Here is a 144179-nt window from a genome sequence, read left to right as displayed (position 1 = left end):
GAGTCCCAAGGGATCCCACAATCCCTTGGGAGCACCTGTACATAAGGAGGCTTCACAGGCTGGTGTGGCACTCTGGAGACCTGTAATAAAGGACTACGGTCACATGTTACTTTGAGCTTACAGTATCTGGTCAGATTCTTTATTCAGGACATAACAACTGGCGACGAGATACAGATAATGAACCCCACTGCAACAATGTAGAGAACCGTAGGCATCCTGGAGAAATTTTTGGAGGGAGATGATTGGGAAACCTTCGTGGAGCAACTCGACCAATACTTCGTGGCCAACGAGCTGGAAGGAGAAGCGAACGCTGCCAAACGAAGGACGATCCTCCTCACCGTTTGTGGGGCACCAACATATGGCCTCATGAAAAATCTGCTTGCTCCAGCGAAACCCACAGAGAAGTCATACGATGATTTGTGCACACTGGTCCGGGAGCATCTAAACATGAAGGAAAGCGTTCTGATGGCGAGGTACCGGTTCTACATGTACTAGAGGTCTGAAGGCCAGGAAGTGGCGAGCTACGTCGCCGAGCTAAGGTGCCTTGCAGGACATTGCGAATTTGAAGGACACTTGGAGAACATGCTCAGGGACTACTTTGTACTTGGCATTGGCCATGAAGTAATACTTTGCAAACTTTTGACTGTAGAGACCCCCAACCTTGAGTAAAGCCATAGCGATAGCCCAGGTGTTCATCGCCACCAGTGACAATACCAAACAAATCTCTCAGCACACGAGTGTCACGGCTAGTAATGTGAACAAAGTAATGTTGTTTTCAAATCATAATGTACAGACCAGGACTCACATGCCTGCAGCTGCACGTCCGCAGATGACTCAGAGTCCACCATCAAGGGTGGTGAATACAAGGCCATTAACACCTTGTTGGCGCTGCAGAGGTGATCATCGCTTCCATTCATGCCACTTCAAAGGATGCGTTTGCAAGGGCTGTGGAACAATGGGACACCTCCAACGAATGTGCAGGTGAGCTACAAACCCTGCTAATCCTGCAAACCACCATGTTGCAGAGGAGGACAGATCCACGCTGGATCACGATGAACCAGAGCCTCAGACTGAGGAGGCAGAGGTATATGGGGTACACACATTTACTACAAAGTGCCCCCCGATAACGCTGAAGGTTGAATTAAATGGACTCCCAGTGTCAATGGAGCTGGACACGGGCGCGAGCCAGTCCATAATGAGCAAAAAGACTTTTGATAAACTGGTGCAGCATGGCCTCAAGGCCAATCCTGACTCTCATTCGTACTAAACTGAGAACGTACACAAAGGAACTGATTCCCGTAATCGGCAGTGCTATCGTAATGGTGTCCTATGATGGAGTGGTGCACAAATTACCACTCTGGGTGGTACTGGGCGATGGCCCCACGCTGTTCGGCAGGAGCTGGCTGGAAAAGATACGCTGAACTGGGACGACGTCCGAGCGCTCTCGTCCGTCGACGACACTTCATGTGCCCAGGTCTTAAACAAGTTGCCCTCGCTGTTCGAACCGGGCATCGGAAAGTTCCAAGGAGCAAAAGTGCAGATCCATTTGATTCCAGGGGCGCGACCCATCCATCACACGGCGAGAGCGGTACCGTACATGATGAGAGAGAGGATGGAGTTCGAGCTGGACTGGCTGCAACAAAAGGGCATCATTTTGCCGATTGAATTCAACGAGTGGGCCAGTCTGATTGTTCCAGTCCTCAAGGAAGACGGCACCGTCAGAATTTGTGGTGATTACAAACTAACTATCAATCGTTTCTCCCTGCAGGATCAATACCCGCTACCAAAGGCAGATGACCTATTTGCGACGCTGGCGGGAGGAAAAACGTTCATGAAGCTGGACTTGACCTCGGCCTACATGATGCAGGAGCTGGAGGAATCATCGAAGGACCTCACCTGCATCAACATGCACAAAGGTCTCTTCATTTACAACAGATGCCCGTTTGGGATTCAATCAGCCGCGGCGATATTCCAGAGGAACATGGAAAGCTTGCTGAAGTCGGTCCCGCGCACCGTGGTCTTCTAGGACATCTTGGTTACAGTTCGGGACACCGTCGAGCATCTGCAGAACCTGGAGGAGGTTCTTAGTCGGCTCAATCATGTGGGGCTCAGGTTAAAATGCTCGAAGTGCGTTTTCCTGGTGCCTGAAGTGGAGTTCCTGGGGAGAAGAATCGCGGCGGACGGCATCAGACCCACCGATTCAAAGACCAAGGCAATCAAGAACACACCGAGACCACAGAACGTGATGGAGCTGCGGTCGTTTCTAGGATTCCTGAACTACTTTGGTAACTTCTTACCGGGTCTTAGCACACTGTTAGAACCATTGCACTCTTTACTGCATAAAGAAGATGAATGGGTATGGGGTAAAAGCCAAGAAAATGCCTTTGAGAAAGCTAGAAAACTGTTATGCTCAAACAAATTGCAAATTGTAAGATCCATGTAAGCGTTTGGTACTAGCATGTGATGCGTCGGTCATACGGGGTCGGGTGTGTATTGCAACAAGCTAATGAATCTGGAAAATTGCAACCGGTTACTTATGCATCCAGAAGTCTGTCTAAGGCGGAGAGGGCCTACAGTATGATCGAAAAAGAAGCGTTAGCGTGTGTTTATGGGGTAAAGAAAATGCTTCAATATCTGTTTGGGCTCAAATTTGAATTGGAAACCGACCATAAGCCACTTATATCCCTCTTTTCTGAAATTAAGGGGATAAATACGAATGCATCGGCCCGCATCCAGAGATGGGCGCTCACGTTGTCCACATACAACTATGCCATCCGCCACAGGCCAGGCTCAGAAAACTGCTGCCATTGCTCACCACAGGGGTGGAGATGGCACAGCCCGCAGATTTAGTTATGGTAATGGAAGCATTCAAGGGTGAGCAATCACCTGTTACCGCCCGACATATTAGAACCTGGACAAGCCAGGGCCCCGTACTGTCCCTAGTAAAAAACTGTGTGCTCCACGGAAGTTGGTCTCGTGTCCCGTTAGAGATGCAGGAAGAAATAAAGCTGTACCAGCGGCACAGAGATGAAATGTCCATACAGGCAGACTACCTCCTATGGGGTAATCAGATAGTGGTGCCAAAAAAGGGTAGGACCACTTTCATTAGTGACCTCCACAGTGCCCACCCAAGCATTTTAATGATGAAAGCGATAGCCAGATCCCACGTGTGGTGGCCCGGTATCGATGCAAACTTAGATTGCTGCGTGCACAAATGTAACACAATGTTCTCAGTTAAGCAATGCACCCAGGGAGGCGCCACTAAGTTTATGGACCTGGCCCTCCAAACCATGGTCCAGAGTCCATGTCAACTGTGCAGGCCCATTCTTGGGAAAAATTTTCCTTTTGGTTGTTGATGCAAGCTCCAAATGGATTGAATGTGAGATAATGTCAGCAAGCACATCCACTGCCACCATTGAAAGCCTGCGGGCCATGTTTGCCACGCACGGCCTGCCTGATGTCCTTGTGAGTGACAATGGGCCGTGCTTCACCAGTGCCAAGTTCAAAGAGTTCATGACCCACAATGGGATCAAACATATCACTTCTGCCCCGTTCAAACCAGCGTCCAATGGTCAGGCAGAGCGAGCAGTGCAAACAATCAAGCAGAGCTTGAAGAGGGTGACTGAAGGCTCACTGCAGACTCGCCTATCCCGAGTCCTGCTTAGTTACCGCACAAGACCCCACTCGCTCACTGGGATTCCCCCCGCTGAACTGCTCATGAAAAAGGCACTTAAGACAAGGCTCTCGTTAGTCCACCCTGATCTACACGAACAGGTAGAGAGCAAGCGGCTTCACCAGAATACATATCATGATCGCGCAAATGTGTCACGCGAAATCGAGATTAATGACCTTGTATTTGTCTTAAATTATGGACAAGGTCCCAAGTGGCTTCCCGGCACTGTCGTAGCCAAAGAGGGGAGTAGGGTGTTTCAGATCAAAGTTTCAAATAGACTCACCTGCAGGAAACACTTGGAACAAACAAAACTCAGATTCATGAACTACCCAGAACAACCCACAATAGACTCTACCTTTTTCGACCCTCTCACACATATGCAAGTGGCAACCGACCCAGTGGTTGACCATGAAGCAGAACCCATCACCCGCAGCAGCCCAGCAGGACTCACCACGCCCAGCAGCCCTGCAAGGCCAGCTGCACAGCAGCCCAGCGAGGGCCCAACAAACAACTCACCAAAACCAGCATTTGCACCGAGACAATCAACCAGGAAAAGGAAGGCCACAGATCGACTCACACTGTGAATAGTTACACTATTGACTTGGGAGGGGGGGAAGTGTTGTTATATATGTAAATCTGTAAATACCACATTTAACCACCAGAGGGCTCATCCCCTGGAGTCCCAAGGGATCCCACAATCCCTTGGGAGCACCTGTACATAAGGAGGCCTCACAGGCTGGAGAGGCGCTCTAGAGACCTGTAATAAAGGACTACGGTCACACGTTACTTTGAGCTTACAGTATCTGATCAGATTCTTTATTCAGGACATAACAGGAACGACGCCTCCTAGCTCTGGGACGATGGGTATCCTCCTCCTCCTTCGCCTCCTCCTCGGGTGGTACTGCTGGCTCGACCTCCAGCGGCTGTCTCCTCATGATGGCCAGGTTGTGTAGCATACAGCAGACCACGACGATTATGGAGACCTGTTGAGGAGTGTACTGCAAGGTGCCGCCAGAGCGGTCCAGGCACTTGAACCTCTGCTTAAGGATGCCTATGCAGTGCTCGATCTTGCACCTGGTGGCACAACGAGCGTCATTGTATGCATGCTCTGGCGCTATCCTGGGGTTATGCAGTGGAGTGAGCAGCTAAGTAGACAGGGGATATCCCTTGACCCCAAGCAGCTAACCGCAATCCTGATCCGGGCCAGAGAAGACGGCGGGCACAGTGATCTGGCACAGAATGAACGAATCATGGTTGCTGACTGGGACCTTGCATCAACTGCTAGGATCCGACGCTGGTGGTCACACACGAGCTGCACATTCAGCGAGTGGAAGCCTTTGCGGTTGACAAAGATCGCGAGGTGATGATATGGCACCCTTAGCCCAACGTGTGTGCAGTCAATGGCACTCTGCACCCTCGGGAAGCCTGCCATTCGGGCAAATCCAGCCTGCCGCTCCACCTGTTTGTCCCTTGTCATCGGGAAGGAGATGTACTGGACCCTTCTAATATACAGTGCATCTGGGACCTGCCAGATGCATCGATGTGCCAAGAATTATGAGATGTTGCCAATGTCCACAGTGGCAGACTGGAAAAACCCCATGGAATAAAAATTCCAGGCGATGAAGGGCCTTGGTCTCCACGGTAAGGGCGGTCCTGAGCCTTGTTTGAGGCTGCAGATCTTCTCGCAGGACAGTGCAGAGCTCCCTGACTACTTCTTTCTGAAATCGTAGCCTTCGCAGGCATTGCTCATCACTGAACTTGAGGAAGGAGAACTGAGGTCTGTAAACCCTTTGAGGGTATGGCCTCCCTCCCCCACATCTGCATTGGCCATCTCCCTGGTCCTCCTCATTATCAGGCTGCTCTGGAGGCTTTTGCTGGAAAGGCTCCTCTCCCAGTATTTGGAGGGAGGGGGGTCAGCTCCCTCACCCTCCTCCTGATGCCATCTCCCCCCTGGCCACCCTCTCTAGCTGCAGGTCTGCGCATATCTGCATGCCCTTCTCTGTTGTGCAGCCATGGCTGCTGCCTCCCTTGCCCGCTGCCTCTCTGCACGGTGCTGATGGCGGCGCCTTCTCCTGTGTGTGGCCCTGCTTCCGACCAGGTGTACCAGCTGTCGCCCTCCCATCCTCGGGGTGAACTTGTCAAGCAGGTCTCAGCAGCCCACAATGAGGCCTACAGGCCTCCACTAGAGTCAGACCTGAAAGTTGCACAAAAGTCTGAAAACATCTGAGCAGTACTAAGCAGGTTTAATGGAGCCAAAACAATTACGAAAACTATTTACCTACCAAACAGACCCGATCGTGCTAAAACTCCAGCGGTGTCGTGTTCGTGCACCGACTGGAAAACCTCGCGGGGGCACTGCCTGAAGAAGTCCTTGGTTTTTGTTGCTGAATATCATGAGCGTGGCCGTTTTCCAGTGGCCCGCCCGCTGATGACCTCACCGCGCCATTAACTCCTTTAGCTTCAACCCACTGATTCCGGCAGAAGTGCACTCAAATCCCCCTTGAGCTGAATATGGCTCAGGGAGAGAAAACACCCAGTCGCCCAAATCCCACGGTAGCCATCCCTTCAGGGACAGTGAATTTCGGCCCCTGTACCTCTATTCATGAAGCCCAGGATCCCATAAGCTTTTTAAATGCTTTCTCAATCTGCCCTGCCACCTTAAATCATTTGTGCACATATACCCCATGGTTTTCTGTTCATACGCCCCCTTTAAAATTGTACCCTTTAGTTTATATTGCCTCTCCTTATTCTTTCTACCAAAATGTATCATTTCATACTTTTCTGCGTTAAATGTCATCTGCTACGTGTCTGCCCATTCTATATCATCTTGAAGACTTACCACTCTCCTCCTCACTGTTCACAATACTTCCAAGTTTTGTGTCATCTGCAAGTTTAGAAATTGTGCCCTGTACACCCACATCCTTATTATATGTCAAGAAAAGCAGTGGACCTACTACCGACCTTTGGGGAACACCACTGTATAACTTCCTCCAGTCCGAAAAACAACCGATCACCACTATTATATGTTTCCTGTCACTTAGCCAATTTCTTATCCATGCTACCACTGTCTCTTTTATTCCACGGTCTTCAACTTTGCTGGCAAGTCTATTATGTGGCACTTTGTCGAACGCCTTTTGGAAATCTATGTACACCATGTCAACTGCATTGCCCTCATCAACCCTCTTTGTTACCTTATCCAACAACTCAATCAAGTTGGTTAAACACGATTTGCCTTAACAAATCCGTGATGGCTTTCCTTAATTAATCTACGCCTATCCAAGTGACTGTTAATTTTTTCCTGAAAACTGTTTCTAAAAGCTTCCCTACTACTGAGGTTAAACTGACTGGCCTGTAGTTACTGGGTTTATCTTTACACCCTCTTTTGAACAATGGTGTAACATTTGCAATTCTCCAGTCCTCTGGTACCACCACTGTATCTATGGAGGAAGATCCTGCAAATCCCCTTTTGGAGGACAAACACACCAACATTACCATCCTCGATCAGGCCAACATTCCCAGCATCGAAGCACTGACCACACTCGACCAGCTCTGTTGGGCGGGCCACATTGTTCGCATGCCTGACACAAGACTCCCAAAGCAAGCGCTCTACTCTGAAATTCTACACGGCAAGCGAGCCCCAGGTGGGCAGAGGAGACGTTTCAAGGACACTCTCAAAGCCTCCTTGATAAAATGCAACATCCCAACTGACACCTGGGAGTTCCTGGCCAAAGACCGCCCTAAGAGCATTCGGGAGGGCACTGAGCATCTCCAGTCTCGTCGCTGAGAGCATGAAGAAAACAAGCGCAGGCAGCGAAAGGAGCGTGCGGCAAACCAGTCCCACCCACCCTTTCCTCCAATGACTGTCTGTCCCACCTGTGACAGAGACTGTAATTCTCGTATTGGACTGTTCAATCACCTAAGAACTCACTTTTAGAGTGGAAGCAAGTCTTCCTCGATTTCGAGGAACAGCCTATGATGATGATGATCTATGGAGGATTAGAACATTATGGCCACTTCCGTGATTTCTGCCCTCAGCATCCTAGGATGCATCCCATCCGCTCCTAATGATTTATTTACTTGAAGTACAGCCAGCCTTTCTAATACGTCCTCTTCATCAATTTTTATTCTATCAAATGTCACCACTACCTCCTCCTTCACTATGTCTATGGAAGCATCGTCTTTCTTGATGAAGACAGATGCAAACTACTCGTTTAGTACATCAGCCATATCCTCTGCCTTCATGCATAGGTCTCCTTTTTGGTCCCTAATCAGCCCCACCCCTCCTCTTACTACCCTCTTACTATTTATATGCCGATCGAAGTCTTTTGGATTACCTTTTATGTTGGCTGCCATTCTATTCTCATACCCTCTCTTTGCCCCTCTTATTTTCTTTTTCACTTCTCCTCTGACCTTTCTATATGAAGACTTATTCTCGGATGTATTAGCAACCTGACATCTGTTATATGCAGGAAAAATGCAGGGAACAGCACCATTCCTTATACATGGCCTTCTTCGACCTTACAAAGGCCTTTGACACTGTCAACCACGAAGGTCTATGGAGCGTCCTCCTCCGTTTTGGATGCCCCAAAAGTTCGTCACCATCCTCCGCTTACTTCACGACGACATGCAGGCCGTGATCCTGACCAACGGATCCATCACAGAACCAATCCACGTCTGGACCGGAGTCAAGCAGGGCTGTGTCATCGCGCCAACCCTCTTCTCAATCTTCCTCGCTGCCATGCTCCACCTCACACTCAACAAGTTCCCCGCTGGAGTGGAACTAAACTACAGAACCAGTGGGAACCTGTTCAGCCTTCGTCGTCTCCAGGCCAGATCCAAGACCACCCCAACCTCTGTCATTGAGCTACAGTACGCGGACGATGCCTGCGTCTGTGCACATACAGATGCTGAACTCCAAGTCATAGTCAACGTATTCACTGAGCCGTACGAAAGTATGGGTCTTGCACTAAACATCCGTAAGACAAAGGTCCTCTTCCAACCTGTCGTTACCGCACAGCACTGCACCCCCCGCTGCCCCCCCCCCCAGTCATCAAGATCCTCAGCGCGGCCCTGGACAACGTGAACCATTTCCCATACCTCAGAGCCTCCGATCAACAAGAGCAGACACTGATGACGAGATTCAACACCGCCTCCAGTGCGGCCTGAGGAAAAGAGTGTTCGAAGACCAGGCCCTCAAATCTGCCACCAAGCTCATGGTCTACAGGGCTGTAGTAATATCTGCTCTCCTGTATGGCTCAGAGACATGGACCATGTACAGTAGACATCTCAAGTCGCTGGAGAAATACCACCAACGATGTCTCCGCAAGATCCTGCAAATCCCCTGGGAGGACAGGCGCACCAACGTTAGCAACCTCAATCAGGCCAACGTCCCCAGCATTGAACCACTGACCACACTCTGATCAGCTCCGCTAGGCAGGCCACATTGTTCGCATGCCAGACACGAGACCTCCAAAGCAAGCGCTCTACTCGGAATTCCTTCATGGCAAACGAGCCAAAGGTGGGCAGAGGAAACATTACAATGACACCCTCAAAGCTTCCCTGATAAAGTGCAATATCTCCACTGACACCTGGGAGTCGCTGGGCAAAGACCGCCCTAAATGGAGGAAGTGCATCCGGGAGGGCGCTAAGCTCCTCGAGTCTCATCGGCGAGAGCATGCAGAAATCAAGCGCAGGCAGCGGAAAGAGCGTGCGGCAAACCAGTCCCACCCGCCCTTTCCCTCAACGACTATCTGTCCCACCTGTGACAGGGACTGTGGTTCTTGTATTGGACTGTTCAGTCACCTAAGGATTCATTTTTAGAGTGGAAGCAAGTCTTCCTCGATTCCGAGGGGCTGCCTATGATGATGTTGATGCACTCTTTTTCTGCTTCATCATATTCACTATCTGTTACGTCATCCAGGGAGCCCTGACTTTAATTGTCCTGACTTTCCCCCTGGTGGGAATGTACCTCAACTGTACCTGAACTATTTCCTCTTTAAAGGCATTCCATTGTTCCATTACAGTTTTGCCTGCCAATCTTTGATTCCAGTTTACCCGGGCCTGATCCATTCTCATCCCACTGAAATTGGCCTTCACCCAGTTAAACATTTTTACTCTGGATTGCTCGCTGTCCTTTTCCATAGTTAATCTAAACCTTATGATACTATGATCACTGTTCCCTAAATGTTCAGCTACTTACACTTGCTCCATTTGATCTACCTCATTCCCAGATCCAACTGCCTCCTCCCTCGTCGGGCTAGAAACATAGTGCTCAAGAAAGTTTTCCTGAACACACTTCAGAAATTCTTCCCTTCTCTGCCCTTAAAACTATTACGATCCCGGTCTATATTAGGAAGTTGAAGTCCCCCATTATTACTAATCCATAATTCTTGCACCTCTCTGTAATTTCTCTGCAAATTTGTCCCTCCATATCTTTCCCACTATTTGGAGGTCTATGGAATACACCTAGTAGTCTAAAGGCACCTCTATTATTTTTAACTCCAGCCATATAGACTCTGCCCTTGACCCCTCCAGGACATCCTCCCTCTCCAGCACTGCAACATTATCCTTAACCAATACTGCCTCACTACCTCCTGTCTCTCCTTCCCTCTCTTTCCTGAACACCTTATAACCAGGAATATTTAATACCCAATCCTGCCCTTTTTTGTGCCAGGTCTCCGTTACTGTCACCTCTACCAAGTCTCCTCCTAACCTTCTCTGCTCTAAGGAGAACACCCCCAGTTTCTCAAGTCTCTCCATGTAACTGAAGTCTTTCATCTCTTGGACCATTCAGGACCTTGACATCCTGTCTAAAGTGTTTTATATAGGGTGAGCACTTCCTGTCCATAAACCACGCTTCCTGTTGTCAGGATTTTTGGTCACGTTTTTCTGTCAACATTTCCCATTGTAAATTGCAACGTCAGCATTTCTTCTTCAATTTTGCCGTGTCAACTGTCATGGTGTAGTTACATAAGCTCTGGTCACCAGGTGGCTCTGTGGAGCAAGTTTCTAAAGTCTCTTCAACTCCATCACCATCTTGTATATAAAAATGTTGCATTCATCAACTAACTATGGGCAGTACCACGAACTTATTTATTTGTAATATATTAAAAACTCGGACGTATCATGTCTATTTCTTGTGTGTGTCATACAGTACTCCTGTAGTAACTTTCCCCATCACACCTTACTGATTTGACAGAACTGAATTTGTGTTCAGTAACCTTAGACAAGTGTCCTGAACCTAATACCTGGTGCAGTACCCGGCATAAAACTTCTAGAGGGAGAAATTCGGCCGCACTTCTGTTGTGGCGTTAATCCAGGTGGAGCGGTACTTTTAGCGCCTTGAAAAAGTTTGCGCCTCGCACCCAGAAATTCGTCAGAATCGGTCGAAGAGCTGGTAGGAGCGCTAAATTAGCTGTTGCATACCAGAGCTGGGGGTGGGGGGGCAATAACAAAAGTTTGTTTGGTATATTTTGCGGATCCATTATGCATGCGCCGAACTCTGATTCCTATCCCAAAAAAATCCAAGTCTTAAAGGTAAGTTAGCGCATGACCAGCTCCAGCTCCACAGTGTCTTCAGAGTGCGAAAATGGAGGAACAAAGACGGCAGTTATCTCCCTGCTTCTCGCCCACTGCCATTGACGCCTTGCTGGAGGCAGTGGAGAGTCGCTGGAATGCCCTCCAGCCTGCAGGGGTCGAAGGCCACCGCCTAGGATTTTGACAAGGCTGTGGTGGGAGGTAGCACAGCACGTTGCAACCCAGAACATGGTGGCCACAACAGCGACGCAATGTCGCCATAAATTCAACTACCATACTAGGGTCGTCAGGGTGAGTACCCTTTCTATTCACCTTCCATTGCCTTCATGTGAACCTCACTGTCTCACACAATGTAAAGACTTTGCAGTGCTTACCTGTTCTCTCTGTCTACCAGGCCTTGCTCCTTCCTGCTGAAGCCATCCTGACACCTTTCTATCGCCTATGTGAATGTGAATGAGATGGGCGTTTTGTATGAGCCTTGCAACATGTTGCACCCAAAATAACGATGCCCCCCTACTTCTTGCCTTCCTGCAACCTCCCCAGCTGGTAACCGCACTTCTGTTGCTTTGTGCTTACAGATGATGAGCCAGAAGAGCGGCAGCCTGCCCATGAGCGGACATCTTCAGAAGAGGAGGTGGAGAGCAGTGTGCTGTTACAGCACGACACGTCCTCATGGCAAGCGAGTGGGGAAGAGGCTGTCTTCCCGGGTTTGCATGAAGTTGAGGCTCGTAGCCCCAGTGGCCTGCAGCAACGCCCAGCGCGAGGGGAAGCTCGGGGGCCAGCTCCCCGGAGGGTAAGTTGGCCCATGAGTCCTGCTCACAGACAGGCAGATGAGCATCTGGACTTGGAGGCTTTGTTCAGGGAGTCAATGCAGATGCACCACGAGCTAATGGGTGCATTGGCGAGGATCCTGCCGTGTGTGGATGCACTTTAAGTGTGGTGGAGATCGCCTCAGCCTTTGCATTGCGTCTTAGGAGCCCATCCTTGGTAGATACCAACGGATGATGGATGCCACATGTGACCATGGGGTCCCAGACATGATGGCGCGGGCCATGGCTGGCGTGGCAATAGCCATTGAACGTCTGGCCAAGACCAACTACAACTGCATTCTGCAATGTCGTCAGTGCGTGGTGCCATCAATGCACTGTGTGCTCTGATGCAGAGTCAAATTGATGCCATGCAAGCGCTGACTGCTGCCATCGTGTCTGGGTCCCCATCAGGCCAACAGGGAGGTTACGGTGCCGAAGTAGGCCAGCAATCTCTGCGCTCCAACAGATTGCTCCAGCTGCTGAGGCTCTGCCCCGGGGGAGTGGCAGCCAGTCGGTCGAGAGGGAACCTGATGTCCTTTCTCAGGAGGACATCATTCCGGCTCCCAGCATTGTCATTCTGCCTTTGCACATGCCGCTAGCCATCCAAGACTGGTGCCACCTATTCTCAGGCGGTGCTGTCAACAGCCAGGCCTTCCAGGCCCAGAGCTGGTCCAGGGCGTCGTGCTAGGCCATCTGTCCTGTCTTCCTCAGATGCACAGCAGCCTTCAAGTGGCCTTGCTGCAGGCACTGAAGACCCATTGAGGAGGAGCAGTAGGCGAGGCAGAGGAAGACCCACTGAATAAATCTGTCGCCATGGGATCTATGTACATATGTTGGGATGTTTCAACATCTGTTGTGTTTTTTGAAGGGGCTGGTGCTCCATTTTGTTTTTTTGGAGGATGTGGGGTTTTGGGGTTGTTTGTGGCATGTTTGCCAAATAAAATTTTAGTTGAACTGTTTCCTTCAGCCGCTGGTGTCTGACTGTTCAGTTGTCACAGAGATGTGGCATTATCATGGCACATTGCGCGGTCATTATTAGCTGCATCTCTCAGCTACCTCCATTTAAGCAAAGCACTCCCTTCTGAGCCGCCACCAAATAGCCATGGCACGCTAACATTGGCAGGCTGCTCTTTCCGTGGCTGCTGCTGGTCCTCGTTGTGTTGCTGGACATTCAGGGTGTCGCTAGGCTCCTGTAACTCTTTCTCCTCCCCCTCCTCCTCGTAAGGTGGGCCTGCGATCCCCACTGGCAAGGCCTGTGCCCTCATGATAGCCAAGTTGTGCAGCATGCAGCACACCACAATGAATAGTGAGACCTATTGAGGGGAGTATTGAAGGCTGCCTCCAGAGCAGGAATTGTCTGCTCTAAGATGTGGTTGGTGGCATGGCAGAGCGTACCTCCGGCTCTGTGGTGGGGTTGTGGAGGTGTCCATTAGCCAGGTGTCCAGGCCGTATCCCTTGTCCCTGAGTAGCCAGCCTCGGCCTTGCAGTGGTGGCTGAAACAGTCGAGGCACAGTGCTTTCCCGGAGGATAAAGGCAATGTGCACTTCCAGGATAGCGAGCATTGACACGAGGATGCGCTGCGTGTGGTTGCACATTTAGGGAGTGGTATTCCTTTCTGTTTCTGAAAACCTTAGCTTTCTGGAATGGTGCTCACATGGCCACGTGCGTGCAGTCAATTGCTCCTTGCACCCTAGGGAAGCCCGCTATCCTGGCAAACCCACATGCACGCTCATCCTCTTTCTCCCTGGTCCTCTGGAAAATAACGAAGTCCATTCTAAGTGTGTAGAGTGCCTGTGTGACATCGCGGATGGAATGATGTGCTGCAAATTGTCAGACACTGCATGTGTCCCTTGATACTGGAAGGAATGGAGGCATAGAAGGTGAGTGCCACCGTGATTGTCACTGCGAAGGGCAGCGCAGTGCTGGTGCTGGTGTGAGGCTGCAGGTCTGCCTCCAAGAGATGACATATCACTGTAACTACAGGTACCTCCTTTCGGAAGTGCATCCTTCTGACACACTGCTCCTCGGACAAGTCCAGGTATGAGCATTGCTGCCGGTGGGTTATGGCCTCCTGCACCGATGTCATGGGGCTGTCCTCCTTTGGCTGCCGACATGGCCAACGGCCCTTCGGTGGAGGGGCTGTGGAGGCTCAGTCTTTGAGTATATTCAAGACAGAGATCGATAGATTTTTGGAAATTAAGGAATCAAGAGATATGGGGACAATGCAGGAAAGTGGAGTTGAGGTAGAAGATCAGCCATGATCTTATTGAATGGCGAAGCAGGCTCGAGGGGCTGAGTGGCCTACTCCTGCTCCTAATTCTTATGTTCTTCTCTGCTGACGCCGCCTTGTTAGAGCATGTACAATGTGACGCTGGCGGCATAGTAATGCACCCATCAAATTTTAGCAAATTACTTTTTCTAACGCCGAACTGTTATGTGTGTCTGCTGCTGCAAACTCGGAGGCTCACACATCATGCTCTGTGTAAACATTGCACTGACTGACCTCCAAGGGAAGCACTTCCTCATCTCTTTAAGTAGCAACCAGTTAACGCCTCTGCAAACCTGTACTGACTGTTTTTCCAGACATTGTTATTGGCAGACGCTCAATGAGGCGCACACACCGAATTTAGCAACCGGGGCGCAAGTGTGCGTGTTGCACCAGGATTACGTCATGATCATCAGCAGCCAGGTGCTAATGGTTTGAGCCCCCGGTGAGCCTCTAATGAATTTTCCGTCGGGGTGCTAAAAGCTGCGCGCCCGGTCGCTAAGCTCGAACAATCGCATTAACAACCCCTCTGGGCGCTAACTGAGGCTATAGACAACCGAAAATCCACCCCCTGGTGTTATAAAACAAATCTGCTCAGATTTCAAATTCAGAAAGGAGAATTAGAGTAAAATACAGAATCACAGAAGTGTTCATTGTGTGTAAATTTCTGTTTATTTCTCCGTGTGTGTCTCTCTGCCCTCCTCTGGGTGATTGGAGTTAACTATCTGCAGGAAGCGGAGGGAGGATCATAAAAGCAGCTCTCATCACTTACCCCCAACCAATCAGAAACAGACAGGAGAGGCAAATGGACACATATATTTACACTCACAGACAGACACGTGCACACAGACACCTCCAGTCACAGACAGACACGCACCCCTAGTCACAGACAGACAGACACACCCAGACACAGACACCTCTAGTCACAGACAGACACACACACCCAGTCACAGACACCCCTAGTCACAGACAGACAGACACACCCAGAAACAGACACCTCTAGTCACAGACAGACACGTGCACACCCAGACACAGACAGACACACACACCCAGACACAGACAGACACACACACCCAGTCACAGACACCCCTAGTCACAGACAGACACGTGCACACAGACAGACACACACACCCAGACACAGACAGACACACACACTCAGTCACAGATACCCCTAGTCACAGTCAGACACGTGCACACAGACACACACATGAAGTCACAGACAGACACGTGCACACCCAGACACAGACAGACACACACACCCAGACACAGACACCTCCAGTCACAGACAGACACGTGCACACAGACATCTCCAGTCACAGACAGACACGCACCCCTAGTCACAGACAGACAGACACACCCAGACACAGACACCTCCAGTCACAAACAGACACGTGCACACCCAGACACAGACAGACACACACACCCAGACACATACGCCTCCAGTCACAGACAGACACGTGTACACACACCTCCAGTCACAGACACGCGCACACCCAGACACAGACACACACACACACACCCAGGTCACAGACACGCACCCCTAGTCACAGACAGACACATGCACACCCAGACATAGACAGACACGTGCACACAGACACCCCCAGTCACAGACAGACACGTGCACACAGACACCCCCAGTCACAGACAGACACGCACCCCTAGTCACAGACAGACAGATACAACCAGTCACAGACACACAAACACACGCACACAGAAACACACACACCCACCCACAGACACAAACACCTAGTCACAGATAGGCAGTCACAGACGCACACACTTAGTCACAGACAGACACACACCCACAAACAGACACATACACAGACAAGCAAACGTTCACACAACCACAGAGAGGCACACCCATGCAGACATATGCGCAGACAGAAATATACAGACACACACACAATTATGTGAGAACAACTTTCATTCTGTTGTTCTCTGCAGGCTTCTTGTAGCTCTCACTTGACTGCACCGCTGTCTGTATCCCTTGTGAACTCTTGTTCTCATTTTCTTTCCTGGTTTGCTTCGTGTGTTTTTCTGCAGTTTTGTCTGCCGGGTCAGCTGCCTGCCGCCTCTTCATCTTCCTCTCATCGAGCGCTGCCTTTTGCCTCTGTTTATTTTAGCCATGTTCCCCAGTTGTTGTTCTGATCTTCCCTCATTGCCACGTGATGTAGGGAGGATTTGATGTTTTTCAGGTTCTCATTTTCGCTCACCATAAGCGCAGGCCGATCAGCAGTGACCTCCTTACACAGGAGCACTACCAGGCTGCAAACACACAGAGAGACAGATAGATTATAGGGATGTGTGAAAACTGGTGTGAGAGTGCTTGCACGATGACTCAATCCTTGAATTTTTCCAATTTGGGTTTCTACTTTTTTGCCTGTAACAATTGGGGTTTCTTTTGATTCAGTGTCAGGATGTGGACAGCGTTGGCACTTATTGCCCATCCTTAGTTGCCCTGAGAAGGTAACTGTGGTTTTCTGGGCCACTTCAGAGGGCAGTGTCAACCATGTTGGTGTGGGACTGGAGTCACATATAGGCCAGACCGGGTAAGGACAGCAGGTTTCCTTCCATAAAGGGCATTAGTGAACCAGTTGGGTTTTTACAACCATCCGACTGGCCACTTTTACTGATATCAGCATTTTTTACACTGAATTGAAATTCTCAAATGTGAGATCTACATCTGTTACTGCTTTGTTTCTACAAAATTCTCATCACAGTTTCTAAAAACGCACAATTGCTGAGGGGAGGAGACCATTTACAATGTCAGCTAACATGGGGGCTAGGAAGGGAAGTTGAGTGGTCAGCACTTTAGTAGTAATGGGGTCAAGGGAGGAGGAGGTGGGTCTCATGGACAAGGTAAGCACGGAGAGGACATGAGGGAAGATAGGAGAGAAAGATGTGGGTGCAGGGCTGGGGCAGGGGGGAATCTGAGGGCAGAGAGTTGGGTTGGTGGGCGAGGGGAGGGAAGGGGAAGAGGGGGCTGAACAGATGATATCAATCTTGGTGACAAAGAAGTTGTTGTTGTTCAAAGTGAGCTGGCGGGGGAGAGGGATTTAAAGAGACAATTGGTAGTGGGGAAAAGAAACCGGAGGTTATACTTACTCTCCAGGATGATCCTGGAGCAGTGGACGGTTTTGACAGAACAGAGTGCGGCCCAATAGTGCTTGATGTGGTCCGGTCAGATCTGGTGATGAATGGCTAAACCAGTTTTGTGGCAGATACTTTCAAGTCTGTACTCTTTGAGCTTGCGGGAGCAAAGACTGGGGCCAAGGAAAACGAACAGGTTGGGAGAGAGTAGGGGTTTTGCTGGGAACAAAGAAAGAAAGACTTGCATTTATATAGCGCCTTTCATGACCATCGGATGTCTCAAAGTGCTTTACAGCTAATGAAGTACTTTTGGAGTGCAGTCACTGTTGTAATGGGTATCAAAGGTGGAGCGTTTAAGCAGATCGTAGATGCTGACGTTTTGTGGCGAACAATGTTCCCTCTTTCAATGTTAAGTTTACTGTGAATGGACCGTACAACTCCTTAAAGGGGCCGCACACCCCAAAAAAAGTAAGAGGAAACATTGGAGGCAAATAGAGGGCCAAAGGCTAGACAGCTGGGAATTTGAAAGTACAGTTGTAAAGTAACTTTGTGGAGAATTTTTTTTCCAGGGACGAACACAGAAGGAAGTGGGGTTGGAAGGGGGTAGGAAGATGTGAGTGGTGAGAGATACAAGGAAGTGGTTAGCGATGATCATATAGATACCATGGGAGTGGAAAGGCCCCAGAGATGGCTAATTTCCAGATGACCAATCATAAAACTGATTGTCCAGCTCAAAACTGAACAGAGGTCATCCGATATCCTCATCTGTACTGTGTGATTTGTGGACGGAAACAAGCCTGTCACAACTAAACCATCTTCACCAAAGCTCAGGAACAGGCATTGTTAAGTCAGTGATAAATGTTTTAAGTTGCACTTTTAGCACAATGCATTCACACACATAGACACAGAGACTGAGACGGATAGAGACAGACACACTGACATGGATAGAGAAATAGGCACAGAGAGACTGACATGGATAGAGAAAAGCACAGACATTATGGGTCGAAAATTTCAGCCTCGCCAGGTCCGTACGACAAATCCTCCGCATCCCCGGGAGAAGGACATTCGCGCGGGAGAGATTGAGCTATTTGCCCAACGAATGTCCTTCAAACTTTTACACCTGGTAAAAGCAGGCACATAGCTTACTTTTGCCAGCATAAGTTTTAAAACATATAAAAATTAAATTTAATCATTCAGTTTTATGTTAAAAACCCTGTCCATTAAGGTAAGTTTATTTTTAACCCTATTAAAACACATTTAAAAAAATCCCAAATATAATTATTTTTTTCCAAAACATTTAATTTCAATTAATTTTAAATATGTGATTTTAAATATATTTATTATGCTGTGTTTCTTGTTTTGGAGGGTTTTCTCATTGATAGTAATACTACCTAGTGATTGGCGGTCCAGGCCCACATGACTCCAGCATTTCCGTACATACGGGGATGTCATCTCCCCATACGCTATGCATCGAATGAAGGCCTCCGACCGGAATCGAAGGCGCCTCCGTAACCACCAGGTATTTTTAAAAATTTTGATTCGGAAGTGTTCATCCGAAGGAAGCTTCCGACAGCAATTTTCCCCTCATTAATACTGACTTATACAGATAGGCAGACACTGACACAAAGAGACACACATCGACAGACATGGACAGAGACTGACACAGACATACACTCACAAAGACAGATATTGATAAGGAGTAGACAACTCACAACGATAGACTCAGACATCGACACATGTACAGCCATGTGCTGAATGCAAGAGAACACCCTCTGAACCTCCAAGCAGCGAGGTGATGCTGCTGTAGGTTGCAGTGAGTAGTATGTGCCACTGGAGGGAGCCGTACACCATTTGACAAGATTGTACTGCAAGAAAACAAGAATGCTAATGTGTCAGAGTCTCTGACTTATCAGGCCTGCAACATCCATTTAAATTATTTGTTTTGTTACTTTCTCCTCACGAGGTTTCCTTTCCCACCCCCTCCCCACACTCCAGACACCACCTTGTGCCGAACCCAGCATGGGATACAGGACCGAGCCTGGCACATGGTTTGAGAAAGTGAGTAATGACAGGGGAACTGGAACATGTGCTTTGGGACGGGAACAGAACATAGGTTTTGAAGATGAGGCAAGCAGGTAGTGACAGGGTCTACAACAGGGACAAATGTATCAAAGATTTCTGTTTTAAAAAGGGTCCTTAATGGGGTAGTTTTCTGAGGCTTGCTTTTGTTATGAAGCTGCATTAGCAGCAGGTACAAGTCAGAGAATCAGACTATAATCCATATCTCTGATCTCGGCATTCCTAAATTAAATCCTTAGTGACCAGTTCACATTTTGGAAATTCCCAGCTACCCCACTGAAAGATGGGATTGAAATGGTGACAGTGGGAACCTGGCAGAGATCCCATATGTAGACATCTGCCAGTTTCACTCTGCAATAGGACACTGGGAGTGCCCTCAGTTAGTGAATTCGGTGTCAGTAGTGGCATTACTCTGGCTTCTGAGTCAGAAGGTCATGGGTTCAAGTCCCACTCCAGAGATTTGAGCACCTAATCCAGGCTGGCACTCCTAGTGCTGTACTGAGGGAGCGCTACACTGTCGGAAGTGCCTTCTTTTAATGAGACATTAAACCGAGGCCTCGTTTGCCCTCTCAGATGGATGTAAAAGATCCCATGGTACTATTTCTAAGAAGAGTAGGGGAGTTCTCCCTGGTGTCTTGGCCAATATTTATCCCTCAACCAACATCACTAAAACAGATTATCTTGTCATTATCACATTGCTGTTTGTGGGACCTTGCTGTGCACAAATTGACTGCTACGTTCCGACATTATAACAATGACTGCACTCCAGAAATAAATTACTTAATTGGCTGTAAAGCACTTTGGAATGGCCTAAGGTCATGAAAGACGTGATATAAATCTTTCTCGGTCATCTGGGGCCCATGTTCTGGAATTCTCTCACTAAACCTCTCCCCCTCCCTCACCCTCTTTTTCAGTCACCCTTCTAATCTCCCCTTCTAAGGTTTGGTGTCATTTCTTAGTATTGCTTGGAATGTTTGGCAGCGTCTAAATACAAGTTGTTGTTGTTTCCTCTCCACCTGTGAGGGGAAGGACCTCAACAAAACATGTGTCCGCCACACCCAACACCCACCCCAATCTTGTTCTCGAGACTAGAGAAAGATCTCCTCCCCCAGACTCCATATTCACCCAGAGTTCACTCCAAAGAAATATCTGCTCTTCACAGGATTCACTCACCAGTATATTGTTAAAACAGTGGCTCCCAGGAACACCAGACTGCACACAATAATAGTTACCAGGAGATTAGTGGAATGGAGGATCTGGCCATCTTTCTCTAGAGCTGTAAGAAAGAGGTACGAAAACTCAGAATGCTGAAAATCTGGGAACAAACAAAACTTAATATACAACAGCTGCCTGGTCCACTCCCTTCTGTTCTGGGACTCGCTTTAAGAAGTACTTCAGTCTCTACCCTTCTCCCTTCACAAAGGATCAGCAGAAGGGGGCTACTGGAGATCAGGAAAGAGGGTACTGAGGGATGAGGAGAGAGGATACTGGTGGATTAGCAGAGGGTGTACTGGGGTTCAGGTCCCTTCCTCCCCTGCAGGTGTTGACTCACTGGAGTTCCAGACCCCTCCTCTCTTGAAGGTGCTGACTCTCATGGGTTCTAAGGGAGCAGCAGGCCTCCGGTACTTGAGGCTCCAACTTCATGTGTGACCCAGGATAGTGACCACCAGCTAGTTGTTCTGCTGTGGGGTAGTCACAAGCTCGGTCCTGTCACCCAATTTTCACACACACAGGTATTTTCTGGCACTAGGAGCAGGAACCAGGAGCAGGAACCATGATGATTTTCCCTCCTTAAACAGAAGGTGGTGCCTCTTTGTAGGAGCTATAGTCCAGAATATTTTACTTTAATCCCACTGTTACCTGTTGCATCTTTAGCCGCTTTCTTTGGAGCCTTTTCTCGTTTTGTTCCCTTGGCGTTGATGTCCAATAGCCTTTCTTGAACTTCATCATTATTGCAATCAGTTGAAGACACTGCCCTCTCTCCATTTGTTCTGAGGCCTACTGGACAGGCCTCGCACTGGGTCCTGCCAAATCTATGCTGGTAAAAGTTGATCGGACATGGAATACAGATGGTTGTCCAGTCGGGACTGTAAGAACCAGGCCCACAGGTCACTGTTTGGAAAGGATAAGCAGTCAGTTGACCCATTCAATACTACGTTTGCACCTGGATTAACGGGGATAGACGTCTCTCACCTCTGGAGATTGTGTGTAAATCAACTCTAAACAGATGGGATGAAAATCTCCCTATCTGCTGGCGATAAGGGTCCTATGTGAAATGGATTTGGGCAGTCTCCACCCTATTCCTGTGTTAATAGACACTCCTTCTTTCGTAAGGTAGTAGCAAAGCAAATCATTTGTCAATATCTAAGTCAGATATCCAGGCCAAAGCTTCCGATGTAACAGCTCGGATATTTTGTATGCTGCCTGCACATTTCCTCTGAGGACGGTGCTTAATGATGTGCTCCAGGGTCTGATTAGAAGCTCCACAGTCACATGATGAGCACTAGGAACATAGGAGCAGGCCATTCAGCCCCTCGAGCCTTCTCCGTCATTCAATTAGGTCATGGCTGATCTACACCTCAACTCCATTTTCCTGCCTTTGCTCCAGATCCATGTTGGTGTCAGCCGTGGCTCAGTGATAACACTCACCACTGAGTCAAAAGGTTGTGGGTTCAAGTCCCACTCCAGAGACTTGAGCTCATAATCTAGGCTGACACTCCAGTGCAGTACTGAGGGAATGCTGCACTGTGTGAGGTGCTATCTATCGAGTGAGTCGTTAAACCGAAACCCCGTTGCCTTCTTGGATGGAAGTAAACGATACCAGAGCATTATTTGAAGAAGAGCAGGGGAGTTCTCCCCAGTGTCCTGGCCAATATTTATCTGTCAACCAACATCATTAATTAGATCATCTGGTCATTATCACATTGCAGTTTGAGGGACCTTGCTGTGCACAAATTGGCTGCCATGTTTCCTACATTACAACAGTAAATACACTTCAAAAATACGGTCCTGTGGTTGTGAAAGGCACTATATAAAAGCAAGTCTTTCTCCATCTTTCTATCCTTTGATACCTGACCTATCAAAAATCTTATCGATCACAGTCTTGAAAGCTCCAATTATCGCAGCATCACCAGCCTTTTGGGGAGGAGAGTTCCAGATTTAAGAACATAAGAATTAGAAGCAGGAGTAAGCCATTTGCCCCCTGAGCCTGCTCCGCCATTCAATTAGATCATGGCTGATCTTCTACCTCAACTCCACTTTCCTACACTGTCCCCATATCCCTTGATTCCCTTAATATCCAAAAATCTATCAATGAATATGCTCAAAGATTGAGCCCCCAAAGCCCTCTGGGATAGAGAATTTCAAAGATTCACCACCCTCTGAGTGAAGAAGTTTCTTCTCATCTCAGTCCTAAATGGCCAACCCCTTATTCCTGGACTGTGACCCCCTGGTTCTAGACTCCCCAGCCAGGGGAAACATTCTCCCTGCATCTACCCTGTCAAGCCCTGTAAGAATTTTGTATGTTTCAATGAGATCACCTCTCATTCTTCTAAACTCTAGAGAATATAGACCTAGTCTACTCAATCTCTCCTCATAGGACAATCCTCCCATTCCAGGAATCAGTCTGGTGAACCTTCGTTGCACTTTCTCTATGGCAAATATATACTTCCTTAGGTAAGGAGACCAAAACTGTACACAATACTCCAGGCGCGATCTCATCAGGGCCCTATATAATTGCAGTGAAACATCTTTACTCTTATACTGAAATCCTCTTGCAATAAAGGCCAACATACCATTTGCTTTCTTAATTGCTTGCTGTACCTGCATGTTAACTTTCAGTGATTCGTGTACAACATTTCACCATTTAAAAAAGACTCTGCTTTTCTATTTTTCCTACCAAAGTGGATAACTTCACATTTCTACACATTAGATTCCATTTGCCATGTTCATGCCCATTCACTCAGCCTGTCTATATCCCGTTGTAACCTCTGCATCCTCCTCACAACTTACATTCCCACCTAGCTTTGTATCATCAACAAACTTGGACACAGACAGGCAAATATTTGGCAGATGGAATATAATGTTGGAAAGTGTGAGGTCATGCACGTTGGCAGAAAAAAAATCAAAGAGCAAGTTAGTATTTAAATGGAGAAAAATTGCAAAGTGCTGCAGTACAGCGGCACCTGGGGGTACTTGAGCATGAAACACAAAAGGATAGTATGCAGGTACACAGCAAATGATCAGGAAGGCCAATGGAATCTTGGTCTTTATTGCAAAGGGGATGGAGTATAAAAGCAGGGAAGTCTTGCTACAGTTATACAGGGTATTGGTGAGGCCACACCTGGAATACTGCGTGCAGTTTTGGTTTCCATATTTACGAAAAGATATACTTGTTCTGGAGGCAGTTCAGAGAAGGTTCACTAGGTTGATTCCTGGGATGAGGGGGTTGACTTATGAGGAAAGGTTGAGTAGGTTGGGCCTCTACTCATTAGAATTCAGAAGAATGAGAGGCGATCTTATCAAAACATATAAGATTATGATGGGGCTTGACAAGGTGGCTGCAGAGAGGATGTTTCCACTGATAGGAGAGACTAGAACTAGAGGGCATAATCTTAGAATAAGGGGCCGCCCATTTAAAGCTGAGATGAGGAGAAATTTCCTCTCTCAGAAGGTTGTAAATCTGTGGAATTCATTGCCTCAGAGAGCTGTGGAAGCTGGGACATTGAATAAATTTAAGACAGAAATAGACAGTTTCTTAAACGATAAGGGGTTATGGGGAGCAGGCAGGGAAATGGACCTGAGTCCATGATCGGATCAGCCATGATCGTATTAAATGGCGGAGCAGGCTCGAGGGGCCATATGGCCTACTCCTGCTCTTATTTCTTATGTTCTTACATATTACATTTGGTCCCCTCATCCAAATCATTGATACAGATTGTGACTAGCTGGTGCTGAAGCATCGATACTTGCGGCAGCCCACTAGTTACAGCCTGCCAACCCGAAAATTACCCGTTTATTCCTACTCTCTATTTTCTGTCCGCTAACCAATCCTCAATCTATGCTGGTATATTACCTCCAAGCCCAATACCCCAATTTCTACTACCCTTTGTGTGGAAAAAGTAGTTTGTGATTTACCATCTCGATCCTTTTTTCATTTTAAACATCTCGATCAGATCACTGCCCAATGTCCTAAACTCAAGGGAATACAAGACAAGTTTATACAACCTATAATTTAATCCTCTAAGCCCTGAATCTGCACGGCACCTCCTCCAAGGCCAATATATCCTTTGTGAGGTGTGGTGCCCAAAACTGAATACAGTACTCTAGATGGGGTCTGACAAAAGCTATGTACAACTGCAGCATAACTTTCTCTCCTTGTATTCCAACCCCCTTGAGATAAATGGGCACAAAATTGTCCCTCTCACGCAGGGGAGGGTTCAAATTAGAATCATCTTAGAATGGTTACAGCACAGAAGAAGGCCATTTGGCCCGTCGAGCCCATGCCGGCCCTCTGCAGGAGCACCTCAGCAAAGCCCTCTCCCCCACCCTTTCCCCGTAACCCTGCAATTTTTTTTCTTTCAGGCATTTATCCAACTCCCTTTTGAAAGCAGTGATTGAGTCTGTCTCCACCATCCTTTCAGGCAGTGCATTCCAGATCCTAACCACTCACTGTGTAAAAAAGTTTTTTCTTATATCGCCTTTGGTTCTTTTGCCAATCAACTTAAATCTATGTCCTCTGGTTCTCAACCCTTCCACCAATGGGAACAGTTTCTCACTCTCTACTTTGTCCAGACCCCTCATGATTTTGAACACCTCTATCAAATCTCCTCTCAGCCTTCGCTGCTCTAAGGAGAACAACCCCAGCTTCTCCAGTCTATCCACGTAACTGAAGTCCCCCATTCCTGGAATCATTCTCGTAAATCTTTTCTGCACCCCCCCCAAGGCCTTCACATCCTCCCTAAAGTGCAGTGCCCAGAATTGGACACAATACTCCAGTTGAGGCCGAATCGGTGTTTTATACAGGTTCATCATAATTTCCATGCTTTTGTATTCTATACCTCTATTCATGAAGCCCAGGATCCCGTAAGCTTTTTTAACTGCTTACTCAACCTGTCCTTCCACTTTCAACGATTTGTGCACATACACCCTTAGGTTTCTCTGTTCATGCACCCCCTTTAGGAGTATACCCTTTAGTTTATATTTTCCCTCCTCATTCTTTCTACCAAAATGTATCACTTCACATTTTTCTGCATTAAATTTCATCTGCCACATGTCCGCCCATTCCACCAGCCTGTCTATGTCCTCACTATCCTCCTCACTGGTCACTGTACTTCCAAGTTTTGTGTCATCTGCAAATTTTGAAGTTGTGCCCTATACACCCAAATCTAAGTCATTAATATATATCAAGAAAAGCAATGGTCCTTGTACCAACCACTGGGGAACACCACTGTATACCTTCCTCCAGTCCGAAAAACAACCGTTCACCACTACTCTCTGTTTCTGTCTTTTTGCCAATTTTGTATCCATGCTGCCATTGTCCCTTTTATTCCATGGCCTTCAACTTTGCTGGCAAGCCTATTATGTGGCACTTTGTCGAGCGCCTTTTAGAAATCCATGAACACCACGTCAACCGCATTGCCCTCATCAATCCTCTCTGTTACCTCATCAAAAAACGCGATCAAATTGGTTAAACATGATTTGCCTTTAACAAATCGGTGCTGGCTTTCCTTAATTAATCTACACGTGTCCAAGTGACTTAATTTGCCCCTGATTATTGCTTCTAAAAGCTTCCCCACTACTGATGTTACACTGACCGGCCTATAGTTGCTGGGTTTATCTTTACCCCTTTTTTGAACAATGGTGTAACATTTGCATCTCTCCAGTCCCCCGTTTCTAAGGAAGCTTGGAAGATTATGGCCAGTACCTTCGCGATTTCTTCCTTCATTTCCCTCAGCGTCCTAGGATGCATCGCATCCAGTCCTGGTGACTTATCTACTTTAAGTATAGCCAGCGTTTTTAGTACCCCGTCTTTATCAATTCTTATCCCAATTCTCATCCCAATTAGTTCCACTATTTGTTTTGTTGCTGATGACAGTTCATCGAAAACTTGAAACATTAATAACCACAGCGCGTTCACAGTATAGCAACACCCAGACAGCGCACTCGAACACGAGATTATCTGGTTAGAATGGCGGGGGGGGGGGCGGGGGTGGGAAACCTTACTATTTACTCAGAAAGAACTAGTATTTACCACAGCAATCCATGCAGGGGCTGTTCCTCCCAGACAGCTTCCCCATCCCTGCTAGGCAGTGGTCCATCTTCATTGCCTTGAAGGTTCCCTCCACATAGTAGAGAGGAGGCACATTGTTAGAAGCCTCCAGGACAGACCGAGACTGGGTTATAAATGCACGTATTTTCTCGTAGGCCTGCAAAGAAAGCAGATAGAAAATCAGTTACCCCCCACAACTTAACCAGTTGCAGCTCCATAACCTGCAATTAAGCCATGCAATGTTTTCAACATCTTCTTTCATTTTTAACGACATTGGCACTTCCTGCCCACATTAACGCCCCTGTTGTCATGCTTTTTATGTCAACATCTATGGATCCTATTTGCCTGTTACACTGCAGATGTCAGCCTCTCACCACAGGGGGTGCTGCCCAGCTTGTCGCCATTTTGTTTTTTACCTTCTCACGTTATCTTCATTTCCTCATTTTTCTCTTTAAATATTTTTTATTAAAATCAGATGCTATTTCTCTTCATTCAGGCCTCAACAAGTGCTTGACCACAGTTGCTGCTGATTTTACTCATTCTTTGCTGCCTTTATTTAATTTAATTAATGAATGGCTAGACTGCCTACAGGAAACAAGACTACCGCCATGTTTATTGCCTAACAACCGCCCCAGACAGTTCTCTAATTATTTAAATCCTGGCGTGCAAAATAATTTATTTGATTCTTCCTATTTCCACTTCCGTAACAAACGTTCCACCGCCCCTGCCTTAGCTCATCTGCTGCTGAATCCCTCATCCATGCCTTTGTTACTTCAGGTCAACTATTGCAATGCTCTCCTGGCCAGCCACCCACCTTGCACCCTCCGGAAACTTGAGCTTGTTCAAAAGTCTGCTGCCAGTTGCTTAACTCACTCATCACCCCTGTACTTGCTGACCTACATTGGCCCCCGGTCCAGCAAATCCTCGATTTAAAAATTCTCATTCTAATTTTCAAATCCCTTCAGTGTAAAGCTCCCTCTATACAGTTCTATCAAACACTCCCAGGGCATCTACAGCACTAGTTAGATACAAAGTAAAGCTTTCTCTATAGTGCCCCATCAAACACTCCCACTTCAATGAAGAAGCGGAGGAAACCAGTCCCCATCCACCACCCTCTTCCACCTGGTTGAACTTGCCCTTACATTGAACAACTTCTCCTTTGATTCCATTTGCTTCCTCCTAATAAAAGGTGTTGCTATGGGAATCCATATGCGTCATAGGTATGCCTGCCTTTTCATGGGTTATGTGGAACATTCTTTGTTCCACTCCTACTCAGATCCCCCCTCCCTCACCTCTTTTTCCGGCATATTGATGACTGTTTCAGTGCCGGTTTCTGCTCTCACCCCAAACTGGAAAATTTAATCAATTTCCACCCTTCTTTTGCTTGGTCCATCTCCAACTTTTCCTTTTCCTTCCTCGACTTCTCTATCTCCATTTCTGGGATAGGCTATCAACAACAACAACTTGTTTTTATATAGCGCCTTTAACATAGGAAACAGTCACAAGGCACTTCACAGGAGTGTTAGTACAACACCGAGCCACATAAGGAGAAATTAGGGCAGATGACCAAAAGCTTGGTCAAAGAAGTAGGTTTTAAGGAGCGTCTTAACGGAAGAAAGGGAGGTAGAAAGGCGGAGAGGTTTAGGCAGGGAATTCCAGAGTCAGGACCCAGGCAACAGAAGGCATGGCCACCAATGGTTGAGCAATTATAATCAGGGATGCTCAAGAGGGCAGAATTAGAGGAGCACAGATATCAGTGGTCTTAGTTATGCAGCAGATATGTGGTTGGAAGCTAATTTCAGGGTCAAATATGACACCAAGGTTGCGAACAGTCTTGTTCAGCCTCAGACAAATATTAGGGCGAGGGTTGGAGTCAGTGGCTAGAGTACGGCGTTTGTGGCGGGGACCGAAAACAATGGCCTCGGACTTCCTAATATTTAACTGGAGAAAATTTTTGCTCATTCAGAACGGGATATCGGACAAGCAGTCTGACAATTTAGAGACTGTGGAGGGGTCGAAAGAAGTGGTGGTGAGGTAGAGCTAGATGTCGTCAGCATACGTGTGGAAACTGACGCTGTGTTTTCAGATGATGTTGCCAAGGGGAAGCATGTAAATGAGAAATAGGAGGGGGCACCTTCCTGTGCAAGTACAGGAGATGCAACACCTGCCCTTTTACCTCCTCACCACCGTCCAGGCCCTCAAACAATCCTTCCAGGTGAAACAGCAATTTACTTGTACTTCTTTTAATTTAGTATACTGTATACGCTCCTCAGGATGCAGTCTCCTCTACACTGGGAATACCAAATGCAGATTGGGTGACCCTGGGCTTCTGGTTGCCTGTCATTTTAATTCTCGCAGTAACTATTTGTACTACGTTTCCCTTCTGCGTCCCCCGGTGCATGCGCAGAAACAAGGGTTAGGGCAAATATCACCGATTCCAGCCCCCCCCCCCCCCCCCACCCCACCCCCACCAACGCAATTCCTACTAACTCTTTTCACCACCCCGTTGCCTCCACTGAGCAGCAGAACGCATCCCCCGAGCCTCCCACCGCGCCAAGCCCCGAGCCTCCCACAGCCCCAAGCCCCGAGCCTCCCACAGCCCCAAGCCCCGAGCCTCCCACAGCCCCAAGCCCCGAGCCTCCCACAGCCCCAAGCCCCGAGCCTCCCACAGCCCCAAGCCCCGAGCCTCCCACCGCGCCAAGCCCCGAGCCTCCCACCGCGCCAAGCCCCGAGCCTCCCACCGCGCCAAGCCCCGAGCCTCCCACCGCGCCAAGCAGGCCCTGAGCCTCCCGCAGCACCGGGAAAAGCAGGCAGCAGGGAGAGCAAGAGGCAGGCGGGGAGAAAAAGCTCGCGCAGGCGGGGGGGGGGGGGGCAGAGAGAGCTGGTGGGGAGAAACATAGAAACATAGAAACATAGAAAATAGGTGCAGGAGTAGGCCATTCGGCCCTTCTAGCCTGCACCGCCATTCAATGAGTTCATGGCTGAACATGCAACTTCAGTACCCCATTCCTGCTTTCTCACAATACCCCTTGATTCCCCTAGTAGTAAGGACTTCATCTAACTCCTTTTTGAATATATTTAGTGAATTGGCCTCAACAACTTTCTGTGGTAGAGAATTCCACAGGTTCACCACTCTCTGGGTGAAGAAATTCCTCCTCATCTCGATCCTAAATGGCTTCCCCCTTATCCTTAGACTGTGACCCCTGGTTCTGGACTTCCCCAACATTGGGAACATTCTTTCTGCATCTAACCTGTCTAACCCCGTCAGAATTTTAAACGTTTCTATGAGGTCCCCTCTCATTCTTCTGAACTCCAGTGAATACAAGCCCAGTTGATCCAGTCTTTCTTGATAGGTCAGTCCCGCCATCCCGGGAACTTGAGGGAGGAGCAGAAAGAGAGAGAACTTGGGCGGGGGGCAGAGAGAGAGAGAGTCTGGGGGGGAAGGGGGGGGTAGGGGGGCCGAGAGAGAGAGTGTGGGGTGGGGGTGGAGAGAGAGAGAGAGAGAGCCTGGGGGGGGTAGGGGTGGAGAGAGAGACACAGGTGGAGAAGGGGGGGGGAATCAGAGGGGAGAGAGGGAATTCAGAGAAGACGTATCACGTTCTTCCCACCTCCTGGTGCGTGCAAGGTTGGTGCATGTGTTGCAAGGGACATCGGGGTGGATGAAATCCAGAAGTCACAACACTGTCACTATTCACTTCACACCCAATAAACATGTTAACAATCCGCACACAATGCCCCATCTATGGGGGGGGGGGAGGGAGGGATATGGTCTTGCGCTTGGATAAGGGTCTTCAGCTGGCGGAGGGATTGCTGGGGTAAGGGTCTTCAGCTGGCGGAGGAATGCACTTATGTTGGGGTAATGGACTTCGGCTGTGGGAGGCAGCACACGTGCTGGAGTAAGGGTCTTCAGCTGGCAAGGTGATGCACTTGCGCTGGGATAAGGACTTCGGCTGGAACTTGGTGGCTTTTGGGGAGATCTATCCTCTGTGGCTTCTGAAGTCAAAATGGAGCGAATTACAAATTGGAAATTCACTCGGAACTTGCGGGCTGGGCGGTTCCAGTTACACATTCCAGAGGAACTTCAGGAGTGGGGACTAATCAGCAATAGGTCTAGAGAGTCAATCAGAGAAATAGCTGCATTTCAGTTAGTAGAAATAGACGCATCCTTTAATTCTCCACCACACTTCCACTCTGCCATCTCTGTCCTTGGTCTCCTCACTGTTCTGATGAAGCTCAACAGAAGTGTGAGGATCAGCACCTGATCTTTTGATTAGGCACTTTACAGACATCCGAACTCAACAATGAGTTCAACAATTTCAGATCATAACTGTTATGTATTGTCCAGGTACATTAAATGTGTAAGTACAATGGTGTGCCACAGAGGGCGCTATGGTGGGAGACCTGAAAGTACCTGCAAGACAGAGTATAAAAGGCTGCCCACCACACCTGAGAGGCACTCTGGAGTTACACAATATAGGACTATGGTCACATCAGTTACTACAACACCAGACCGTGTGGAGTCAGTGACTTGAGTGCTACATACACCACATTGGCGACAAGAACACGGACGAACTTCACGCATCACGCAACTATGGCTACTCTGGGCTCATTAAAGGATTTTACAGTGGGAAATGATTGGGAGACCTTTACAGAAAGGCTCAAGTACTACTTCACAGCAAACGACCTGACGGGGCACACGGGCGTACTGAGAGAGAAACGCAAGGCGATATTGCTTTCCAGCTGTGGCCATGAGGTTTACTGTCTCGTCAGGGATTTGCTGGCACCTGGGAGCGTTAGGGACAAGTCATATGAGGAGCTGGTCGCACTCATTCATGACCAACTTAAACCGAAGGAGAGCATCCTCACGGCCCGGTACAAATTCTACCACCACTGCAGACCTGAGGGCCAGGATGTCACCAAATATGCTACGGACCTCAGGAGACTCGCGGCGCCATGTGATTTTGGCACATACCTTGAAGACGAGTTGCGAGACGTTTTTGATATGGGGATTGGCCACGAGGGTCTCTTTCACAAGCTGCTATCCACGGAACCTACAGTCACCCTGAAGCAAGCCATCACCACCAGCAGGGCGTTTATGGAATCGACTTGCAGCACCAAGCAGATGATCCACACAGTCTCGAACCCGGCAGGCACTGTCCACAGGATAGCACCCACCATGGACAAAACTGCAGAACGTGGCTCTGCCCAGGGCAGAGAGCACAGACCTCGGGGTCCTGGAACTCAGAGTCCGCCGAGGGGGGCTAATCGAGTAGCACCATGCTGGCGCTGCGGAGGAAGCCATGGGGCTCACAGGTGCAGGTTTGCGGAGTATACGTGCAACACCTGCCACACGAAAGGCCACCTTCAGAGTATGTGCAAAATAAACCTGACTCATCGTGTGGCTGAGGAGATGGTAGAGGATCCATCATCCAGCGAGGAGCAGGCAGAAGAAGATGAGGCGTTTGGACTGTTTACGTGTACCGACGATTCGGCCCCAGTGATTATGGAAGTCAAGATTAACGGAGTCCCAGTGAGTATGGAAGTGGACACTGGATCGGGTCCGTCGCTGATGAGTCAGGAAACTTTTGAAAAACTGTGGGTTAACCCAGCTGCACGACCCAAGCTGGTCCCGGTCACGGCGAAGCTGCGTACCTACACCAAGGAACTGATACCTGTTCTTGGCAGAGCGGATGTGCAGGTATCTCACAGGGGCAAGATGGGCCGACGCTTCTTGGCAGAAGATGGATGGGAAAGGTCCATGGGAGCTGGGAAGACGTCACTCCTCCACAGACCGCTGTCCCCCGGGTCCCCAAAGAGCAGCGCCGACCAAGCTGGAGAAGAAATAAGCAGTTCATCAGCAGTCTCAATTCCACAGGCCACAGCAACCCGGCAGCTCCAACCCCGGAAGAGCCGCTTTTCACGCACGGGCCGATCGCTGAGTGGCGAGCCGGCAACGCGCTGCGGGCGATGAACAGAAGGCCCATCGATGGCTGACAAGTCCGGTGGGGGCCCACACGGAGGAAGAGTCGGGCGGTGGTCACGACTACGGTGGAGGCCGGGACAGTGGCGGTGGTGGGGGGCGGCCATGGCGGCTGCAGGAGCGGCAGCAGGTACTGGAGTAGGAGCGGAGGCCATAGGAGAGGCGGCAGGAGCAGAGGCTGCAGCCGCGGTGGAGGCTACGGAGGCGGCAGGTACGACTCGGGAGAATGCGATTACTCGGACAGATGCAGGAGCCAGAACAGAGGATACGGCCAGATTCAAGATCATGTTTTGGCTGATTTCTTTCCTTCTTTCTTCGTTATTTCTTCTTTTCCAGAGAGTAAAACGGCAGGCCAGCGAGCTCAAGATGGCAGCAACAGAGCTCTGCAAAGAACAAAGGCCAGCAGTACAACTAAAATGGCGGCGCCCAAGGGAAGCCTCGTGGGAACCACAAGATGGCGTCTTAAAAGGGAAATGCACCCGGGAGTCTTAAAAGGGCCTTACACCATTGGCGGTCCCCACAAAGAGACTTTTGTAAGGCAAGAGCGAGTCTAAATGAGCTATGTGAATGTAGGATGACGGATTTATGATAAGAATTAATATTTTAATGCTGAATGGTTACTGTGTTTAAAATAATGGTTATGAATTACGATTTATGATGAGAGTTAATATTTTAATGCTGAATGGTTACTGTGTTAAAACTATGGATATGAATTACGAAAAGAGTTAATATCACGAGGTTCAAGTAAAAGTAACATCTGTACCACATATATGTACCATACAAATGTACCGTCCATGTATACCTGCTTTCTGTTGGAGGTTATGCTCGTGTACTTTATCCATCATGTAAGGACTGCAAATACCTCATGTTTGCACCAGGTCCTCCACATGGGGGAGAAGAGGGAAGTGGATGGTCATGGATTCACACTCACAAATCAACCAGGACGAACAAGGCCGAGGTCACGGGCAATGGCTTTTGGAACTGGGGGGGGGGGGGGGGGGGGGCGGGGGAGTGAGATGTTATGTATTGTCCAGGTACATTAAATGTATAAGTACAATGGTGCGCCACAGAGGGCGCTGTGGTGGGAGACCTGAAAGTACCTGCAAGACAGAGTATAAAAGGCTGCCCATCACACCTGAGAGGCACTCTGGAGTTACACAATAAAGGACTAAGGTCACAGCAGTTACTACAACACCAGACCGTGTGGAGTCAGTGATTTGAGTGCTACATACACCACAATAACCACTGCTCCTATTTTCTCGGACAGCTGCTATTGCCATTTACACCTCGTCTAGACCCATCTTTTGCTTCTTTGCTTACTCTATTACTAACCCCTTTTGCCTTGCACCCTTTAATCTCTACTGCCTTTCACGCTGTCACAGACCTTCCCTTTTGTTTTTTCCTCCCCTCCTCCCTTTCCCTGCCTCTGTACTTGCTTAAAACTTGTTACATCTCTAACTTTTTCCAGTTCTGATGAAAGGGCATCGACCTGAAACGTTAACTCTGTTTCTCTCTCCACAGATGCTGCCTGACCAGTTGAGTATTTCCAGTATTTTTTGTTTTTATTTCAAATTTCCAGCATCTGCAGTATTTTGCTTCAGTAAAGATCATTTGGTGAGGGGGGGTGAGGTATTCCTGAATCCATTCCCTGCATGGTCCTTACCTTCCTCAATGTCTCTTCATTGTGGCACTCCTGGCCTCTTTTACATGGGATGATTACGTTTTCACCCTGTGACTGCACTGTGTGGGAAAAGAATATCATCACAGTCTGTAAAATATAACGATCTGATTATATTTGGGACCATCCTGCTCTTTGAGGCTCAGTAACATACCGAGTGCTGCACACCTGGACAGTGAGGCTCAGTCCCACACTGCAGTGCATTTACCCATTCGGGTGACTGTCCTCGTGCTGGGATGTGTTTGTTGTGTTGTGCAATGACCCTGACACCTAGCCCACGCCCCACGTACCTGTAATATTAAGCTGGATGTGATGTTGCATTATGTCTGGCGATAGCCCCCACTGTGTGCAGTCGAAGGCTGGGTTTGTTATCTCACAGGACAGCTGCTCGCACAAAGAGACCAGCACTGACTTCACGGATGTAACAGAGTTCTTCACGTAACGCTGCTCGCAGGTCGTGGTCTTCAGCTGTACACCTACCTGGAGGCTTCGAAACGGCAAGTGGTACGCTGGAGCAGGGGAAGAGGCAAATTACTTCACACATGATCCACATAGAGTCGTTTTAATTAAACAGGAGGTGTCAGCACGGTTCCTTGCCACTGCCCCGCCCTTGCCCCGCCAAGCTCTTGTATATTGCTAGATTGTATTCAGACTGACCCTCACCAGCCTGCGTTCAGACTGACCCTCGCCACACTGTGCTCAGACTGACCCTCGCCACACTGTGCTCAGACTGACCCTCGACACACTGCGCTCAGACTGACCCTCACCACACTGCGCTCAGACTGACCCTCGCCACACTGCGCTCAGACTGACCCACGCCACACTGCGTTCAGACTGACCCTCGCCACACTGCGTTCAGACTGACCCTCGCCACACTGCGCTCAGACTGACCCTCGCCACACTGCGCTCAGACTGACCTTCGCCACACTGCGCTCAGACTGACCCTCGCCACACTGCGTTCAGACTGACCCTCGACACACTGCGCTCAGACTGACCCTCGCCACACTGCGCTCAGACTGACCCACGCCACACTGTGCTCAGACTGACCCACGCCACACTGCGCTCAGACTGACCCTCGCCACACTGCGCTCAGACTGACCCTCGCCACACTGCGCTCAGACTGACCCTCGCCACACTGCGCTCAGACTGACCCTCGCCACACTGCGCTCAGACTGACCCTCGACACACTGCGTTCAGACTGACCCTCGCCACACTGCGCTCAGACTGAATCTCGCCACACTGCGCTCAGACTGACCCTCGCCACACTGCGCTCAGACTGAATCTCGCCACACTGCGCTCAGACTGACCCTCGCCACACTGCGCTCAGACTGACCCTCGCCACACTGCGCTCAGACTGACCCTCGCCACATTGTGCTCAGACTGACCCTCGCCACACTGCGCTCAGACTGACCCTCGCCACACTGTGCTCAGACTGAATCTCGCCACACTGTGCTCAGACTGACCCTCGCCACACTGCGCTCAGACTGACCCACGCCACACTGCGTTCAGACTGACCCACGCCACACTGCGTTCAGACTGACCCACGCCTCACTGCGCTCAGACTGACCCACGCCACACTGCGTTCAGACTGACCCACGTCACACTGCGCTCAGACTGACCCTCGCCACACTGCGCTCAGACTGACCCACGCCACACTGCGCTCAGACTGACCCACGTCACACTGCGCTCAGACTGACCCTCGCCACACTGCGCTCAGACTGAATCTCGCCACACTGCGCTCAGACTGACCCACGCCACACTGCGCTCAGACTGAATCTCGCCACACTGCGCTCAGACTGACCCACGCCACACTACGCTCAGACTGAATCTCGCCACATTGCGCGCAGACTGACCCACGCCACACTGTGCTCAGACTGACCCACGCCACACTGCGCTCAGACTGACCCACGCCACACTGCGTTCAGACTGACCCTCGCCACACTACGCTCAGACTGACCCTCGCCACACTGCGCTCAGACTGACCCACGCCACACTGCGCTCAGACTGACACACGCCACACTACGCTCAGACTGAATCTCGCCACACTGCGCTCAGACTGACCCTCGCCACACTACGCTCAGACTGAATCTCGCCACACTGCGCTCAGACTGACCCACGCCACACTACGCTCAGACTGAATCTCGCCACACTGCGCTCAGACTGACCCTCGCCACACTGTGCTCAGACTGAATCTCGCCACACTGCGCTCAGACTGACCCTCGCCACACTGCGCTCAGACTGACCCACGCCACACTGCGCTCAGACTGACCCTCGTCACACTGCGCTCAGACTGACCCTCGCCACACTGCGCTCAGACTGACCCACGCCACACTGCGCTCAGACTGACCCACGCCACACTGCGCTCACACTGAATCTCGCCACACTGCGCTCAGACTGAATCTCGCCACACTACGCTCAGACTGAATCTCGCCACACTGCGTTCAGACTGAATCTCGCCACACTGCGTTCAGACTGAATCTCGCCACACTACGCTCAGACTGAATCTCGCCACACTACGCTCAGACTGAATCTCGCCACACTGCGTTCAGACTGAATCTCGCCACACTGTGCTCAGACTGAATCTCGCCACACTGCGCTCAGACTGAATCTCGCCACACTGCGTTCAGACTGAATCTCGCCACACTGTGCTCAGACTGAATCTCGCCACACTGTGCTCAGACTGAATCTTGCCACACTGCGCTCAGACTGACCCTCGCCACACTACGGTCAGACTGAATCTCGCCACACTGCGTTCAGACTGAATCTCGCCACACTGCGTTCAGACTGAATCTCGCCACACTGCGCTCAGACTGACCCACGCCACACTGCGCTCAGACTGAATCTCGCCACACTGCACTCAGACTGACCCTCGCCACACTGCGCTCAGACTGACCCTCGCCACACTGCGCTCAGACTGAATCTCGCCACACTGCGCTCAGACTGACCCACGCCACACTGCGCTCAGACTGAATCTCGCCACACTGCGCTCAGACTGACCCTCGCCACACTGCGCTCAGACTGAATCTCGCCACACTGCGCTCAGACTGACCCTCGTCACACTGCGCTCAGACTGACCCTCGCCACACTGCGCTCAGACTGACCCTCGTCACACTGCGCTCAGACTGACCCTCGCCACACTGCGCTCAGACTGACCCTCGCCACACTGCGCTCAGACTGAATCTCGCCACACTGCGCTCAGACTGACCCTCGCCACACTGCGCTCAGACTGACCCACGCCACACTGCGCTCAGACTGACCCTCGTCACACTGCGCTCAGACTGACCCTCGCCACACTGCGCTCAGACTGAATCTCGCCACACTGCGTTCAGACTGACCCTCGTCACACTGTGCTCAGACTGACCCTCGCCACACTGCGCTCAGACTGAATCTCGCCACACTGCGCTCAGACTGACCCTCGCCACACTGCGCTCAGACTGACCCTCGCCACACTGCGTTCAGACATCTTCGCCACACTGCGTTCAGACTGACCCACGCCACACTACGTTCAGACTGACCCACGCCACACTGCGCTCAGACTGACCCTCGCCACACTGCGCTCAGACTGAATCTTGCCACACTGCGCTCAGACTGAATCTCGCCACACTACGCTCAGACTGACCCACGCCACACTGCGCTCAGACTGACTCTCGCCACACTGCGTTCAGACTGACCCTCGCCACACTGTCCTCAGACTGACCCTCGCCACACTGTCCTCAGACTGACCAACGCCACACTGCGTTCAGACTGAATCTCGCCACACTACGCTCAGACTGACCCTCGCCACACTGCGCTCAGACTGACCCTCGCCACACTGCGCTCAGACTGAATCTTGCCACACTGCGCTCAGACTGAATCTCGCCACACTGCGCTCAGACTGACCAACGCCACACTGCGTTCAGACTGAATCTCGCCACACTACGCTCAGACTGACCCTCGCCACACTGCGCTCAGACTGAATCTTGCCACACTGCGCTCAGACTGAATCTCGCCACACTGCGCTCAGATTGACCAACGCCACACTGCGTTCAGACTGAATCTCGCCACACTACGCTCAGACTGACCCACGCCACACTGTCCTCAGACTGAATCTCGTCACACTGCGCTCAGACTGACCCTCGTCACACTGCGCTCAGACTGACCCTCGTCACACTGCGCTCAGACTGAATCTCGCCACACTGCGCTCAGACTGAATCTCGCCACACTGCACTCAGACTGAATCTCGCCACACTGCACTCAGACTGACCCTCGCCACACTGCGCTCAGACTGACCCACGGCACACTGCGCTCAGACTGACCCTCGCCACACAGCGCTCAGACTGAATCTCGCCACACTGCGCTCAGACTGACCCTCGCCACACAGCGCTCAGACTGAATCTCGCCACACAGCGTTCATACATCTTCGCCACACTGCGTTCAGACTGACCCTCGCCACACTGCGCTCAGACTGAATCTCACCACACTGCGCTCAGACTGACCCACGCCACACTGCGCTCAGACTGACCCTCGCCACACTGCGCTCAGACTGACCCTCGCCACACTACGCTCAGACTGACCCTCGCCACACTGTGCTCAGACTGACCCACGCCACACTGCGCTCAGACTGACCCTCGCCACACTGCGCTCAGACTGACCCTCGCCACACTGCGCTCAGACTGACCCACGTCACACTGCGCTCAGACTGAATCTCGCCACACTGCGCTCAGACTGACCCACGCCACACTGTGCTCAGACTGACCCACGCCACACTGCGCTCAGACTGACCCACGCCACACTACGCTCAGACTGACCCTCGCCACACTGCGCTCAGACTGAATCTCGCCACACTGCGCTCAGACTGACCCACGCCACACTACGCTCAGACTGACCCACGCCACACTACGCTCAGACTGAATCTCGCCACACTGCGCTCAGACTGACCCTCGCCACACTGCGCTCAGACTGAATCTCGCCACACTGCGCTCAGACTGACCCACGCCACACTATGCTCAGACTGAATCTCGCCACACTGCGCTCAGACTGACCCACGCCACACTACGCTCAGACTGAATCTCGCCACACTGCGCTCAGACTGACCCTCGCCACACTGTGCTCAGACTGAATCTCACCACACTGCGCTCAGACTGACCCTCGCCACACTGTGCTCAGACTGAATCTCGCCACACTACGCTCAGACTGAATCTCGCCACACTGCGTTCAGACTGAATCTCGCCACACTGCGTTCAGACTGAATCTCGCCAAACTGCGCTCAGACTGAATCTCGCCACACTGCGCTCAGACTGAATCTCGCCACACTGTGCTCAGACTGAATCTCGCCACACTGCGCTCAGACTGACCCTCGCCACACTGCGCTCAGACTGAATCTCGCCACACTGCGCTCAGACTGACCCTCGCCACACTGCGCTCAGACAGACCCTCGTCAAACTGCGCTCAGACTGAATCTCGCCACACTGCGCTCAGACTGACCCTCGCCACACTGCGCTCAGACTGAATCTCGCCACACTGCGCTCAGACTGACCCTCGCCACACTGCGCTCAGACTGACCCTCGCCACACTGCGCTCAGACTGACCCTCGCCACACTGCGCTCAGACTGACCCTCGCCACACTGCGCTCAGACTGACCCACGTCACACTGTGCTCAGACTGACCCACGCCACACTGCGCTAAGACTGAATCTCGCCACACTGCGCTCAGACTGACCCACGCCACACTGCGCTCAGATTGAATCTCGCCACACTGCACTCAGACTGACCCTCGTCACACTGTGCTCAGACTGAATCTCGCCACACTGCGTTCAGACTGACCCTCGCCACACTGCGCTCAGACTGACCCTCGTCACACTACGTTCAGACTGACCCTCGTCACACTGCGCTCAGACTGACCCACGCCACACTGCGTTAGACACCCTCGCCACACTGCGCTCAGACTGAATCTCGCCACACTGCGCTCAGACTGAATCTCGCCACACTGTGCTCAGACTGAATCTCACCACACTGCGCTCAGACTGACCCTCGTCACACTGCGCTCAGACTGACCCTCGTCACACTGTGCTCAGACTGACCCTCGCCACACTGCGCTCAGACTGAATCTCGCCACACTGCGTTCAGACATCTTCGCCACACTGCGCTCAGACTGACCTTCGCCACACTACGTTCAGACTGACCCTCGTCACAGTGCGCTCAGACTGACCCTCGCCACACTGCGCTCAGACTGAATCTCGCCACACTGCGCTCAGACTGAATCTCGCCACACTGCGCTCAGACTGACCCTCGCCACACTGCGCTCAGACTGAATCTTGCCACACTGCGCTCAGACTGAATCTCGCCACATTACGCTCAAACTGACCCTCGCCACACTGCGCTCAGACTGACTCTCGCCACACTGCGTTCAGACTGACCCTCACCACACTGCGCTCAGACTGACCCACGCCACACTGCGCTCAGACTGACCCTCACCACACTGCGCTCAGACTGACCCACGCCACACTGCGCTCAGACTGACCCTCGCCACACTGCGTTCAGACTGACCCACGCCACACTGCGCTCAGACTGACCCTCGCCACACTGCGCTCAGACTGACCCTCGCCACACTGCGCTCAGACTGACCCTCGCCACACTGCGCTCAGACTGACCCACGCCACACTGCGCTCAGACTGACCCTCGCCACACTGCGCTCAGACTGACCCACGCCACACTGCGTTCAGACTGACCCTCGCCACACTGTGCTCAGACTGACCCTCGCCACACTGCGCTCAGACTGAATCTTGCCACACTGTGCTCAGACTGAATCTCGCCAGACTGCGCTCAGACTGACCCTCGCCACACTGCGCTCAGACTGACCCTCGCCACACTGCGCTCAGACTGACCCTCGCCACACTGTGCTCAGACTGAATCTCGCCACACTGCGCTCAGACTGACCCTCGCCACACTGTGCTCAGACTGAATCTCGCCACACTGCGCTCAGACTGACCCTCGCCACACTGCGCTCAGACTGACCCACGTCACACTACGCTCAGACTGACCCTCGCCACACTGCGCTCAGACTGACCCACGCCACACTGCGTTCAGACTGACCCTCGCCACACTGTGCTCAGACTGAATCTCGCCACAATGCGCTCAGACTGACCCTCGCCACACTGCGCTCAGACTGACCCACGCCACACTGCGCTCAGACTGACCCTCGCCACACTGCGTTAGACACCCACGCCACACTGCGCTCAGACTGAATCTCGCCACACTGTGCTCAGACTGAATCTCGCCACACTGCGTTAGACACCCACGCCACACTGCGCTCAGACTGAATCTCGCCACACTGTGCTCAGACTGAATCTCGCCACACTGCGTTAGACACCCTCGCCACACTGCGCTCAGACTGAATCTCGCCACACTGCGCTCAGACTGACCCACGCCACACTGCGCTCAGACTGACCCTCGCCACACTGCGCTCAGACTGAATCTCGCCACACTACGCTCAGACTGACCCTCGCCACACTGCGGTCAGACTGACCCTCGTCACACTGCGCTCAGACTGAATCTCGCCACACTGCGCTCAGACTGACCCTCGTCACACTGCGCTCAGACTGACCCTCGCCACACTGCGCTCAGACTGACCCACGCCACACTGCGCTCAGACTGACCCTCGCCACACTGCGCTCAGACTGACCCACGCCACACTGCGTTCAGACTGACCCACGCCACACTGTGCTCAGACTGAATCTCACCACACTGTGCTCAGACTGAATCTCGCCACACTGCGCTCAGACTGACCCTCGCCACACTGCGCTCAGACTGAATCTCGCCACACTGCGCTCAGACTGACCCTCACCACACTGTGCTCAGACTGACCCTTACCACACTGTGCTCAGACTGACCCACGCCACACTGCGCTCAGACTGAATCTCGCCACACTGCGCTCAGACTGACCCTCGCCACACTGCGCTCAGACTGACCCACGTCACACTGCGCTCAGACTGACCCTCACCACACTGCGCTCAGACTGACCCACGTCACACTACGCTCAGACTGAATCTCGCCACACTGCGCTCAGACTGACCCACGCCACACTGCGCTCAGACTGAATCTCGCCACACTGCACTCAGACTGACCCTCGTCACACTGTGCTCAGACTGAATCTCGCCACACTGCGTTCAGACTGACCCTCGCCACACTGCGCTCAGACTGAATCTCGCCACACTGCGTTCAGACTGAATCTCGCCACACTGCGCTCAGACTGAATCTCGCCACACTGCGCTCAGACTGACCCTCGCCACACAGCGCTCAGACTGACCCTCGCCACACTGCGCTCAGACTGAATCTTGCCACACTGCGCTCAGACTGACCAACGCCACACTGCGTTCAGACTGAATCTCGCCACACTACGCTCAGACTGACCCACGCCACACTGTCCTCAGACTGACCCTCGCCACACTGCGCTCAGACTGACCCTCGTCACACTGCGCTCAGACTGAATCTCGCCACACTACGCTCAGACTGACCCACGCCACACTGCGCTCAGACTGACCCTCGCCACACTGCGCTCAGACTGAATCTCGCCACACTGCGCTCAGACTGAATCTCGCCACACTGCACTCAGACTGAATCTCGCCACACTGCGCTCAGACTGACCCTCGGCACACTGTGCTCAGACTGACCCTCGCCACACTGCGCTCAGACTGACCCTCGCCACACTGCGCTCAGACTGACCCTCGCCACACTGCGCTCAGACTGAATCTCGCCACACTGCGCTCAGACTGAATCTCGCCTCACTGCGCTCAGACTGACCCACGCCACACTGCGCTCAGACTGACCCTCGCCACACTGCGCTCAGACTGACCCACGCCACACTGCGCTCAGACTGACCCTCGCCACACTGCGCTCAGACTGACCCACGCCACACTGCGCTCAGACTGACCCTCGCCACACTGCGCTCAGACTGACCCTCGCCACACTGTGCTCAGACTGAATCTCGCCTCACTGCGCTCAGACTGACCCACGCCACACTGCGCTCAGACTGACCCTCGCCACACTGCGCTCAGACTGACCCTCGCCACACTGCGCTCAGACTGACCCACGCCACACTGCGCTCAGACTGACCCACGCCACACTGCGCTCAGACTGAATCTCGCCACACTGCGCTCAGACTGACCCTCGCCACACTGCGCTCAGACTGACCCTCGCCACACTGCGCTCAGACTGACCCTCGCCACACTGCGCTCAGACTGACCCTCGCCACACAGCGCTCAGACTGAATCTCGCCACACAGCGTTCATACATCTTCGCCACACTGCGTTCAGACTGACCCTCGCCACACAGCGCTCAGACTGACCCTCGCCACACTGCGCTCAGACTGAATCTCACCACACTGCGCTCAGACTGACCCTCGCCACACAGCGCTCAGACTGAATCTCGCCACACAGCGTTCATACATCTTCGCCACACTGCGTTCAGACTGACCCTCGCCACACTGCGCTCAGACTGACCCTCGCCACACTGTGCTCAGACTGACCCACGCCACACTGCGTTCAGACTGACCCACGGCACACTGCGCTCAGACTGACCCTCGCCACACTGCGCTCAGACTGAATCTCGCCACACTGCGCTCAGACTGAATCTCACCACACTGCGCTCAGACTGACCCTCGCCACACTGCGCTCAGACTGACCCACGCCACACTACGCTCAGACTGACCCTCGCCACACTGTGCTCAGACTGACCCTCGCCACACTGCGTTCAGACTGACCCACGCCACACTGCGCTCAGACTGACCCAAGTCACACTGCGCTCAGACTGACCCACGTCACACTGCGCTCAGACTGACCCACGCCACACTACGCTCAGACTGAATCTCACCACACTGCGCTCAGACTGACCCTCGCCACACTGTGCTCAGACTGAATCTCGCCACACTGCGCTCAGACTGACCCTCGCCACACTACGGTCAGACTGAATCTCGCCACACTGCGCTCAGACTGACCCACGCCACACTACGCTCAGACTGAATCTCGTCACACTACGCTCAGACTGAATCTCGCCACACTGCGTTCAGACTGAATCTCGCCACACTGCGCTCAGACTGAATCTCGCCACACTGTGCTCAGACTGAATCTCGCCACACTGCGCTCAGACTGACCCTCGCCACACTGCGCTCAGACTGAATCTCGCCACACTGCGCTCAGACTGACCCTCGCCACACTGCGCTCAGACAGACCCTCGTCAAACTGCGCTCAGACTGAATCTCGCCACACTGCGCTCAGACTGACCCTCGCCACACTGCGCTCAGACTGAATCTCGCCACACTGCGCTCAGACTGACCCTCGCCACACTGCGCTCAGACTGACCCTCGCCACACTGCGCTCAGACTGACCCTCGCCACACTGCGCTCAGACTGAATCTCGCCACACTGCGCTCAGACTGACCCTCGCCACACTGCGCTCAGACTGACCCTCGCCACACTGCGCTCAGACTGAATCTCGCCACACTGCGCTCAGACTGACCCTCGCCACACTGCGCTCAGACTGACCCTCGCCACACTGCGCTCAGACTGACCCACGTCACACTGTGCTCAGACTGACCCACGCCACACTGCGCTATGACTGAATCTCGCCACACTGCGCTCAGACTGACCCACGCCACACTGCGCTCAGACTGAATCTCGCCACACTGCACTCAGACTGACCCTCGCCACACTGCGTTCAGACTGACCCTCGCCACACTGCGCTCAGACTGACCCTCGCCACACTGCGCTCAGACTGAATCTCGCCACACTGCGCTCAGACTGACCCTCGCCACACTGTGCTCAGACTGAATCTCACCACACTGCGCTCAGACTGACCCTCGCCACACTGCGCTCAGACTGACCCTCGCCACACTACGTTCAGACTGACCCTCGTCACACTGTGCTCAGACTGACCCACGCCACACTGCGTTAGACACCCTCGCCACACTGCGCTCAGACTGAATCTCGCCACACTGCGCTCAGACTGACCCTCGCCACACTGCGCTCAGACTGACCTTCGCCACACTGTGCTCAGACTGAATCTCACCACACTGCGCTCAGACTGACCCTCGCCACACTGTGCTCAGACTGAATCTCACCACACTGCGCTCAGACTGACTCTCGCCACACTGCGCTCAGACTGACCTTCGCCACACTACGTTCAGACTGACCCTCGCCACACTGCGCTCAGACTGACCCTCGCCACACTGCGCTCAGACTGACCTTCGCCACACTGCGCTCAGACTGACCCTCGTCACACTACGCTCAGACTGAATCTCGCCACACTGCGTTCAGACATCTTCGCCACACTGCGCTCAGACTGACCTTCGCCACACTACGTTCAGACTGACCCTCGCCACACTGCGCTCAGACTGACCTTCGCCACACTACGTTCAGACTGACCCTCGTCACACTGCGCTCAGACTGACCCTCGCCACACTGCGCTCAGACTGAATCTCGCCACACTGCGCTCAGACTGACCCTCGCCACACTGCGCTCAGACTGACCCTCGCCACACTGCGCTCAGACTGACCCTCGCCACACTGCGCTCAGACTGAATCTCGCCACACTGCGCTCAGACTGAATCTCGCCACACTGCGCTCAGACTGACCCTCGCCACACTGCGCTCAGACTGAATCTCGCCACACTACGCTCAAACTGACCCTCGCCACACTGCGCTCAGACTGACTCTCGCCACACTGCGTTAGACACCCTCGCCACACTGTGCTCAGACTGACCCTCACCACACTGCGCTCAGACTGACCCACGCCACACTGCGCTCAGACTGACCCTCGCCACACTGCGTTCAGACTGACCCACGCCACACTGCGCTCAGACTGACCCTCGCCACACTGCGCTCAGACTGACCCTCGCCACACTGCGCTCAGACTGACCCACGCCACACTGCGCTCAGACTGACCCTCGCCACACTGCGCTCAGACTGACCCTCGCCACACTGCGCTCAGACTGACCCACGCCACACTGCGTTCAGACTGACCCTCGCCACACTGTGCTCAGACTGAATCTCGCCACACTGCGCTCAGACTGACCCTCGCCACACTGCGCTCAGACTGACCCTCGCCACACTGCGCTCAGACTGACCCTCGCCACACTGCGCTCAGACTGACCCTTGCCACACTGTGCTCAGACTGAATCTCGCCACACTGCGCTCAGACTGACCCTTGCCACACTGCGCTCAGACTGACCCACGTCACACTACGCTCAGACTGACCCTCGCCACACTGCGCTCAGACTGACCCACGCCACACTGTGCTCAGACTGACCCACGTCACACTACGCTCAGACTGACCCTCACCACACTGCGCTCAGACTGACCCTCGCCACACTGCGCTCAGACTGACCCACGTCACACTACGCTCAGACTGACCCTCGCCACACTGCGTTCAGACTGACCCTCTCCACACTGTGCTCAGACTGAATCTCGCCACAATGCGCTCAGACTGACCCTCGCCACACTGCGCTCAGACTGACCCACGCCACACTGTGCTCAGACTGACCCTCGCCACACTGCGTTAGACACCCACGCCACACTGCGCTCAGACTGAATCTCGCCACACTGTGCTCAGACTGAATCTCGCCACACTGCGTTAGACACCCACGTCACACTACGCTCAGACTGACCCTCACCACACTGCGCTCAGACTGACCCTCGCCACACTGCGCTCAGACTGACCCACGTCACACTACGCTCAGACTGACCCTCGCCACACTGCGTTCAGACTGACCCTCTCCACACTGTGCTCAGACTGAATCTCGCCACAATGCGCTCAGACTGACCCTCGCCACACTGCGCTCAGACTGACCCACGCCACACTGTGCTCAGACTGACCCTCGCCACACTGCGTTAGACACCCACGCCACACTGCGCTCAGACTGAATCTCGCCACACTGTGCTCAGACTGAATCTCGCCACACTGCGTTAGACACCCTCGCCACACTGCGCTCAGACTGAATCTCGCCACACTGCGCTCAGACTGACCCTCGCCACACTGCGCTCAGACTGAATCTCGCCACACTGCGCTCAGACTGACCCTCGCCACACTGTGCTCAGACTGAATCTCACCACACTGCGCTCAGACTGACCCTCGCCACACTGCGCTCAGACTGACCCTCGCCACACTACGTTCAGACTGACCCTCGTCACACTGTGCTCAGACTGACCCACGCCACACTGCGTTAGACACCCTCGCCACACTGCGCTCAGACTGAATCTCGCCACACTGCGCTCAGACTGACCCTCGCCACACTGTGCTCAGACTGAATCTCACCACACTGCGCTCAGACTGACTCTCGCCACACTGCGCTCAGACTGACCTTCGCCACACTACGTTCAGACTGACCCTCGCCACACTGCGCTCAGACTGACCCTCGCCACACTGCGCTCAGACTGACCTTCGCCACACTGCGCTCAGACTGACCCTCGTCACACTGCGCTCAGACTGAATCTCGCCACACTGCGTTCAGACATCTTCGCCACACTGCGCTCAGACTGACCTTCGCCACACTACGTTCAGACTGACCCTCGCCACACTGCGCTCAGACTGACCTTCGCCACACTACGTTCAGACTGACCCACGCCACACTACGTTCAGACTGACCCTCGTCACACTGCGCTCAGACTGACCCTCGCCACACTGCGCTCAGACTGAATCTCGCCACACTGCGCTCAGACTGACCCTCGCCACACTGCGCTCAGACTGACCCTCGCCACACTGCGCTCAGACTGACCCTCGCCACACTGCGCTCAGACTGAATCTCGCCACACTGCGCTCAGACTGAATCTCGCCACACTGCGCTCAGACTGACCCTCGCCACACTGCGCTCAGACTGAATCTCGCCACACTACGCTCAAACTGACCCTCGCCACACTGCGCTCAGACTGACTCTCGCCACACTGCGTTAGACACCCTCGCCACACTGTGCTCAGACTGACCCTCACCACACTGCGCTCAGACTGACCCACGCCACACTGCGCTCAGACTGACCCTCGCCACACTGCGTTCAGACTGACCCACGCCACACTGCGCTCAGACTGACCCTCGCCACACTGCGCTCAGACTGACCCTCGCCACACTGCGCTCAGACTGACCCACGCCACACTGCGCTCAGACTGACCCTCGCCACACTGCGCTCAGACTGACCCTCGCCACACTGCGCTCAGACTGACCCACGCCACACTGCGTTCAGACTGACCCTCGCCACACTGCGCTCAGACTGAATCTCGCCACACTGCGCTCAGACTGACCCTCGCCACACTGCGCTCAGACTGACCCTCGCCACACTGCGCTCAGACTGACCCTTGCCACACTGTGCTCAGACTGAATCTCGCCACACTGCGCTCAGACTGACCCTCGCCACACTGCGCTCAGACTGACCCACGTCACACTACGCTCAGACTGACCCTCGCCACACTGCGCTCAGACTGACCCACGCCACACTGTGCTCAGACTGACCCACGTCACACTACGCTCAGACTGACCCTCACCACACTGCGCTCAGACTGACCCTCGCCACACTGCGCTCAGACTGACCCACGTCACACTACGCTCAGACTGACCCTCGCCACACTGCGTTCAGACTGACCCTCTCCACACTGTGCTCAGACTGAATCTCGCCACAATGCGCTCAGACTGACCCTCGCCACACTGCGCTCAGACTGACCCACGCCACACTGTGCTCAGACTGACCCTCGCCACACTGCGTTAGACACCCACGCCACACTGCGCTCAGACTGAATCTCGCCACACTGTGCTCAGACTGAATCTCGCCACACTGCGTTAGACACCCACGTCACACTACGCTCAGACTGACCCTCACCACACTGCGCTCAGACTGACCCTCGCCACACTGCGCTCAGACTGACCCACGTCACACTACGCTCAGACTGACCCTCGCCACACTGCGTTCAGACTGACCCTCTCCACACTGTGCTCAGACTGAATCTCGCCACAATGCGCTCAGACTGACCCTCGCCACACTGCGCTCAGACTGACCCACGCCACACTGTGCTCAGACTGACCCTCGCCACACTGCGTTAGACACCCACGCCACACTGCGCTCAGACTGAATCTCGCCACACTGTGCTCAGACTGAATCTCGCCACACTGCGTTAGACACCCTCGCCACACTGCGCTCAGACTGAATCTCGCCACACTGCGCTCAGACTGACCCTCGCCACACTGCGCTCAGACTGAATCTCGCCACACTGCGCTCAGACTGACCCTCGCCACACTGCGCTCAGACTGACCCTCGCCACACTGCGCTCAGACTGAATCTCGCCACACTGCGCTCAGACTGACCCTCGCCACACTGCGCTCAGACTGACCCTCGCCACACTGCGCTCAGACTGACCCACGTCACACTGTGCTCAGACTGACCCACGCCACACTGCGCTATGACTGAATCTCGCCACACTGCGCTCAGACTGACCCACGCCACACTGCGCTCAGACTGAATCTCGCCACACTGCACTCAGACTGACCCTCGCCACACTGCGTTCAGACTGACCCTCGCCACACTGCGCTCAGACTGACCCTCGCCACACTGCGCTCAGACTGAATCTCGCCACACTGCGCTCAGACTGACCCTCGCCACACTGTGCTCAGACTGAATCTCACCACACTGCGCTCAGACTGACCCTCGCCACACTGCGCTCAGACTGACCCTCGCCACACTACGTTCAGACTGACCCTCGTCACACTGTGCTCAGACTGACCCACGCCACACTGCGTTAGACACCCTCGCCACACTGCGCTCAGACTGAATCTCGCCACACTGCGCTCAGACTGACCCTCGCCACACTGTGCTCAGACTGAATCTCACCACACTGCGCTCAGACTGACTCTCGCCACACTGCGCTCAGACTGACCTTCGCCACACTACGTTCAGACTGACCCTCGCCACACTGCGCTCAGACTGACCCTCGCCACACTGCGCTCAGACTGACCTTCGCCACACTGCGCTCAGACTGACCCTCGTCACACTACGCTCAGACTGAATCTCGCCACACTGCGTTCAGACATCTTCGCCACACTGCGCTCAGACTGACCTTCGCCACACTACGTTCAGACTGACCCTCGCCACACTGCGCTCAGACTGACCTTCGCCACACTACGTTCAGACTGACCCTCGTCACACTGCGCTCAGACTGACCCTCGCCACACTGCGCTCAGACTGAATCTCGCCACACTGCGCTCAGACTGACCCTCGCCACACTGCGCTCAGACTGACCCTCGCCACACTGCGCTCAGACTGACCCTCGCCACACTGCGCTCAGACTGAATCTCGCCACACTGCGCTCAGACTGAATCTCGCCACACTGCGCTCAGACTGACCCTCGCCACACTGCGCTCAGACTGAATCTCGCCACACTACGCTCAAACTGACCCTCGCCACACTGCGCTCAGACTGACTCTCGCCACACTGCGTTAGACACCCTCGCCACACTGTGCTCAGACTGACCCTCACCACACTGCGCTCAGACTGACCCACGCCACACTGCGCTCAGACTGACCCTCGCCACACTGCGTTCAGACTGACCCACGCCACACTGCGCTCAGACTGACCCTCGCCACACTGCGCTCAGACTGACCCTCGCCACACTGCGCTCAGACTGACCCACGCCACACTGCGCTCAGACTGACCCTCGCCACACTGCGCTCAGACTGACCCTCGCCACACTGCGCTCAGACTGACCCACGCCACACTGCGTTCAGACTGACCCTCGCCACACTGTGCTCAGACTGAATCTCGCCACACTGCGCTCAGACTGACCCTCGCCACACTGCGCTCAGACTGACCCTCGCCACACTGCGCTCAGACTGACCCTCGCCACACTGCGCTCAGACTGACCCTTGCCACACTGTGCTCAGACTGAATCTCGCCACACTGCGCTCAGACTGACCCTTGCCACACTGCGCTCAGACTGACCCACGTCACACTACGCTCAGACTGACCCTCGCCACACTGCGCTCAGACTGACCCACGCCACACTGTGCTCAGACTGACCCACGTCACACTACGCTCAGACTGACCCTCACCACACTGCGCTCAGACTGACCCTCGCCACACTGCGCTCAGACTGACCCACGTCACACTACGCTCAGACTGACCCTCGCCACACTGCGTTCAGACTGACCCTCTCCACACTGTGCTCAGACTGAATCTCGCCACAATGCGCTCAGACTGACCCTCGCCACACTGCGCTCAGACTGACCCACGCCACACTGTGCTCAGACTGACCCTCGCCACACTGCGTTAGACACCCACGCCACACTGCGCTCAGACTGAATCTCGCCACACTGTGCTCAGACTGAATCTCGCCACACTGCGTTAGACACCCACGTCACACTACGCTCAGACTGACCCTCACCACACTGCGCTCAGACTGACCCTCGCCACACTGCGCTCAGACTGACCCACGTCACACTACGCTCAGACTGACCCTCGCCACACTGCGTTCAGACTGACCCTCTCCACACTGTGCTCAGACTGAATCTCGCCACAATGCGCTCAGACTGACCCTCGCCACACTGCGCTCAGACTGACCCACGCCACACTGTGCTCAGACTGACCCTCGCCACACTGCGTTAGACACCCACGCCACACTGCGCTCAGACTGAATCTCGCCACACTGTGCTCAGACTGAATCTCGCCACACTGCGTTAGACACCCTCGCCACACTGCGCTCAGACTGAATCTCGCCACACTGCGCTCAGACTGACCCTCGCCACACTGCGCTCAGACTGAATCTCGCCACACTGCGCTCAGACTGACCCTCGCCACACTGTGCTCAGACTGAATCTCACCACACTGCGCTCAGACTGACCCTCGCCACACTGCGCTCAGACTGACCCTCGCCACACTACGTTCAGACTGACCCTCGTCACACTGTGCTCAGACTGACCCACGCCACACTGCGTTAGACACCCTCGCCACACTGCGCTCAGACTGAATCTCGCCACACTGCGCTCAGACTGACCCTCGCCACACTGTGCTCAGACTGAATCTCACCACACTGCGCTCAGACTGACTCTCGCCACACTGCGCTCAGACTGACCTTCGCCACACTACGTTCAGACTGACCCTCGCCACACTGCGCTCAGACTGACCCTCGCCACACTGCGCTCAGACTGACCTTCGCCACACTGCGCTCAGACTGACCCTCGTCACACTGCGCTCAGACTGAATCTCGCCACACTGCGTTCAGACATCTTCGCCACACTGCGCTCAGACTGACCTTCGCCACACTACGTTCAGACTGACCCTCGCCACACTGCGCTCAGACTGACCTTCGCCACACTACGTTCAGACTGACCCACGCCACACTACGTTCAGACTGACCCTCGTCACACTGCGCTCAGACTGACCCTCGCCACACTGCGCTCAGACTGAATCTCGCCACACTGCGCTCAGACTGACCCTCGCCACACTGCGCTCAGACTGACCCTCGCCACACTGCGCTCAGACTGACCCTCGCCACACTGCGCTCAGACTGAATCTCGCCACACTGCGCTCAGACTGAATCTCGCCACACTGCGCTCAGACTGACCCTCGCCACACTGCGCTCAGACTGAATCTCGCCACACTACGCTCAAACTGACCCTCGCCACACTGCGCTCAGACTGACTCTCGCCACACTGCGTTAGACACCCTCGCCACACTGTGCTCAGACTGACCCTCACCACACTGCGCTCAGACTGACCCACGCCACACTGCGCTCAGACTGACCCTCGCCACACTGCGTTCAGACTGACCCACGCCACACTGCGCTCAGACTGACCCTCGCCACACTGCGCTCAGACTGACCCTCGCCACACTGCGCTCAGACTGACCCACGCCACACTGCGCTCAGACTGACCCTCGCCACACTGCGCTCAGACTGACCCTCGCCACACTGCGCTCAGACTGACCCACGCCACACTGCGTTCAGACTGACCCTCGCCACACTGCGCTCAGACTGAATCTCGCCACACTGCGCTCAGACTGACCCTCGCCACACTGCGCTCAGACTGACCCTCGCCACACTGCGCTCAGACTGACCCTTGCCACACTGTGCTCAGACTGAATCTCGCCACACTGCGCTCAGACTGACCCTCGCCACACTGCGCTCAGACTGACCCACGTCACACTACGCTCAGACTGACCCTCGCCACACTGCGCTCAGACTGACCCACGCCACACTGTGCTCAGACTGACCCACGTCACACTACGCTCAGACTGACCCTCACCACACTGCGCTCAGACTGACCCTCGCCACACTGCGCTCAGACTGACCCACGTCACACTACGCTCAGACTGACCCTCGCCACACTGCGTTCAGACTGACCCTCTCCACACTGTGCTCAGACTGAATCTCGCCACAATGCGCTCAGACTGACCCTCGCCACACTGCGCTCAGACTGACCCACGCCACACTGTGCTCAGACTGACCCTCGCCACACTGCGTTAGACACCCACGCCACACTGCGCTCAGACTGAATCTCGCCACACTGTGCTCAGACTGAATCTCGCCACACTGCGTTAGACACCCACGTCACACTACGCTCAGACTGACCCTCACCACACTGCGCTCAGACTGACCCTCGCCACACTGCGCTCAGACTGACCCACGTCACACTACGCTCAGACTGACCCTCGCCACACTGCGTTCAGACTGACCCTCTCCACACTGTGCTCAGACTGAATCTCGCCACAATGCGCTCAGACTGACCCTCGCCACACTGCGCTCAGACTGACCCACGCCACACTGTGCTCAGACTGACCCTCGCCACACTGCGTTAGACACCCACGCCACACTGCGCTCAGACTGAATCTCGCCACACTGTGCTCAGACTGAATCTCGCCACACTGCGTTAGACACCCTCGCCACACTGCGCTCAGACTGAATCTCGCCACACTGCGCTCAGACTGACCCTCGCCACACTGCGCTCAGACTGACCCACGTCACACTGCGCTCAGACTGACCCTCGCCACACTGCGCTCAGACTGACCCACGCCACACTGCGTTCATACTGACCCACGCCACACTGTGCTCAGACTGAATCTCACCACACTGTGCTCAGACTGAATCTCGCCACACTGCGCTCAGACTGAATCTCGCCACACTGCGCTCAGACTGACCCTCACCACACTGCGCTCAGACTGACCCTCGCCACACTGCGCTCAGACTGAATCTCGCCACACTGCGCTCAGACTGACCCTCACCACACTGTGCTCAGACTGACCCACGCCACACTGCGCTCAGACTGAATCTCGCCACACTGCGCTCAGACTGACCCTCGTCACACTGCGCTCAGACTGACCCTCGTCACACTGCGCTCAGACTGACCCACGTCACACTACGCTCAGACTGAATCTCGCCACACTGCGCTCAGACTGACCCACGCCACACTGCGCTCAGACTGAATCTCGCCACACTGCGCTCAGACTGACCCACGTCACACTACGCTCAGACTGAATCTCGCCACACTGCGCTCAGACTGACCCACGCCACACTGCGCTCAGACTGAATCTCGCCACACTGCGTTCAGACTGAATCTCGCCACACTACGTTCAGACTGACCCTCGTCACATTGCGCTCAGACTGACCCTCGCCACACTGCGCTCAGACTGACCCTCGCCACACTACGCTCAGACTGACCCTCGTCACACTGCGCTCAGACTGACCCTCGTCACACTGCGCTCAGACTGAATCTCGCCACACTACGCTCAGACTGACCCTCGCCACACTGCGCTCAGACTGACCCTCGCCACACTGCGCTCAGACTGACCTTCGACACACTGCGCTCAGACTGACCCTCGTCACACTGCGCTCAGACTGAATCTCGCCACACTGCGTTCAGACATCTTCGCCACACTGCGCTCAGACTGACCCTCGTCACACTGCGCTCAGACTGAATCTCGCCACACTACGTTCAGACTGACCCTCGCCACACTGCGCTCAGACTGACCCTCGCCACACTGCGCTCAGACTGACCTTCGCCACACTGCGCTCAGACTGACCCTCGTCACACTGCGCTCAGACTGAATCTCGCCACACTGCGTTCAGACATCTTCGCCACACTGCGCTCAGACTGACCTTCGCCACACTACGTTCAGACTGACCCTCGCCACACTGCGCTCAGACTGACCTTCGCCACACTACGTTCAGACTGACCCACGCCACACTACGTTCAGACTGACCCTCGTCACACTGCGCTCAGACTGACACTCGCCACACTGCGCTCAGACTGACCCTCGTCACACTGCGCTCAGACTGACCCTCGCCACACTGCGCTCAGACTGACCCTCGTCACACTGCGCTCAGACTGACCCTCGCCACACTGCGCTCAGACTGAATCTCGCCACACTGCGCTCAGACTGACCCTCGTCACACTGCGCTCAGACTGAATCTCGCCACACTGCGTTCAGACATCTTCGCCACACTGCGTTCAGACTGAATCTCGCCACACTGCGTTCAGACTGAATCTCGCCACACTGCGCTCAGACTGAATCTCGCCACACTGCGCTCAGACTGACCCTCGCCACACAGCGCTCAGACTGACCCTCGCCACACTGCGCTCAGACTGAATCTTGCCACACTGCGCTCAGACTGACCAACGCCACACTGCGTTCAGACTGAATCTCGCCACACTACGCTCAGACTGACCCACGCCACACTGTCCTCAGACTGACCCTCGCCACACTGCGCTCAGACTGACCCTCGTCACACTGCGCTCAGACTGAATCTCGCCACACTACGCTCAGACTGACCCACGCCACACTGCGCTCAGACTGACCCTCGCCACACTGCGCTCAGACTGAATCTCGCCACACTGCGCTCAGACTGAATCTCGCCACACTGCGCTCAGACTGACCCTCGGCACACTGTGCTCAGACTGACCCTCGCCACACTGCGCTCAGACTGACCCTCGCCACACTGCGCTCAGACTGACCCTCGCCACACTGCGCTCAGACTGAATCTCGCCACACTGCGCTCAGACTGAATCTCGCCTCACTGCGCTCAGACTGACCCACGCCACACTGCGCTCAGACTGACCCTCGCCACACTGCGCTCAGACTGACCCACGCCACACTGCGCTCAGACTGACCCACGGCACACTGCGCTCAGACTGACCCTCGCCACACAGCGCTCAGACTGAATCTCGCCACACAGCGTTCATACATCTTCGCCACACTGCGTTCAGACTGACCCTCGCCACACAGCGCTCAGACTGACCCTCGCCACACTGCGCTCAGACTGAATCTCACCACACTGCGCTCAGACTGACCCTCGCCACACAGCGCTCAGACTGAATCTCGCCACACAGCGTTCATACATCTTCGCCACACTGCGTTCAGACTGACCCTCGCCACACTGCGCTCAGACTGACCCTCGCCACACTGTGCTCAGACTGACCCACGCCACACTGCGTTCAGACTGACCCACGGCACACTGCGCTCAGACTGACCCTCGCCACACTGCGCTCAGACTGAATCTCGCCACACTGCGCTCAGACTGAATCTCACCACACTGCGCTCAGACTGACCCTCGCCACACTGCGCTCAGACTGACCCACGCCACACTACGCTCAGACTGACCCTCGCCACACTGCGTTCAGACTGACCCACGCCACACTGCGCTCAGACTGACCCAAGTCACACTGCGCTCAGACTGACCCACGTCACACTGCGCTCAGACTGAATCTCGCCACACTGCGCTCAGACTGACCCTCGCCACACTGTGCTCAGACTGAATCTCACCACACTGCGCTCAGACTGACCCTCGCCACACTGTGCTCAGACTGAATCTCGCCACACTGCGCTCAGACTGACCCTCGCCACACTACGGTCAGACTGAATCTCGCCACACTGCGCTCAGACTGACCCACGCCACACTACGCTCAGACTGAATCTCGTCACACTACGCTCAGACTGAATCTCGCCACACTGCGTTCAGACTGAATCTCGCCACACTGCGTTCAGACTGAATCTCGCCACACTGCGCTCAGACTGACCCTCGCCACACTGCGCTCAGACTGAATCTCGCCACACTGCGCTCAGACTGACCCTCGCCACACTGCGCTCAGACAGACCCTCGTCAAACTGCGCTCAGACTGAATCTCGCCACACTGCGCTCAGACTGACCCTCGCCACACTGCGCTCAGACTGAATCTCGCCACACTGCGCTCAGACTGACCCTCGCCACACTGCGCTCAGACTGACCCTCGCCACACTGCGCTCAGACTGACCCTCGCCACACTGCGCTCAGACTGACCCTCGCCACACTGCGCTCAGACTGACCCTCGCCACACTGCGCTCAGACTGACCCACGTCACACTGTGCTCAGACTGACCCACGCCACACTGCGCTAAGACTGAATCTCGCCACACTGCGCTCAGACTGACCCACGCCACACTGCGCTCAGACTGAATCTCGCCACACTGCACTCAGACTGACCCTCGCCACACTGCGTTCAGACTGACCCTCGCCACACTACGTTCAGACTGACCCTCGTCACACTGCGCTCAGACTGACCCTCGCCACACTGCGTTAGACACCCTCGCCACACTGCGCTCAGACTGAATCTCGCCACACTGCGCTCAGACTGACCCTCGCCACACTGCGCTCAGACTGACCCTCGCCACACTGTGCTCAGACTGAATCTCACCACACTGCGCTCAGACTGACCCTCGCCACACTACGTTCAGACTGACCCTCGTCACACTGTGCTCAGACTGACCCACGCCACACTGCGTTAGACACCCTCGCCACACTGCGCTCAGACTGACCCTCGCCACACTGTGCTCAGACTGAATCTCACCACACTGCGCTCAGACTGACCCTCGCCACACTGCGCTCAGACTGGCCTTCGCCACACTACGTTCAGACTGACCCTCGCCACACTGCGCTCAGACTGACCCTCGCCACACTGCGCTCAGACTGACCTTCGCCACACTGCGCTCAGACTGACCCTCGTCACACTGCGCTCAGACTGAATCTCGCCACACTGCGTTCAGACATCTTCGCCACACTGCGCTCAGACTGACCTTCGCCACACTACGTTCAGACTGACCCTCGCCACACTGCGCTCAGACTGACCTTCGCCACACTACGTTCAGACTGACCCACGCCACACTACGTTCAGACTGACCCTCGTCACACTGCGCTCAGACTGACCCTCGCCACACTGCGCTCAGACTGAATCTCGCCACACTGCGCTCAGACTGACCCTCGTCACACTGCGCTCAGACTGACCCTCGCCACACTGCGCTCAGACTGACCCTCGCCACACTGCGCTCAGACTGAATCTCGCCACACTGCGCTCAGACTGAATCTCGCCACACTGCGCTCAGACTGACCCTCGCCACACTGCGCTCAGACTGAATCTTGCCACACTGCGCTCAGACTGAATCTCGCCACACTACGCTCAAACTGACCCTCGCCACACTGCGCTCAGACTGACTCTCGCCACACTGCGTTAGACACCCTCGCCACACTGTGCTCAGACTGACCCTCACCACACTGCGCTCAGACTGACCCACGCCACACTGCGCTCAGACTGACCCTCGCCACACTGCGTTCAGACTGACCCTCGCCACACTGCGTTCAGACTGACCCACGCCACACTGCGCTCAGACTGACCCTCGCCACACTGCGCTCAGACTGACCCTCGCCACACTGCGCTCAGACTGACCCACGCCACACTGCGCTCAGACTGACCCTCGCCACACTGCGCTCAGACTGACCCTCGCCACACTGCGCTCAGACTGACCCACGCCACACTGCGTTCAGACTGACCCTCGCCACACTGTGCTCAGACTGAATCTCGCCACACTGCGCTCAGACTGACCCTCGCCACACTGCGCTCAGACTGACCCTCGCCACACTGCGCTCAGACTGACCCTCGCCACACTGTGCTCAGACTGAATCTCGCCACACTGCGCTCAGACTGACCCTCGCCACACTGCGCTCAGACTGACCCACGTCACACTACGCTCAGACTGACCCTCGCCACACTGCGCTCAGACTGACCCACGCCACACTGTGCTCAGACTGACCCACGTCACACTACGCTCAGACTGACCCTCACCACACTGCGCTCAGACTGACCCTCGCCACACTGCGCTCAGACTGACCCACGTCACACTACGCTCAGACTGACCCTCGCCACACTGCGTTCAGACTGACCCTCTCCACACTGTGCTCAGACTGAATCTCGCCACAATGCGCTCAGACTGACCCTCGCCACACTGCGCTCAGACTGACCCACGCCACACTGTGCTCAGACTGACCCTCGCCACACTGCGTTAGACACCCACGCCACACTGCGCTCAGACTGAATCTCGCCACACTGTGCTCAGACTGAATCTCGCCACACTGCGTTAGACACCCACGCCACACTGCGCTCAGACTGAATCTCGCCACACTGTGCTCAGACTGAATCTCGCCACACTGCGTTAGACACCCTCGCCACACTGCGCTCAGACTGAATCTCGCCACACTGCGCTCAGACTGACCCTCGCCACACTGCGCTCAGACTGACCCACGTCACACTGCGCTCAGACTGACCCTCGCCACACTGCGCTCAGACTGACACACGCCACACTGCGTTCAGACTGACCCACGCCACACTGTGCTCAGACTGAATCTCACCACACTGTGCTCAGACTGAATCTCGCCACACTGCGCTCAGACTGACCCTCGCCACACTGCGCTCAGACTGAATCTCGCCACACTGCGCTCAGACTGACCCTCACCACACTGTGCTCAGACTGACCCTTACCACACTGTGCTCAGACTGACCCACGCCACACTGCCCTCAGACTGAATCTCGCCACACTGCGCTCAGACTGACCCTCGTCACACTGCGCTCAGACTGACCCACGTCACACTACGCTCAGGCTGAATCTCGCCACACTGCGCTCAGACTGAATCTCGCCACACTGCACTCAGACTGACCCTCGTCACACTGTGCTCAGACTGAATCTCGCCACACTGCGTTCAGACTGACCCTCGCCACACTACGTTCAGACTGACCCTCGTCACACTGCGCTCAGACTGACCCTCGTCACACTGCACTCAGACTGACCCTCGCCACACTGCGCTCAGACTGAATCTCGCCACACTGCGCTCAGACTGACCCTCGTCACACAGCGCTCAGACTGAATCTCACCACACTGCGCTCAGACTGACCCTCGCCACACTGCGCTCAGACTGAATCTCGCCACACTGCGCTCAGACTGACCCTCGTCACACAGCGCTCAGACTGAATCTCACCACACTGCGCTCAGACTGACCCTCGCCACACTGCGCTCAGACTGACCTACGCCACACTACGTTCAGACTGACCCTCGCCACACTGCGCTCAGACTGACCCTCGCCACACTGCGCTCAGACTGACCTTCGCCACACTGCGCTCAGACTGACCCTCGTCACACTGCGCTCAGACTGACCCTCGCCACACTGCGTTCAGACATCTTCGCCACACTGCGCTCAGACTGACCTTCGCCACACTACGTTCAGACTGACCCTCGCCACAGTGCGCTCAGACTGACCTTCGCCACACTACGTTCAGACTGAACCACGCCACACTACGTTCAGACTGACCCTCGTCACACTGCGCTCAGACTGACCCTCGCCACACTGCGCTCAGACTGACCCTCGCCACACTGCGCTCAGACTGAATCTCGCCACACTGCGCTCAGACTGACCCTCGCCACACTGCGCTCAGACTGACCCTCGTCACACTGCGCTCAGACTGACCCTCGCCACACTGCGCTCAGACTGAATCTCGCCACACTGCGCTCAGACTGACCCTCGCCACACTGCGCTCAAACTGACCCTCGCCACACTGCGCTCAGACTGACTCTCGCCACACTGCGTTAGACACCCTCGCCACACTGTGCTCAGACTGACCCTCACCACACTGCGCTCAGACTGACCCACGCCACACTGCGCTCAGACTGACCCTCGCCACACTGCGTTCAGACTGACCCACGCCACACTGCGTTCAGACTGACCCTCGCCACACTGTGCTCAGACTGAATCTCGCCACACTGCGCTCAGACTGACCCTCGCCACACTGCGCTCAGACTGACCCTCGCCACACTGCGCTCAGACTGACCCTCGCCACACTGTGCTCAGACTGAATCTCGCCACACTGCGCTCAGACTGACCCTCGCCACACTGTGCTCAGACTGAATCTCGCCACACTGCGCTCAGACTGACCCTCGCCACACTGCGCTCAGACTGACCCTCGCCACACTGCGCTCAGACTGACCCACGTCACACTACGCTCAGACTGACCCTCGCCACACTGCGCTCAGACTGACCCACGCCACACTGTGCTCAGACTGACCCACGTCACACTGCGCTCAGACTGACCCACGCCACACTGCGCTCAGACTGACCCACGTCACACTACGCTCAGACTGACCCTCGCCACACTGCGTTCAGACTGACCCTCTCCACACTGTGCTCAGACTGAATCTCGACACAATGCGCTCAGACTGACCCTCGCCACACTGCGCTCAGACTGACCCACGCCACACTGTGCTCAGACTGACCCTCGCCACACTGCGTTAGACACCCACGCCACACTGCGCTCAGACTGACCCTCGCCACACTGCGTTAGACACCCTCGCCACACTGCGCTCAGACTGAATCTCGCCACACTGCGCTCAGACTGACCCTCGCCACACTGCGCTCAGACTGACCCACGTCACACTGCGCTCAGACTGACCCTCGCCACACTGCGCTCAGACTGACCCACGCCACACTGCGTTCAGACTGACCCACGCCACACTGTGCTCAGACTGAATCTCACCACACTGTGCTCAGACTGAATCTCGCCACACTGCGCTCAGACTGACCCTCGCCACACTGCGCTCAGACTGAATCTCGCCACACTGCGCTCAGACTGACCCTCACCACACTGTGCTCAGACTGACCCACGCCACACTGCGCTCAGACTGACCCTCGTCACACTGCGCTCAGACTGACCCTCACCACACTGTGCTCAGACTGACCCACGCCACACTACGCTCAGAATGAATCTCGTCACACTGCGCTCAGACTGACCCATGTCACACTACGCTCAGACTGAATCTCGCCACACTGCGCTCAGACTGACCCACGCCACACTGTGCTCAGACTGAATCTCGCCACACTGCGTTCAGACTGACCCTCGCCACACTACGTTCAGACTGACCCTCGTCACACTGCGCTCAGACTGACCCTCGCCACACTGCGCTCAGACTGACCCTCGCCACACTGCGCTCAGACTGAATCTCGCCACACTGCGCTCAGACTGACCCACGCCACACTGCGCTCAGACTGACCCTCGTCACACTGCGCTCAGACTGACCCTCGCCACACTGCGCTCAGACTGACCCTCGCCACACTGCGCTCAGACTGACCCTCGTCACACTGCGCTCAGACTGACCCTCGCCACACTGCGCTCAGACTGACCCTCGCCACACTGCGCTCAGACTGAATCTCGCCACACTGCGCTCAGACTGACCCACGCCACACTGCGCTCAGACTGACCCTCGCCACACTGCGCTCAGACTGAATCTCGCCACACTGCGCTCAGACTGAATCTCGCCACACTGTGCTCAGACTGAATCTCGCCACACTGCGCTCAGACTGACCCTCGCCACACTACGTTCAGACTGACCCTCGCCACACTGCGCTCAGACTGAATCTCGCCACACTGCGCTCAGACTGACCCACGCCACACTGCGCTCAGACTGACCCTCGCCACACTACGTTCAGACTGACCCTCGTCACACTGCGCTCAGACTGACCCTCGCCACACTGCGCTCAGACTGACCCTCGCCACACAGCGCTCAGACTGACCCTCGCCACACTGCGCTCAGACTGAATCTCGCCACACTGCGCTCAGACTGAATCTCGCCACACTGCGCTCAGACTGAATCTCGCCACACTGCGCTCAGACTGACCCTCGCCACACTGCGCTCAGACTGAATCTCGCCACACTGCGTTCAGACTGACCCTCGCCACACTACGTTCAGACTGACTCTCGCCACACTGCGTTAGACACCCTCGCCACACTGTGCTCAGACTGACCCTCTCCACACTGCGCTCAGACTGACCCACGCCACACTGCGCTCAGACTGACCCTCGCCACACTGCGTTCAGACTGACCCACGCCACACTGCGCTCAGACTGACCCTCGCCACACTGCGCTCAGACTGACCCTCGCCACACTGCGCTCAGACTGACCCTCGCCACACTGCGCTCAGACTGACCCACGCCACACTGCGCTCAGACTGACCTTCGCCACACTGCGCTCAGACTGACCCTCGCCACACTGCGCTCAGACTGACCCTCGCCACACTGCGCTCAGACTGAATCTCGCCACACTGCGCTCAGACTGACCCACGCCACACTGCGCTCAGACTGACCCTCGCCACACTGCGCTCAGACTGACCCACGTCACACTGCGCTCAGACTGACCCTCACCACACTGCGCTCAGACTGACCCACGTCACACTACGCTCAGACTGAATCTCGCCACACTGCGCTCAGACTGACCCTCGCCACACTGCGCTCAGACTGACCCACGCCACACTGTGCTCAGACTGAATCTCGCCTCACTGGGCTCAGACTGACCCTCGCCACACTGCGTTCAGACTGACCCACGCCACACTGAAAATCACCATACTCCGCTCACCCCGAATCTTGCCAGACTGAGTCTGCGCGCAGTCCTTCTAGATAGAGGCAGGCAGAGTCAAGGAATCAGCTCCCTTGGCATGGTTTGGAAAGTGGAGAATGGTTCTTTATATTTTTAATCCAAGTAAAGGACAGCACTGGGGCTTCACTCACCCAAAAGACAGAAGCGGAGTGTCAGGCTGTGTTCCTCCTGGTGTCTAATGTGTGTCATGCTGCAGAAGTAGAAGCCAGTGGCCTGCGAAGTTTCCCAGTTTAACAGCATCAAGCTCCCGTCGAGCCGCACTCTGTACTGATCACCCTCTCCTGACAGACAGGTAGATGCAGGGATTACAATATAGAATTGCAGCGACTTACAGTACAGGGAAAGGCCATTCGGCTCACTGCTTGTGCCAGCACTTTGAAAGATCTATCAAGTTAGTCCCATTCCCTTGCTCTTTCCCCAGAGCCCTGCATGCTTAACCAACTTATAACAGTGATTTTTTTTCACCTCTTTTTTTGCATTCATTCCGGGATATGGGTGCCGCTGGCGAGGCCAGCATTTATTGCCCATCTTTAATTGCCCTTGAGAAGGTGGTGGTGAGCCGCCACCTTGAACTGCTGCAGTCCTTGTGGTGAAGATACTCCTACAATGCTATTAGGGAGGGAGTTCCAGGATTTTGACCCAGCGACAAGGAAGGTACAGTGATATATTTCCAAGTCAGGATGGTGTGTAACGTGGAGGGGAACATGCAGGTGATGATATTACCATGCGCCTGCTGTCCTTGTCCTTCTAGGCGGTCGAGGTCGTGGACTTGGGAGGTGCTGCCAAAGAAGCTGTGACAAATTGCTGCAGTGCATCTTATAGATGGTACACACTGCAGCCACGGTGCTGGTGGAGGGAGTGAATGTTTAAGGTGGTGGATGGGATGCAATCAAGCGGGCTGATCTGTCCTGGATGGTGTCGAGCTTCTTGAGTGTTGTTGAAGCTGCACTCAACCAGGCAAGTGGAGAGTATTCCATCACACTCCTGACTTGTGCCTTGTAGATGGTGGAAAGGCTTTGGGGAGTCAGGAGGCGAGACACTCACTGCAGTATACCCAGCCTCTGACCTGCTCTTGTAGCCACAGTATTTATGTGGCTGGTTCAGTTAGGTTTCTGGTCAATGGTGACTCCCAGGATGTTGATGGTGGGGAAATCGGCGATGGTAATGCTGCTGAATATCAAGGGGAGGTGGTTAGACGCGAGCTTGTTGGAGATGGTCATTGTGTGGCACAAATGTTACTTGCCACTTATCAGCCCAAACCTGAATGTTGTCTAGGTCTTGCTGCATGCGAGTATGGACTGCTTCATTTTCTGAGGAGTTGCGACTGGAACTGAACACTGTGCAAACATCAGCAAACATCCCCACTTTTGACCTATGATGGAAGGCAGGCCACCTAATCCACCCACCCCTCATGGACAACCCCAACAGCAACAGACCGGGATGCCGCACCGCTATCGTTGCATGGGAACTCAGGCGCTTCGACGTAGACATCACCATCCTAAGTGAGACCTGGTGGGCAGGGGAAGGCCAAAGAACAAGGTGGCGGTAAACCATGGGGTAGGCTTCGCCATAAAAAATTAGCTAGTGGACTGTCTCAGAGATTCCCCTTATGGGATAAATGAACGCCTGATAACTTCGGCTCACCCTAGCCCGGAACCAGTACGCTACAGTCTTCAGCGCGTACACACCAACACTGGAAGCTAGAGGCGAGACCAAAGAGGAATTCTACTCTAGCCTTGAACAATCCCAGTCCCAAGTCCCAATGGGCAACAAGCTGATCCTCTTTTGTGACTTCAATGCCAGAGCTGGAAAGGACACTGACCTCTGTGATCGGCAGAGAGATGGTAGGGAAAGCCAACTCCAACGGTACCCTCATCCTGACAAAATGCTTAGAACATGGCCTCGTCATAACCATTGGCTTCATGGCAACACCCTCGCTCCAAGCACTGGCATCTGCTAGACTATGTCATTGTCCGAGCGAGGGACCACAAGGACTTGCGCATCACCCTCGCCATGACAGGAGCTGATGATTGCTGGACGGATCATCGCCTAATCCGCTCTTCATTACCATCAACATTGCCCCAAAAAAACGACAGCAACAGAAGCAATGCCGAAGGAAAATCAACGCTGGAGCACTCAAAGATTCTGCTAGGAAAGTCCTATTCAGCCAGTGCCTCACTATCAACCTGACAACTCCCAAAGACGCAGAGTGCCTGGTCTGCCCTCAAGGCTTCCATAATTAGCACCTGCGAAGAGATGCTCAGTCACTCGATCAGGAAACACCAAGACTGGTTCAATGAGAACGACCAGGAGATGCAGGAGCTAATATGCCGCAAACGCAAGGCATTCTTGGACTGGAAGCAGCAATGCAACTCAAGGGCAAGAAAGCAACTCTACAGATGTCTGAAGGCCAAGGTCCAACAGAAAACCCGCGACCTAAAGAACAGATGGTGGGTGGAGAAAGCACAGGAGATCCAGCAGCTAGCCAACAACCACGACGTGCGAGGATTCTTTAACGCAGTCAAGACCACCTCTGGCCCAAGCACCCAAGGCCCTACCCCACTGCTGACCAAGAATGGAGAAGTGCTCATCAAGGACAGAGAGACAATTAGTACCCACTGGAATGAGCACTTCGAAGATTTCCTTAACTGAGACTGTCTTCAACGTGAGGGTCTTCGACTCCATCCCGCAGCATCCCACCTGCCACCATCTCAGCACAAACCCAACTGGGCATGAGGTAGAAAAGGCCATCCGACAACTGAAAAATAACAAGGCATCAGGAGCAGATGGAATCCCCGCTGAAGCACTAAAACATGGCAGAGAAGCACTATGGGCACGGATCCATGACCACATTTTTCTTATCTGGAAGGAGGAGAGCATGCCAGGAGATCTCAGAGACGCCATAATCGTGACCATCTTCAAGAAGAGTGACTAGTCCAACTGCGGTAACTACAGAGGAGTCTCCCTGCTGTCGGCCACGGGGAAAGTCATCGTAAGAATCCTCCTCAATCGCGTTCTCCCTGTGGCTGAAGAACCCCTCCTAGAGTCGCAATGCGGATTCCGCCCACTAAGGGCGCAATGGACATGATCTTCACCGCGCAGCAAATACAAGAGAAATGCAGGGAACAGCACCAACCCTTGTACATGGCCACCTTTGATCTCTCAAAAGCCTTTGACGCTGTCAACCATAAGGGATTATGGAGCGCCTCCTCCGATTCGGCTACCCTCAAACATTTATCACCATCCTCCGTCTGCTCCACGATGACATGCAAGCTGTGATCCTGACCAACGGATCCACCACAGACCCAGTCCACCGGGGTCAAGCAGGGCTGCGTCATCACACCAACGCTCTTCTCGATCTTCCTTGCTGCAATGCTCCATCTCACCCTCAGCAAGCTCCCCGCTGGAGTGGAGCTAAATTACAGGACAAACGGGAATCTGTTCAACCTCTGCTGCCTCCAGGCCAGATCCAAGGTCGTCCCATCCTCCGTCATCAAACTACAGTATGCAGATGACGCCTGCATCTGCGCACACTCGGAGGCCGAACTCCAAGCCATCATCAACACCTTCACTGAGGCGTACGAGAGCATGGGCCTTGCACTAAACATCCATAAGACAAAGGTCCTCTACCAAGCTGCCCCCGTCACACAGCACTGCCCCTCGGTTATCAAAATCCACAACGAGGCCTTGGACAACGTGGACCATTTTCTATACCTCGGGAGCCTACTGCGAACAAGGACAGATACCGATGACGAGGATCAACACCACCTTCAGTGTGCCAATGCAGCCTTCGGTCGCCTGAGGAAAAGAGTGTTTGAAGACCAGGACCTCAAACCTGGCACCAAGCTCATGGTCTACAGAGCAGTGGTGATACCTGCCCTCCTATATGGCTCAGAGACATGAACTATGTACAGCAGGCACCTCAAAACACTGGAGAAGTACCACCAACGCTTCTTCTGCAAGATTCTGCAAATCCATTGGCAGGACAGGTGCACCAACATCAGTGTCCTCACTCAGGCCAACATCCTCAGCATCGTGCTTGATCAGCTCCGCTAGATGGGCCACATCGTCCGCATACCTGACACGAGACTCCCAAAACAAGTGCTCTACTCAGAGATCCGACACGGCAAGCGAGCTCCAGGTGGGCAGAGGAAATGCTTCAAGGGTACCCTCAAAACCTCCTTGAAAAAATGTAACATCCCCAGCGGCACCTGGGAATCCCTGGCCCAAGACTGCTCAAAGTGGGGAAAAAGCATCCAAGAAGGCACTGAACACCTTGAGTCTCTTCGCCGAGAGCAAGCTGAAGCCAAGCGTAGACAGTGGAAGGAGCACACGGCAACCCAGGCACCCCACCCACCCGTTCCTTCAACAACCATTTGCTCCACCTTTGACAGAGACTGTAGGTCCCGCATTGGACTCTTCAGTCACCTGAGAACTCATTTTTAGTGAGGAAGCAAGTCAACCTCGAGGGACTGCCTAAGAAGAAGAAGATGATGAAGCAGCTGAAGATGGTTGGGCCTAGAACACTGCCCCGAGGAACTCCTGTAGCGATGTCCTGGGGCTGGGATGATTGATTTCCAACAACCACAACCATCTTCCTTTGTGCTAGGTCTTCAACTTACCTCCCTTCTCTGCTGCAAGGTTTTGCTGCTGATCTGTGCTGAGTTTGCTGATCACAGCCAGCTATCTGCTAGGCACTATAACTGGGCTCAGTGCACCTGCATTAGCGAGGGGGAAATCACCTAGGCCAAGAAATTAGATAAGGCCCAAAAATGGTTGCTGGGATCGCGATGTGCGATCAACCCATGCCCATTCCAAGGATTGTAAGCAGCATGTAAACTTCAACACGGTTGGACAGACAAATCCACGAGTAGTGAATGTTTGGACAGTCTGTACCCCAGTGTTGAACAGTCTAATCCCCCGTATTGATTGGTTGGACAGTCCGATCCTCCAGTATTGACGGGTTGGACAGTCTGATCCTCAGTATTGAATTGTTGGACAGTCTGATCTTCAATATTGAACATTTCAACAGTCTGATCCCCCAGTATTGACCGGATGGGCAGTATGATGATCCAGTATTGAACAGTTGGACAGTCTGATCCCCCAGTATTGAACAGTTGTGGACAGTCTGATCCCCCAGTGTTGAACAGTTGGACAGTCTGATCCCCTAGTGTTGAACAGTTTGATCCCCCAGTATTGAACGTTGGGCAGTATGATCCCCAGTATTGAACGGCTGGACAGTCTGATCCCCAGTATTGACTGGTTGGACGGTCTTATCCCCCAGTATTCACTGGTTGGACGGTCTGATCCCCCAGTATTGAACAGTTGGACCTTATGAACTGAATGGACTCATTTGCTGTAATCAATTAGATGGAACTCAAAACACTGGAGAATTACCACCAACACTGCCTCCGCAATATCCTGAAAATCCATTGGCAGTATAGGCGCACCAATATCAGTGTCCTCACTCAAGCCAATATCCCCAGCATCGAAGCACTGACCACGCTCGATCAGCTCTGCTGGACGGGCCACATCACCCGCATGCCTGACACGAGACTCCCAAAACAAGCGCTTTACTCGGAGCTCCGACACGGCAAGCAAGCAGAGTAAACGCTTCAAGGACACCCTCAAAGCCTCCTTGAAAAAATGTAACATTCCCACCGACACCTGGGAATCCCTGGCCCAAGACCGCCCAAAAGTGGAGAAAAATCATCCGGGAAGGCGCTGAACACCTTGAGTCTCTTCGCCGAGAGCAAGCTGAAGCCAAGCGTCGACAGCGGAAGGAGCGTGTGGCAACCCAGGCACCCCACCCACCTGTTCCTTCAACCACCATTTGCCCCACCTCTGACAGAGACTGTAGGTCCCACATTGGATTTTTCAGTCACCTGAGAACTCACTTCTAGTGTGGAAGCAAGTCATCCTCGACTCCAAGGGACTACCTATGATGATGGAACTAAAGTTATAGTGAACAAGGACATCATATTTTTACAAACACTCTCATACATCTGTTTTGCAATAATTATACAGCCCTACACAAGGACAGGCACTGGTGGAGCAAATGGCCTTTTTGTAATATATATAGCTCCACCTGTGGCACTGCAGTCAGTGCTGTTTATAATAAAGGGAACAGGTCACTTGACTGGTGACTTCTGGAAGGTTCTGCCATCATAAGGCTGTGTGTGTTTCTGTGAGTACCTGAAGGTATCACAATAGGGCTATTTTCTTAACTGAAGCAGGGTCTGAGGTGTATGAAACCTTGAAAAATTTGCTTGTGCCTGACAAGCCAAAGGACACAACTCTTAAGCAGATCAGCTCTACAGCACCGTGCCCTTGGAAATTGCTGAAAGTTATCGTTTCGGAATACGAGATCAGTTAACCAAAGAAAGTATGAGTGAGTACATTGTAGCATTAAAAAAGCTATCTATTCACTGTAATTTTGGAAACTTTCAGGACCGAGCATTGCGTTGCCATTTTGTTTGTGGGATGAAAAATGATGCGATCAGAAGAAAGTTATTGACAATGCCTAACTTGACTTTTGATTTAGCTTGTCAGACAGCTATATCAGTGAACATGGCCGACCAATATTCCCAAGAATTTCATACTATTTTCAGTCGTCAGACAACCAAGGTGAATCGCCTGCAAGTTAAAAGTAAAAGGCGGTTGGGCCCCAAAGTCTCAGAAACTGGCAATGGTAACGGAGCATTGAAGTCCTGCTAACGGTGCCTGGGACAACACATTGCTCAAAGTTGTCCATATGTGAAGGCATCGTGTTTGTTCTGCAGGAAAACTGGGCATCTTATGAAGGCATGCCGACTGAAGGGTAAACCGGTATTCAAAGCTATGAGTAGAAATCCCCAGAGACTACATAGCATGGAAGAAAAACAACAGGACGAGGAGATGTTAGAGCTAAATATCATCAGGAGCACGAGGTTAACTAACAGCGATTTGAAAAGTATCATAATCCACATAGATGTTGCAGGAATCAAGAAACCCATGGAAATCGACACTGGTGCGTCCGTGAGTGTAGTACCGGAGTCGTTATACCTCGACAAATTGCATGATTTCCCATTGGAGAAATAAAAGATAGAGCTGCGAGGCTACTCGGGAGAGAACATTCCTGTGGTAGGTTGTATCACTGTACCGGTGAAATACAAGGATCAATTTCAGAGCTGGCCTCTAATAGTAGTGGCAGGAGACAAACCTGCCTTACCAGGAAGAAATTGGTTGGGATCACTGAAGCTGGATTGGAGTGAGATTTTTCATGTTGAAATGAGATTTGCATCAAAGGATGATGTCATCAAGAATTATCCGAAGGTGTTCTGCGAAACGGGCAGTCTGATCCAAGGCTTCAAGGTGAGTGTCAGGGTACAGAAGGATGCTAGATCGGTTTACTGCAAGCCACGTTTCGTACCACATGCACTCAAGAAGAAAGTTGAGCAAGAACTCAAAAGACTAGAGACTGAGAACATTATTTCTAATATAGATCGATGTAATTGGGCTACAACCATTGTTGTACCTAAGTCCAATGGTAAGGTAAGATTGTGTGGTGATTATAAAGTAACTGTAAACCAGGTTCTAGAGGGTAATGTCCCCAATACATTGCCAAATGTAGAAGATTTGTTCACAACACTGACAGGTGGTCAGATTTTCTCAAAGTTGGATCTTACGAATGCCTACTTACAGCTTGAACTAGATGAGGAGTCCAAGTCATGCTTGACTATAAATACTCATCTAGGCCTATATCAATTTAATAGACTACCATTTGGAGTGTGTTCTGCGACTGCCATATTCCAAGGGGTGATGAACCAGATTTTGCAAGGTATTGAAGGGGTAATATGTTATTTAGATGACATACTAATTTCAGCACCAAATAGGCAAATTCATAATAACATATTGAATGAAGTCCTCAAACGGCTAGAGAAGCACAGAGTACGAGTGTCTGCTCGCAAGTGTGAGTTATTTCAAAACTCAGTGGAGTACTTAGGGTACAGAGTAGACAAAGATAGTTTACATCCAACTAAGGGAAAGTTGGATGCAATCAGAAATGCACACACTCCCAAGAATGTCACTGAACTTCGATCATTTTTGGGTCTTTTGAACTATTATGGGAAGTTCCTACCAAATTTAGCTACAGTATTACATTCACTGAATGAACTATTGAAAAAACAGATCCATTGGAAGTGGTCAGAAGAATGCAATACAGCATTCAAGGAGTGAAGGAGTGTAAAAGCAAATTGATAAGAGAGCACCATGTTAGTTCACTATGACATATCTAAGGAGATCAAGCTAGCATGTGATGCCTCTCCGTATGGAGTTGGGGCAGTGATCTCTCATGTACTACATAGTGGGGAGGAGAGACCAATTGCTTTTGCTTCACGCACTCTGAGTGCCAGTGAGCGTAATTATGTGCAAATCGAAAGGGAAGCTTTGGCATTAATTTTTAGGGTCAAGAAGTTTCACAAATACTTGTATGGTCGTAAGTTTACCATCATTATGGATCATAAGCCCCTGACAGCAATCCTCCTTCCAAAGTCCACAGTTCCAACATTAGCTGCAGCCCGAATGCAGAGATGGGCTTTGATTTTGTCAGCATATACATATGATATTGAATACAGACGATCAGCTGATCACGGTAATGCTGATGCTATGACTAGATTGCCTTCCCCATCATAAGTTATACCCAATGGGGAAGAAGTGTCCTATTTTTCATACATCGATGAACTGCCAGTCACAGCTGAAGAGATTGGTAGAGCAACCAAACATGACCCAGTTATGTCAAAGGTGTATGATTATATTGCAAATGGATGGCCAAACCAGGTAATAGACAAAGATATTCTTCATTCGTAGGAATGAATTATCAGTCAATAAAGATTGTATCATGTGGGGTGCAAGAGTGGTTATACCAAATAAATTCAGGTCCAAATTATTAGGAGACCTCCATGACCAGCACCTGGGAATGTGCTTGACCAAGAGTTTTGCATGCAGTTACTTATGGTGGCCAGGTCTTGATAAAGATATAGAGTACATCGTCAGTCAGTGTACGACATGTCAATCGGTAAGCAAGCAACCACCATCAGTATGATTACAGCCATGGAAATGGCCTCCCAGGGTGTGGCAAAGGCTACATATCGATTTTGCTGAGCTAGAAGGACAACAATTGTTCATTGTGATTGATGGCCATTCAAAGAGGGTCGAGGTGTTTCCAATGTGGAAAATAAAACATTAGACATTTTACGAAGATTATTTTCTTCATTTGGCCTCCTAGAAGAAATTGTTTCTGATAATGGACCACAATTTTGTTCAGAAGAATTTGCACAGTTCACGAGCAAAAATGGTGTGAAACATACCAAGGTTCCACCATAACGCCCTGCTTCGAATGGTGCAGCAGAGCACACTGCACAAATTGTAAAACGTGCCCTCATCAAACAGATGTTGGATCCAAATCCAAAGAAACGACAGTTGTCATTGGTTGATTTCCTAATTACGTATCGTAATACTCTTCACACAACTACTGGTAGAACACCAGAAGAATTGTTTTTCAAACAACAGCCACGAACCAGATTCTCGTTGTTAAAACGAAACTGGCACAGTCCGTAGAAGAGACACAATTAAGACAGAAAGAGAATCATAATAGAGATAGAGTATCAGAGAGAAGTGTGAAATTAAATCAGAAGGTGAGAGTGAATAACCATCACTATAAATGGTGAAAGTGGTTACTAGGAAGAGTGGTGAAGATATGTGGTCCTCGCACATATTTGGTCAAGATGTTTGATCATGGACAGGTTAGGTTTGTTCACATTGATCATATTTTACCTACAGACGTGGAAGTAGTTGAAGGTGGGAATGATTCAATTATTTCTGACTCAGCAGATAGTTTTGATACACCAGTAGCATATCCTACATCCTTGGAAACAAATCCAAGAGAAAGTCAGAGTTTAAGTCTGAGTCCGAGTCAGGCAGACAAACAGTTTGAAGTTAGAGCGAGTTCAAATGGAAATCAAGGGCATCCCTTGGAGGAAAACTTTCCTCAGGATCAGCCTCAAATGAGTTTAAATTTGACACCATGTTTGGAAGGTTCTGTTCGAGAGCAAAGGTATCCTCTTCGAAGCAGAAAACAAGTGGTTAAGCTTCATTTGAAAATATGGCAAAATAAGTCCCTATCTTTTGTTATGTATAACCATGCAAGTTATGTATGATGATTGGTTGTTACAAGTACTTCTTCATGAAGGAGGGAGAAGTGTAATATATATAGCTCCACCTGTGGATGCCTGTGGCACTATAGCCAATGCTGTTTATAATAAAGGGAACAGATCACCTGACTGGTGACTTCTGGAAGATTCTGTCATCGTAAGGGTGTGTGTGTTTCTATGAGTACCTGAAGATACCACACTTTTCTTACCATTCTTTTTGTTTACCCTCTCACTCCCTTAGTTTACCAACCTATGGTATATTTGTCTCTTTTACAGAGGGAGTTGGGGCACTGAACTGGTCAGAAACCAGTGAAAGGAGGCTGCAAATCCCACTGAGAAAACATCTTTCCCCTTTCCTTCCCCCTCCCCCCCTCCCCAACACCCTAAAGGAAATGATGTGGAACCACACGGGCTGGAGTAACAGCTGAACAATGAATTCACAAAATTGTGAGAAACTTTTTCCTCAATCAAAATAAAATAGAGTAGGGACTGAAACTGGTCATGTTCCCAACTGCTGCCCAGACTGGCTCCAAATCATTCCCGATCACGCACAGACCTCATGACTTAACCCAACATTAGTTTCCGTCTCACTTTTCACTGACGTACCTATCACACGTGCCCGGGACTCACCCTCCCTCCACCAGTAAGTCGAGGGATTGCTGATGGTGTTCTGACTCAGCTCTGGGGTCAGACAGTAAATAGCGACAGGCGATCCTCTCAACGGGATCAAAACTTCAACTGAAATACAAGATGAGACACCAGCATATTTACTATGTCAAATTTCAATAATTTCCACAATTTTCCAACGTTTCCCTTCTCTCACTAAGACTAGCTGAGATAGGACTCCACAGGAACCCTCCAGTATATTGCCCAGGTGGCCATGTTTCAAATGTACATCCAGACAGTGAGTGTTGGCAGGTTAATTTGAAGACAAATAGCTTTCATTTATATAGCACCCTTCATGGTCTCAGAACATCCCAAAGCGCTGCACAGCCTATTAAGTACTTTAAAAGTGCAGCCACTGTTGTAATGTACGAAATGCGGCAGCCAAATATGCAGACAGTAAACAGCCAATGTGATAATGACCAGATCGTCTGTTTTGATAGTTGTTTGAGGGAGAAATATTGGCCAGGATACTGGGGAGAACTTCTCTGCTCTTCTTCGAATAGTGCCATGGGATCTCTTTTGTCCAGATTGACATCTCATTCGCAAGACAGCATCTCTGACAGTGCAGCACTTCCTCAGTACTGCACTGGGAGAGTCAGCCTAGATTATGGGCTCAAGTCTCTGGAGTGGGACTTAAACCCACGACCTTCTGACTGAGACGACAGAGAAATTACAGAGCTGAGGCTGACACTCTTCGAGCTCGAACTGCTGTCCTACATTAGACAGGTTAATGTTTTGTGGGGGCCCCTTCATCAAAACTGGCCTGCTCAGTCTGGACATGAAGCTAGTTAACTAGATAAGAGAACAATTTAACTAGCATTAACACATTTCTACTCTTTTCATTGGCCGATGACATCCCCAGTATCACCAATCAAAATCAAATTAATCTAACAAAAACCTTTTTAAAAGGACACAAACTGTGGTGTATGTAGCACACAAATCACTGACTCCACACGGTCTGGTGTAAGTCTAACTGCTGTGGCCTTCGTCCTTTATTGTTCAGCTCCAGAGTGTCTCCCAAATGTGGTGGTCAGCCTTATATAGTCCTTATTACAGGTACTACCAGGGTTTCCCACCGCAGCGCCCTCTGTGGTGTGGCATAGTACTTACAATACATTTAAGGTACTGGGACGATACACACATCATTACATAACATCACCTTTCCCCCGCCCCCCCCCCCCCACCTGGACGCAGGACAACGATACACATATCATTACATAACATCACACTTGTCCAACGGAAGGCAGGTGGGCATAGACAGTGCGTTAGTATGGTACATATTATCTGGTACATTAACTGGTTATTGACTGGTAGCGGAACCTTGATTTTCTTGTTAGCCATTATCATTAATTGTACTTCATCCATTATTTTACACAAATACAGTGGCCATTCAGCATAAAAAAAAGTGATTCTTATTATAAATTCACTATCTCACATTAACATAGCTCATTTTAGACTCGCTCTGCCAAACAGAAGTCCTTTGTGGGGACCACCTCTTTGTAAGGCCCTTTTAAGACTCCCGGGTGCATTTCCTCTTTAAGGCACCATCTTTGATGCAGGAGGATTCCACGAGGCTTCTCCTTGGGCGCCGCCATCTTTGATGCTCTGCAGCTCCGACATGATGCCGCCGCCATCTTCTTCTCCGCCGCTCTGAATGCCCTCCGCCGTCACAGCCTCCGCTGGCCTCTCCAGCGGCCGCACTTGCCGCGTCCCCCACGGCCTCCGTAGCGGCCTCCCCTGCGACTGCCATGGCCGCCGACCCCCAGCTGCTGCCGCCGCCCGACACTACCAGCTCCTCGGCAGGGCCCGCCCAACGGCCTCTTCCTCTGCGGGGCCTTTCCGAACCGCTGGCCCCTGGATCCCTCAGCACCCCGCCCGCAGCGCCCCGCCGGCTCACTCCCCCCCCCACTCGGCCCCTCTGTGCAGGGCTGCTTGCCTGTGGGGGCTGGGGCTGCAAGGTCTCTGTGTGAGGTCCGGGCCTGGGGCTTGCCTGTGGGGATTAAGGCTGCAGGGTCTCTGTGTGAGGTCCGGGCCTGGGACTTGCCTGTGGGGGCTGGGGCTGCAGGGTCTCTGTGTGAGATCCGGGCCTGGGGCTTGCCTGTGGGGATTAAGGCTGCAGGGTCTCTGTGTGAGGTCCGGGCCTGGGGCTTGCCTGTGGGGGCTGGGGCTGTAGGGTCTCTGTGTGAGGTCCGGGGCTGGGACTTGCCTGTGGGGGCTGGGGCTGCAGGGTCTCTGTGTGAGGTCCGGGCCTGGGACTTGCCTGTGGGTGGATTGAGGCTGCAGCTCCAGCTCGGTCGGCGCTGCTCTCTGGGGACCCGGGGCACGGCAGCACCCCGGGGAGCAGCAGCCTGTGGAGGAATGAAGTTTTCCCAGCTCCCACGGACCGTCCCCATCCACCTCCGGCCGAGGAGCGTCGGCCCATCGCCTGCAACGACCCACAAAGGTAAAGCGTGCGTCTCGTCCCCGTGGGATACCAGCACCATCGCTCTGCCGAGAACAGGTATTAGTTCCCTGGTGTAGGTACGCATCTTCGCCGTGACCGCAACCAGCTTGGGTCGTGCAGCTGGGTTAATCCACAGTTTATCAAAAGTTCTCCGACTCATCAACGATGGACCCGAGCCCGTGTCCACTTCCATACTCACTGGGACTCCATTGATTTTTACTTCACTTATCACTGGGGGCGAATCGTCGGTACACGTATACAGTCCAAGCACCTCATCTTCTTCTACCTGCTCCTCGCTGAACAGTGGATCATCCCCCATCTCCTCAGCCACATGGTGAGTCTGATTTATTTTACACATACGCTGAAGGTGGCCTTTAACGTGGCAGGTATTGCACGTGTACTCCGCAAACCTGCACCGGTGAGCTCCATGGCTTCCTCCACAGCGCCAGCATGGTGCTGCTTGATTGGCCCCCCTCAGCGGACTCTGAGCTCCAGGATCCCGAGGTCCGTGCTCTCTGCCCCGGGCAGAGCCACGTTCTGCAGTTTTGTCCGTGGTGGGCGCTATCCTGTGGACAGTGCCTGCCGGGTTCGAGACTGTGGATCATTTGCTTGGTGCTGCAAGTCGAGGTCATATATGCCTGGCTGATGGCGATGGCCTTTGTCAGAGTGACTGTGGGTTCCGTGGCCAGCAGCTTGTGAAGGAGGCCCTCGTGGCCAATCCCCATAACGAAAACGTCCCGCAAAGCCTCGTCAAGGTGTGCCCCAAAATCACACGGCGCCGCGAGTCTCCTGAGGTCCGCAGCATATTTGGTGACATCCTGGCCCTCAGGTCTGCAGTGATGGTAAAATTTGTATCTGGCCGTGAAGATGCTCTCCTTCGGTTTCAACTGGTCACGAATGAGTTCAGTCAGCTCCTCGTATGACTTGTCCCTGGCGCTCCCAGGTGCCAACAAATTCCTGACGAGACAGTAAACCTCATCTCCACAACTGGAGAGCAATATCGCCTTACGCTTCTCTCTCATTGCGTATGTGTCCTCCGTCAGGTCGTTTGCTGTGAAGTAGTACTCGAGCCTTTCCGTAAAGGCCTCCCAATCATTGCCCACGGTAAAATCCTTTAGCGAGCCCAGAGTAGCCATGGTTGCGTGGAGTTCGTCCGCTTCCTCGTTGCCAATGTGGTGTATGTAGCACACAAATCACTGACTCCACACGGTCTGGTGTAAGTCTAACTGCTGTGACCTTCGTCCTTTATTGTTCAGCTCCAGAGTGCCTCCCAGGTGTGGTGGTCACCCTTATATAGTCCTTATTACAGGTACTACCAGGGTTTCCCACCGCAGCGCCCTCTGTGGTGTGGCATAGTACTTACATTACATTTAAGGTACTGGGACGATACACACATCATTACATAACACAAACAATAAACTCCAAATAAAACAAGAAATGTTATCAAATCAAATCAACATATGGATTTGGTGTCGACTATGCACTCCAGTCCCTCCAGTGTCCACCGATCGCAGAAGGCTTCAAACGTACGGGTGGATTTCCCTCACCGGGGACACAGGGGCGCAAACATAGCTATGGAAGAGAGGTAGGCAGTCAGGCCGAACAACCCGACCGTGCGCTCCTTGGACCCGTTAATGGCCACCTTGGCCAGGCCCAGGAGCAATCCCACGGGGAGGTCCTCCAACTTGCCCACTTCCCTCCGCAGTGAGTTGCCAAAGATCAGGAACGTGGGGCTGAAGTCCCACCAGAAATTGAGGAGCAGCCCCTTCAAATAGTGGAAGAGGAGCTGCAACCTCTCACACTCAACATATACACGAAAAACGGACTCATCCAGGCTGCAAAAATTACAGACAGCCTGGGAGTATGTGAATCTGCTTAAAAGCCTATTTGACGGGACTGTTCCGCGCAACACTCTCCACGCCAAATCCCCAATGGAGCAACATATTTCTACATGGAGTTCACTGAGAATGTCACTTGTTGGGAGGAGCATACTGACCTTGTTCTTAACAGCTATTCTTTTTGAGCTCCTCCCCTACCTCAGTCTCCCATCTACGATCTACAGGCTTTTAAAGTCCAAGCTTAGAGTCATCTAATCACTACTTTCAGATCCACCTCATTTTCTCTTGATCTCTTTCTGAAGTGACTACTGACACCGCAGTCAGCCCTGCATGACGATGGTGACAACGTGTGGTTTAGGTTCAGGATTAGGACATGGGGTTAATGGTTCGAGTTAAGGTTCACTGGGTTAGGGTGTCAGAATCATGATACAACACAGAAGGGAGCCATTTGGCCCATTGTGCCTGTGCTGGCTCTTTGAAAGAGCTATCCAATTAATCCCACTCCGCTGCTCTTACCCATAGCCCTGCAAATTTTACCCCTTCAAGTATTTATCCAATACCCTTTTGAAAGTTGTCATTGAATCTGATTCCACCATTCTTACAAGTATTGCATTTCGGATCACATCAACTCTCTGTGTAAAGATTTTTTTCCTCGTGTAGCCTCTCGTTCTTTTGCCAGTTATCTTAAATCTGTGTCCTCTCGTTACCAACCCTTCTACCACTAGAAAAATGTTCTCCTTAATTACTCTATCAAAATCCTTCATGATTTTGAACACATCTATTAAATCTCCGTTTAACCTTCCCTGCTGGAGAACAACCCCAATGTCTTTAGTTTTTCAACGTAACTGAAGTCTTTCACACCTTGTACCATTCGAGTAAATCTCCTCTGTACCCTCTCTAAGGCCTTGGCATTCTTCCTAAAGTGTGGTGCCCAGAATTGGACACAATACTCCAGCTGGTGCCTAACCAGTGTTTTATAAAGGTTTAGCATAACTTGCTTGCTTTTGTACACCATGCCTCTATATATAAAACCATATATAAAATGACTTAAGAGCCTTCTCAATTTGTTCTGCCATCTTCAAAGACTTGTGTATGTACAACCCTAGCTTTCCGTTCCTGCACCCCCATTAAAATTGTACCATTTAGTTTATATTGCCTCTCCTCATTCTTCCTCACTTCACATGTCGTTGCATTAAATTTCATCTGTTATGTAGCTGCCCATTTCACCAGTCTGTCTATGACCTCCTAGAATCTGTTACTATCCTCCTCGCTGATTACTACATTTCCAAGTTTTGTATCATCTGTAAACTTTAAAATGATGCCCCATATACCCAAGTCCAGGTCATTAATATACATGGAAAAGAGCAGTGGTCCCAACATCTACCCCTGGGGGACACCACAGTATACTTTCCTCCAGTCTGAAAAACAATCATTCATCACTACTCTCTGCTTTCTGTCCCTCAGTCAATTACATATCCATGCAGCCACTGCCCCTTTAATCTCATGAGCTTCAATTTTGATAGCGGGTCTATTATGTGGTACTTTATCAAACATTTTTTGAAAGTCAATATACATAACATCAAACACACTACCCTCATCAACCCTCTCCGTTACTTCATCAAAGAAGTCAATCAATTTAGTCAAATACAACATGTCTTTAACAAATCTGTTTTTCATTTATTAACCTATATTTTTCCAAGTGCTAATTAATTTTGTCCTGGATTATTCTCTAAAAGTTTCCCCACCACCATCATCATCATCATCATAGGCAGTCCCTCAAAATTGAAGAAGACTTGCTTCCACTCTAAAAGTGAGTTCTCAGGTGACTGAACAGTCCACTATGGGAATTACAGTCTCTGTCACAGGTGGGACAGACAGTCGTTGAAGGAAAGGGTGGGTGGGGAGTCTGGTTTGCCGCACGCTCCCTCCGCTGCCTGCGCTTGTTTTCTGCATGCTCTCGACGACGAGACTCGAGGTGCTCAGCGCCCTCCCGGATGCTCCTCCTCCACTGAGTGATTCCCAGGTGTCGGTGGGGATGTTGCACTTTATCAAGGAGGCTTTGAGGGTGTCCTTGAAACATTTCCTCTGCCCACCTGGGGATTGCTTGCCGTGTCGGAGTTCCGAGTAGAGCGCTTGCTTTGGGAGTCATGTGTCGGGCATGCGGATGATGTGGCCCGCCCAATGGAGCTGGTCGAGTGTGGTCAGTGCTTCGATGTTGAGGATGTTGGCCTAATCGAGAACACTGACGTTGGTGCGTCTATCCTCCCAGGGGATTTGCGTTGGTGGTATTTCTCCAGCGATTCGAGGTGTTTACTATATATGGTCCACGTCTATGAGCCATATAAGGAGGGCGGGTATCACTGCAGCCCTGTAGACCATAAGCTTGGTGCCAGATTTGATGTCCTGATCTTCGAACACTCTCTTCCACAGGCGACCAAAGGCTGCACTGGCACACTGGAGGCGGTGTTGGACCTCGTCGTCGATGTCTGCCCTTGCTGATAGTAAGCTCCCGAGGTATGGAACATGGCCCATATTGTCCAAGGCCACGCCATGGATTTTGATGACCAGGGGTCAATGCTATGTGGTGGGGTCAGGTTGATGGAGGACCTTTGTCTTACGGCTGTTTAGTGTAAGGCCCATGCTTTAGTGTGCCTCGGTGAAGATGTTGACGATGGCTTGCAGTTCATCCTCTGAATGTGCGCAGACGCAAGTGTCATCCACGTACTATAGTTCGATGACAGAGGATGGGATGACCTTGGATCTAGCCTGGAGGTGACGAAGGTTGAACCGGTTCCCACTGGTTCTATAGTCTAGTTCCACTCCAGCGGGGAGCTTGTTGAGCCCCACCACCAATGTTAGGCTGAATGGCCTGCAGTTGCCAGGTTCATCCCCCTCCCCTTTTTTGAACAGGGTTGTAACATTTGCAGTTCTCCAGTCCTCTGGCACCATTCTCCATATCTAATGAGGATTGGAAGATTGTGGCCATACCATCTGCAATTTCCACCTGTACTGTCCCCAGCAACCTAGGGGACATCCCATCCGGACCGGGTGACTTTTCTATATTGAGCACTACCAACCTTTAAAGTACTTCCTCTTTGTCTATTTTTATCCTATCCAATTTCGCTACTACCTCCAACTTTACTGTGCTCACTGACCTATATTGGCTCCCGGTTAAGCAACGCTTCGATTTCAAAATTTTCAACCTTGTTTTCAAATCCCTCCAGGGCCTTGCCCCTCCCTATCTCTGTAATCTCCATCAGCCCCACAAACCCGCCCCCCCGACCCCTCCCAAGATGACTGCACTCCTCTAATTCTGCCCTTTTGAGTATCCCTGATTATCATCGCTCAACCATTGATGGCTATGCCTTCTGTTGCCTCGGCCCTAAGTTCTGGAATTCCCTGCCTAAACCTGTCCGCCTATCTAACTCTCTTTCCTCCTTCAAGACGCTCTTTAAAACCTACCTCTGACCAAGCTTTTGGATCCCTGCCCTAATTTCTCCTTATGTGGCTCAATGTTGAATTTTTTGTCTCATAATACTCCTGTGAAGCGCTTTGGGACGTTTTACTACGTTAAAGGCGCTGTATTAATACAAGTTGTTGTTGTTGACAATGGCAACATCCTCTTGGTTTTATTGAAGACAGATGTAAAGTACTCAAGTAGTACCTGAGCCATGCCCTATGACTCCACAAGAAGATCTCATTTTTGGTTCCTAATTAGCCCACCATTCCTTTGACTACTCTTTTACTATTTATATGTTTATAATGACTTTTGGGTTCCTTTTTACGTTGCCCGCTCATTTATTCTTATATAATCTCTTTGTCCCTCTTATTTCCTTTTTCAGTTCTACTCTATACTATTTGTATTCAACTTAGTTCTCGACTGAATTATGAACCTGACATTTAGCATAAGCCTCCTTTTTCTGTTTCATTTCAATCATTGTGGGCTAAAAATTTGATAGCATTAAAAACTTGCCGGTGCCACTGCAGGCCAGTGTTAACGGCCGCTGAAAATGTTGGTGCTGGCAAGAATGGTAAATTGGCACTGGGGACTAATTAACATTAGCCCAATGCTAAACTCGCTGTGCAACGTCGTTCTGGTGGCATTGGTCCCAGCAAGAGGCCCAAATGTAGCGTGGACATAGCGTCAGTGCAGCACAAACAGCCTTTTGTTAAAGCAAAGCTGTCATTTCAGAAAGCAGTTCAGACTCTTAAAGCGGAATTGCATTCACAAATAGAAAAGAAAATCATATAAAATAAACAGATTTTAGCCCTTACAGTTCAAGTGCCTTCTGAAAAAGAATTAACATTAAAAAGAATTCCCAAATGGAAGTCTTCAGCTCTTAAAGCTGAATTCCCTTCCGCACCCAGTGGTCAAGGTCAGTGAATGCATCTCCAAGAGCCGTCTCCTAAAAACTGCACCACTAGCCTCATACACTGATCAATGCACAACCACCCCCCCATACTGCCTCTGTCACTCACCTACCAACAATCTGTACCAAACACGAGACACACCTCCCATTCCTAGCTTCACCTAACCCCCTTAGAGGAGACCATTATTAGCAGGGGTGTGGCTGAGCCCTTGGCCAGTAGCGGAGCTGAAAGGATACAAGATGCTGGTATCCTTATACGTTATCCTCCTTCTGGCATGCACCTCATGCTTTCCCGCTCTCCCTTCATCACAACTGCACCCTTATGCCTTCCTCATTTCACACACCCAGGAAATCCAGCTTGCCCAGCCAGTCACTGACCAAGAAGAGGAAGAGTGAAGAAGAAGAAACACCATCACTCGATTTCACGTTCCTAGTCACCGGCTCTTCTAGGTCGACCAGCGAGGCCATTTGCAGTGTCCCCCACTGAAAGTCAACAGGCATCCACCAGCCATGCTGCAGCCACTGGGGTAGCACTGAGTGACATCAGTAGGATAGGCACACACAAGACAGTCACGAACAGAATGCATAAAGGTGATGAGTTAATTTCTTGATGTCATATTCAATGGATAGATGTATAAAGTTGAATTGGAAAGTTTGCTTTGTGGTGGCTTTTATTTCAGCATTGTAGCCAAGAGGATGCTGTGATGGACATTAACAGAAGGAAGGTACGGTGTGGGACAAATGTTGAAAGGGGAATTGTGTGTTTACTGGTACTGCAGGCAAATGATTCCATCTCAGATATCCCAGCCAGAAAGGGCAGTCTGGGTTGCATCCTTCAATTCTGCGTCTTCCTCTTCCCTCTGCGTGTGAATCATAGAATGGTTATAGCACAGAAGGAGGCCATTCGGCCGCTTGATCTCGTACTGGTTCTCTGCAAGAGCACTTCAGCTAGTCCAACTTATAGAATAGTATCATAGAAATTTACAGCACGGAAGGAAGCCATGTCGTGCCAGCCAACAAGAGGTCATCCAGCCTAATCCCACTTTCCAGCTCTAGGTCCGTAGCCCTGCAGGTTACAACACTTCACGTGCACATCCAAGTACTTTTTAAATGTGGTGAGGGTTTCTGCCTCTACCACCCTTTCGGGCAGTGAGTTCCAGACCCTCCACAATCCTCTGCGTGAAGAAATTTCCCCTCAAATCCCCACTAAATCTTCTACCAATTATTTTAAATTTATGCCCCCTGGTTGTTGACCCCTCTGCTAAGGGAAATAGGCCCTTTCTATCCACTATATCTAGGTCCCTTATAATTTTATACACCTCAATGAGGTCTCCCCTCAGCCTCCTCTGATCCAAGGAAAACAAACCCAGCCTATCCAATCTGTCCTCATAGCTAAGATTTTCCATTCCTGGCAACATCCTCGTAAATCTCCTCTGTACCCTCTCCAGTGCAATCACATCCTTTCTGTAATGTGGTGACCAGAACTGCACGCAGTACTCGAGCTGTGACCTAACTAGTGTTTCACACAGTTCAAGCATAACCACCCCGCCCCCCCGCTCTTGTATTCTATGCCTCGGCTAATAAAGGCATGCATTCCATATGCCTTCTTAACCACCTTATCTACCTGGCCTGCTACTTTCAGGGATCTGTGGACATGTACTCCAAGGTCCCTTTGTTCCTCTACACTTCTCAGTGTCCTACCATTTAATGTGTATTCCCTTTCCTTGTTAGCCCTCTCCAAATGCATTACCTCACACTTCTCCGGATTGAATTCCATTTGCCACTGTTCTGCCAACCTGACCAGTTGATTGATATCTTCCTGCAATCTACAGCTTTCTTCTTCATTATCAACCACACAGCCGATGTTAGTATCATCTGCAATGTGGTGTATTTGGACTTTCAAAAGGCTTTTGACAAGAGCCCACACAAGAGATTGGTGCGCAAAATCAAAGCACATGGAATTGTGGGTAATGTACTGACGTGGATAGAGAACTGGTTGGCAGACAGGAAGCAGAGAGTCGGGATAAACAGGTCCTTTTCAGAATGGCAGGCAGTGACTAGTGAAGTACCACAGGGCTCAGTGCTGGGACCTCAGCTCTTTGCAATATACATCAATGATTTAGATGAAGGAATTGAGTGTAATATCTCCAAGTTTGCAGATGACACTAAACTGGGTGGCGGTGTGAGCAGTGAGGAGGACGCTAAAAGGCTGCAGGGTGACATGGACAGGTTAGGTGAGTGGGCAAATGCATGGCAGATGCAGTATAATGTGGATAAATGTGAGGTTATCCACTTTGGGGGCAAAAACACGAAGGCAGAATATTATCTGAATGGCGGCAGATTAGGAAAAGGGGAGGTGCAACGAGACCTGGGTGTCATGGTACATCAGTCATTGAAAGTTAGCATGCAGGTACAGCCGGTGGTGAAGAAGGCAAATGGTATGTTGGCCTTCATAGCTAGGGGATTTGAGTATAGGAGCAGGGAGGTCTTACTGCAGTTGTACAGGGTCTTGGTGAGGCCTCACCTGGAATAGTGTGTTCAGTTTTGGTCTCCTAATCTGAGGAAGAACGTTCTTGCTATTAAGGGAGTGCAGTGAAGATTCACCACTCTGATTCCTGGGATGGCGGGATTGACATATGAGGAGAGACTGGATCAATTGGGCCTTTATACACTGGAGTTTAGAAGGATGAGAGGGGATCTCATAGAAACATATAAGATTCTGATGGGACTGGACAGGTTAGATGCGGGAAGAATGTTCCTGATGATGGGGAAGCCCAGAACCAGGGGACACAGTCTTAGGATAAGGGGTAGGCCATTTAGGACTGAGATGAGGAGAAACTTCTTCACTCAGAGAGTTGTTAACCTGTGGAATTCCCTACCGCAAAGAGCCAGTTCAGTGGATATATTCAAGAGAGAGTTAGATATGGCCCTGATGGTTAAAGGGATCAAGGGGTATGGAGAGAAAGCAGGAAAGGGGTACTGAGGGAATGATCAGCCATGGTGAATGGTGGTGCAGGCTCGAAGGGCCGAATGGCCTACTCCTGCACCTATTTTCTGTTTCTAATAATACCCCCTATATTCAAGTCTAGATCATTGATGTATATCACAAAAAGCAAAGGACCTAGTAATGAGCCCTGCGGAATGCCACTGGAAACAGCCTTCCAGTCACAAAAACACCCATCAACCATTACCCTGTGCTTTCTGCCTTTGAGCCAATTTTGGATCCAACTTGCCACTTTGGCCTGGATCCCATGGGCTTTTACTTTCGTGACCAGTCTGCCATGTGGGACCTTATCAAAAGCCTTGCTAAAATCATTTTGCCGCCCTTTTCCCATAGGCCTGCAAGTTTTTTTCCTTCAGGTACTTATCCAATTCCCCTTTGAAAGCCATGGTTGACTCTGCCCCTACCACTCATTCAGACAGTGCATTTCAGATCATAACCACTCACATGCGTAAAAATGTTTTTCCTCATGTCTTCTGCCTTTGTTTCTTCTGCCAATCACCTTAAACCTGTGCCTTCTGGTTATCGACCCTTCCGCCAATGGGAACAGTTTGTCTCGATGTATTCTGTCTAGACCCCTCGTGATTTTAAACACCTCTATCAAATCTGTCAACCTTCTCTGCTCTAAAGAGAACAACCCTAGCTTCTCCAGTCTACCCACATAACTGAAGTCCCTCATCCCTGAAACCATTCTTGCAAGTCTTTTCTGAACCCTCACTAAGGCCTTCACATCCTTTCTAAAGTGCGGTGCCCAGAATTGGACACAATACTCCTGTTGAGGTTGAACCAGTGTTCTTTACAGGTTCATTATAACTTCCTTGCTTTTGTACTCTATGCATCTATTTATGAAGCCCAGGATCCTGTATGTGTTTTTAACCGCTTTCTCAAACTGCCTTGCCACCTTCAACAATTAGGCACATGTACCCCCAGGTCTCTCTGTTCACACACCGCCTTTAGAATTGTACCCTTTAGTTTATATTGCCTATCCTTGTTCTTTCCACCAAAATGTGTCACTTCGCACTTTTCTCCATTACATTTCATCTGCCATGTGTCCACCCATTCCACCTATGTCCTCTTGAAGTCTAACACTATCCTCCTCACTGTTCACTATACTTCCAAGTTTTGTCTCATCTGCAAATTTTGAAATTGTGCCCTGTACACCCAAGTCCAAATCAATATATCAAGAGAAACAGTAGTCCTAATACTGACCCCTGGGGAACACCACTGTATACCTTCCTCCAGTCCGAATAACAACCGTTCACCACTACTCTCTGTTTACTGACACTTAGCCAATTTCGTATCCATGCTGCCACTGTCCCATTTATTCCATGGGCTTCAACTTTGCTGGCAAGCCTATTATGTGACACTTTATCAAACGCCTTTTGGAAGTTGATGTCGAGTTCCACATCAACCACATTGACCTCATCAATCCTCTCTGGTACCTCATCAAAAAACTCAATCAAGTTAGTTAAGCACGATTTACTTTTATCAAACCTGTGATGGCTTTCCTTAATTAATCCACACTTGTTCAAGTGACTGTTAATTTTGACCCAGATTATTGTTTCTAAAAGCTTCCCCACCACCGAGGTTAAACTGACTCGTCTGTAGTTGCTGGGTTTATCCTTACACCTTTTTTGAACAAGGGTGTAACATTTGCAATTCTCCAGTCCTCTGGCACCATTCCTGTAAATCTGAAATAAAAGTCTAAGACGTGAACTCTCTCTCTCCACGGATGCTGTCTGACCTGCTGAGTATTTTCAACATTTTTTGTCTTCTCAGAGGCCTTCTTTTACCAACTGAATCCTTGCAAGTGTCCAGTCGCACCCCCTGCACACTTAAAAACACTTTTAACACATTGCACCAATTCACTACTTAAATAAAATGTTTAAAATCCAGTCCAAAAGCTTTAGTGCAAACTTACCTGAAAAATGTGTGTGCCCCTTTAAGAAGTCCTGACAGCGTGTTTGTGAGTCTGCTGAATGCTTACTTTATAGAGCGAGCTTAGGACCCAGCACTGAACTCAGCGCTAAGGTCGAAGTTTGTAGTCGTGGCGTCAACTGACGTCATGCTCTCTTCATTTACATCTCCAGGACCAGAGAAGGGTGCTAGGGTGACAGCTTCAATTTTTCACCAGGATAATGGTGCAAATGGGTGAAGGTAAGTAGCACAATTTCTAGGCTTATATCTTTAGTCATCCAGGGAGCTCTACCTTTGGGTGCCCTTCCTTTTCCCCTCTTGGGAATATGTCTTGTCTGTACATGATCTATATCTTCTTTTTGAAGGCCTCCCATTTATTATTTTACTTGATTATCTTTGATTCTAATCCACCTGGACCAGATCGCTTTTCAACTCACTGAAATTAGCTCTCCTTCAGTTAAGTATTTTCACATTTGATTTTTCCTTGTCTTTTTCCATAACTACTCAAGTCTAATGATATTGTGATCAGTGTTCCCTGCAAGGTACGTGGCCCCGTACTGCTCCAGGGAATCCGTGAAGTCGGCTTGCCAGCATTTCAATGTAAAAACTGCGCATGCACGGTATTTGAATAGCCCGTGCAGCCCCTTAAAGGATTCCATCTTTGAACCCTCAGGTACATCATCCCTTTCTAATGCTGAAGCAGTGGGGTAGAAATTCAGGTCCGCCTGAAACGGGTCGCACCTACCTCTGTTGAAGTGTTTTTACCACCACTGTGGATGAGGTGGTCTCCTGCGCGAAATTCAGCACTTTGGCAATGTTTTTGGAGCGGGCTGGAAACCGGTCATAAAGGGGGCAGAAGTGCGGCGGTGAGCACTCTCGAGGGGCAGAAGTGCGGCGGTGAGCACTCTCGAGGGGCAGAAGTGCGGCGGTGAGCACTCTCGAGGGGCAGAAGTGCGGCGGTGAGCACTCTCGAGGGGCAGAAGTGCGGCGGTGAGCACTCTCGAGGGGCAGAAGTGGAGGCGGGACGGAGTCGCCGTCGCTGTCAGTCATCAGCCTGGCGCTGATGGCGGCATGACGTGTATGAGTCACCATGTCTCTTCCTTTCACTTAAAGGAGAGAGCCACTGCCATTATTCTAATTTGTTCCACTGGGCCACAAGGGAGGGTTTCAAATGGGCCAATGGCCTGGCATCCAAGAGGGGGTGCCAGGCTGCCTGTTGGCGGCCAGCCGAACCTGGGGGCATAATTGTTGGACAACCTGGCAGTCGGCCGACAAAAAAAAAAGATGGCGGCCGCAGCAGTGCGCCCTCCCCTTGACTAACCGCCGCACAGCTATGTCGCACACACTTCCAACACAGTGCACCAACAGAAAAAACTGTCGGCACCGCGTCGCGGGTGGAAGATTTCCCAGGTGAATTTCGCTGGAGGTGCGGGAGATCGGCGGTGTACGCTTTGATTACGAACTTCGGAGGGGTCAACAGCAGCGGGGCGGAAGCGAACACCGCTGAAAAAACCCCCGAGGTGAATTTCGCTGGCAGCGGCCATTCGACCATAAATTGGTGGCCACTCGACTCCACCGCTTGGCCACCGCTTTCCGATGGTAAGAGGCCTTTACAGGAGGCTGAATTTTGGCCCCAGTGTCTTCGATCAATACTGCCACTGCCCTCTCCTTTTTTCCTTCCCTATCTTTCCTGAATATATTGTAGACAGGAATATTAAGTGTCCATTCCTCCCCTTGTTTGAGCCAGATCTTTGTTATTGCCACTATATCATAATCCCATTTGGCTACTTGTGCCTGCAGCTCACACACTCCTTTATACACATGCACTCCAAACCTATCTTAGCCTGCCTTGCATTTATCTGCTGTCTTATCCCTCCTATTTCTGAACTATTCTTTATTCTAATGCTGTTTGTCTCTTGCAATCCTCTGTGCACCTTGTATCTCCTCAATAATGCTTAATTACAATAGTGACCACTCCAAAAAGTACTTCATTGGCTTTAAAGCACTTTGAGGTGTCCGGGGGTCATGAAAGGCGCTATAGAAATCCAAGTCATTCATCCCTGTGGCCCTCCCTCTGCTAAATTAGGTTAAACATATCCCCATAGCACCAGTTAACTTCCCCACAAGGACATAGGTCCCAGCCCTGTTGAGGTACAACTGTCCATCTTGTACAGGTCACTCCTGCCCCAGTACTGATCCTTGTGCCCCAGGACCAAGCTAGGATTAGTGTTTAGGGTTAAAGTTTGGGATTAGGGTGAGGTATTAAGGTTATGGTTAAATACTGCTATTGACCCAGCGATATCACTGGACATGTCCACTTTTTTAAAATAAAAAGTAAGTCAGGCCAGAGGTGAAGTGCCTTACCTGTCTCTCCCTCTCGTCCCAAGACTTGGTGGATAGGATCCGCGATCTTGGAAGTCCTCAGCAATGAGTTAGTGAAACGTAGGAACTGCTCACTCAAGGTCTTCACTGACTTCTGATCATAAGCTTGGTCATTGTCCTTGTTCAATTGACACAGTAAACCAGCAGAACATGGGGGATCTCCTGAGTGTGTGTGAGAAACGGATATAACACAAGAAAAGATCATTCCAAAAATATGTGTGAAACAAACATTGAGCAGGGAAAGTATGGAGAGGAAAACAGGGTGAAAGGTTAATCATATCAAATGTAGTTGGTTATTGAGAAATACATTTTTACGAATGAGTGCTATAATTTGAACATCTATTTACTGATTGAGTTGTTTGTTAATAACTAACCTTTTACCTTCCTTTGGGAAATCAGAAGACATGCAGTAAGAATGACTAAATAAGCACACATCTCCGAGTTCTCTCATTGACAGTGAAGTGTGGATCTCAGTCACAGGCTCCCCCAAGGTTAATATCGGACGGTTTGAATTGAGTGCTCGACAGCCGAAGAAGGAACCTCCGACCTCGGGGCCCCGAACCCCATTCATTGTTCGAGCGGCAAACGTCACAAAGGAACTTCTTGTTACAGTTTTAGGATTCTGCTCGCTCTTAAAAGCGACCTTCGCTGAAAATAAAATTCGGACTATAGATAAAGATTAATGCTAGTCAGTCTCCCAGGACACGGGACGGTCAGAAGAAAAACAGAAAAAAAGTTTTGAATACGTAAGGAAAATACAGACTTCGTCGAATAACATTTCCTGTAGCCTAGCTACAAATAAATATTAATTCATATACATTGATTTATATACATTTATTTACTTACATATATAGGGGTTAGGCTTGGAGTCAGTGAATAAGGTTATGGTTATAGACTGCCATTAATTCCAGCGTTGTCACTGGACACGTTCTCTTTTTTTATATGCAGTTACTTATATATAGATTTATAGTTATGTATAAAGTTATTTAATTATATATCAGTATTTATTTATATAGTTATTAATTTATTGTTTTACTATCTACAGCTGTTGTTTATAGATGATTCTATCGGGCCCATGGAGGCACTGGTCGCAATCCCAACTGTCCCATCCTACGCTCAAGCCGACCTTCCTGCCCAGCTACACCACTGGGGGCTAATCTTGCCAATCTTCTCCCGAGCCAACTCTTTCGCCCCAGCGCTAATCCACTGAATGCTGGCAGTGGGGCAGCCATCACTGACACGCTCCGCATCTCCCTCCAGAATGTCCATTCGCTTGCGAACAAGGCTCTTGCCATCCATGAGCTTATCGTGGATGATTGCATTGACATCATAGCCCTGACGGAAACTTGGTTGAGGGGCGATGACACCTTACCCTTAAATGAAGCCTCCCCACCTGGCTACCCCTTCCACCACTTGCCCCGCTCAGATCGCCATGTGCCATCGGCGGTGTGGCTCTCATTGGCAAATCACACCTTGGTCTGTCAAAGAATCATAGAAATTTACAGCATGAAAGGAGGCCATTTCGGCCCATTGTGTCCGCTCCGGCCAACAAAGAGCTATCCAGCCTAATCCCACTTTCCAGCTCTTGGTCCGTAGCCCTGAGGGTTACAGTACTTCAAGTGCACATCAAAGTACTTTTAAAATGTGGTGAGCGTTTCTGCCTCTACCACCCTTTCAGGCAGTGAGTTCCAGACCCCCACCACCCTCTGGGTGAAAAATGTTCCCCTCAAAACCTCCGACCAATTACTTTAACTCTATGCCCCCTGTTTGTTGGCCCCTTTGCTAAGGAAATAGGTCCTTCCTATCCACTCTATTTAGGCCCCTCATAATTTTTATACACCTCAAAGAGGTCTCCCCTCAGCCTCTTCCATTCCAAAGAAAACAAACTAGACTATCCACTCCCCAACTTCTGTCTGAGGTTGAACCACACTGGTTGCAACCTCGGTGGAATATTTGATCCTTAAATGAGCTTTCGACCACATAAGACCGCCTATTTCCACCTCCGTAACATCGCCCGTCTCCGCCCTTGCCTCAGTTCATCCACTGCTGAAACCCTCATCCATGCCTTTGTAATCTCTAGACTTGACTATTCCAATGCACTCCTGGCTGGCCACCAACATTCTACCCTACATAAACTTGAGGTGATCCAAAACTTGGCTGTCTGTGTTCTAAATCACACCAAGTCCCGCTCACCCATCACCCCTGTACTCAATACTCCTGTGAAGCGCCTTGGGAAGTTTCACTACATTAAAGGCACTATATAAATACAGGTTGTTGTTGTCATTTCTAACTTTCTTATAGTTATGGTGTATAACATATTTATATAGTTATGATGCACAGTTACTATTTCTATACAGCTATTACTTGTGTATGGTTATTTATTTAGATATTGCAATGTAAACCATTCACAAGTTACAATTAGTTGAACTACAAACTATTGCCTTTACAACTGATAAAATGTGACTGGTTTTAAAGGGTTGAGGTTTTGTTTTCCTTAATTTCTGATTAGGCAGGTGCATGGTTTATCTCTGCAGGTTTACTATTGTAATGTATGCACCTATGAGAATGCTCACAGGTTTGTAGAGATGTTGCTTATTTGAACATAAGAACATAAGAATTAGGAACAGGAGTAGGCCATCTAGCCCCTCGAGCCTGCTCCGCCATTCAATAAGATCATGGCTGATCTGGCCATGGACTCAGCTCCACTTACCCGCCTGCTCCCCGTAACCCTCAATTCCCTTATTGGTTAAAAATCTATCTATCTGTGACTTGAATACATTCAATGAGCTAGCCTCAACTGCTTCCTTGGGCAGATAATTCCACAGATTCACAACCCTCTGGGAGAAGAAATTCCTTCTCAACTCGGTTTTAAATTGGCTCCCCCGTATTTTGAGGCTGTGCCCCCTAGTTCTAGTCTCCCCGACCAGTGAAAACAACCTCTCTGCCTCTATCTTGTCTATCCCTTTCATTATTTTAAATGTTTCTATAAGATCACCCCTCATCCTTCTGAACTCCAATGAGTAAAGACCCAGTCTACTCAATCTCTCATCACAAGGTAACCCCCTCATCTCCGGAATCAGCCTAGTGAATCGTCTCTGTACCCCCTCCAAAGCCAGTATATCCTTCCTTAAGTAAGGTGACCAAAACTGCACGCAGTACTCCAGGTGCGGCCTTACCAATACCCTATACAGTTGCAGCAGGACCTCCCTGCTTTTGTACTCCATCCCTCTCGCAATGAAGGCCAACATTCCATTCGCCTTCCTGATTACCTGCTGCACCTGCAAACTAACTTTTTGGGATTCATGCACAACGACCCCCAGGTCCCTCTGCACCGCAGCATGTTGTAATTTCTCCCCATTCAAATAATATTCCCTTTTACTGTTTTTTTTCCCCAAGGTGGATGACCTCACACTTTCCGACATTGTATTCCATCTGCCAAACCTTAGCTCATTCGCTTAACCTATCCAAATCTCTTTGCAGCCTCTCTGTGTCCTCTACACAACCCGCTTTCCCACTAATCTTTGTGTCATCTGCAAATTCTGTTACACTACACTGTGTCTCCTCTTCCAGGTCATCTATGTATATTGTAAACAGTTGTGGTCCCAGCACCGATCCCTGTGGCACACCACTAACCACCGATTTCCAACCCGAAAAGGACCCATTTATCCCGACTCTCTGCTTTCTGTTTGCCAGCCAATTCTCGATCCATGCTAATACATTTCCTCTGACTCCGCATACCTCTATCTTCTGCAGTAACCTTTTGTGTGGCACCTTATCGAATGCCTTTTGGAAATCTAAATACACCACATCCATCAGTACACTTCAATCCACCATGCTCATTATATCCTCAAAGAATTCCAGTAAATTAGTTAAACATGATCTCCCCTTCATGAATCCATGCTGCATTTGCTTGATTGCTCTATTCCTATCTAGATGTCCAGCTATTTCTTCCTTAAGGATAGTTTCAAGCATTTTCCCAACTACAGATGTTAAGCTAACCGGCCTATAGTTACCTGCCTTTTTTCTGCCCCCTTTTTTAAACAGAGGCGTTACATTAGCTGCTTTCCAATCTGCTGGTACCTCCCCAGAGTCCAGAGAATTTTGGTAGATTATAACGAATGCATCTGCTATAACTTCCGCCATCTCTTTTAATACCCTGGGATGCATTTCATCAGGACCAGGGGACTTGTCTATCTTGAGTCCCATTAGCCTGTCCAGCACTACCCCCCTAGTGATAGTGATTGTCTCAAGGTCCTCCCTTCCCACATTCCTGTGACCAGCAATTTTTGGCATGGTTTTTGTGTCTTCCACTGTGAAGACTGAAGCAAAATAATTGTTTAAAGTCTCAGCCATTTCCACATTTCCCATTATTAAATCCCCCTTCTCATCTTCTAAGGGACCAACATTTACTTTAGTTACTCTTTTCCGTTTTATATATCTGCAAAAGCTTTTACTATCTGTTTTTATGTTTTGCGCGAGTTTACCTTCGTAATCTATCTTTCCTTTCTTTAGGGGCTGCTCATCAATTGTTGGCTGCAGTTCAGTCCCACGCTCCTGATCTTTAGGCACCCAGTGTGGAGGGGAGCGGGTAGGTCGGAGGGCCACCTCATAGGACTGCTCCTGGGCCTGGCCAAGGTGGCCATTAACAGGTCGAGGCAGCGGGCGGTTGAGGGGGGTGTACAGCCCGACTGCCTGCCTCTCTTTCGCGGTTACGTTCACGCCAGGGTGTCCCTGGAGATGGAGCACGTGGTGTCCACCTATACGCTCGCGGCCTTCCGCAAGAGGTGGGCACCGGAGGGATTGGAGTGGATCATCATCCCCGGCAGCCAAATTTTAATTTGATCTAAGTTTCTGTTAAGTTTTATTTGGAAATTTGTGGGTTCTGGTGGCCTTGCCAAAAGGGGGCACTTGATTTAATGTTATACTTAAAATAGTTGTAGAGCTGTTGCTTATTTGAAGGGGCTGCACCTCGATTTTTGGCTGCACTTCAGTCCCATGCTCCTGATCTTTGGGCACCCGGAGCGGGCAGGTTGGAGGGCCTCCTCGTAGGACTGCTCCTGGGCCTGACCAAGATGGTCATTAACCTGTCCAGGCAGCGGGCGGTCGAGGGGGTCATTTAGCCTGCCTCTCTTCCGCGGCTACGTTCACACAAGGGTGTCCCTGGAGATGGAGCACATGATATCCATCAGTACGCTCGCGGCCTTCTGCGAGAGGTGGGCACCGGAAGGACAGGAGATTTAAGTTTCCTTTAAAGTTTTATTTGGAAATTTGTGGGTTTTAGTGCCCTTACTAAAAGTTATGCTCAAAATAGTTGTAGAGCTGTTGCACAGCAAGTGGCTTAGCTAGTCATGTGATGTTTACAAGACTCAATAAAACCCCAGTCACTTGGGTCTCGGTTATCTACGATGAGGTATGCAGTTGTGAGCCTAGTGGATGAACTGATAATATGTAGTGTGATTGTTAACCTTTGTTAATGAATCAACTAGTTCTTAATTGCAATTGCTATGAATTCTTCAGCAAGGAACCCATGAAGTAAATACATTACCAAATGACGACGAGGATGGAAGTTTCTTCATGAAGAAATTTTGGTGGAATTTCCTTTTGAAAGCAAATGCAAGAAGATATACCGGCAGCGTGTTTCTCAAATGAGAGTCTGGCAGTATCATTTTTTTGTGAGTAGTGAACAGTGTGGAACTGACAAAAAGAGTTTGTGGAAAGCTATTTAGAGTCATTGAAAAGCAATTCAAGATTACTGAAAGTGATTAACGACTATTAAGCTCTGAAGGCAACATGGATGTGACAATGAGTTGTGTCAGTAATTTGGGAGCTTTTGACAAGAATAAGGAATCCTTTAGATCCTACAGGGAAAGATTGCAAATGTTTTTTAGAGCTAATTATGTCAATGAAGTCCCAGCAGGTGTGGCAGATTCACAATTAAGGAATCAAGCAGTTCAGGAGAAGATGAAAGCTATTCTGTCAGCCATGATTGGAGCAGAGAATTAAAGTAACTTCGGGAATTTGTTAATCCCAAGAAAGGTTAAGGATGCTTCCTTCTCAGACATACTACAGATATTGGAGAATTATTTTGAGCCACAGCCTTTAGAAATCTATGTTTGCAATAAGAAACCATCATCATCATCATCATAGGCAGTCCCTCGAAACGAGGATGACTTGCTTCCATGCCAAAAAAGGATGAGTTCACAGGTGTTTCAATGAAGGACCTAATAATATTCCAGGTCCTGAACTACATCCTGAAGAGTGGAAGATGCCTGTGCGTGGATTTTTTTAACGTGTGGTGGCCGTTGCACACCAGCCACCACACGGGCTTGACAGAGGTAGGTCTTGGTCCAGTGGCAAGGATTAACCAAGACGACTGGAGACCTAGTGCGCACACATATCGCAGTGTGGGCAGGCTTGTGCTACCCCTGGGCCCCTGACCCTGAACTCACGCCTCTCCTGGCCTGATGAAACCATCAGTGAATACATTGTTACCAGAAGAAAATGCCTCTACATTGCAATTTTGGAGGATTCCTAAATAGAGCTCTTCGAGATAAATGTGTGTGTGGATTAATGGATGAACGCATCCAATCAAAATTGTTAGGTATGGATGATTTCTCTTTTGAGGGAGCTTGCAAGATAGCCACCTTCATGGAAGTGGCTGAAAAAAAATTTAAAAATTTCACCCATTACTGGATGTAGTAGCAGTTCACAACCACAGGGCTGTAGAAATTCAGAAGATTGTGAGCCGTAGTCAGTGCGCGAGTTAAGAAACTAAGAAGAATAGATGTTATAGGTGTAATGGCAACCATACTGCACAACAGTTTTGGTTAAAGTGGGCAAGATACCAAGTAAGGGGACACATTGTAGCCGCATGTAAATCCAAGGACAGGCCCAACGATAATCAAAGACTTCACTGGGTGGAAACCGATCAGAACAATGTAGGTTTTGGTGTATATGCAGTGAAGGGCAAGGCAATACATTCCTTAGGTTAGGATTTCAGAACTTAGTACTGATTAATAATTGATGGATTAATATGACAATAGATACAGTGGCTGATTGCTCAATAATGAGTCATGATGTGTATTACAAGAATGTCAGGGGCATACCACTGAAGACGAGCTCAGCAAAACTGAAAACATATTCAGAGGAAAAACTGCAGATGCTTGGACAAATGGAATGTACAGTACAATACCAAGGACAACCAGCAAGATTACCTACTATTATAGCGAAATACGTCAATCGGCCGATACTTATGGGCAAAGGAGGCTAAGCGTGCTTTGTTTGGATTGGTACAGCGTCTTTAGTACAGAAATGGTTAAGTCTCGGCTAGATACTCTGCTCAAGAAATATGATAACATGTTTGAGGACTCATACGAAGGCATCAAGGGATACAATGCACATATTCGAATTAGGTCAGATGTCAAACCTCATTTTTGTAGACCATAGCTGGTACCATAGGCATTAAAATCATAGGTTGAGCAAGAGCTTGATAAATTGGAGAAAAACTGAGTTTTAGTGAAGACTGATAGGAATGACTGGGCCACCCCGTTAGTTGTAGTTCCAAAGGCAGACAAAATGGTATGTCTCTGTGGGGAGTATAAAATTACCCTGAATCGAGCAATTGATGAGAACAGTACCCTATACCCACATCACAGGACCTGTATGCAGAACTGGCGGGAGCCAAAGTCTTCACAAAATTGGATCTCTCCCACACCTATGCTCAACTCCATGTTGACAAGGATAGTCAGCAGTATCAGACAGTCAACACACTCAAAGGTTTATATTCATACACCAAGTTGCCCTATGGTATCAAGTCCTCACCAAAGATATTTCAGGATACCATGGATCAGATCTTACAGGGAATAAATCACTGTTTGCGTAATCAAGATGATGTGTTGATAGCCACCGGCACAGAGAAGGAAAACTTGAAAATCTTAGAAGGGCATTCAGCTGGTTCAATGACCATAATCTGAAGCTGAAGGAGTAAATGTGCATTCATACAGTGTGAGGTGATTTATCTAGGATTGCGGGTAGATGAAAATAGTCTCTAACCAGTTAAGGAGAAAGTGCAAACCATCATGATGGCTCCAGAGTTGAAAACCGTTGCTGAATTGCAATCCTTTTTAGGCATGGTCCAATATTATGCTCGTTTTCTTCCTGGACTAGCAATGTTGCTTGCATACTCCATTATTTATTAAACAAAAGTGTGCGTTGGATATGGGACAAAGAGCAACAGAAACTCAAGAGGACACAGGAAAATAGAGGTCAGGAATCTTGGGCTACACTATCTGAAAACAGAAATTCCCCAAGACAGTCTCCTGAGTCAAATAAGAATTTGGAAAATGGCATAGCCAGCCAATTACAAAGAAATGGAGGTCGGAGCAGGTGGAAGCTAAAAGCTTACAAGATGCTCAGGCTCAGCAGTCAAATTTGTAAAATTGTAATCATGATAAGTAATCTTTTGAAATATTGTATAAATACCTTGCTTCTGAAAAAAGGGGAAGCAATGTAATATATGCACCTGTGAGTATGCTCACAGAGCGGTAGAGCGTACATCCGCGCCAGGGTGTCCTTGGAGATGGAGCACGCGGTGTCCACCGGTACACTCGCGGCCTTCCGCGAGAGGTGGGCGCCGGAGGGACTGGAGTGCATCATCACCCCCGGCAACCAAATTTTAATTTGATTTTATGTTTTAAAGTTTAATTTGTTTTAATTGCCGGTGTTTTTAGTGTCCCCCTCCCCTTTTATAGGGGGCACTTGGAAAAAAAATATGATTTTAGTGCCCAAAAAAAACAAAAAAAAATATACAAAAAAAACAAAAACCCCCCCCCCAAAAAACACAAAAAAAGGGCCTTGAAAATGTTTGGTGTGTCCCCCAGATCGGGGGGCACGATTTAATGTTTAGTGTTTCCTCCCAAAAGAGTTGTAGAGCAGCCTTCCGCGAGAGGTGGGCACCGGAGGGACTGGAATGCATCATCACCCCCGGCAACTAAATTTTAATTTGATTTTAAATGTCTAAAGTTTAATTTGTTTAAGTTGTCGGTTTTAGTGCCCCCCCCCCCCTCCATTTTAGCCAGGGGGCACTTGTATAATTTGTGTTTTAGTGCCCTCAAAAAAAGGAAACAAAGAGGGCACTCGAAAAAGTTTTTGGAGTGTGCCCCCCCCCCCCCCTTTAATCAGGGGGCACTTGATTATTAGTTTACAACAACAGAGTTGTAGAGCTGTTACATTCGAGCCAGGGTGTCCCTGGAGATGGAGCATGTGGTGTCCACCGGTACGCTCGTGGCCTTCCGCGAGAGGTGGGCACCAGAGGGACTGGAGTGCATCATCACCCCCGGCAACCAAATTTTTATTTGATCCATTTAATGTTAAAAGTTTAATTTGTTTAATTTGTCGATTTTAGTGCCCCTTTAATTAAAATAGTTGTAGAGCTGTTGCCTCCACGTGGGAATCCTCCCTTTATTTATGGACATGCTTATTTGTACTGCCAAAATGGCCACCATGCTCCACCCTTTGTCTATGATTGGTCCCCTTGGAAGATAAGCCACACCCTGAAGTTTCACTGGAATGTGTAACTGGAACCGCCCATCCCAAGGTCTCACTGACTTTGCAAATTGTAACTCAATCCACTTTGACTTCCTGAGTTTACCCCAGCAAGGGCCAGCCGAAGTGCCTTACCCCAATCCAAGTGCATGCCTTCCCTAGCCGAAGTGCCTTACCCCAGTGCAAGTGCATCTTTCCCCCACCCCATAGATGGGATAGGCATTGTGTACGGGTTGTTAACAGGTTTATTGGGTATGAAGTGAATAGTGACAGTGTTGTGACTTTTGGATGTCACTCACTCCAATGATGTCCGTTGTAGGGGGTTAGAAGAACGTGATCCATATTCCTCCCACCCGTGTCTCTCTCTCTCTCCCCTCAGCCTCTCTCATTCTCCCCTCAGCGTCTCTCTCTCTCTCTCCCCAGTGTCTTTCACTCTCTCCCCAGCCTGTTTGACGCTCTCCCCCAAGCCTCTCTCTCGCTCTCGGCCCCAGGGCCTCCACTCTCAGCCGTTCTCGGCCGCAAAGCCTCTGCTCTCGGTCCCACGCCGGCTGGGGGGAGAGAGTCCATTGCGGGGGGGGGGGGGTGTGGAGGGAGGAGAGAGTCGGGGGGTGGGGAAGAGAGGGGAGAGGGCCTGGGCCTGAGCGGGCAAAGAGCGTCAGAGCCTCAGGTCCTGCTTCTCGGCACCACGTGGAGGGAATGATTCGGGCCGGGAGGGGGAGCAGAGTTTGACAGGGGCGGGGCTTGTCGCAGATTTGTCATAAAAAGTGCAGTACAAATAGTTACATCATTTATTTATTGGGGACTTGGCCTGGAGGGTGTTGCACTGGGCAGTCCGTGCAATAGGTTTTTAAGTCGCTCCCAGGCAGCCTGTAATTTCTGTGGTCTAGAGGAGTCCATGTTCCATATTTATGTTGACTATGCGAGGTTGCAGCCTCTCTTCCAATATTTTAAGGCGCTGCTCCTCAAATTCTGGTTGCACTTCAGTCCCTGATCTTTGGGCACTCTCTGCGGAGGGGAGCGGGCAGGTCAGAAGGCCTCCTCATAGGACTGCTTCTGGGCATGGACAAGGTGGCCATCAACCGGTCCAGGCAGCGGGCGGTCGAGGGGGTCGTTCAGCCCGAATGCCTGCCTCTCTTCTACGGTTGCATCTGAGCCACGGTGTCCCTGGAGATGGAGCACGCAGTGTCCACCGGTACACTCGTGGCCTTCCGCGAGAGGTGGGCGCCGGAGGGACTGGAGTGCATTATCACCCCCGGCAACCAAATTTTAATTTGAACCAGTTGACTGTCTAAAGTTTAATTTGGTTAGGTTCGTCGGTTTTAGTGTCCCCTCACCCCACCCCCCTCCCCCCACCGCCTCCACACTTTTAGCCAGGGGGCACTTGATTTAACTTTGTATTGTTTTACAGATACAACAAAATAGTTGTAGAGTTGTTGCCCAATGGAGGGCTCGCTATGTGGGAGTCCTCCCTTTATCCATTGGGAACTTGGCCTAGAGGGTGTTGCATGGGACAATCCGTGCAATAAGTTTGTAAGTCGGTTCACGGACTCCCGGGCCGCCTGCATTTTCTGCGGTCTAGAGGAGTCTGTGTTACATGTTTTTATAGAATGTGAGGTTGCAGACCTTCTTCCATTATTTGAAGTGGCTGCTCCTCGATTTCTGGCTGCACTTCAGTCCCACGCTCCTGATCTTTGGGCACCCTGTACGGAGGGGAGGGAGCAGGTCGGAGGACCTCCTTGTGAGACTGCTCCTGGGCCTGGCCTAGGCGGCCATTAACAGGTCCAGGCAGCGGGCAGTCGAGGCCGTGGCTACATTTGCACTAGGGTGTCCCTGGAGATGGAGCACGCGGTGTCGCTTGAGGCCTTCCGCGACAGGTGGGCATCGGAGGGAATGGAGTGCCTCGTCACACCCAAAAACCAATTTTTGATTTGCTTTTTAAGGTTTTCTTAAACATTTTTGGTCTCTTCAGAGACTAGGGTCCTGAACTTAAAGAAAGGTAACTTCAATGGTATGAGATGTGAATTGGTTAGAATAGACTGGCGAATGATACTTAAAGGGTTGACGGTGGATAGGCAATGGCAGACATTTAAAGATGACATGGATGAACTTCAACAATTGTACATCCCTGTCTGGCGTAAAAATAAAACGGGGAAGGGGTTCAACCGTGGCTAACAAGGGAAATTAGGGATAGTGTTAAATCCAAGGAAACGGCATATAAATTGGCCAGAAAAAGCTGCAAGCCTGAGGACTGGGAGAAATTTAGAATTCTGTAGAGGAGGACAAAGGGTTTAATTAGGAGGGGGAAAATAGAGTATGAGAGTAAGCTTGCCGGGAACATAAAAACTGACTGCAAAAGTTTCTATAGATATGTGAAGAGAAAACGATTTGTGAAGACAAATGTAGGTCCCTTGCAATCAGAATCAGGTAAATTTATAATGATGAACAAAGAAATGGCAGACCAATTTTTTGGGGATGTAACTAGTAGAGTGGACAAGGGAGAACCAGTGGATGTGGTGTATTTGGACTTTCAAAAGGCTTTTGACAAGAGATTAGTGTGCAAAATTAAAGCACATGATATTGGGGGTAATGTATTAATGTGGATAGAGAACTGGTTAGCAGACAGGAAACAAAGAGTAGGAATAAACGGGTCCTTTTCAGAATGGCAGGCAGTGACTAGAAGTGTACCGCAAGGTTCAGTGCTGGGCCCCCAGCTATTTACAATATATTAATGATTTGGACGAAGGAATTGAATGTAATATCTCCAAGTTTGCAGATGACACTAAGCTGGGTGGCAGTGTGAGCTGTGAGGAGGATGCTTAGAGGCTGCAGGGTGACTTGGACAGGTTAGGTGAGTGGGCAAATGCATGGCAAATGCAGAATAATGTGGATAAATGTGAGATTATCCACTTGGGTGGCAAAAACAGGGAGGCAGATATTATCTGAATGGTGACAGATTAGGAAAAGGGGAGGTGCAAAGAGACCTGGGTGTCATGGTACATCAGTCATTGAAAGTTGGCATGCAGGTACAGCAGGTGGTGAAAAAGGCAAATGGCATGTTGGCCTTCATAGCGAGAGGATTTGAGTATAGGAATAAAGAGGTCTTGCTGCAGTTGTACAGGCCCTTGGTGAGGCCACTCCTTGAATATTGTGTACAGTTTTGGTCTCCTAATCTGAAGAAGGACATTCTTGCTATTGAGGGAGTGCAGCGAAGGTTCACCAGATTGATTCCTGGGAGGACTGACATATGAAGAAAGACTGGATCACTAGGCTTATATTCACTGGAATTTAGAAGAATGAGAGGGGATCTCATAGAAACATAAAAAATTCTGACGGGACGGGACAGGTTAGATGCAGGAAGAATGTTCCCGATGTTGGGGAAGTCCAGAACCAGGGGTCACAGTCTAAAGATAAGGGGTAAGCCATTTAGGACTGAGATGAGGAGAAACTTCTTCACTCAGAGAATTGTGAACCTGTGGAATTCTCTACCATAGAAAGTTGTTGAGGCCAGTTTGTTAGATATATTCAAAAGAGAGTTAGATGTGGCCCTTGCGGCTAAAGGGATCAAGGCGTATGGAAAGAAAGCAGGAATGGGGTACTGAAGTTGCATGATTAGCCATGATCATATTGAATGGTGATGCAGGCTCGAAGGGCCGAATGGCCTACTCCTGCACCTACTTTCTATGTTTCTATGTTAGTTTGCAGTTTCGAGTTGTTGTGCCCCTTTAACAAGGGGGCACTTGGTTTAATTGTATAATTTAAAAGAGTTATAGAGCTGTTGCTTTGTGAGTGGCTTAGCCAGTCATGTGATGGTCCCAAGACTCAATAAACCACCAGTCAGTTGGTCGAGGTAATCTCTGATGAGGTATGCAGTTGTGAGCTTAGTGGATGAATGGGTAATGTGATTGTTAAACCTTTGTTAATAAACCAACTAATTCTTAATAGCAATGTGTTGCTATGAATTCTTAAGCAACAAACCCATTACAACTATACCTGGCCTTGGATAGGTGCATAGTGTATCTTTGCAGGTTTACTATACCAGACTCTGGATAGGTGCATGGTGTCCCTGCAGGTTTACTAGACCAGACCTTGGGTAGATTCATGGTGTATCTCTGCAGGTTTATTGTTGCTTTTTGTTGTTTTTGCTCCCGCCCTTATTTATCCACTGAACCAGGAGTCCCCGGGACCATGACCAACCTCAGACCCCGACGTTAGTGAAGTTTGGCCAATTGTGCGTTGCTGGTGGACTCGGTCCTTCCACTACGACCTCCAACCGCCAGGGGGAGCTACACAGAACGAACCCTGGGAGTGGTGTCGATCGGCCATCCAGGCCCGCATCGTTTGTGAAGCGCCCGTGAGCCGGGCCAGAGCCAGTCAGTAAAAGCTGTTCTGGAGGCGGAGATTGGACTTGGATAGAGCGGCTGCTCCTGTGCCGTTTGTTGTTAGCCAGTCGGAGAGCGGGAGTGACGGAGGCGGGAGCCGCTAATGCGGGTAACGCATGGGGTGGGAGAAACAGAATGTGTGTGGGGGCAGACAGAGGGAGGTGGGAAACGGGGGGTAACATGCGGTGGGAGGAAGCGAGAAGATAACCCATGGGGGGAGGTCAAAGAAAGGGGTAACATGGGGGAGGGCAGGAGAGGGGCTAGCCCGTGGGGTATCAGAGCGGGGAGAATCAATGGATAGAGGGAGTTGGGATCTGGGGTCAGGGAGGTTATAGGGAGTTGGGATAAGGGAGTTTATAGGGAGTTGGGATCTGGGGTCAGGGAGGTTATAGGGAGTTGCGATTTGGGATAAGGGAGGTTATAGGGAGTTAAAATCTGGGATAAGGGAGGTTATAGGGAGTTGGGATCTGGGGTCAGGGAGGTTATAGGGGATTGGAATCTGGGATAAGGGAGGTTATAGGGAGTTGGGATCTGGGGTCAGGGAGGTTATAGGAAATTGGGATCTGGGGTCAGGGAGGTTAAAGGGGATTGGAATCTGGGATAAGGGAGGTTATAGGGAGTTAAAATCTGGGGTCAGGGAGGTTATAGGGGATTGGAATCTGGGATAAGGGAGGTTATAGGGAGTTGGGATCTGGGGTCAGGGAGGTTATAGGGGATTGGAATCTGGGATAAGGGAGGTTATAGGGAGTTGGGATCTGGGGTCAGGGAGGTTATAGGGAGTTGGGATCTGGGGTCAGGGAGGTTATAGGGGATTGGAATCTGGGATAAGGGAACATAAGAACATAAGAACATAAGAATTAGGAACAGGAGTAGGCCATCTAGCCCCTTGTGCCTGCCCCGCCATTCAATAAGATCATGGCTGATCTGGTCGTGGACTCAGCTCCACTTACCTGCCCTCTCCCCGTAACCCTTAATTCCCTTATTGGTTAAAAATCTATCGATCTTTGACTTGAAAACATTCAATGAGCCAGCCTCAACTGCTTCCTTGGGCAGAGAATTCCACAGATTCACAACCCTCTGGGAGAAGAAATTTTTTCTCAACTCGGTTTTAAATTGGCTCCTCCGTATTTTGAGGCTGTGCCCCCTAGTTCCAGTCTCCCCCACCAATGGAAACAACCTCTCTGCCTCTATCTTGTCTATCCCTTTCATGATTTTAAATGTTTCTATAAGATCACCCCTCATCCTTCTGAACTCCAAGGAGTAAAGACCCAGTCTACTCAATCTATCATCATAAGGTAACCCCCTCATTTCTGGAATCAGCCTAGTGAATTGTCTCTGTACCCCTTCCAAAGCTAGTATATCCTTCCTTAAGTAAGGTGACCAAAACTGCACGCAGTACTCCAGGTGCGGCCTTACCAATACCTTATACAGTTGCAGCAACACCTCCCTGCTTTTGTACTCCATCCCTTTCGCAATGAAGGCCAATATTCCATTTGCCTTCCTGATTACCTGCTGCACCTGCAAACTAACCTTTTGGGATTCATGCACAAGGACCCCCAGGTCCCTTTGCACCACAGCATGTTGTAATTTCTCCCCATTCAAATAATATTCCCTTTTACTGTTTTTTTTCCCCAAGGTGGATGACCTCACACTTTCCAACATTGTATTCCATCTGCCAAACCTTAGCCCATTCGCTTAACCTATCCAAATCTCCTTGCAGTCTCTGAGTCCTCTACACAACCCGCTTTCCCACTAATCTTAGTGTCATCTGCAAATTTTGTTGCACTACACTCTGTCCCCTCTTCTAGGTCATCTATGTATATTGTATACAGTTGTGGTCCCAGCACTGATCTCTGTGGCACACCACTAACCACTGATTTCCAACCGGAAAAGGACCCATTCATCCCGACTCTCTGCTTTCTGTTCGCCAGCCAATTCTCTATCCATGCTAATACATTTCCTCTGACTCCGCGTACCTTTATCTTCTGTAGTAACCTTTTGTGTGGCACCTTATCGAATGCCTTTTGGAAATCTAAATACACCACATCCATCGGTACACCTCTATCCACCATGCTCGTTATATCCTCAAAGAATTCCAGTAAGTTAGTTAAACATGATTTCCCTTTCATGAATCCATGCTGCGTCTGCTTGATTGCACTATTCCTATCCAGATGTCCCGCTATTTCTTCCTTAATGATAGTTTCAAGCATTTTCCCCACTACAGATGTTAAACTAACCGGCCTATAGTTACCTGCCTTTTGCCTGCTCCCTTTTTTAAACAGAGGCGTTACATTAGCTGCTCTCCAATCTGCTGGTACCTCCCCAGAGTCCAGAGAATTTTGGTAGATTATAACGAATGCATCTGTTATAACTTCAGCCATCTCTTTTAATACCCTGGGATGTATTTCATCAGGACCAGGGGACTTGTCTACCTTCAGTCCCATTAGCCTGTCCAGCACTACTCCCCTAGTGATAGTGATTGTCTCAAGGTCCTCCCTTCCCACATTCCTGTGGCCTGCAAATTTTGGCATTGTTTTTGTGTCTTCCACTGTGAAGACGGAAGCAAAATAATTGTTTACGGTCTCAGCCATTTCCATATTTCCCATTATTAAATCTCCCTTCTCATCTTCTAAGGGACCAACATTTACTTTAGTCACTCTCTTCCGTTTTATATATCGGTAAAAGCTTTTACTATCTGTTTTTATGTTTTGCGCCAGTTTACTTTCGTAATCTATCTTTCCTTTCTTTATTGCTTTCTTAGTCATTCTTTGCTGTCGTTTAAAATTTTCCCAATCTTCTAGTTTCCCACTAACCTTGGCCACCTTATACGCATTGGTTTTTAATTTGATACTCTCCTTTATTTCCTTGGTTATCCACGGCTGGTTATCACTTCTCTTGCCGCCCTTTTTCACTGGAATATATTTTTTTTGCACACTATGAAAGAGCTCCTTAAAAGTCCTCCACTGTTCCTCAATTGTGCCACCGTTTAGTCCTTGCTTCCAGTCTACTTTAGCCAACTCTGCCCTCATCCCACTGTAGTCCCCTTTGTTTAAGCATAGTTCCCTCGTTTCTGATACAACTTCCTCATCCTCAATCTGTATTACAAATTTAACCATATTGTGATCACTCATTCCGAGAGGATCTTTTACGAGGAGATCGTTTATTTTTCCTGTCTCATTACACAGGACCAGATCCAAGATGGCTTCTCCCTTGTAGGCTCTGTTACATACTGTTCTAAGAAACAGTCCCGTATGCATTCTATGAATTCCTCCTCCAGGCTACCCCGTGCGATTTGATTTGACCAGTCGATATGTAGGTTAAAATCCCCCATGACTACTGTCGTTCCTTTTTCACCTGCCTCCATTATTCCCTTGATTATTGCCCACCCCACTGTGAAGTTATTATTTGGGGGCCTATAAACTACGCCGACCAGTGACTTTTTCCCCTTACTATCTCTAATCTCCACCCACAATGATTCAACATTTTGTTCATTGGAGCCAATATCATCCCTCACAACTGCCCTGATATCATCTTTTATTAACAGAGCTACCCCACCTCCTTTCCCTTCTTGCCTATCTTTCTGAATTGTCAGATACCCCTGTATGTTTAATTTCCAGTCTTGGCCACCTTGTAACCATGTTTCTGTAATGGCCACCAAATCATACCCATTTGTAATGATTTGTGCCGTCAACTCATTTACTTTATTTCGAATGCTGCGTGCATTTAGGTAGAGTGTTTTCATCCTCGTTTTTAAACCATGATTTTTAGTTTTTACCCCTCCTGCAGCCCTTTTATATTCAGTGGCCCTTTTTGTTTCTTGCCTTTGGTTCCTCTGCCCTCCATTTTTACTCATCTCTTTTCTGTTTTTTGTTTTTGTCTCCTTTTTGTTTCCCTCTGTCTCCCTGTATTGGTTCCCATCCCCCTGCCATATTAGTTTAACTCCTCACCAACAGCACTAGCAAACACTCCCCCTAGGACATTGGTTCCGTTCCTGCCCAAGTGCAGACCGTCCAGTTTGTACTGATCCCACCTCTCCCAGAACCTGTTCCAATGCCCCACGAATTTGAATCCCTCCCTGCTGCACCACTGCTTAAGCCACGTATTCATCTGTGCTATCCTGCGATTCCTACTCTGACTAGCACGTGGCACTGGTAGCAATCCCGAGATTATTACTTTTGAGGTCCTACTTTTTAATTTAACTCCTAGCTCCTTAAATTCGTCTCGTAGGATCTCATCCCTTTTTTTACCTATGTCGTTGGTACCAATGTGCACCACGACAACTGGACGTTCTCCCTCCCTTTTTAGAATGTCCTGCGCTCGCTCGGAGACATCCTTGACCCTTGCACCAGGGAGGCAACATACCATCCTGGAATCTCGATTTCAGCCGCAGAAACGCCTATCTATTCCCCTTATGATTGAATCCCCTATCACTATCGCTCTCCCACTCTTTTTCCTGCCCTCCTGTGCAGCAGAGCCAGCCACGGTGCCATGAACTTGGCTGCTGCTGCTCTCCCCTGATGAGTCATCTCCCTCAACAGCACTCAAAGCAGTGTATCTGTTTTGCAGGGGGACCCTTGCACTACTTTCTTTGTACTACTCTTCCTGCTGGTCTTCCATTCCCTAGCTGGCTGTGGATCCTTCTCATGCGGTAAGATCAACTCACTAAACGTGCCACTTATGTCATTCTCAGCATCGTGGATGCTCCAGAGTGAATCAACCCTCAGTTCCAATTCCGCAACGCGGTACGTCAGGAGATGGAGGTGGATACACTTCTCACACACATAGTCCTCAGGGACACCGGAAGCGTCCCTGAGTTCCCACATGGCACAGGAGGAGCATATCACGTGACCGAGCTTTCCTGCCGTGCCTTAACCCTTAGATACCCTTAAATTGGTAATAACAATGTTACAGTTCACTTACTGATATAAAAAATAAAAAGAAAAGCTACTCACCAATCACCAGCCAATCACTTACCCCATTGGCTGTGACGTCACCTTTTGATTCCTTTCTACTTCTATTTTGCTTTCTCTCCCGCTGTAGCTGCACCGGTACGCTGGCTCTCGATCTCCCGCTGGGCCTTTTATAGGCCGCTCCCGTCTCTCACCAACTGCCGCTGGCTCTCGATCTCCCGCTGGGCCTTTTATAGGCCGCTCCCGTCTCTCACCAACTGCCGCTGGCTCTCGATCTCCCGCTGGGCCTTTTATAGGCCGCTCCCGTCTCTCACCAACTGCCGCTGGCTCTCGATCTCCCGCTGGGCTTTTATAGGTCGCTCCCCTCTCACCAACTGCTGCTGGCTCTCGATCTCCCGATGGGCTTTTATAGGTCGCTCCCCTCTCACCAACTGCTGCTGGCTCTCGATCTCCCGCTGGGCCTTTTATAGGCCGCTCCCGTCTCTCACCAACTGCCGCTGGCTCTCGATCTCCCGCTGGGCCTTTTATAGGCCGCTCCCGTCTCTCACCAACTGCCGCTGGCTCTCGATCTCCCGCTGGGCCTTTTATAGGCCGCTCCCGTCTCTCACCAACTGCCGCTGGCTCTCGATCTCCCGCTGGGCCTTTTATAGGCCGCTCCCGCCTCTCACCAACTGCTGCTGGCTCTCGATCTCCCGCTGGGCCTTTTATAGGCCGCTCCCGCCTCTCACCAACTGCTGCTGGCTCTCGATCTCCCGCTGGGCCTTTTATAGGCCGCTCCCGCCTCTCACCAACTGCCGCTGGCTCTCGATCTCCCGCTGGGCCTATTATAGTCCGCTCCCGCCTCTCACCAACTGCCGCTGGCTCTCAATCTCCCGCTGGGCCTTTTATAGGCCGCTCCCGCCTCTCACCAACTGCCGCTGGCTCTCGATCTCCCGCTGGGCCTTTTATAGGCCGCTTCCGCCTCTCACCAACTGCCGCGGTTATAGGGAGTTGGGATCTGGGGTCAGGGAGGTTATAGGGAGTTAGGATATAGGATCTGGGATCAGGAAGGTTTTTGGGATCAAGGAGGTTATAGGGAGTTGGGATCTGGGGTCAGGGTGGTTATAGGGAGTTGGGATCTGGGGTCATGGAGGTTATAGGGAGTTGGGATCTGGGATAAGGGGGGTTATAGGGAGTTGGGATCTGGGATAAGGGAGGTTATAGGGAGTTGGGATCTGGGGTCAGGGAGGTTATAGGGAGTTAGGATTTAGGATCTGGGATCAGGAAGGTTTTTGGGATCAAGGAGGTTATAGGGAGTTGAGATTTGGGGTCAGGGAGTCTATAGAGATTTGGGATCTGGCATGGGGAGGCAAGAGGGAGTTAGGATTTTGAGGTAATGGGGATGGAGGGAATCAGTGTGGTCATAAGGATAATGTTTCTGAGATACAGTGGGTTCTGGGGTGATTGTGACATGAGTTATAGGAACAGGGAGTAATTAAGATTGATCGAGATGCAGGGGTTATAGGGAGTAATTCGAGTTGCAGAGGGTCACTGGTAACTTGGGGGGTGGGGGTTTACGGGCTGTTGGGAGTAACTAACAATTATAGGAAGTTGTGGATTATTGGCAGTTTATGGGCTGCCCAATTGGGAAAGGGTCACTGGGATGTGCTGGGGAGGGATCTGGGCTGGTCTTTTGCTGGATGGGGACTGGGAGGGATTGGAGATGATTTTGTGGGCTGGATTGGGGAGGCGATTGGGACTGGTCTGGTGCCAGGGAGATGGAGGGGTTAGGGGCGGGGTTGTGGAGGGGATGGTCTGGGATAGGCTGTTCTCGTGCTAGGGAGGGAATGGGCTGAGCTGGGGCCGGGGAGGGTTTGGGGTCTGGGGAGGGTTTGGGGGCTTGGTTAGGGATGGGCTGAGGCTGGGGAGGGGTTAACCAAGCAGAAGTTTGAGAGCACGTTAACCAGTGGGAAAAATAAGAGAGCGCCTGAAACCTGACTGGGGAATTATGGGCAGTGAGCGCTGTTTTCCTGGTTCTCGCAATACCCATGGAATCATTCTGTAACATCTTATCGATCAGGCCCATTGATTATAGGGGCTTGACAAGCTGGATCATCCAGTTGTAGAAGTGACTGATTTTAATATTATTTCTCCTCTTAAGCAGCTGGATTGTGCTGGGACTTAACGGAAGATGAGGGTCAATAGTTCAGGAGCAGCATGTCTGAAGCAGACGGTTCCCACGGCAGTTCGGCGCTGCAGGTGGAAGCGTAAGACCATGTTGGTGCTGACCGACGTGTCAGGGGGCAAGCAGCTGAGCGTTCTCACACGGCGCTGCTGCCTGCTTGCCCCCTGTCGCCGAGGAGTGAAGAAACCGCGCCCCACACATAGCACAAAGAACGCCGTTGTTTTGGAAAGTGCAGAGGAGATGTGTGAGGAAGATGAGTCTCTGAGATCAAACGCTGCTGAACAAGGTGAGGAGGAAGTAGAGGGGGAGGAGGAGGAAGAAAATAATACTGAACCCCCGCCTCGTAAAACAGGGGGACAGGTCAATGATTCACTTAAGAAAAGCAGGACTCGGAAAGAGCACACCTGCGGAGCTGCGGAGACAGACGGTGAATCAGAGTATCAGCATTTGCATGTAGACTCATTTGTGCTTAATGGGGTGCTCAATGGTGAATCATCTCAAGATTTCATTGACAATGACACTGCTTCCCTTGGAGCCAGTGCAAGGCTGTGTCTCACTGCAGTGACCACCGGGAAAGAACACAGTATCGTCCTCATGTCCCCGTCACAGGTAGGAGAAATCACTTCATTTTCCTGCGGTCGTCTTTCTCCTCCACCTCTCCTGAAGGTGCTGACTCTCACTGGGGTCCAGGTCCCCTCCTCTCCTGAAGGTGCTGTTCTTCCAGTGTGCGCCCAGGCATTGACTTTTGGAAGGCAATACAACCATGTTCAGAGTTGAAGGTTTCCTTTTATTGTGGTTTTCACAGTATTCCTTGTCACTGCTTTTTCTGCAGAGGCTGACATTCCGAGGAAGGTGTCGTATGAAGTGTCTGTATGGGAGTGTCCAGGTGTTGGGATTTACAATTGGACAGGGACAGCCTGCATACCCCCTATACTCCTTACCGACACACGCTGCCCTGAGCATCGAGGCACTGCCTCACTATAAAACAGACTACACCAAGCGGGAGATGAAAATGGAGGTGAAGGCGATTCTCCGACAGCACGTAACTGCAGGTGAGGATCTGGCATCCACAGAGAGAAACAGGCCCCCGGCTGTAAGACTGGGATACTTCATATATACATTGTACCTGGTCAGTGTGTCGGGAGGCTGGTGACCAGTGTAATGGCCACGGCAATTATCTGTGGTCACCACAAGATCCACATCGGGGACAGACTGTGCTTCCGCTCTGTTATAGCTGTCCCATTTTGATAAATATAGATAGATGGTGGCATAAAATTACAAAGTGATATTAAAAGATTAAGTAAATGGGCAAAACTCTGGAAAATAGATTTTAATGTAGGCAATTGCGAGGACATCCATTTTGGTCCTAAAAAGGATAGAACAAAGTACTTTCTAAATGGTGAAAAGCTAGAACCAGTGCAGCGCCAAAGAGACTAAAGGTGGGGTGGGGTGGGGGGGGGTGTCTATGTACATAGATTGTTAAATTGTCATGGACAGGTACAGAAAACGATCAAAATGGCTAATTCTAGAGGAGTAGAATACAAGGGGGTAGAAGTTATGCTACAGCTATACAAAGCCCTGGTTAGACCACACCTGGAGCACTGTGAGCTGTTGTGGGCCCCACACCTTAGGGAGGATATATTGGCCTTAGAGGGAGTGCAGTGTAGACTTACGAGGATGATACCTGGATTGCAAGTGTTAAATTACTCGGAGCGATAACACAAACTAGGGTTGTATTCGCTGGAATTTAGAGGTTCGGGGTGATTTGATCGAAGTTTTCAAGATATTAAGGGGAACTGATGAGGTAAATAGAGAAACTATTTCCGATAGTTGGAGATAGTGGACATAGTCTAAAAATTAGAGCCAGGCCTTTCAGGAGTGAAGCTAGGAAACACTTCTACATGCAAAGGGTGGTAGAAGAAGTTTGGAACTCTCTTCCGCAAGCAGCAGTTGATATGAGGTTGCTTTCTGTCATACTCTTAATCTCTGTGTCTCTCATTGCAGCTCAAAGACACACTTTGATGAAGGAGGTGACCTCTTCATGCTCAGTCCTGCTCTTCGAGCGTCTCGACACCCCAAGCACTGTTTTTCTCTCTAGCTTCCCAGAGTACAGGGAAGTCTTTGCTTTGCATTCGGTGAGTTATTCAGGAGATGTAGAGGCACATACTGAGCATACTTTCTGGACCTTGCAGTATGTGCTTGTGTCAGCATGTGAGCATTGTTAGTCTCTCTGGCTTAGTGGGTAAATGAACTGCTGCATGTGGTACGGAGGCTGTTTCAGTCTCTGGTCTGCGCCGAGTTAGCAGATCTCGGTCTTGCTGGGCTAGATGTGGGTAGAAACTGGCTAGGGCTTCTGATCACTAACCAGTGTTTGTAATTAAACTCAAACCCACGGGCGTCAAGGGTTGGATGTGTACTGGATCAAAAGTTAATAGAAAATAGAAAACTAAGTGCTTGTGAGATGTGTAATATCCGGTTGGAGTTGTTAAATGGAGTCCTGCAGCAACTAAATACCAAAACTAATTGAAAGCTTGTCCAACTTCTCCATAATTTTCTTGACCAGTAGAGACAGAATACAGCAACAGATTTACAGAGACATTTCGATTGGATATGCAATTGGGTGGGAAATGGGAAATGAAGCCTAGCACTGATTAAACAGAGAAATAACTTGCATTTATATTGCATCTTTCATGACTTCAGGACGTCCCAAAGCACTTTAAAGCCAGGAGATATAATTTTACAGATGTTGTGCTGGGATTTGACGCTAATCGAAGATTTCTTGGATACTGTGGGTAATTTTGGGCACCAAATCTGCCGAAACTGAAGTGAACCACCTGTCTGGCTATTCAGTATTGAGCATCTCAATTGCTGTCTGATCTGCCTTGTAGTAGTTTGCCATCATTATAGAGGCCCTGTCTCTGCACAGTTCGACATTTCCAATGCAAATTGTACAGTGAAGTTAACTTTTTGTTTTGTTTCTCATCTTTCCAGAAAAGGATGAATTCTGGAAAACTTCCATTCCTTGAATGCTCAGCCTTGACCTCTCTTGGGATAGTTCCTCTTCCCGATAATCAGGGGATGAATATGTCGGAGAGCTGGATGGCCACTGTGCAGGAACTCATAAAGATATGTCTGGGTGAGCTGGTAGAGACAAGATTTAGAGCAAGTAGGATTTTGGTACAAGACGCATTTGAAACACTGAGTGGTGCGGCTGCTAAGCTTGCCCATAGGACTATTGTGTCGCGGTTTTACCCAATCATTTGCCGTGGCACGCACTTATTTAACTCCAAACGTACATTACTGGGTATTTTTCACAGTTCAGTTGGACAAACTTTATAAATTGTCCTGACCCCGGTGCTGAAATTGTGTAGCTCCCAGTTAACTGGACTGACTGCCCGGGGGATGGGAACCGACGGACGGGGGTGCAGCTGACTGCTGGCGGGGCAGACCGACTACTGTTGCGGGTCGGGGAGGGGACGGACTGACTGCCAGCGCGGACACGTGTTAATACAGTAAGCCTCTGGACTTGTTGAGAAATGACCTTGTGTCTTTGGAAACCTTTTGGTTTGATTGTAGAAGATGAGGATGGATGTCCCATCATCCTGGTATGCGGAGGGAAGAATGTTGGGAAGTCGACCTTTAACAGACATCTCATGAACTCTCTTCTGAACCAGTAAGTTTTCAAAAGTCTTGTGATCCCTGGCATTAACCCTTCAATGACCAGCGAACACTTGCAGTGTCCCGAATTTAGAATTTGAATTTTCTGGGCGCATCGCATCAGCAGAGTGTAATAGAGCCAACCTCTGCTTTAGGCCCCATAGGCCGGTGATCTGTCTTGTGTTGCTGATGGCTAAAGTCCTGGCTATTCAGGAATAGGATGAAGCTGATTGGGTAACTGCAATGCCAGGTACCACACAGCCCAGCAGCTCCCAGGTTCAGTCACTGATCTATGCAGAGTTAACTGGGGCAGCAGATCATGTGCTACAATTGTCCTCGGGCCTCCTGAGCTAAGGAAGGGACAAAACAAGCCAGGATTCCTGTTCCTGATCTCCATTCAGTCATTCCTGCTAAAAAGTGCACAAGGACAAAATCGGGCTCCATAGAAGTTCCCAGTGGAGAAGGCGGCCATTTGGCCCATCATACCTGTGCAGGCTCTGAACAGCAATCCCAAACTAATCCCACTGCCCTACACTCTTCTCAAACCTTATATTAATCCAAAACTAATCCCACTGCCCTGCTCTCCCTATGACCTTGTATCTTCTTCAAATATTTATTCAATTTTCCTGTATTTAAAAAGAAAAGCCCGAACCACTCACTGGCGAAGCATTCCATGTTCCAACAACCGGCGATTGTAAAGAAATTTCGCCTAATATTTCTCCTCACTTTCTTAGTGAAGAGTTTAAATTGATGATGACGCATCACAGACACCTCAAACTATCATAATTTTTAAAACCTCTATTAAATCTCCATTTAGCTTTTTCTGCTCCAGTGAAAATAGTCCCAGTATCTCCTTGTAATTATCGTTTCTCATCCCTGACATCATCCTAGAGAATCTATGCTGTGCACAATCTATGGGTTTAATGTCTGTTCTATAATGGGAAGCCCAAAACTGCACACAGTCTCAAACTGTGGCCTAACCAATGTTTTGTATAAATTTATCATTACTTACTTTCTTTTGTATTCTCTGCCCACCTTCTTAAAAACCCCAAAAGCTGTTGTCCTTTTTATGATTTTTATCTACCTGCAGGTTTAAGACCTATCTGTGAAATGTTATCACAGCTCAATAATGAGTGACTCCTCTCTCCCACAGTATTCCATGTGTGGAGTTTCTGGAGCTCGACTTGGGTCAGACAGAGTTCTGTCCCCCTGGCTGCATAGCGCTACACTTGGTGACCGAGCCCCTTCTCAGTAAGTAGACTAAGGAGCAGTATTGAGGCAGGTAGGCTGTGTGGTGTACTGAGAATGTTGGTACACTCGGTCATAAATAGAGCATAACGAGGTTACACGTTAAGGGAGGGAGGGAGAAAGAAAGACTTGCATTTATATAGCACCTTTCATGACCACCGGGCGACCAAAGTGCTTTACAGCCAATGAAGTACTTTTTTTTTTTGAAGTGTAGTCACTGTTGTAATGTAGGAAACTTGGCAGCTAGTTTGCGTACAGCAAGCTCCCACAAACAGCAATGTGATAATGACCAGGTAATCTGTTTTAGTGATTTAAGGGATAAATATTGGCCAGGACACCAACGATAATTCCCCTGCTCTTCTTAAAAATAGTACCATGGGTACTTTTACATCCACCTGAGAGAACAGGCCGTTCCTTGGTTTAACGTCTCATCCAAAAGATGGTACCTCTGACAGTGCAGCACTCCCTCAGTACTGGACTGGAGTGATGGCCTTGACTTTTGCGCTCAAGTCTCTGGAGTGGAACTTGAATCCACAACCGTCTGACTCGGGCTGAAGGTGCTACCCACTGAGCCACAGCTGACAAACAACTGAGAAGGTAACTCTACGACCAAGTGCCGTCATTGCAATCACTGGGAGCCTAGCTTTATTTTTGAAGTGTTTGAGAATAGACTGGACTGGAGCACGAGGGGGAGAGAGCAAGCGTGAGCGCCCCCTCTGGCTCGCCCGCCCCCTCTCACGCATTCTATTAACTTCTTTGCTCTTTTTTTACAGCTCCTCCTTACATGCACCAGTCTGAGCCCCGTAAAATGGTGTACTATGGGGACGTGTCCTGTGAGCGCGACCTGGATCGATACGTGGAAGCTGTGAAGTATTTATATGCGGAATACAAGAAGGAAAGACCACTGGTCATAAACACCATGGGATGGCTCAAAGGTCAGATTAAAGTTCTCCAGTGAAATCTAACGAGTATTGGTGATGGATTTTCATTTTGGCTTTTGGCTTTATTTTCCTCCCATCGATTGCCTTTCCATCTTCCTGAGGGTGCTGACTCGTGCTGGGATACAGGTTCCATGGGTACCGGTGGCCTCCACTACCTCACGAAGTGGACATTCTTCGTGAGGTAGCTGATTTGTGACCGTTATGTACACACTCCCTCCCTGTAGAGTCTCTCTGCCTGATAGGGAATGCACACTCCCTCCGGGGATGCATACCACTTGCCTTAGTCCAGAGAGATTCAGCACAGGTTGGCAGACCCAAGACTTGGGGACCTCCCAACTGTGTGGAGGGACATTGCTGGAGGTTTACTGCAGTGGTTCCCCTGCTTGTCCACCACCCTACCCATGGGTGCATTAACTTGCAGGGTTATCTGAAGCCAGTTGGGATGAAGCCCAGCCCACTATGACTGGTCTACCCCTCCATGTTCCATCAGTGAGCCAAAGAAGCTGTCAGTCATTAGCCGTGTCCTGGTATAATGGAGACCAGATTCGGGTAGCAGATCACCGAGTCTGCTGCACAGGGTCTGGAGAGACCCTTTGGGTGAGGGTGCAATTACAGAAGCAGTGGGTGAATTGCCGACTGTGGATGCAAGGAGTAAGGGCCACACGGTGTATGGCGGCAAGGGGAGTGTGATAATCTTTGGAGGCTGAGCGAGTTGGGGAAGGGGTGCGTGAAGTTTCGTATTCTGCACTGAAGGCTCCTGGTCCAGACACCTGGAAGCGAGTTTGGGTTTACTTGCGGGCACCCAAACTGTATCCTGTTTGGAAGTTTAATTTTCTGTAATTTCTTTTCATCTTGCAGTTACCACCTTGCCAACAGCAAAGTGCTCCCATGTATCTTGCTGCTGTGTGGCACTGGAAAGGATATGGTAGTGTTGAGGTTCTGGTACTGGACTGACAATTCAAAGGTCACGAGTTCAAATTCCATCATTGCAAAACTAAACTCGTTAAATGTGGTATAGTCTCTTGCACCGTCCATCTCTATCCCAGATAGCCGCCTATATTGGGCAAATGGTGCTGACCATTGCTATTTCCATAGGCCTGAATTACAAACCACGTTAAGCCGGCCGGCTATGTTGGGCAGTTCAAGCAGCTGTTCTCACCTCGCAATTACCTGTCATTAACACAAGAACACAAGAAATAGGACCAGGAGTAGGTCATTTGACCCCTCGAGCCTGCTCCGCCATTTAATACATTATGGCTGATCTGATCCCTGCCTGCTCCCCATAATCCCTTATTTCCCTTATCGCTCAAAAATCTGTCCATCTCATCCTTAAATATATTCAATGAATCAGCCTCCACAACTCTCTGGGGTAGAGAATTCCACAGATTTACAACCCTCTGAGAAGAAATTCCTCCTCATCTCAGTTTTAAATGTGCGGACCCTTATTCTGAGACTATGTCCCCTAGTTTTAGTTTCCCCTATGAATGGAAATATCCTCTTTGCATCCATCTTGTCCAGCCCTGTCAATATCTTATGTTTCGATAAGTGCACCTCTCATTCTTCTGAACTCCAATGAGTATAGACTCAATCTATCTTCATAAGTCAACCCCCTCATCTCCAGAATCAACCTCGTGAACCTTCTCTGAACAGCCTCTAATGCAAGTATATCCTTTCTTGAATACGGAGACCAAAACTGCACGCAGTACTCCAGGTGTGGCCTCACCAATACCCTGTACTGTTGTAGCAGGACGTCTCTGCTTTTATACTCTATCCCCCTTGCAATAAAGGCCAACATTCCATTTGCCTTCCTGATTATTTGCTGTACCTGCATACTAACTTTTTGTGTTTCATGCACAAGGACCCCCAGGTCCCTCAGTACTGCAGCATTTTGCAATTTTTCTCCATTTTAAATTATAATCTGCTTTTCTATTTTTTCTGCCAAAGTGGATAACCTCACATTCTCCTACATTATACTCCATCTGCCAAATTTTTGCCCACTCACTTAGCCTGTCTACATCTCTTTGCAGATTTGTTGTGTCCTCCTCACAATTTGCTTTCCCACCCATCTTTGTATCATCAGCAAACTTAGTTACATTACACTCAGTCCCTTCATCCAAATCATTAATATAAATTGTAAATAGTTGAGGCCCCAGCACCGATCCCTGTGGCACCCCACTAGTTACTGTTTGCCAACCCAAAAATAACCTGTTTATCCCGACTCTCTGTTTTCTGTTAGTTAGCCAATCCTCTATCTATGCTAATATATTACCCCCAACCCCGTGAACTTTTATCTCATGCAGTAACCTTTTATGTGGCACCTTACTGAATGCCTTCTGGAAATCCAAATACACCACATCCATTGGTTTCCCCTTATCCACCCTGCATCCTTAAAGAACTCCAGCAAATTTGTCAAACATGATTTCCCTTTCATAAAACCATGCTGACTCTGATTGAATTATGCTTTTCCAAATGTCCCGCTGCTGCTTCCTTAATAATGGACTCCAGAATTTTCCCAACGAAAGATGTTAGGCTAACCATTCTATAGTTTCCTGCTTTCTGTCTGCCTCCTTTTTTTAAATAGGGGCGTTACATTTGCGGTTTTCCAATCTGCTGGGATCTCCCCAGAATTCAAGGAATTTTGGTAGATTACAACCAATGCATCCACTATCTCTGCAGCCACTTCTTTTAGGACCATAGGATGGAAGCCATCAGGTCTAGGAGACTTGTCCGCTTTTAGTCCCATTATTTTACCGAGTACTACTTCTTTAGTGATGGTGATTTTATTACGTTCCTCCCTCCCTATAGCCACTTGATTATCCCCTATTGGGATGTTTTTAGTGTTTTCTACTGTGAAGACCGATACAAAATATTTGTTCAAAGTCTCTGCCCTTTTCCTGTTCCCCATTATTAATTCCCTAGTCTCATCCTCTAGGGGACCAACATTTACTTTAGAAACATAGAAACATAGAAAATAGGTGCAGGAGTAGGCCATTCGGCCCTTCTAGCCTGCACCGCCATTCAATGAGTTCATGGCTGAACATTCAACTTCAGTACCCCATTCCTGCTTTCTCGCCATACCCCTTGATCCCCCTAGCAGTAAGGACCTCATCTAACTCCTTTTTGAATATATTTAGTGAATTGGCCTCAACAACTTTCTGTGGTAGAGAATTCCACAGGTTCACCACTCTCTGGGTGAAGAAGTTCCTCCGCATCTCGGTCCTAAATGGCTTACCCCTTATCCTTAGACTGTGACCCCTGGTTCTGGACTTCCCCAACATTGGGAACATTCTTCCTGCATCTAACCTGTCTAACCCCGTCAGAATTTTATATGTTTCTATGAGGTCCCCTCTCATTCTTCTGAACTCCAGTGAATACAAGCCCAGTTGATCCAGTCTTTCTTGATAGGCCACTCTTTTCCTTTTTTATGTAGCTCTAGAAACTCTTACTATCTGTTTTTATATTTCATGCTAGTTTACTGTCATAGTCTATCTTCCCTCTTTTTTTTTCTTTTTTTTTTAGTCGTTCTTTGCTGGCTTTTAAAAGTTTCCCAATCCTCTGGCCTCCCACTAGTCTTGGCCGCATTGTATGACCTTGTTTTCAATTTGATACCATCCCCTATTTCCTTAGTTAGCCACGGATGGTTATCCCTTCTCTTGCAGCCTTTCCTTCTCATCTGTTGCTCATCAACCGTCCCATACTTTAATCTATTTTCCCAGTCCACTTTAGCCCACTCTGCCTTTATACCTTTGTAGTCTCCTTTATTTAAGCTTAGGACACTGGTTAAAGATCCAACTTTCTCACCTTCCAACTGAATTTGAAATTCAACCATGTTACTGTCACTCATTCCTAGAGGATCCTTTACTAGAAGATAATTTATTAATCCTGTCTCATTACACAGTACCAGATCTAAGATAGCCTGCTCCCTGGTTGGTTCTGCAACGTACTGTTCAAGGAAACTATCCCGGATACACTCTATGAACTCTTCCTCAAGGCTACCCTGGCCAATTTGTCCAATCAATATGAAGGTTAAAATCGCCCATGATTATTGCCGTCCCTTTTTTATAAGCCTCCATTATTTTTTGATTTATACTCCGTCCAACAGTGTAGCTACTGTTAGGGGGCCTATAGACTACGCCCACCAGTGACTTTCGCCGCCTTATTCCTTATTTCCACCCAAACCGATTCAACATCTTGATCTTCTGAGCCAATATCGTTTCTCACTAACACACTGATCTCATCCTTTTTATTAACAGAGCTACCCCACCTCCTTTTCCTTTCTGTCTGTCCTTCCGAATTGTCAAATACCCCTGAATATTTAGTTCCCAGTCTTGGTCGTCTTACAACCATGTCTCTGTAATGGCTATCAGATCATACCCATTTGTATTTATTTGTGCCGTTAACTCATCTATTTTATTACAAATGCTATGTGTATTCAGATAAAGAGCTTTTAAAATTGTTTTTTTTTACTCTTTTTTTCCTGCTTTGACCCCACTTTCATGTTTTATATATTCTGTCTCTTCCTGTCACGCTCTGGTTTTCACTTCCCCCTGTGCTACACTGCTCTAGTGCCTTCTCCTTATTCTTTAACTTCTTAAATTTTCGCTCAGTTGAATCCTCCCCCTGACTATTTTGTTTAAAGCCCTCTCTACAGCCCGAGTTATTTGATTCTCGGGCTGTCCTAAACCCCCCTCGTGAACTCCAGAACTCCTGCACCGCTGTGAGCCCTTCTTGCAGAGCTGCACATCTTCTGTCTGCATTTTAAAATTTCTGTGAGGACGTGTTCAAAAAATGATCTGAATACAGGAACATCTTATAATAATGTCACTTATTAATGTTATTTTTATGTTAAATTTCATTTTGATGTAACTTTTGACAACAAATTAATTTAAAGGTCATATTATTAGACTTTGCGGAATCCCCTTGGTAAATCTAGGTGATAATTGTGATATGGAGCTGAGTTGTATTATTGGAGAGAGAGTTCGGCATCACTTCAACTGTAATACTGGCCATCGCATATCGCATGTGACTCCAGTCCCACATCGCGTGGTTGACGCTTAATGCCCTCTGAAGTGGCCTCGACATATTTTTTTTTCTAAGTCTTTTTATTTTGTTGACACTCTAGGCACTGATCAGAACCAGACCCACCCTAGTGACCTTGATCTCTTGAGGGGTGAGGTCCACCTGGTGCTTGTGGCCTCTGCCCTTTGCAAATCCATCTGACCTTTCGTTGCCCCCACCCTCTCTTTCTTCCCGATAGGGTTCGGTTTGTCGATTTTGGTTGACCTGATTCGGCTCTTGGGCCCAACACACGTGGTGCAGTTCAGCACCACTGAGGGGAGCCAGGATTCTCCGGCTCTCACACCCAAGTTCGTGCAGACAGCGGCTGGGTGGCACACCAAGGGAAAGCACCAAAAGCCTGTGGATCTCAGGATTCCCTTCAACTTGTCGGAGGAGGAGGAGGAGGAGGAGGAAGAGCAGGAGGAAAGTGTGAGTCTGCATGCAGGGCTCCATGGGCACAGGCTGATGCACATTCAGTCCGAGCTTCCTGGAGTGGGAGATGCAAGCATATTGTAAGTATAAAACTAAGTTTGTTATCTTACTGTGTTAATGTACTCAAGCACCACCCCAACAGAGGAATACAAGTAATTCCTCTGCCATAAAGCAGAGTATTTAAACATCTGTTCACTCCACCACCAGCGCACTTTAGCTGCAGTGTGTACTATCTACAGGATGCACTGCAGCAACTCGCCAAGACTTCTTTGCTAGCACCTCCCAAACCTGCAACCCTACCACGTAGAACGACAAGGGCAGCAGGTGCATGGGAACACCACCACCTGTAAGTTCCTCCCCTCCAAGTCACACACCGTCCCGACTTGAACATATATCTGTGTTGTTTTGATGCGAGTGCCCCCTGCCCCTTCCATGTCTGTGAACGATGGACAAGGCAGTGAGTTGTGTGAGTGTGTGGGGCGGGGGGGAGGGGCTTACAGAGAAATACATAGAATATACAGCACAGAAACGGGCCATTCGGCCCAACCAGTCTATGCCGGCGTTTATGCTCCACGCAAGCCTCCTCCCATCCTTCCTTACTTAACTCTATCAGCACAACCCTCTAATCCCTTCTCCCTCATGTGCTTATCTAGCTTCCCCATAAATGCATCTGTACTATTCGCCTCAACTCCCCCTGTGGTAACAAATTCCACATTCTCACCACTCTCTGGGTAAAGAAGTTTCTTCTGAATTCCTTATTGGATTTCTTGGTGACTATCTTGTATTGATGGCTTCTAGTTTTGCTCTTCCCCACAAGTGAAAACACTCTCTCTCCGTTTACTCTTATTAAAACCTTTTATTATTTTAAGACCCCCCTCAACCTTCTATTTTAAGAGAAAAGAGACTCGGCCTGTTCATCCTTTCCTGATGAGTATAAACCTCGCAGTTCTGGTATCGATATTGGTGCTGGGTATCAGAGGGGCTTGGTGTTGGATGCATGTTTACAGGCACGAACGACAGCCGAATCTTGCTATTCTGACACCCTCTTGTTGCTGCTGATTATGTTTTTCCAGGAAATACCGCAGTAATGTGCTGAGAGATTTGGCTCTTCTGGGTTATTTCAGCCATCTGCAGCCATCGGACACTGGGCGGCCCTTGTCCTTGCACAGCATGCTGCCCTATCAGGTACCTGCCACTTCTTTACAAATTCACCTCTGGTTATTTCTGTCCGCTGCGCGTTTGAAGATTTACTGTCATTCCCCTGAGCTTCCTTTGTGTAGCGCAGTTTAGTACAGTGCGCACTTTCCGTGAGAATTGAGGTTAACGCTCCTGCCTTTGTAGGAGAGCTTTTAGTCTGGCTGCTCCCCTCTTGGAGTCTCAGATGAGCCAGTCAGTCCATCAGCAGGAAATCCAGGGCAGTGGATATGACACCACAGCCTAGAAATTGGATCGTTCCTGACTTGGGGTGCGATCCAGGTGCAGCGGGAGCATAAGCCAAGAGCCAGAGCGGAGAGGGGGCTGGAATAAAGAGCGTGGCGGCGGGGGGGGGGGGGGGGGGAAATCAACTCATGACGTCACAGGAGAGCAGGTAGGTGATTGGTTGGTGAGTATTACAGCTTTTATTTGCTCTCTAAGTTAGGGAAGGGGTTTAAATTAAAAGCTGAGAAACTAACTTGCTAGTACTTATTAAATTAATAACTTCGAACAGATAAAATAATTAAACAATAAACCTAAAATATCAATTGAATACAAGCTTTAGCTAATTAATTAATAAATAAAACAAGTTTGGAGATGGCAGCGCAGGTGGTGTGTCGTAGCTGCAGCATGTGGGAGTTGGCGGGGAGCATCACGATCCGAAGCAACCACATCTGCAGTAAGTGACTGCAACTCAAGGAACTTCGGCTTAGAGTTGTTGAGCTGGGGTACAAGCTGCAGACATTGCTATGCATCAGGGAATGGGAGAGTTACCTGGACACTTTGCCCCAGGAGGCAATCACACCCTTGAGGTTAGATAGTACTTTACAGTTAGTCAATGGTCTGAGACAGGAGGGTGTGACTGCGAGTCAGAAAGGTATGGGGACCCAGGATGTAGTGATGGAGGAGCCTTAGCCCTTGACCCTGTCCAACAGGTGAGATACTTGCTACCTGTATGGATGAGGAAAAGGACTGCAGGGAGAATGGCCAAACTGACCGTGGCACCATGTTACAGGAAGCCATTCAAGTGTGGGAAGTAAAAGGGAATGTTTTAGGGGACAGTGTAGCCAGAGTGTTACTGTTCTCTGCAGCCGTGATGGGGAGTTCCGGAGGTTGTAGTGCCTGCCCAGTGCCAGGGTTAAGGATATCTCCTCGCAGCTGGAGAAGAACTTGGAATGGGAAGGAGAGGATCCAGTTGTCGTGGTTCATGTAGGAACCATGACATAGGTAGAACTAAGAATGAAGTTTTGCTGAGGGAGTTTGAGGAGCTCGGGTCTAAATTAATAAGCAGAACCTGAAGGGTAATAATCTCTGGATTACTACCTGAGCCACTGCAAATTGACCTGGGTCAAGCAGATCAGAGAGTTAAATGCATGGCTCAAAAGAGTGGTGTGGGAAAAAGAGGTTTCAATTGATGGGACACTTGCACCAGTAGTGCAGAGAGGGAGCTGTTCCATAGGTACGGGCTCCACTTAAACCGGGCTGGGACCAGCATCCTGGCAAATTGAATAACTGTACATAGGCCTTTAAACTAAACAAAACAATGGGGCGAGGGGTCAGGTGAGGGGAAATTGAGAAAGTTAAAGAGAAAGGACAAGGCAGTACTACAGGGTAATGATATGGGTAATAATTACCAGAGTGTGGCAGGAAGAGTGCACCAGCAAACGGGGTCAGAGTAGGGAAAAATGGTAAAAATACAAAATTAATGGCTCTTTATCTGAATGCACGCAGCATTCGTAACCAGATTCTTCTTCTTAGTCGAGGATGACTTGCTTCCAGACTAATGCGTTCTCACGTGAGACCAATGTGGGATCTACAGTCTGTCACAGGTGAGGCAGGTGATGGTTGAAGGGACAGGTGGGTGGGGTGCTTGGGTGGTCATGCGCCCCTTCCGCTGTTTGCGCTTGGCTTCCATGTGCTCGAAGCAAAGAGACTCTGTGTTCGGCACCTTTCCGGATGATTCTCCTCCACTTTTGAGAGGTCTTGGGCCAGGGATTCCCAGGTGTCGGTGGGGATGTTGCACTTTTTCAAGGAGGTTTTGAGGGAATCCTTGAAGCGTTTCCTCTGCCTACCTGGGGTTCGTTTGCCGTGTCGGAGCTCTGAGTAGAGTGCTTGTTTTGGGAGTCTAGTATCGGGCATGCGGACAATGTGGCCCGGCCATCGGAGCTGATCGAGCGTGGTCAATGCTTCAATGCTGAGGATGTTGGCTTGAGCGAGGACACTGACGTTGGGGTGCCTATCCTGCCAATGGATTTGAAGGATCTTGAGGAGGCAGCGTTGGTGGTACTTGTCCAGTGCTTTGAGGTGCCTGCTGTACATAGTCCATGTCTCTGAAGCATATAGGAGGGCGGGTATCACTACTGCTCTGCAGACCATGAACTTGGTGCCAGGTTTGAGATCCTGGTCTTCAAAAACTCTTTTCTCAGGCGACCGAAGGTTGAACTGGCACACTGAAGACAGTGTTGGACTTCGTTATCGATGTCTGCCCTTGTTGACAGTAGGCTCCCAAGGTATGGAAAGTGGTCCACGTTGTCTAAGGCCTCGTCATGGATTTTGATAATCAGGGGGCAGTACTGTGTGGCGAGGGCAGTTTGGTAGAGGACCTTTGTCTTACGGATGTCTATTGTAAGGCCCATAGTCTTGTACACTTCGGTGAAGGTGCTGAGGATGGTTTGGAGTTCGTCCTCTGAGTGTGCATAAACGCAAGCGTCGTCTGCATACTGTATTTCAATGACAGAGGATGGGATGACCTTGGATCAGGACTGGAGGTGACAGCGGTTGAACAAGTTCCCATTTGTTCTGTAGATTAGTTCCACTCCAGCAGGGAGCTTATTGAGGGTGAGATGGAGCAAGGAAGATCGAGAAGAGCGTTGATGCGATGACGCAGCCTTGCCTGAATCCGGTCCCCCCACCACAGGGAAAGTCATCGCAAGAATCCTCCTCGACCACCTACTCCCAGTGGCTGAAGAGCTCCTCCCAGAGTCGCAATGTGGATTCCGCCCATTAAGGGGTACAATGGACATGATCTTCACCCCGTGTCAAATCCAAGAAAAATGCAGGGAGCAGCATCAACTCTGTACATGGCCTTCTTTGACCTCACGAAGGCCTTCGACACTCAACCGTGAGGGATTATGCGCATCCTTCTCAAATTCGGCCGCCCTCAAAAGTTTGTCACCATCCTCTGCTTGCTTCACGATGATATGCAAGCCGTGATCCTGAGCAACGGATCCACCACAGAACCAATTCGTAACAAGATAGATCAATTGATGGCACAAATAGAAATAAATGTGTATGTTCTGGTAGCCATTGCATAGATGTGGTTACAAAGTGACCAAGGCTGGGAACTGAATATTCGGGGATACTTGACATTTTGGAAGGGTGGGCAGGAAGGAAAAGGAGGTGGGGTAGGTCCATTAATAAAGAATGAGATCAGTGCAGTAGTGAGAAATGATCTTGGCTCAGAAGATCAAGATGTAGAAAAAGTTTGGAGATAAGAAATAGCAAGGGAAAGAAGTCACTGGTGGGAGTAGTCTGTAGGCCCCCTAACAGTAGCTACACTGTCAGAGAAATAATGTGGGCTTGTAAGAAGTACTGCAATAATCATGGGTGACTTTAATCTTCATATAGATTGGACAAATCAAATTGGCAAAGTTAGCCTTGAGGACGAGTTCAGAAGAGTGTATTCGGGACAGTTTCTTAGAACAATACGTTGTGGAACCAACCAGGGAACAGGCTACTTTAGGTCTGGTAATATGTAATGAGATAGCATTAATTAATGACCTCATAGTAAAGGATCCTCTAGGGAAGAGTGATCATAACATGGTAGAATTTCACATTCAGTTTGAGGGTGAGAAACTTGTGTCTTAAATCTAAATAAAGGCAATTACAATAGTATGAAGACAGAGTTGGCTAAAGTGGACTGGGAAAATAGATTAAAAGGTAAGAAGGTAGTTAAGCAGTGGCAGATATTTAAGTAGATATTTCATAGAAATTCTCAAATATATATTCCATCGAGAAAGAAAGACCACGAGAAGGATGGACCATCCGTGGCTAACTAAGGAAGTTAAGATGGTATCAAATTGAAAGTAAAGGCACACAATGTTGCAAAGATTAGGCTAGAAGAATGGGAACATTTTAGAAACCAACAAAGGAAGACAAAAAAAGGGATAAAATAGATTGAGAGTAAACTAGCAAGAAATATAAAAACAGACAGTAAGAGCTTTTACAAGTGTATAAAAAGGTAGAGCATAGCTAAAGTAAATATTGGTCCCTTGGAGTTTGAGACTGGGGAATTAATAATGGGAAACAAGGAAATGGCAGAGACTTTGAACAAATATTTTGTATTTGTCTTCATGGTAGAAGACACTAAATGCATCCCAATAATAGAAAATCAGGGGGGGGAAAGGGAGGGAGGAAATTAAAACAATCATCGCTAGAAAAATAGTACTAGCCAAACTAATGGGACGAAAGGCTGACAAGTCCCCTGGCCTGATGGCCTGCATCCTAGGGCCTTAAAAGAAGTGGCTGCAGAGATAGTGGATGCATTGGTTGTAATCTACCAAAATTCCCTAAATTCTGGAAAGGTCCCAGCAGATTGGAAAACCGCAAATGTAATGCGCCTATTCAAGAAAGGAGGGAGACAGAAAGCCAGCAATTATAGGTCAGTAAGCCTAACATCTGTCATTGGGAAAATGCTGGAATCCATTAATAAGGAAATTGTAGCAGGAGATTTAGAAAATCATAATACATGTACAACAGCTGGAATCTTTGGGACCGCCCTATTCCGGTTTTTGGATTTTTCCACATTTCAGACAAGAAAATCAATAGTCTGAAACCCGGAATCCTCGACCGAATCTGTGTCGGGTTTTAAGCGGCGAGCTCCAGAATTTGGCAAAACACAAAATTGGGCACGGGTTTGGTCGAGGTTTCCAGATTTCAGACTTGATTTTCTTGTCTGAAATCAGGAATCTTGGACCGAATCCGTGCTGGATTTTGGATTTTGCCTCAGTGTCCGGTTTTGGGTCAATAATTCCGGACGACTCCCATCAACTATGTGCAAAATGTCCGGTTTTTAGACAATTCCAGTTTTCGAAGTTTCGGATTCGGGATGTTGCACCTGTACAATCAAGCAGAGTCAACATGGTTTTATGAAAGGGCATTCGTGTTTGACAAATTTGAGGTTGTAACAAGCAGGGTGGATAAAGGGGAACCAGTAGATGTAGTGTATTTGGATTTCCAAAAGGCAATCGATAAGGTGCCTCATAAAGGATTAACACACAAGATAAGAGCTCATTGTGTTGGGGGTAATATATTAGCATACATAGAGGATTGGCTAACGAACAGAAAACTGAGACTCGGGATAAATGGGTCATTTTCAGGTTGGCAAACTGACTAGTGGGGTGCCACAAGGATCAGTGCTGGAGCCTCAACTTTTTACAATCTATATTAATAACTTGGATGAAGAGACCAAGTGTAAAGATAGGTGGGAAAGCAAGTTGAGGAGGACATAGAGTCTGCAAAGGGATATAGATAGGTTAAGTTGGCAAACATTTGGCAGATGAAGTATAATGTGGGAAAATGTGAGGTTATCCACTTTGGTAGGAAGAATTGAAAAGCAAAATATTATTTAAATGGAGAGAGACTACAGAATGCTGCGATACAGAGGGATCTGGGTGTACTTGTACATGAAACACAAAAAAACATGCAGGTACAGCAAGTAATTAAGAAGGCACATGGAAAGTTGGCCAAAGGGGATGGACTATAAAAATCTTGCTACAACAGAACAGGGGGTTTGAGAGACCACACATAGAGTACTGCATACAGTTTTGGTCTCCTTACTTAAGGAGGGATATACTTGCATAGGAGGATTCCTGGGATGAAGAGGTTGTCTTCTGAGGAAAGGTTGGGCCTGTATTCATTGGAGATTAGAAGAATAAGAGGTGATCTTAAATAAGATTCTGAGGGGGCTTGACAAGGTAGATACTGAGAGGATGTTTCCCCTCATGCGGAATCTAGAACTAGGGGGCATAGTTTCAGAATAAAGGGTCACCCATTTTAAGATGCAGATGAGAAGGAATTTCTTTTCTGAGGTCGTGAATCTTTGGCATTCTCTACCCCAGAGAGCTGTGGGAGCTGAATCGTTGAATATATTCAAGGCTGAGATAGACAGATTCTTGAACTATAGGGAAATCGAGGGTTATGAGGAACAGGCAGGAAAGTGGAGTTGAGGCCAAGATCAGGTCAGCCATGATCTTATTGAATGGAGAAGCAGACTCGAGGGGCCGTATGACCTACTCCGGCTCCTATATTCTTATATTCTTAAGGAGGGATGAGCAATGCCCGGCGGTGCCAAGAGCCTACTCTTCCTGTCTTTACATTAAGGTAAGTTTAAAAAAAAACGTGTGTGGCCTTCTCCAATGTACTCGTTAAAACCCTCTAGTTTGGCTGCTGTTCACATGAAAAAACTGACCACAGAATGCATGGCACATGTATTACTCTCTTCACTCATATTTTAAAATATCGCACTCTTAAATCTCCCCTGGTCCTGTAAAATTTGACCTCTAGTATCTCCGTATAACTAGTTCACCGTCCATCAGGCTAGTGAGAGACGAAAGGCTTTGAGAGGTGGAGGCAGTAGTGGGATTTGTGAGGGCGGGGATGGTACATGTGTTTTGAGGGGTGGGGCATTACCATCAATGAACTGATGTTGTCTAATCTTGCCCTGATTGGACCATAGGCCCGGTGCTTTCAGTGCAGTGCCAGTTTGTTTGATTTAAGGGAGCTACATATCGGAGTATTAGAGGTGGAGAAAACTGGGGTACAGCATGTTAGATAGTCAGGATCATTGCTGTCTGGATAAAGACATCAATAAATAAAATTAAACTATGGTGGAGTCAATGCATTTTTAGCATGGGGATTTGGGTTGGTTTCCCTTTAATCAGCAGGTTATGTTGGGTGCCGTGCTATGGGGGTAGTTTTGGGAATCATATTGGGTCCTGTGCCAAATGGGTCGTGTTGGGTTCCAGGTGCAAGTAGTAGTGGATATCGGGTTGTGGGTGTTGGTGATGTCGGGCGCTGTGCGGGTCGTGTTGGGCGCCAATCATCCATTTTCTGAAAATGGCTGCATTTTGTTTTCCAGGTGCCATTTGGTGCAGTCGCTCTGCACGTGTTGCACTGCGATGTGACTCCCAGCCACATCTTGTATGCAGCCAATGCCAGTTTGGTTGGGCTGTGCAGAATACCAGATGGTGTCGGCTCCCAGGGAGGTGGGCCAGTGTTACTCCCGCGAGCTCCGATATGTGACTGTTTTGGTGTTGGTAAGTGTTGAGAGAGACTTGTACCAGTTCACATGCTGCGGGTCAGAAATGCACTCTTCACAGCCCAATCCCCTTACATCACCAGTGTACGGTGTGGAAGGTGAGCAATTTTATGGAAATGAGGTGCAGAGTAAGCATCAGTTGTGTACATATGGTATTAGTGAATGTTTTCTGATTCATGGACTGGGCATCTCTGACACACTCTAGTCATTTGTGTTCAGACATCACCAACATATCACTTGCTTGCACAGGCCATGGTGGTGTCTCGATCACCCAATTACTTTTGAAGTGCAGTCATCGATGTTACATCGTCAAATGTGGCAGCAAGTTGTGCACAGCAAGGTCCCACAAACAGCAAATATGACATTAATTGAGGGAGGAATATTGGCCGGAACACTGGGAGAATTATGTCCATGTGAGCAGACTGAAGGGCTCTCAGTTTAATGTCTCCTCAGTACTGCGCTGCAGTGCCGGCCTAGATTATGTACTGAAGTCTGCGGAGTTGGGCTTCTCAACTGAACCAAGCTGTTGTACAAGCTTGTTGCAATGAGTGCTGTTAGACTGACATTGCTTTCCACATCATGCTCAGACCAACAACTTGTATTTATATAGCATCTTTAACATAGTAAAACATCCCAAGGTGCTTCAAGAGTGTTTTAAGACACAAAGTTTGGCACAGAACCACATAAGGAGAAATTAGGACAGATGACCAAAAGCTCGATCAAAGAGGTAGGTTTTAAGGAGCGTCTTAAAGGAGGAAAGAGAGGCAGAGAGATTTAGGGAGGGAATTCCTCTCTCCCTCTCCTGCCTGCAGGGGTCCTATGTGAAATGAGTTAGGAGCAGTTTCAATCCTCTTCCCAGTGGGTGCTGTCCCACAAAACTGCCCGTGATGTGGCTCTAACTCTCAATTTGAGGCCTGCCTGAAGACTGGAATTTTGTCTCCAGGACAATCCAGCTGTGTGAGGGTCTTGTCATGTGTGTACTGGGCTCCAATGGTCTCTATGCAGAGCCACAGTAAAGTGGACAGTATTGAGCTAGAGTGCAAGCACACCCCACTCCTTACTCTAGGGTATCTGGATGTTTATTTGGGAATAATTTTAGACCCTTTCTCCATAGGAATTATTCGTGGGATTAACCTGGAAAAGAGATTGTATTACATACTAACTCCAATTCCTGTGGCCAAGCTGAAACAGGTTAACTGCTTGCTGATGGGGGCAGTCAACATCCCCCATTCACTCTTCAGGAACCAGGTAAGACGGAGGCTACCTAATCCTTGGAAAATAAGAGTCTAAATGGGGTAGAGGTGCAAAGGGATCTGGGGTATAGATTCACCAATCATTAAAAGTAGCAACACAGGTTTTTAAAAAAAAGACCATACAAGTGCAAATAAAGCACTGGGGTTCATTTCAATAGGAATAGAATTCAAAAGAAGAGAAGTTATGTTAAACCCGTATCGCACCTTGTCTGATTGTCTCATGATTTGAGATGGATTGTCTCATTTGAGATGGTGGGGTGGCAATATGACATTACTGTATCTATGCTTTTAAGTGGCTGCTGTCATTGTTGTAAAAAGTAGTTGCTGTAAAAATTGTTGTAAAATTTGCCCACGGACGAAAAGGTCGAGCCATTGTTCCGCCTCATGTGTTGTGGAACAGAGACCTGGAGCCTGGAAATTATTGTCCAGGAGATTTCCTTCTGTTGCTGACTGTTTTTGCTTCCCTTTCAGCCTGGAGTGACAGGAGAGGTGCCATACCTAACGTCCAACTATTCCTTCAGTCTTTCTGGAGCTGGAAAAATTAAAGTTTGTAAACCGCTGAGGAGGCGGGAGCATGTTAAATCTGCGTCTTAATGGGGGAAGAGTATATGGGCAGTGCTTGATAATGGCATTGTGCTTTATTACAGTGTTGGGGTTTAATATATGGGAGTTTGAGGGGTAAAATGTTAAGGGTCTGCAGACCCTCTTTAATTTTTGTTTTTGGCCCTGTTTCCTTTTGCGTTCCCCACTTCTCCAGACTATTGCTCAGTCCAGACTTGAATGGGAAACCTTTGTTTTAAAGTTTGACACTGAGCATTTGTTGTAAATAAAGGATCACTCTGCATTCCTACTCCGACTCTGATTTTAGTTTCTCTCGTGTAAAGCTTGGGGTGGTTTTATTTCTTGGGGAGAGGGTGTGATGTGTTGGTGGATGCCCTCTTGGGTGGGTGTAAAAAATCTCCCAAGAGATTTGAAGAAGAGTAGGGGAGTTCTCCCTGATGGCCAGGCCAATATTTATCCCTCAACCAACACCTAAAAAAGATTATCTGATCAATATTGCATTGCTGTGTGCAATTTGGCTGCTGCATTTCCCACATTACAACAGTGACTGCACTTCAAAAGTACTTCATTGGCTGTAAAGTGCTTTGGGACATTGAATTTGAATGCTGCTATATAAATGCAAGTCATCTTTATTACTCATTTTTATTTAATAATCAGAAATGCAATTGGCCACATCTGGATTCCCAATTAGCCAGATGTGGCTAACATAAGAATATAAGAAATAGGACCAGGATTAAGCCATTCGGCCCAACAAGCTTGCTCTGCCATTCAATAAGATCATGGCTGATCTGATCATGGACTCAGCTCCACTTCCCTGCCCGCTCCCCATAACCCTTTACTCCCTTATCGCTCAAAAATCTGTCTATCTCCGCCTTTAAATGTATTCAAAGACCCAGCCTCCACAGCTCTCTGGGGCAGAGAATTCCATAGATTTACAACCCTCAGAGAAGAATTAAATGGGCAGCCCCTTATTCTGCGACTACGTCCCCTAGTTTTATGAGTGAAAATATTCTCTGCATCTACCTTGTCGAGCTCCCTCATTATCTTATATGTTTCGATAAGATCACCCCTCATTCTTCTGAACTCCAATGTGTATAGTCCCAACTTACTCAACCTATCTTCATAAGTCAACCCCCTCATCTCCGGAATCAACCCAGTGAACCTTCTCTGAACAGCCTCCAATGCAAGTATATCCTTTCTTAAATACGGAGACTCAAACTGTACGCAGTACTCTAGGTGTGGCCTTACCAATACCTTGTACAGTTGTAGCAGGACTTCTCTGCTTTATACTCTATTCCCCTTGCAATAAAGGCAAACATTCTATTTGCCTTCCTGATTACTTGCTGTACCTGCATACTAATTTTTTGGATCATGTACAAGGACCCCCCAGTTCCTTCTGTACTGCAACACTTTGCAATTTTTCTCCATTTAAATTGTAATTTGCTTTTCTATTTTTGCTGCCAAAGTGGATAACCTCACATTTTCCCACATTATACTCCATCTGCCAGATTTTTGCTCACTCACTTAGCATGTCTCTATCCCTCTGCAGGTTTTGTGTGTCCTTCTCACAATTTGCTTTCCCACTCAACTTTGTATCATCAGCAAACTTAACTACATTACACTCGGTCCCTTCATCCAAGTCATTAATATAGATTATATATAGTTGAGGACCCAGCACCGATCCCTGTGGCACCCCACTAGTCAACGTTTGCCAACCGGAAAATGACCCATTTATCCCGACTCTCTTTTCTTTAGTTAGCCAGTCCTCTATCCATGCTAATATATTACCCCCTACCCAACATATTGGACAAACATGAGGGGCCTAGATTTAGTGGATAGAAAGGGCCTATTCCCCTTAGCAGAGGGGTCAACAACCAGGGGACATAAATTTAAAGTAATTGGTAGTAGGTTTAGATGGGATTTGAGGGGAAATTTCTTCATGCAGAGGGTGGTGGGGGTCTGGAACTCACTGTCTGAAATGATGTTAGAGGCAGAAACCCTCACCACATGTTGGGCCCAAGTTTCCACATGATTTGCGCCTGATTTTTAGGAGCAACTGGTGGAGAACGGACTATCTTAGAAATCGCAATTCTCCACATTTTTTTTCTGCAGTTCTAGTCAGGTAGAACAGTTCTACTTTGGAACAGAATCTTTTCTTCAAAAGGGGACGTGTCCGGCCACTGACGCCTGATTTCAAAGTTTCCACAGTGAAAACGTACTCCAGACTAAAGTAGAATGGAGCAAGTGAAGATTTTTGTACAACTGAAAAAACCTGTTCTACACATTAAAAAATCAGGCGCAGGTTACAAATTAGGCGTCCAGAACGGGGTGGGGGGGAAGGGAAGTCATTAAATTCTACAATAAATCCTTATTTATACTTCTACAAATATTATACAAATAAATCCAACCTGAATAAACATTTATAAGCAAAGAAAAGATTAAATAAACCATCTTCCTACCTGTGTGAAAGTGCTTCAGGCACAGAGAATTCTGCAGTCAGCCTGAGGCGCCCATTCTTTCCCGGGGGGAGGCGCCCGTTCTTTCCCGCGGGGGGGATAGGAGGCGCCCGTTCTTCCTGCGGGGGGGGGGGGTAGGAGACGCCCGTTCTTCCCGCGGGAGAGGAGGCGCCCGTTCTGCCCGCGGGGGGGGGAGGGGAGAGGAGGCGCCCGTTCTTTCCCGCGGGGGGATAGGAGGCGCCCGTTCTTCCTGCGGGGGGGGAGGGGAGAGGAGGCGCCCGTTCTGCCCGCGGGGGGATAGGAGGCGCCCGTTCTTCCTGCGGGGGGGGGGGGGGGGGAGAGGAGACGCCCGTTCTGCCCGCGGGGGGATAGGAGGCGCCCGTTCTTCCTGCGGGGGGGGGGGGGGGAGAGGAGACGCCCGTTCTGCCCGCGGGGGGGGGGAGGGGAGAGGAGGCGCCCGTTTTTTCCCGCGGGGGGGGGGAGGCGCCCGTTCTTTCCCGCGGGGGGGGAGGGGCCCATTCTGCCCGCGGGGGGGGGGGGAGAGGAGGCGCCCGTTCTTTCCCGCGGGGGGGGGGCGGGGAGAGGAGGCGCACGTTCTTTCCCACGGGGGGGGAGGAGACAGTGAGAAGGCTGCAATGTTCAAAAATTAAACAGCTACAAAGAACTACAAAAATGGCCGAGTGCCAATGTTTTTTTCACACTGAGCATGCGCGAACGCTCCAACGCGCACGCGCAGCGTTGTCGGCAGGAAAAAAACGAATTTAAATAGTACCCGCCCCCTCTCACTTACAAACTCAGCGCGGGTGTAGGCTCCGCCTCCCTGGGCGCCGCGCCAGGCAGACGAGGAGCTGCAGAACGCTCCAGAATCGCTATTTTTTTTTTTTAGGCGCAAAAAACGGGTGCCCAGCTCGGAGGGGCGCCCGTTTTTTATCATGTGGAAACTTGGGCCCTTAAAAAGTACTTGAATGTGCACTTGAAGTGCTGTGACCTGCAGGGTTACGGACCTTGAGCTGGAAAGTGGGATTAGGCTGGATAGCCTCTTGTTGGCCGGCGCGAACGCAATGGGCCGAAATGGCCTCCTTCCGTGCTGTAAACTTCTATGATGACACTAGCCTGGATCAGCTTCAGCTGGGGCCAGGGATATTCTTTGCTGCAATCATAGAGACAAACACAAGGGGGTGCTCCCGTACTATATCTCACTGCAGCAGCTTGTTGAAATGTTGAAACTGATGTTCCCGGCAAAGGAATGGTGCACCAAAGAAACTACAACAGCTTATATTTATATAGCACCTTTAACGTAACAAAATGTCCCAAAGCGCTTCACAGCAGTGTCAATAAAAACAATTTAAAAAATTGACGCTGTGCCAATAAAGATGACCAAAGGCTTGGTCGGTAGATTTTATCATAGAAACATAGAAAATAGGTGCAGGAGTAGACCATTCGGCCCTTCGAGCCTGCACCACCATTCAATAAGATCATGGCTGATCCTTCACCTCAGTACCCCGTTCCTGTTTTCTCTCCATACCCCTTGATCCCTTTAGCCGTATGGGCCATATCTAACTCCCTCTTGAATATATCCAACGAACTGGCCTCAACAACTCTCTGCGGTAGGGAATTCCACAGGTTAACCACTCTCTGAGTGAAGAATTTTCTCTTCATCTCAGTCCTAAATGCCTTACCCCTTAGCCTTAGACTATGTCCCCTGGTTCTGGACTTGCCCAACATCGGAAACATTCTTTCTGCACCTAACCTGTCCAGTCCCGTCAGAATTTTATATGTTTCTGAGAGGTCCATTCTCATCCTTCTAAACTCCAGGGAATATAGGCCCAGTCGATCCAATCTCTCTTCATATGTCAGTCCTGCCATCCTGGGCATCAGTCTGGTGAATCTTCGCTGCACTCCCTCAATAGCAAGAATGTCCTTCCTCAGATTAGACCAAAACTGAACACAATATTCCAGGTGAGGCCTCACCAAGACCCTGTACAACTGCAGTAAGACCTCCCTGCTCCTATACTCAAAACCCCTAGCTATGAAGGCCAACATACCATTCGCCTTCTTCACTGCCTGCTGAACCTGCATGCCAGCTTTCAATGACTGATGTACCATGACACCCAGGTCTCGTTGTACCTCCCCTTTTCCTAATCTGCCGCCATTCAGATAATATTCTGCCTTCGTGTTTTTGCCCCCAAAGTGGATAACCTCACATTTATCCACATTATACTGCATCTGCCATGCATTTGCCCACTCGCCTAACCTGTCCAAGTCACCCTGCAGCCTCTTAGCATCCTCCTCACAGCTCACACCACCACCCAGTTTAGTGTCATTTGCAAACTTGGAGCTATTACACTCAATTCCTTCATTTAAATCATTAATGTATATTGTAAGTAGCTGGGGTCCCAGCACTGAGCCCTGCGGCACCCCACTAGTCACTGCCTGCCATTCTGAAAAGGACCCGTTTATCCCGACTCTCTGCTTCCTGTCTGCCAACCAGTTCTCTATCCACGTCAGTACATTATCCCCAATACCATGCGCATCTTAAAGGAGGAAAGAAAAATGGAGAGGCAGAGGGAGAGAATTCCAGAGCTTGGGACCTAGGCAGCTGAAGAGCAGATTAGGATATTGTAATAAACAAAACAGTCTGCACTTTCATAAGTGTCATTAATGTAATTTATTGAGCAGAAAATGTCCATGCTGATTGCAATCAGTTTGGGCCGCTAAATCTCCCTCAATACCCATGGGCAAGTGAAGGGGTGGGTGGTGGTATCAGCCACGGTTCCCACCCAGTTGTTGTTCCTTAACTCCTGCTGGAAAATGCCTGTCTGTGGATACCAGCTGCAGATAAAGCGCATTACAGGCAAACTCAATCCTAACACCTGCCAGCACTCTGGGATCCCACACAAGGAATAGCTCCCTCGTAGGCATACTATAGGGTGGATGTTACTAATGGAACCCAAATCCCAGTGAGTCTGCAATTTGGGAAGGAAGGGTGCAGGAAGGGCATTAACATTTTTCAATGTGTTGCTGCTGTTTGAGGCCAGGTGTTGCGTGTGCTGTATGTGTGTGTGTATCTCTAGGGCCAAGTTTAACTTGCTGAAATCAGTGTTAGAGACACCAAGTGGAGTCGGTAAACTACCCGCCCGGTAACCCCGACGCTCTGGCCACCACCATTTTTGAAGGGACTGTCCCACGATCGGATGGAGGGGCCACTGTTTCAGATGATCGGCCTCATAGGAACATAAATAGAAGTAGGCCCCTCGAGCCTGCTCCGCCATTCAATAAGATCCTGGCTGATCATTAACCTCAACTCCACTTTGCCGCCCAATCTCCATTTCCTTTGATTCGCCTAGACTCCAAAAATCTATCGATCTTGGCCTTGAAAATATTCAGACTCTCAGCATCCACAGCCCTCTGGGGCAGAGAATTCCAAAGATTCATAACCCTCTGAGTGAAGAAATACCTCCTCATCTCGGTCTTAAGTGGCCTACCCCTTATCCTGAGACTGTGCCCTTAGTTCTAGACACTCCAGCCAGGAGAAACAACCTCTCAGCATCTATCCTGCAAATCCCCTTCCGAATCTTGTATGTTTCAATGTGATCACCTAAACGCCAGACTTTTGGATTACCTTTTATGTTGGCTGCCATTCTATTCTAATCACCTCTCTTTGCCCCTCTTATTTCCTCTTTCACTTCTCTGACCTTTATGAACATAAGAAATAGGAGCAGGAGCAGGAGTAGGCCATTTGACCCCTCGAGCCTGCTCCACCATTTAATAAGATCATGGCTGATCTGATCATGGACTCAGTTCCACTTCCCTGCCCGCTCCCCATAACCTTTTATTCCCTTATCGCTCAAAAATCTGTCTATCTCCGCCTTAAATATATTCAATGACCCAGCCTCCACAGCTCTCTGGGGCAGAGAATTCCATAGATTTACAACCCTCTGAGAAAAGAAATTCTTCCTCATCTCAGTTTTAAATGGGCGGCCCCTTATTTTGAGACTATGCCCCCTGGTTTTAGTTTCCCCTATGAGTGGAAATATCCTCTCTGCATCCAATTTGCCGAGCCCTCTCATTATCTTATATGTTTTGATAAGATCACCTCTCATTCTTCTGAACTCCAATGAGTCAAGTCCCAACCTACTCAACCTATCTTCATAAGTCAACCCCCTCATCTCCGGAATCAACCTAGCGAACCTTCTCTGAACAGCCTCCAATGCAAGTATATCCTTTGGGCCACCCTAACCTTGTGTGAGAACATCTCTGTAGGTAGGGGCTTCAAAAAGAGCTGGAGCATGCCACTGAAAATTCTAGCACGAGCTGACACAAATGTGCGACGGCTTCGAAGCGGGCGACTGGGTAACGTCATCAGGACCCAGGAGCGTGGGCAGGAACATCGGCCGGGCCCTGGTACAACAGAGGAGTGGGAAGGTCATGGCGGACTTGCGACGAGTGATCAGGGCGGTGGAGCGATGAGGGATCGTGGCTGAGATTTGGTGGGTGATCGTGGCAAAGGTTCTGCGAATGTTTGGTGCGGCGAATGAGGGTACGGGGGCAGCACGGGCCAGCCCACACTGCGATATGTGCGCACACTAGGTCCGTGCAGCAGAGCAGGTCTCCAGTTGTCCTGGTTAACCCTTGCCACTGTCAAGCCCGTGTGGTGGCTGGTGTGCAACGGTCACCACACGTTAAAAAAATCCACGCACAGGCATCTTCCACCCCCTCAATTGGAGTTCAGGACTGGAACATCGGGTTCTTCATTGAAACATCTGTGAACTCTTGTGGAAGCAAGTCATCCTCGTTCGAAGGACCGCCTATGATGATCCTTTCTTGAATACGGAGACCAAAACTGTATGCAGTACTCCAGGTGTGGCCTCACCAATACGCTGTACAGCTGTAGCAGGACTTCTGTGCTTTTATACTCTATCCCCCTTGCAATAAAGGCCAACATTCCATTTGCCTTCCTGATTACTTGCTGTACCTGTATACTAACTTTATGTGTTTCAAATTCGATACTGTGAAAATTGTGTCCTGATGTAGTTAGAACCCCAACTGCAATTTTCAGGGATACATGAGCAAGGTGTACACCAGCCAGATCCACAAAAGCAGTGTGGGTTACTGCGGGCCCAGGATTGCCCCGTACACTTTCCCCGCCGCGTCCCAAATCCTAGGAACTACCTGTAGGCTCACAAGGCATCCGAGCCGCCCAATATTGCCTGTTCCGAAGCCTGAAAACTGTTGAGCACCCATTTAGGACGTGCAGCTCACCGACATCAAGGAAGTGAAGATTGGAGCTCAAAATTGCTCTCTGTGTCTCTTCCCTCTCTGAGTGTGTGCTTGGGCCATGATTCCTGTTATTTCCAAGTATTTCTATGGTCTGTGCTTTACCCAGATCCTTGCGGAAGTTTGTTTTCCAGTCGTTGCTGGGAGGGAGAGTTTAACATTCAATAGAAAGTTTCAATTCTTCAAACCCTTCTGGAAAGTGGCCAATAGACACTGAGTTATTTGTACAAATGTAGCAGTGACGTGAGGGAATGTTGGAATTGCAGTAACTCCACTGACTGGTTCTATTGTACTGTCAAAACTTACAGCTCTCTCTCTCCCACTACCCCCTAAAGGGCACCGACTCTCACTGGGATACGGGTTCCATGGGCGCTGATTCTCACGGGTACAGTTCCCACAGGCACTGATTCTCACTGGGGTACAGTTCCCACTTGCACTGATTCTCACTGGGGTACAGTTCTCACTCACACTGATTCTTACTGGGGTACAGTTCTCACTCACACTGATTCTCACTGGGGTACAGTTCCCACAGGCACTGATTCTCACTGGGGTACAGTTCCCACTCACACTGATTCTCACTGGGGTACAGTTCTCACTCACACTGATTCTCACTGGGGTACAGTTCTCACACTGATTCTCACTGGGGTACAGTTCCACAGGCACTGATTCTCACTGGGATACAGTTCCACAGGCACTGATTCTCACTGGGGTACAGTTCCCACTTGCACTGATTCTCACTGGGGTACAGTTCCCACGTGCATTGATTCTCACTGGGGTACAGTTCTCACACTGATTCTCACTGGGATACAGTTCCACAGGCACTGATTCTCACTGGGATACAGTTCCCACTTGCGCTGATTCTCACTGGGGTACAGTTCTCACACTGATTCTCACTGGAGTACAGTTCCCACTTGCGCTGATTCTCACTGGGGTACAGTTCTCACACTGATTCTCACTGGGGTACAGTTCTCACACTGATTCTCACTGGGGTACAGTTCCCACTTGCGCTGATTCTCACTGGGGTACAGTTCTCACACTGATTCTCACTGGGGTACAGTTCTCACTCACACTGATTCTCACTGGGGTACAGTTCTCACACTGATTCTCACTGGAGTGCAGTTCCCACAGACACTGATTCTCATTGGGATACAGTTCCACAGGCACTGATTCTCACTGGGGTACAGTTCCCACTTGCACTGATTCTCACTGGGGTACAGTTCTCACACTGATTCTCACTGGAGTGCAGTTCCCACAGACACTGATTCTCATTGGGATACAGTTCCACAGGCACTGATTCTCACTGGGGTACAGTTCCCACTTGCACTGATTCTCACTGGGGTACAGTTCTCACACTGATTCTCACGGGTACAGTTCTCACACTGATTCTCACTGGAGTGCAGTTTCCACAGGCACTGATTCTCACTGGGATACAGTTCCACAGGCACTGATTCTCACTGGGGTACAGTTCCCACAGGCACTGATTCTCATTGGGATACAGTTCCACAGGCGCTGATTCTCACTGGGGTACAGTTCCCACAGGCACTGATTCTCACGGGTACAGTTCTCACACTGATTCTCACGGGTACAGTTCCCACAGGCGGTGATTCTCACTGGGGTATAATTCCCATAGGCGCTGATTCTCACTGGGGTACAGTTCCCACTTGCACTGATTCTCACTGGGGTATAATTCCCATAGGCGCTGATTCTCACTGGGGTACAGTTCCCACTTGCACTGATTCTCACTGGGGTATGGGTTCTAAAGACATGTTCACATGTATGGGTCCCATGGGCACTGACTCACTGGGGTACAGCTCTCACTCTCACTGATTTTTACTGGGGTACAGTTCCACAGGCACTGACTCTCACTGGGGTACTGGTTCAAAAGACATGTTTATGGGCTAGACCATCATCGCCCATTTCACGGCCATATAAGTGCCGAGATTCAGGCTATCGACTATATTTGCTGAAAAGTGGAAACTAGCACCTGATTATAGCCCATTTATCGCCGGCGCAACTTTCGGCATACATGAATGAGCTGCATCGCCCAGCCTATTTAAAAAAAAATATGACGTCATCCTTGTGCAAGGCCGAGAATACTGTTTATAATGGATTATCGCCGAGCGCTACTTTCGGCATTTCGCCCAAATGATCGCTGGCCCAAAAAGATGCCGAAGAAAAGCTGCAATCACCTGACCTTAACTCAGCACTACGGACACCATTCTGTAACTCGGAGGATCTTTAATAAAAGGCTGCTTGAATGCTTGTCAGGAGAAGCAATTTGTCAATGATTTTAAGGGCATTTTTAACTCTTGCCAATTATCTAATCACGTTTGTATTTGTTGGGGACAAATTAAGGCATTTATAGTGATGGGGTCTGTAATTTCTCAACCAGTATTGATGACTAATCACATGCTGCAGAATAGAGAGGGGAGAAGGTTTATTGAAGAGCATTCAAAGAGTCAAAGAGGTGGCAGACTGCTGAGGAGGAGGAGATGTTACACGCAATGCATTTACAGGGATAAGCGATCATATCTGGACTTGTCCAATAACATGTGCGTTAGAAGGCTGCACTTCTGAAAGGAGGTCACCAGTGAGATATGCCAGCTAATTAAGGGAGATCTGCAGCCTACCAGCACCATCAGGACCGCACTGCCCGATGATGTTAAGGTTACTGCAGCACTTTCCTTCTATGCATCGGGCTCCTCTCAGGCCTCAGCTGGTGACATTTGCGGTATCCCTCAGCGCACCACACATTGCTGCATTGGACAAGTGACTGAAGCCCCTTACGCTCGCAGGATGGACTTTATAAGCTTTCCTATGACCAGGGAGGCACAGACTGAGAGAGCTTTGGGTTTCTCGAGAATAGCAAACTTCCCCAAGGTGCAGG

General features: G+C 49.9%; 2 protein-coding genes and 1 long non-coding RNA gene across 4 annotated transcripts; 2 read left to right on the top strand and 1 right to left on the bottom strand.

Annotated features, from left to right (window-relative positions):
• Positions 1-14958: 14958 nt before the first annotated feature.
• Positions 14959-34789, bottom strand: LOC139229299 (uncharacterized). Its single transcript, XM_070860983.1, has 6 exons — positions 34672-34789; positions 34367-34443; positions 26706-26880; positions 21314-21565; positions 20627-20729; positions 14959-16549 (listed from the first exon to the last, which is right to left on the bottom strand). Exons 1-6 carry the CDS (start codon positions 34700-34702, stop codon positions 16399-16401), a joined length of 789 nt encoding a protein of 262 aa, XP_070717084.1. The 5' UTR covers positions 34703-34789; the 3' UTR covers positions 14959-16398.
• A 42411-nt stretch (positions 34790-77200) lies between these two features.
• LOC139228895 (uncharacterized) lies at positions 77201-91764 on the top strand. Its single transcript, XR_011587639.1, has 3 exons — positions 77201-77727; positions 81662-81745; positions 91301-91764. It is a non-coding gene; the product is annotated as an uncharacterized lncRNA (long non-coding RNA).
• Positions 91765-104757: 12993 nt separating this feature from the next.
• Positions 104758-133837, top strand: nol9 (nucleolar protein 9). Of its 2 annotated transcripts, none has more exons than XM_070860386.1 (13): positions 104758-104932; positions 111877-112506; positions 112730-112949; positions 113902-114032; positions 114889-115033; positions 115474-115570; positions 116708-116805; positions 117576-117737; positions 123001-123313; positions 124307-124418; positions 131566-131743; positions 132860-132993; positions 133470-133837. In XM_070860386.1, the coding sequence occupies exons 2-13, from the start codon at positions 111904-111906 to the stop codon at positions 133590-133592; spliced, it is 2316 nt and encodes a 771-aa protein (XP_070716487.1). In that variant the 5' UTR covers positions 104758-104932; positions 111877-111903; the 3' UTR covers positions 133593-133837. The 2 variants fall into 2 exon arrangements, with proteins under 2 accessions (XP_070716487.1, XP_070716486.1); XM_070860385.1 differs by having other exon boundaries at positions 111874-112506.
• Positions 133838-144179: the final 10342 nt, after the last annotated feature.

Source organism: Pristiophorus japonicus, chromosome 18 (assembly GCF_044704955.1).
Source record: "Pristiophorus japonicus isolate sPriJap1 chromosome 18, sPriJap1.hap1, whole genome shotgun sequence".
Taxonomy (NCBI): domain Eukaryota; kingdom Metazoa; phylum Chordata; class Chondrichthyes; family Pristiophoridae; genus Pristiophorus; species Pristiophorus japonicus.
The sequence above is the reverse complement of the archived record's forward strand: the minus strand, read 5'-3'. Positions and strand labels throughout refer to the sequence as shown.

Coding starts and splice junctions, on each gene's coding strand:
- nol9 (XM_070860386.1), top strand. CDS start 111,904: ATGAGGGTCAATAGTTCAGGAGCAGCATGTCTGAAGCAGACGGTTCCC. Junction 112,950..113,901: donor CCGACAGCACGTAACTGCAG/GTGAGGATCTGG, acceptor CTCTCATTGCAG/CTCAAAGACACACTTTGATG. Junction 114,033..114,888: donor AAGTCTTTGCTTTGCATTCG/GTGAGTTATTCA, acceptor TCATCTTTCCAG/AAAAGGATGAATTCTGGAAA.
- LOC139229299 (XM_070860983.1), bottom strand. CDS start 34,702: ATGCAACATCACATCCAGCTTAATATTACAG. Junction 34,444..34,671: donor CATCCAGCTTAATATTACAG/GTACGTGGGGCG, acceptor TTTCCCACACAG/TGCAGTCACAGGGTGAAAAC. Junction 21,566..26,705: donor CCCCTGCATGGATTGCTGTG/GTAAATACTAGT, acceptor CTTTCCAAACAG/TGACCTGTGGGCCTGGTTCT.